General features: G+C 47.4%; 1 protein-coding gene across 1 annotated transcript; it reads left to right on the top strand.

Annotated features, from left to right (window-relative positions):
* Positions 1-97,522: 97,522 nt before the first annotated feature.
* Positions 97,523-98,550, top strand: LOC123054001 (3-hydroxyacyl-[acyl-carrier-protein] dehydratase FabZ). The gene has a single exon (XM_044477640.1). It carries the CDS (start codon positions 97,704-97,706, stop codon positions 98,355-98,357), a length of 654 nt encoding a protein of 217 aa, XP_044333575.1. The 5' UTR covers positions 97,523-97,703; the 3' UTR covers positions 98,358-98,550.
* Positions 98,551-144,179: the final 45,629 nt, after the last annotated feature.

The raw sequence follows: 144,179 nt of genomic DNA, 5'->3' as shown, positions 1-144,179 counted from the left end.
GCGCTGCGCCGGTCACTGCGCTGCAGCAGCCCTCTAGTCGTGCTGCCCCGTTGGCCTACGCCTACCCGCCAACCTCGGTGCCTGCGTCTCCTTACGGCGCGCCCTACGGCGGTGCATCGACGGAGCTGGTGGCTTCGTCCATGGTGCCGCATGGTCCTTCGCCCCCGGGTTTTTATGCGCCGCCGCCGCCTTCGGATTATGGTGTATCTCATGCACCGTTCTACTTTGCGCATCTCATCCCGGTGAAGCTGACGACGGATAACTATCTGTCATGGCGTGCTCAGGTTTTGCCGCTTCTCCGCAGCCGTTACTTGGAGGGATTTGTTGATGGCACTCTGCTGTGCCCACCGCCATACCATCCGGGGCATCATGCGTGGGTGGCTCAGGATCAGGCTATCCTCTCCGCCATCCAATCCTCTCTTACGGAGGGGGTCTCGTCACTGGTCATCTTCGCCGCTACGTCTCAGGACGCATGGACGGCTCTTCACACCAGTTTTGCCTCGCAGTCTCAGGCGCGGGCTCACGCCATTCGCACTACGCTTGGAGAGGTGAAGCTTCAGGATCTCACCGTCACCGACTACTTCAACAAGGTGACGGGTATGGCTGACACACTTGCTTCCATTGGCAAGGCACTTGGTCCAGAGGAGTTCACTTCCTATGTGCTGAACAGACTGAGCGACGACTATGATAATTTGGTGGAGAATATCAATGGTCGTGACACTCCCATCCAGTCACGGGAGTTGTACGCACGGCTCCTTGCTACGGAGCAGTGCATCCAAGCTCGCCGGTCTACGTCGAGTTTCCCTTCCGCCAACGCTGCAACGCGTGGGAAGGGCAAGCCCTCCAAGCCACCAACTGGTGGCAAGTCGCCGTCGCCTGCGCCTAATTCGCGGAACACCACTACCTCGACTGGAGGTCGAGTCCGTGCCTGTTGCCCTTCATGTGGTGCTCATATCCCCTGCCAGCTATGTGGGCTTGATGGTCACCTTGCCTCCCGTTGTCATCGTCGCTTCAAGCAGGATTTCTTGGGGCTTGGGAACAATGGCAAGGGTAATGAGAAGCAGGCTGCCCTGGCGAGCCATGAGCAAGGGCATACTCCTTCTTACCCAGTTGATGCATCTTGGTACATGGATACGGGGGCTACCAATCACCTGACGAGTGAGATGGGCAAGCTCTCTACATAGGAGCCGTACCGTGGACACGATCAGGTTCGCACCGCTAATGAGGAAGGTATGCACATATCACATATTGGTCAGGCATCACTTCTTACACATCGATCCAAATAATTACGTCTTCTTAATGTCCTTCGTGTTCCCTCTGTTTCACATAGTTTGCTTTCAGTTCCTAAACTTACTCGTGATAATAATGTTCTTGCTGAATTTCATCCTTTTCATTTTTTGTTAAGGATCGGGACACGAGGGACGTACTTCTTAGAGGTCGACTGCGCAATAATGGTCTTTATGCGCTTGATGTGCCACCAGCTCCTAGTGCTTTCGGTGGTGTTCGTGTGTCTCCATCACATTGGCATGCACGCCTTGGTCATCCTGCCACTCCCATCGTTCGCCATGTACTTCATCGTCATGAGCTTCCAGTTGTGTCCAATAAACATGTTGATGCAGTTTGTGATGCCTGTCAGCAAGGCAAGAGTCATCAGCTTCCTTTTTCTGAGTCGAGTCGCGTAGTCCATAAACCGCTTGAACTTGTATTTTCGGATGTATGGGGCCATGCTCAAACTTCTGTTAGTGGTCATAATTACTATGTCAGTTTTATTGATGCTTACAGTCGGTTCACTTGGCTTTATCTTCTTAAACGCAAATCTGATGTGTTTAATGTTTTCTTGCAATTCCAAGTGCATGTTGAGCGTCTGCTAAATCACAAAATCATTCATGTGCAATCAGATTGGGGGGGGGGGGTGAGTACCACAACCTCAATGCATTTTTTAATAAGCTTGGAATCACACATCGTGTGTCTTGTCCTCATACACATCAACAAAACGGTGTAGCTGAGCGTAAGCATCGTCATATAGTTGAGACTGGTCTTGCTTTGCTTACCCATGCCTCCGTTCCTTTCCGGTTTTGGAGTGATGCGTTTTCCACCGCATGCTTTCTTATTAATAGACTCCCTACACGACTCCGTCAGATGAAAACACCACTTGAACTCTTGTTGAATGAAACTCCTGACTATACTTTTCTCAAGGTATTTGGGTGTGCGTGTTGGCCTCATCTTCGTCCATATAACCAACGCAAGTTGGAGTTTCGGTCTAAACAGTGTGTGTTTCTTGGTTATAGTTCTCTTCATAAAGGGTACAAATGTCTTCATGTTCCCTCTAATCGCGTCTACATCTCTCGTGATGTGGTGTTTGATGAGAATGTTTTTCCTTTTTCCGCACTTCCCGTCACCTCCACCACTCCCACTGCATCTGAGAACTCTACTTCACCTTTGCCTGTTCAATTTGTTGATGCTGCATATACTCCCTCGTTGCTACCTAACCACGGTGCAGGTATTGGGCGAGGAGCGCGCCTTGAGCTCCAGGATGATTCATCGCCTCTGGTCACTAGGGGGCGCGATGGTGGGTGTACAGAGGCAATTCCTCCTGTGCATGGCGCATGCACCACCCCTTCGCCTCCCCCTGGCCCCTCGTCAGCTCGACCGCTGCTGGCGTCGACCCAGCCAGCTATCGCTGCTGGCTCCCGCACTGGCTTGGTGCCCGAGCTGGCTGAGTCAGCTCCGTGCGGCTCCCGCACTGGCTTGGCGCCCGAGCCGGCTGAGTCAGCTCGTGCTGCTTTGGTCCTTGGCGGGTCGCCTCCACCAGGCCGCACGCCTAGCCCGGTGTCGCCTCGCTCGCCTAGTTTGGCCACGACTGCTGCATCGCCGATACATGTGGTCTCCGAGATCGCTGCTTCGTCTGCGTCGTCACCACCCTCTTCGTCACCACCTCCAACACCATCTCCTCCGCCACCTCCGCCACCTATCGCTCCTCTGCGCGCTCGCACGTGCAGCCAGAGCGGTATCTTCCGCCCGAAAGAGCGCACCGATGGCACGGTTGCGTGGATTGCGGCGTGTGTGGCGCAGACGGTTGCTGACCCTACTGCTGAGCCTCGACACTTTCAAGCGGCTCTTCGGATTCCTCACTGGCGTTCTGCCATGGAGCAGGAGTTTCAGGCTCTTAAGAGGAATGATACTTGGCGCCTCGTTCCTCCTGTGTCTGGTGTTAACATTATTGACTCCAAGTGGGTATTCAAGGTCAAGAAGCACGCGGATGGGTCTATTGAGCGCTACAAGGCACGACTTGTGGCAAAAGGTTTCAAGCAAAGGTACGGTCTTGATTACGAGGATACATTCAGTCCAGTTGTCAAACCTACTACTATTCGTCTGCTTCTGTCCTTGGCTGTTACCAAAGGGTGGTCTCTGCGTCAGCTTGATGTTCAGAACGCTTTCCTTCATGGGGTCTTGGAGGAAGAGGTATACATGCGGCAACCTCCAGGTTTTGTTGATCCTGCTCGTCCACATCATCTGTGCCGTCTTGTCAAGGAACTCTATGGACTTAAACAGGCTCCACGTGCATGGCATGCACGACTTGGCTCGGTTTTCAGACATCTTGGCTTTGTTCCATCCACTGCTGACACATCTTTGTTTCTTCTACATCGTCCTGAGGTTACTATGTATCTGCTGGTCTATGTTGATGACATTATTCTTATCAGCTCCTCAGTGGCTGCCACTGATCGTCTGTTGTCTGCTCTGGGTGGTCACTTTGCTGTCAAGGATCTGGGTGCTCTCCATTATTTTCTTGGTCTGGAGGTTTCCCGAACCCCTGCTGGTCTGACTCTCACTCAGCGTAAGTATTCCTTGGACCTGCTGCGGCGTGCTGGTATGTTGCATTGCAAGCATGCTACCACCCCTATGTCTGCAACGGATAGGTTATCAGCCTTGGATGGTGCCTTGCTTTCTTCAGATGATTCTACAGAGTACCGCAGTATTGTTGGTGGTTTGCAGTATTTGACTATCACACGGCCGGATATCTCTTATGCGGTTAACCATGTGTGTCAGTATCTTCATGCTCCTCGGACTTCACACTGGTCAGCTGTGAAGCGTATACTGCGTTATATCTCTCATACTGTCTCCTATGGATTGCATCTTCGGCCTACCTCCTCGAGTATCCTCTCTGCGTTCTCTGATGCAGATTGGGCTGGGAGCCTGGATGACCGGCGATCAACGGGGGGCTATGCTGTCTTCTTTGGTCTCAACTTGATCGCCTAGAGTGCGCGCAAGCAAGCCACAGTATCTCGGAGTAGCACTGATGCAGAGTACAAGGCGGTTGCCAATGCCACGGCTGAGCTCATTTGGGTACAGTCTCTATTACGAGAGTTGGGAGTCTCTCAAGGGCAGCCACCAGTTCTTTGGTGTGATAATATTGGTGCGACATACCTTTCATCTAATCCAGTTTTTCATGCTCGTACCAAGCACATCGAAGTTGACTATCATTTTGTGAGGGAACGTGTTGCACAGAAGCTTCTTCATATCAATTTCATCTCCTCCAAAGATCAACTTGCTGACATCTTCACGAAGCCACTTCCACAACCTCAGTTAGAAAGTTGTAGGCGATCTTAACTTGCTTTGTACTTCAGGCCATAGTTAAGATTGAGGGAGGGTGTTAGACAATGTTTGTACATAGCTTTTGTGTATACCATATATCTTGTATTTGTACCTTGTGTACCTCTATATATATGAGATAGCCACACCCGTATTGGGTGTCGTGCAGTTTCCCTAAACATAACGTTTGATACACCCCGAGCTGGCGCTGGCCGTCTCCACGTCCTGGGCCGACGAGCTGGAGCCCGCGGCCTTCTGCGGGTCCGGAGCCGAAGTTGCCTTCCCCCCGCGCTGGCGCGATGGCGACCGGACCACCAGGTCCGTCCTCATAGCCGGCTCGCCTCCAGCCGATTGCGCAGGCGGCGCGTTAGGCCGTCTGCCTTGGGCCGCCCCAGTCGGCGAGGGCGGTGCCGCCTCCCTCTCCCGGACGACGACATCGTCCTCCCTCTCCAACCCCGGCAGGTCGCCGTCGGCTTCCTCCGGCGGGGGCTCCAGGATCTCGGGCGCCGCGACACGCAGGGGGGTGACAAGCAAGGCCCCCTCCGCTGTCGATGCGGCTGCAGCCTCCGCCTGGGCCTTGGCCGCCGCGTTGGCTCGTGCCTTCGCCGACTCCTCCGCCTCCTCCTTCGCCGGCTTGGTGGCAGCCGCCCTCAGCTCTTCCGCCTCCCGCTCCTCCCCCGCCTCCCGCGCATTCCGCTCCGTCGCTGCTTGAAGCTCGGCGCGGGGGTCCACACGGCGGGTGCTCCCGGATCCTACCGGCGATCTAACCATGGAGGCGGCAGCAACCCGCTCAAGAGAAAGCGGAGCCCTGATTTTTGAGACAAGACAAGGATTCAGAAATCGACAAGAAAAGGAGAAGGAATATGCAAGAGAATCTACACTTACGCCAAAACCGTTTGCGGCTGCTTCACCACCTTGCGGAAGCGGGCCGCCTTCGCGGCTGCCTCATCCCGTCTGGTCGCCGCCGCCCTGCCCTTGGGCTTCTTCGACCGACTACCAAACAAGCCCGACGCGGCCTGGCGCTTCTGCGCGCCGCCCCGAGTAGGCGGCGCGGCAGAGGAACCCGCGCCATGGTCCGACGCCGGCTGGCGGCGTGGGACGATTTCGGCCTCGTCGTCATCCAGCCAGTCGTCAAAGCTGGCTCCAAGCCCGGAGCTGCCTGCTTCGCCGCCTGCTGCCTCGGTGTTGTCGTCCATGGCGGCTGCCTACAAGTCGGGGTCCTCCAAGTCATGCTCCGCCCGGTCGGGGAGAAATTGGCGATCCGCCCCCGCTGTCCCGGCCGCAGGTCGAAGGAGAGGGCTCTGCCAAGACGTGCCGACCGGTCAGAGTCGGCCAAGGAAAACTTGGTGACAAAACTAAAAGAAGAGAAGATAAAGAAAGCATACCGTAGGCGGGGGATGAGCGCGGGAGTACGGCTCCTTGCCAAACTGCCACTCTGCGGAGAGCTTACAGTTCGCGAGATAATTCACCATATGAGCCACCTCATCATGAGGCATCTCCTTGGTGCACATCCGACTCGGATCGAGTTGGCCGCTCATCTGACTGATCAGATGAGGGCGGCTTTGAAGCGGGAGCACCCGGCGCACGACGAAGGCGGCCAACAGGTCGGACCCAGTCAGGCCCTCCGACTGGATCATTACCCGGAGTCGGGCGACGGCGGCGGCTCCAGCTGGTGACAGCGTCCTGGCCCGATAGGACCACTGGGGCCACCTCCCAGCCGGCGGGCCGGCTACGTAAGCCGGCAAGTTGACGTAGTCGCCTTGCGGGGCGACGTTCTTCACGTAGAAGTACGATTTCTGCCAGCGCTTCACCGACTGCATCAGCGTGATGACAGGGAAGGGGTTGTCGGCTGCCGGCCTACGCATCGCGATGAAGGCGCCGCTCTGAGCCGGCATGCCCTGCATGCGGGTGCCGAGCTTGGATTGGAAGAATCCCCCCCCCAGAGCTCGAGGGTGGGAAGAACGCCAAGAAAGCCCTCGCACAGAGTGACGAAGGCGGACAGCAGCACCACCGTGTTTGGAGTGAGGTGGTGCGGCTGGAGCTGATAAAAGTCGAGGAAGGAGCGGAAGAAGGCGCTCACGGGCAGACCGAGGCCGCGCAGGAAGTGCGAGCGAAAGATTACCCGCTCGCCTTCCTCCGGCGCCGGCGTGATCTCCTTCTCTGGCGCGAGACGGACCTGCACCTGGTCCTTGCCGGGCAACCGCCGCGTCTTGCGGAGGAAGTCGATGTGGTCCGTATGGACGTTGGAGCCGTCCCAGTCTCCGCCGTACTGCATGATGGCGAGAAGCTGGCGAGAAAGGGTGCGGCGGTGGAGAAAGCACGGCCCCGCGGCAGCGAAGCTGCGGGGTGGTGCGAAGATTGGTGGGACGGCGCGGCGGCAAGATGCTGCTGCGATGGAAAGAAGGAGGAAGAAGATGGCGGAGAGAGGATGGGCGTGTGAGCGTCTGCCGCTCCCCCTCCGCCCCCTACTTATAGCCTCGTGCGGCGAAGCCGAGGAGGCGAGGCGTGGGGGGAACGTGGGATTAACTGCGCCCACTCCCCCACGTCCCGCGATTATTGCGCCCTAATGATGTGCAGAAACTGCCACCGGAAGGCGTGCGGCCCGCTTTGGGCCACAGAGAATCCGCGCCTGGGCCTAGGCATAGGAGTGATGGGCCCCCGGCCTGCGGCGACGTCCTGTCGCGCGCGTGGGTTGGCAGGCTTTTTTCAGCCTGAGGGTGCCACGTGGTACGCGGGCGGCGAGCGGCCGGCCCGCAACTCGGCGTGCGCACCAACCGACTCCCGCCTTCAGACTTCAGAAGTTTCGCCAAGACGGCGCACCCAACCGAAGCCGGCTCCCAGCTGCTGGCTCGTCAAGATAAGAAGCTGACCGAGCTTCTCGACCTCCTCTCAGCCTCGAAGCCCAACCAGCTTCGGGGACTACTATCGGAGTAAATGGCCACGGGTAGCCTAACCGACTCCCCCTGGCTCTTCAAAAAATTATCAGGCCAATCGAGCCTTCAAGCACCCAGAGCACGGGGCCGCCTTCCTCCGGCCGGCTATCCCCAAGGCCGACTACCAGATGGCGACCCAGCCTCAAAAACCTTCCCGAAGAAAGCTACGAGATGGCCGACTCCAGGAAGCCAGCCCCAAGAGGACCGACTCCCAGAAGCCGGCCATGAAGAAGGCCGACTCCCAGAAGCCGGCCAAGACTGCACCCACACAACGGTGATAAGACGGGGCGTGGCCGCAGTACAGCCTACCACCCCCGAATCCCGGAACATGCATGGCCACAGGGCGCCGTACGGGTCAGCCATCCCCCGTCCGGCGCGGCACTGTAGCCACGTTGACCACGACGTCACCCACGACAGGCGCCAGTACGGCCCGCGGGCGGCGGGCCTCTTCAGCCAGAGAGACGCTCGAAGGCGGCCCGGCCTCCCCTAGTCGGCCTGGGGCATAGCCGGCTCCCAATAGCCGGCTACCTCCCTTCCTCGAAACATGTGCATCATTAAGGAGACAAGACGAGGTGAGGCTACAGTGAGAGCCCGCTAGGCGGCGGCACTGTAGCCACGCTTACCTCGACAAAGCCCTCGTCATCAGGGGCGAGGCAACAGTAACCAGCCGCCGACAAGGCCCCCAGGCGGTGGGGCCGGCCTGTCGGCCAAGAGGCCGGCAGCCGGCGGGACCCACCAGTCGGTGGGCCCCAACGGCCAGCGGAGAAGCCGGCGAGCACAGACACTGACGGCTGGGACCCGCACCCAGCCGGATTACCATTGTACCCCTGGGGGGTAGGCCTATATAAATCCCCCGGGACACCCATGCAAAGGGTTGATCTGATAAAGTTTTAGACACCACATAGAGAGAAAAGGAGAGCTAGCCTTGCCCTTCTTCTTCCCCTAGCCAAACAGCTCAAGGAGCACTTGTAGCTACTTGTGTTGATCTAGTGATCATGCGGAGACCCCGCAGAGTAGGACTAGGGGTGTTCTCTCCACGGAGAGCCCCGAACCTGGGTAAGATTCGCCAGCGTGCATGTCTTCGCCTTATCCCGTTTCCAGGCACCGGCGATGTCTTACTGGCTCCCACAATGATAAGCCACCCGTTGGCATATGTCGCACCTACCACCCGACATTTACGCACATGGGATGAGTTTGATCATTCAAATTTTGGTCTCAAGGCATGGGCACATTCACTTTGAACGCGTGTGGTGCCGCCGGACCATTCACTTTGAACGATTGTGTGCATCGCAAACGATTCTTCTACTTTACGCGCATGGGATGAGTTTGATAATTCAAATTTTTGTGGAAATTTCCCCGGGTACGTCATTGCATAATTTAACATCGCTTGCTAATTTGGGAACACAAAAGGGCGTACAGCAGACAGACCACACTTACTGAATCGAGCAATTTTAGTAATAACATAGAGCCAGTTGACCTAAACATTGCTCTAACAAAAGACCAGCATTAAAAACAAAGCCTAAGTATGCATAATTAAAAATCCGCCGCCGCGCCGGCCTATGCATCGCCGGTGTGAGATGAGACGTCGATGACTTGTCCTGGCGACATGCCGCCGTTGGTGGACTCCGCGTCCCCCCTGCTGAAGTCGACCGCGTCCTCATCCTCGTCCTCGTCCTCGGCGCCGCCCTCAAGGTTGTAGTACTCGTAGTAGTGGCTGCGCCAGAGCTCGCGTTGGTACTCCACTGCCGATTTCTCGGCGGACAGACTCTTCTCTACTTCGACCTCGGCCACGCGCAACTCCTCCTCCCGGCACTCCTCAATCTCCGCCGCCTCCTGCATCTCCAGCTCCCGCTCGGCGACCTCATGACGAAGCAGGTGCTCCATGGCCACCGCCTCCTTTTCATACGTGGGTTGCATGCTGGAGTCCGAGGTGTCCTGGAATATCTTGGCATGTGCATCATCGATCTTGGCGTGGATGGCCTCGACCCGGGCCAGGGCGACATCAGCGGCACGAACGGCAGCTCGAGCGCTCTCGGCGTTTGTAGCCGCCGTTGCAGCAGCAGCTCCAGCCGTCTCGACTGCTGCAGCTGCCCTATCGGCTGCCGCAGACACCCTCTCATTGGAAGCGGCCGCGCTCAATGCGGATGCGGCGGCACTCTCGCCGTAGGCGGTCGCGCTCTCGGCGCAGGCGGCGGTGCACGGGGAGGGGGGGACGCGGCCATCATACGGGGCTTCACGAAGCGTTTCCACGGCGTCATCTTTGCAAGAAGGGGGTGTGGGAATGGGGATCGGAATTCGTGGATTCGGGGGTTGCCGACACTAGAGCAGATGAGCCGGCGAAGCTTAAGGAGAGGGAGACTTAAATAGACCCAGATATTTTCATCGCAAACAGTTCCTAGAAAACAACTGTGTGTGATGTTGTAGATATTTTTTATTAGCTGTGAAAGACGAATTTGGAATAAAGTGCCAACGGATGGTGTTTTAAATGAATGAGAAATTTTGTAGTACTAATACAACTGTCATGTCAAATTTTGGAAAATTTCAGGGGTCATTTGACCTTCTAAGACATTTAAGTGATTTTCTAGCCATTTAATGACCGTAATTGAAATTTGAACTACATGTACATGCAACAGCTAACCATAACGGTTTGAAAACTCATATTTCGTGTACTTGTGTGCGATTTAACTTCATCTGCAGTAATTGGAAGGAATTTTCAAACATATTGGTCTAACGGCTATGACACAATTAAGCATGGAGTGACATGGCATTTTTATTCCAAAAAATTAAAAAAAATCAGAAACACATGAAACCATGGTTGATGTAATGTCACGCCACCAAGATGATGTGTTAAAAAAATTGGCATGTTTGACAAAAGTTTGGACACACACCCCTCACAAACCGGAGCAACTCACTAGAAGGATCGTGGTTCCGAGAGAGAACAATGCATATTTGATGACGAACGGGAGATAGCTTCCTCTTACGGCCTTCAAATTTTTTTCTACGTCTAACTTGCACTACTACAACTGTAATGTGAAATTTTTGAAAATTCTAGGGGTCATTTGACCTTTTAAAGACATTTAAATGATTTTCTAGCCATTTAATGACCATAATTCAAATTTGAACTACATCTACATGCAACGCGTAACCGAAACGGTTTGAAAAATCTTATTTGTGTACTTGCGTGCGAGTTAATTCCATGTGCAGTAAACTAGAAGGATTTTCAAACATATTTGTATCACGACATGGACACATATGCATGAATACGTATGCATGGAGTGGCATGGAATTTTAATTCCAAAAAAAATCAGAAACACATGAAACCTTGGTTGATGTAATGACATGCCACCAAGATGATGTGGTAAAGAAATTCGCATGTTTGACAAAAGTTTGGACACACACCCCTCACAAACAAGAGCAACTCGCTAGAAGGTTCGTGGTTCCGAGAGGGAACAATGCATGTTTGATGACGAACGGGAGATAGCTTCCTCTTACGGCCTTCAATTTTTTTCTACGTCTAACGTGCACTACTACAACTGTAATTGAAATTTTGGAAAATTCTAGGGGTCATTTGACCTTTTAAAGAAATTTAAGTGACTTTCTATCAATTTAATGACCGAAATTCAAATTTGAACTACATCTACATGCAACGCCTAACCAAAACGTTTTGAAAAATCATATATGTGTACTTGTGTGCGAGTTAATTCCATGTGCAGTAAATTAGAAGGAATTTTCAAACATATTGGTCTCACGATAGGGACACATCCATACGTATGCATGGAGTGACATGGCATTTTAATTCAAAAAATAGAAAAATGATGAGAAACACATGAAATCTTGGTTGATGTAATTTCATGCCACCAAGATGATGTGGTAAAGAAATTGGCATGTTTGACAAACGTTTGGACACCCACCCCTCACAAACCGGAGCAACTCGCTAGAAGGTTCATGGTTCCGAGAGGGAACAATGCATGTTTGATGACGAACGAGAGATAGCTTCCTCTTACAGCCTTCAAATTTTTTCCAACGTTTAACATGCACTAATACAACTGTCATGTGCAAATTTGGTAAATTTCAGGGGTCATTTGACCTTCTAAAGACATTTAAGTGATTTTCTAACCATTTAATGACCATAATTCAAATTTGAACTACATCTACATGCAACGCCTAACCATAACGGTTTAAAAAATCATATTTTTGTGTACTTGTGTGCGAGTTAATTCCATGTGCAGTAAATTCGAAGGAATTTTCAAACATATTGGTGTCAAGGCATGGGCATATGCATGGAGTGCATGCCATGGCATTTTAATTCCAAAAAATTAAAAAATGATCAGAAAAACATGAAACCTTGCTTGATTTAATGTCATGCCACCAAGATGATGTGGTAAAGAAATTGGGATGTTTGACGAAAGTTTGGACACACACCCCTCACAAACCGGACCAACTCGCTAGAAGCTTCATGGTTCCGAGAGGGAACAATGCATGTTTGATGACGAACGGGAGATAGCTTCCTCTTACGGCCTTGAAATTTTCCATGTGCAGTAAATTGGAAGGAATTTTCAAACATATTTGTCTAACAGCTATGACACAATTAAGCATGGAGTGACATTGCATTTCTATTCCAAAAAATCAAAAAAAAATCAGAAACACATGAAACCATGGTTGATGTAATGTCATGCCACCAAGATGATGTGGTAAAAAATTGGCATGTTTGACCAAAGTTTGGACACACACCCCTCACAAACCGGAGCAACTCACTAGCAGGCTCATGGTTCTGAGAGGGAACAATGCACATTTGATGACGAATGGGAGATAGCTTCCTCTTACGGCCTTCAAATTGTTTTCTACGTCTAACGTGCACTACTACAACTGTAATGTGAAATTTTTGAAAATTCTAGGGGTCATTTGACCTTTTAAAGACATTTAAATGATTTTCTAGCCATTTAATGACCGTAATTCAAATTTGAACTACATCTACATGCAACGCGTAACCGAAACGGTTTGCAAAATCATATTTGTGTACTTGTGTGTGAGTTAATTCCATGTGCAGTAAACTAGAAGGAATTTTCAAACATATTTGTATCACGACATGGACACATATGCATGAATACGTATGCATGGAGTGGCATGGCATTTTAATTCCAAAAAAAATCAGAAACACATGAAACCTTGGTTGATGTAATGTCATGCCACCAAGATGATGTGGTAAAGAAATTGGCATGTTTGACGAAAGTTTGGACACACACCCCTCACAAACCGGAGCAACTCGCTAGAAGGTTCGTGGTTCCGAGAGGGAACAACGCATGTTTGATGACGAACGGGAGATAGCTTCCTCTTACGGCCTTCAATTTTTTTTCTACGTCTAACGTGCACTACTACAACTGTAATTGAAATTTTGGAAAATTCTAGGGGTCATTTGAGCTTTTAAAGACATTTAAGTGATTTTCTATCCATTTAATGACCAAAATTCAAATTTGAACTACATCTACATGCAACGCCTAACCCAAACGTTTTGAAAAATCATATATGTGTACTTGTGTGCGAGTTAATTCCATGTGCAGTAAATTAGAAGGAATTTTCAAAAATATTGGTCTCAACGACATGGACACATGCATACGTATGCATGGAGTGACATGGCATTTTAATTCAAAAAATAGAAAAATGATGAGAAACACATGAAACCTTCGTTGATGTAATGTCATGCCACCAAGATGATGTGGTAAAGAAATTGGCATGTTTGACAAACGTTTGGACACCCACCCCTCACAAACCGGAGCAACTCGCTAGAAGGTTCATGGTTCCGAGAGGGAACAATGCATGTTTGATGACGAACGAGAGATAGCTTCCTCTTACAGCCTTCAAATTTTTTCCAACGTTTAACGTGCACTAATACAACTGTCATGTGAAAATTTGGTAAATTTCAGGGGTCATTTGACCTTCTAAAGACATTTAAGTGATTTTCTAACCATTTAATGACCGTAATTCAAATTTGAACTACATCTACATGTAACGCCTAACCAAAGCGGTTCGAAAAATCATTTTTTTGTACATGTGTGTGAGTTAATTCCATGTGCAGTAAATTCGAATGAATTTTCAAACATATTGTTGTCAAGGCATGGACACATGCATGGAGTGCATGCCATGGCATTTAATTCCAAAAAATTAAAAAATAATCAGAAAAACATGAAACCTTGCTTGATTTAATGTCATGCCACCAAGATGATGTGGTAAAAAATTGGCCTGTTTGACGAAAGTTTGGACACACCCCTCACAAACCGGAGGAAATGCATGTTTGCTGACGGACGGGAGATAGCTTCCTCTTATGGCCTTCAATTTTTTTCCTACGTTTAACGTGCACTAATACAACTGTCATGTGAAAATTTGGAAATTTTCAGGGGTCATTTGACCTTTTAAAGACATTTAAGTGATTTTCTAACCATTTAATGACCATAATTCAAATTTGAACTACATCTAGATGCAACGCCTAACCAAAACGGTTTGAAAAATCATATTTTTGTGTACTTGTGTGCGATTTAGAAAATCATCAGATGATGTAAATATCTGGTGTTCAAAAAAGAAAATGTAAAGATCTGGCAAGACAACCGGCCCCCACACGATTGGCACTCTATCTTGCGGCTCGAGGTTTGGTAGGTGATTGGCGGGGATCATTAATCAGACACGGTTCTGTATTGGAAACAGTCAGCTATTATGTTCACACACGGATTTGCTGCGGGAATTGTGTGTAATTCAAACTATAGTACTCGTAAATTCCGGGGACCGGCGTGTGTACTGTCCCCGTCGATCTAGATTTCGGCAGCCAATAAATACTACCTTGCTCACGTCATCCCACCTGCATTCACATCTACATCCTCCCCTCGCTCTCTCTCTCTCTCTCTCTCTCAAATCTCTGCCATGGCGCCGCCTGTCTGCCCACGCACCGACGAGGAGTCGCCGCCCCCGAGGACGCTCACTCGATTAGCAGCGACGAGGACCCCTACGCGCCGCCTGATGAGGTTGCGCCGGACCCCCCAACTTTGGATTGGTTTTGGGGCCAGTACAATCTTTGTCTGTGGAAGTCGCTGCTGCCGGCTGAGAAAGCCAGGCAAGTGGCGTTCAAGAAGGAGATGGCGGAGGAGAAAGCCAGGTACCAGGCGGCCCGTGAAGCCCGTGATGCCGCCTAGAAAAAGGAGGCGGCGGAGCTTTGGGGGCGGGCGCGTCGTCGTGCTGAGGAGGTGTACGAAGACGGGTACTTCGCGAGGAAGGTCATAGGCGCTGGGCGCCTCGTCGCTGTGTGGAGGTGGCCGATAAGCTCCAGCGCGCCACCGACGAGGAGCTCCAGCGGGCGCCCAACGAAATGGCAAGATCGACTGCGCGCGTCCGCCAGCAAGAGGCAGATCGGTACGTTAAGCGCTGCAAGGCAGAGGAGTCGGAGTACTGCCTCCGCACTGGGAAGACGCCGCGCACCAGGGAGCTGATGGCGAGGGGCTGCCGGAATACTGGCCCCAAGAGGGATTATTAGTTTTAGTATTGTTCATTTTCAATTTTATGCATTGTACCTAGTAGTTAAGTATCATCATGTATATGTGATGATATTATATATATATATATATATTCTGTGATGATCTAATGAACAATTAATATATATATATATATATATATATATATATTATGAATTCCATTTTCTATCTGTTTTTGTATACTAATTTGAATCTAGCTGTTATCATCCACATATATAGAATGGAAAGCGTATATACACACATTGAAACAGAACATATAAGAATGGAAAACAGAGTACACACATTGAAACAGAGCAATAAATAGAGCAATACTATGATTGCTGTGAATACAAAGCTATCCACGTCGAAACAACTTTTCAAAATAAAACGCGTCCATGAGACCATGACCAGCAGCCCTTGCCTAGGGTAGCTCTTGGCTCTGCCTGAACTCGTGCATGCGTTCGTCCAAGCGGTCGACACGCTCGTGGTACATCTGGAGCGCGATCTCGAGCTCCAAGTTGGCTATTTCATCGGAGATCACCAGCTCGAGGATGCGACGGCCATGTTCCTCTACTGCGCCCAGGTGGACACCTGGGCCAAGGAGGCGGTCGAGCCTGCAGACCAGCGTGTTGGCATCCAGCGGGCCGCGGACAAGGCGGATGGCGGCACCCATGCGAACGGCGCGGCGGGCGTCCGGTGCAAGTACGGCGTGGCCGGCATTTGGTGCAAGTACGGCGCTGAGGGCCTGTGCCCACTCCTGGCGAGGAATGGGGGTACTGACGGGATGTGTACCCAGCTGCGACGCCGTGTCGACAGCAGGCAAGCGCCGATGGATACGCTCTTGCTATGCGGCGCGCCACGCCTCTCGCTCTGTGGCGCTCCAACGGTCTCGCCATGCGGCGAGCCGTAGCCTATCGGTGCGGACGTGCCTAGCTTGCTCTGCGCGTGCCATTGATCATGTTGTGCGGCGAGCTGCAGCCTGTCGGCGCTGACATGCCTATCTTGATCCGCGGCGCTCAAGCGCCATGCGCCAAAGGTCTGCTCAACCCTGGCGATGACGCGCATCACAGCATCATCCATCACGTTGCCGGGGAGCGCCTTGGCCTCGAAGGGCCGTGGCGCCTGCTCGTTTTCCTCGTCGACGAGGTTGATGGCAGAGGCGACGCTTCGGTGGGTTGGCATGCTTGGAAAAGGTGGATGTGCTACAGGCTACGCTTGTTGCCTCCGTGCGTCGCGCGCCCCCTATGCGCAATATAGCAGGGTGGCGGGAAACAGGTGAGGAAATGGCGGGAAACGGTGGCGTGTTCATAAAACACCACCAATTAATGGAAACTTAGCATCGATCTAGCACAAGAAGTAGATGATGATCAGATGAACATGGACCACACTAGGGATCCCGTCGGTGATGAATTCATCAATCCCAAACGGTTGAATACTAGCAAGCGTTTGCCCACAACACACACGGCCTATTCCATCACAAATAGGTCGGATGGATCAACTGTATGCCACGTATCGCACATTGTCAAAAAGTAATGCGGTAGACCTTCTTTAACATGTGTTAAAAAATAAAATAAAAATAAAAACAAGGACCTCGAGGTTAAATTAGCTGAGGGAATGGGGCATTTCGGTCATTTGACCGAAATGACCCATCCCATCACCTAATTTAACATCAACACAACTTCCCATCCAGTCACTCATCTGATGGCTGCTCCAGCCTGAGCACACTTAACTTGATAGTTTTCTTACATGAGCTACTGGTGGAACTAGTCCTTGCTGATAGGAATGCCTCTTCGCATCCTTATGGCGTATCCAGATGACCACCCGTCCTACAATGGCCAATAGATGTTGTGTAGACAGAGCATATCACATACGTCTTATTAGTAGCAATCGTCTGCGTTATTATCGGTCTTCGCACACATTTCTGATTACAGACCTGTTTGCCGCGTATCACACACATCTTGTTATATTGAATCGTTTCTATTCTCTTGCCTAATCACAAACAGTTCATCCGAGTGAACCGTATGATGTACATCGCACACACCTTGATCGGGCTGTCCGTTTCTTTTATGTTCCCTAATCACAAACAGTTCATCCGAGTGAACTGTATGTTGTACATCGCACACACCTTCATCTGGCTGCCCGTTTCTTTTGTTCCTCCTCATCGCAAATAGTTAATTAAACTGAACCGTATGCCCTTCATCGCACATGCAACTAAAACCTGAACCGTGTTTGATGCATCCGTCATCGCAAATGTTTTATACATTTCTGACGGTTTTCCTACACCATCGTTTGCGATCATTGCATCGCACACAGTTTCTCGAAGGGTCTCTGATCGTAGTGTCGCATTAGCAGCATCCTGCAGTAGTGAAATAAATGAGTCTGGATGAAGGAGTTCATATCCGATCTAGGTGTCATACCTAGTGCATCGGGTCCAATGAAAATCTTTTGTGACAATACTGGAGCAATAGCCTTGGCGAAGGAATCCAGATTTCACACGAGAAGCAAGCACATCAAGAGACGCTTCAATTCCGTCCGTCATCAAGTGTCAGAAGGGGACATAGAGATTTCCAAGATACATACAGATCTGAATATTGCAGACCCATTGACTAAGCCTCTCTCACGAGCAAAACATGATCAGCACCAAGACTCCATGGGTGTTAGAATCATTACTATGTAATCTAGATTATTGACTCTAGTGCAATAGGGAGACTGAAGGAAATATGCCCTAGAGGAAATAATAAAGTTGTTATTTATATTTCCTTATATCATGATAAATGTTTATTATTCATGCTAGAACTGTATTACCCAGAAACTTAGTACATGTGTGAATACATAGACAAACAGAGTGTCCCTAGTATGCCTCTACTTGACTAGCTCGTTAATCAAAGATGGTTAAGTTTCCTAGCCATAGACATGTGTTGTCATTTAATGAATGGGATCACATCATTAGAGAAATATGTGATGGACAAGACCCATCCGTTAGCTTAGCACTATGATCGTTTAGTTTATTGATATTGCTTTCTTCATGACTTATACATGTTCCTATGACTATGAGATTATGCAACTCCCGAATACCGGAGGAACACTTAGTGTGCTATCAAACATCACAACGTAACTGTGTGATTATAAATATGCTCTACAGGTGTCTCCGATGGTGTTTGTTGAGTTGGCATAGATCGAGATTAGGATTTGTCACTCCGATTGTCGGAGAGGTATCTCTCGGCCCTCTCGGTAATGTACATCAGTATAAGACTTGTAAGCAATGTGACTAATGAGTTAGTTGAGGGACGATGCATTACGGAACGAGTAAAGAGACTTGCTAGTAACGAGATTGAACTAGGTATGATGATACCGACGATCGAATCTCGGGCAAGTAACATACCGATGACAAAGGGAATAACGTATGTTGTTATGCGGTTTGACCGATAAAGATCTTCGTAGAAAATGTAGGAGCCAATATGAGCATCCAGGTTCCGCTATTGGTTATTGACCGGAGATGTGTCTCGGTCATGTCTACATAGTTCTCGAACCCGTAGGGTCCGCACGCTTAACGTTCGATGACGATTTGTATTATGAGTTATGTGTTTTGATGACCGAAGTTTGTTCAGAGTCCCGGATGAGATCACGGACATGACGAGGAGTCTCGAAATGGTCGAGACATAAAGATTCATATATTGGAAGGTTACATTCGGACACCGGAATGGTTCGGGTCGTTTCGGAGTACCGGGGGTTATCGAAACCCCCTCCGGGAAGCTATTGGGCCTCATGGGCCTTAGTGGAGAAGACAGAGGGCCGGCCAGGAGGTGGCATGCGACCCCCTTTTCCCAATCCGAATTGGACAAGGGGAGGAGGCGGCGCCCCCCTCCTTCCTTCTCTCCTCCTCCTCCTTCCCCCCTTCTCCCACTTGGAATAGGAAAGGGGGGCGAATCCTACTAGGTTTGGAGTCTTAGTAGGACTCCCCCCATGGCGCGCCTCCCCCCTTGGCCGGCCTCCTCCTCCCCCTCCTTTATATACGTGGGGAGGGGGCACCCTAGAACACACAAGTTGATCTTTTAGCCATGTGCGGTGCCCCCCCCCCCCACAGTTACACACCTCGATCATATTGTCGTAGTGCTTAATTAGCTGAAGCCCTGCGCCGGTAACTTCATCATCACCGTCGCCATGCCGTCGTCCTGACGAAACTCTCCCTCAGACTTAACTGGATCAAGAGTACAAGGGACGTCATCAAGCTGAACGTGTGCTGAACACGGAGGTGTCGTACGTTCACTGCTAGGATCGGTCGGATCGTGAAGACGTACGACTACATCAACCGCGCTGATAAAACACTTCCGCTTTCGGTCTACGAGGGTGTTGGGGAACGCAGTATTTCAAAAAAAAAATCCTATGATCATTCAAGATCTATCTAGGAGATGCATACCAACGAGAGGGGAGACGTTGTCCACGTACACTTGTAGACCAAAAGCGGAAGCGTTTAGTAACGCGGTTGATGTAGTCGAACTTCTTCGCGATCCGACCGATCCAAGTACCGAACATACGGCACCTCCGCGTTCAGCACACGTTCAGCTCGATGACGTCCCTCGTGTTCTTGATCCAGTTGAGGACGAGAGTGAGTTCCGTCAGCACGACGGCGTGGCGACGGTGATGATGAAGTTACCGGCGCAGGGTTTCGCCTAAGCACTACGACGATATGACCGAGGTGTGTAACTGTGGAGGGGGGCACCGCACACGGCTAAGACAAATCTTGGAGTGCCTTTGGGGTGCTCCCTGCCCACGTATATAAAGGAGGGAGGAAGAGCAGGCCGGCCCTAGAGGGGGCGCGCCATGGGGGGGAGTCCTACTTGGACTCCCCGTCCAAGTAGGATTCGCCCCCCTTTTCCTATTCCAACTAGGAGAAGGAAGGGAAGGAGGAAGAGGGGAGAAGGAAGGAGGGGGGCGCCGCCCCCTCCTAGTCCAATTCGGACCAGCCCATGGGGGGGGGCGCGGCCACCCCTTAAGGCCCTTCTCTCCTTTCCCGTATGGCCCATTAAGGCCCACTACTTCCCTCGGCGAATTCCCGTAACTCTCCGGTACTCCAAAAAATACCCGAATCACTCGGAACCTTTCCGATGTCCGAATATACCCTTCCAATATATCGATCTTTACCTCTCGACCATTTCGAGACTCCTCGTCCTGTCCGTGATCTCATCCGGGACTCCGAACAAACTTCGGTCATGAAATCACATAACTCATAATACAAATCGTCATCGAACGTTAAGCGTGCGGACCCTACGGGTTCGAGAACTATGTAGACATGACCGAGACACATCTCCGGTCAATAACCAATAGCGAAACCTGGATGCTCATATTGGCTCCTACATATTCTACGAAGATCTTTATCGGTCAAACCGCATAACAACATACGTTGTTCCCTTTGTCATCGGTATGTTACTTTCCCGAGATTTCGATCGTCGATATCATCATACCTAGTTCAATCTCGTTACCGACAAGTCTCTTTACTCGTTCCGTAATACTTCATCCCGCAAATAACTCATTAGTCACATTGCTTGCAAGGCTTATAGTGATGTGTATTACCGAGAGGGCCCAGAGATACCTCTCTGAAACACGGAGTGACAAATCCTAATCTCGATCTATGCCAACCCAACAAATACCTTCGGAGACACCTGTAGAGCATCTTTATAATCATCCAGTTACGATGTGACGTTTGATAGCACACAAAGTGTTCCTCCGGTATTCGGGAGTTGCATAATCTCATAGTCTGAGGAACATGTATAAGTCACGAAGAAAGCAGTAGCAATGAAACTGTAATGATCATAATGCTAAGCTAAGGAACAGGTCTTGTCCATCACATCATGCTCCTAATGATGTGATCCCGTTCATCAAATGACAACACATGTCTATGGTGAGGAAACATAACCATCTTTGATAAACGAGCTAGTCAAGTAGAGGCATACTAGGGACACTTTGTTTTGTCTATGTATGCACACATGTACTAAGTTTCCGGTTAATACAATTCTAGCATGAATCATAACATTTATCATGATATAAGGAAATAAATAATAACTTTATTATTGCCTCTAGGGCATATTTCCTTCAGTCTCCCACTTGCATTAGAGTCAATAATCTAGTTCACATCGCCATGTGATTTAACAGCAATAGTTCACATCGTCATGTGATTTAACACTCTATAGTTCACATCGTCATGTGACCAATACCCAAAGGGTTTACTAGAGTCAATAATCTAGTTCACATCGCCATGTGATTAACACCCAAAGAGTACTAAGGTGTGATCATGTTTTGCTTGTGAGAAAGGTTTAGTCAATGGGTCTGCCACATTCAGATCCGTATGTATTTTGCAAATTTCTATGTCTACGAAGCTCTGCACGGAGCTACTCTAGCTAAATGCTCCCACTTTGAATATGCATCCAGATCGAGACTCAGAATCATCCAAATCGTTGTCAAAGCTTGCATCGATGTAACTCTTTACGACGAACTCTTTATCACCTCCATAACCGAGAAATATTTCCTTAGTCCTCTAAGGATAATTTTGACCAATGTCAAGTGATCTACTCCTAGATCACTATTGTACTCCCTTGCCAAACTCAGGGCAGGGTATACAATAGGTCTGGTACATAGCATGGCATACTTTATAGAACCTATGGCTGAGGCATAGGAAATGACTTTCATTCTCTCTATCTTCTGCCGTGGTCGGGCTTTGAGTCTTACTCAACTTCACACCTAGCAAAACAGGCAAGAACTCCTTCTTTGACTGTTCCATTTTGAACTACTTCAAAATCTCGTCAAGGTATGTACTCATTGAAAAAACTTATCAAGCGACTTGATCTATCTCTATAGATCTTGATGCTTAATATGTAAGCAGCTTCATCGAGGCCTTTCTTTGAAAAACTCCTTTCAAATACTCCTTTATGCTTTCCATAAAATTCTACATTATTTATGATCAACAATATGTCATTCACATATACTTATCAGAAAGGCTGTAGTGCTCCCACTCACTTTTTGTAAATACAGGCTTCACCGCAAGTCTGTACAAAATTATATGCTTTGATCAACTCATCAAAGCGTATATTCCAACTCCGAGATGCTTGCACCGGTCCATAGATGGATCGCTGGAGCTTTGCACACTTTGTTAGCACCTTTAGGATCGGCAAAACCTTCTGGTTGCATCATATACAACTCTTCTTTAAGAAATCCATTAATGAATGCAGGTTTGATATCCATTTGCCAAATTTCATAAAATGCGGCCTAACATGATTCAGACAGACTTTTAAGCATCGATACAAGTGAGAAAATCTCATTGTAGTCAACATCTTGAACTTGTCGAAAACATTTTTGCGACAATTCGAGCTTTGTAGATAGTAGCACTACTATCAGTGTCCGTCTTTCTGTTGAAGATCCATTTATTCTTTATGGCTTGCCAATCATCGAGCAAGTCAACCAAAGTCCACACTTTGTTCTCATGCATGCATCCCATCTCAGATTTCATGTCCTCAAGCCATTTTGCGGAATATGGGCTCATCATCGCTTCCTCATAGTTCATAGGTTCGTCATGGTCTAGTAACATGACCTCCAGAATAGGATTACCGTACCACTCTGGTGCGGACCGTACTCTGGTTGACCTACGAGGTTCGGTAGTAACTTGCTCTGAAGTTTCATGATCATCATCATTAACTTCCTCACTAATCGGTGTAGGCATCACTAGAACAGATTTCTATGATGAACTACTTTCCAATTCGGGAGAAGGAACAATTACCTCATCAAGTTCTACTTTCCTCCCACTCACTTCTTTCGAGAGAAACTCCTTCTCTAGAAAGGATCCATTCTTAGCAACAACGATCTTGCCTTCGGATCTGTGATAGAAGGTGTACCCAATAGTTTCTTTTGGGTATCCTATGAAGACGCACTTCTTGTGACACCCAAAATTTTATTTGGCTTTTTCAAACTTTTATTTGATTTGAGGGATGTTATTTAAAATTTTCTGAAGTACTCTCCCTGTCAAAATATTTTCTTTTATGACAAGTGTTTTGTTTTGGATTCACCCAAGACTTGATTTTGGTCTTGGAGGTTTTTCCATCTTATGTGGACTCAAACCCAAATGATTTTCATTTGGGAAATTTCTTTTGAAAATCTTTTAAAAAGCCCTATGGCATTTGGAGTGATCTTTTCCCCATTTTCAAAATCTCTTCTTGCCATGACATGAGTGGAAATCCCCTCCCATAAGCCTTTCCCCATCTTTGTGTCAAGTTATACTTCAAATCCAGCAAGTTGAACCTCCCCATATATTTTCTTCCATTTAAAATAATTTCTGCCTTCTATTTTGACCCTTGGAGATTTACAAAGGAGCTACCTTTTCTACTTTGAGTTTGGCCTCCAAACAAGTCTCCCTGGCTAGTCCTTAGAGCCCTCAACCAAGATCCATGAAGATCCACTGGTCTCCAGTTCAAATATTTCAAATTGTGCTTGCTGTAAGTTTGGACCATATTTGCCAAATTTGATGAAATTCATTTGAATTCTCCTCCTAAAAATCTGAGAAAATTCATGCAGCCTCTGGGTCCATTGAGAGGTCACCTCACCAAGTCCCAGCTCCAGAAAAAAAATTCTTCATGCCAAATCATTTCATCGAGCACTTGAAGGGCACTGTTTCTGTCAATGTTCAGAAATTCAGAGTTACAGTTTCAGTGAGCACTGTCGTTTTCTTCAGAACTCCTTCTCGATCTCGCCAGTACCGTGGTGGCGCCTTGCTCCCTGTTCTCTCCTTCTTATCCCTGCACCGCACGATCTCCTGGAGGCTTGCGGACGTCGGCGACGAGCAGGAGGAGGTGCGCCACCCCGTGAGCGACGGCAGCGGCGGCTTTTGCGGCTGCCAGAGAGGCGCAGCGTTGGCCGGCGCCGCCCAGCGCCGCCCAAGCCACCCGAGGTCGCCGCGTGGCCATCCACTCACCCGTGCACGCTGCCATCCTTCGTCGTGAACTGGTAGGCGCGGAGCGCGCTCCCTGCCGCCGCCGTGCCCGTACGGCCTCCCCGTCGAGGATCGGCGCATTACGCGTTGCCCGACCGAGGTTTAGCGGTGGAACGGCACCAGTGATCTTCCCTGATGGTGCCTAGCCCCCTAAACCCCCTGCCCAAGCTCTGCCACGCCGTAATCGTTCGTCGGAAATATCCCGTTCACGGCCACCCCCTCGGATCGCTTATAAAAGGAGGCCACGAGCTCGAACTCGAACCCACACCACCTCTCCACTCCACCAATACCACGCCAAGCCACTGGAAGAGCCCCGAGGGAGCCTTCTTCCCCAACTCCGGCCGCCTCGACCCGCCACGGGACCCAGCTCGATTCGCTCCCGTGCGTGCATCTCTACCCCTCAGCTCTTGCCAGTAGCTTCCTAGTACATCCACTCTCCTGACCCGCGCTTCAATTTGGAGTTTGCAGCACCCACCGGAGTTCTCCACCATCGCTCGAACCACCGTCCGCCGGAGAAAGTGTCGCCGTCGACGTGGTGCTCTCCGACGGCCAAGTCCACCACCCACCGACGCGGAAGAACACACTGAACCACTTGGTACCCTCCAATCTCCCTGCCTCGCCGTGGTTCAACGCCGGCGACCACCGCAGCCTTCGGGCGCCGGCGAAGTTTTAAACCTGACGTGTGGGACCCCCCCCCCGTCAGCCTCTCTTCTGTTCCCTCTCGAACCGTTTTCTGTTGGCGCCTTCGGGCAAAATGCGTCTTCTCTTTGGGCTGGCGCATTTCTTTCCGAATCGTTTTCTGTTTTCTCAGTTAAGTCCCTGGTTCTTTTCTGTTTCATCACAGATCAGTCCCTAGACTAAAACCCTTATATCTTTTTAATAAAATATGATTTTTGACTGATTCTTTTTCTGTCAGGCTTATATTTTTGTCTAGTTTTTTATAGTATTTATTTGGAATATTTTTGGAACAACTTTTATGCACGCGATGATTTTCACGTTAGTGTACGGTTTCGCTATACCGTAGGTTCCGGAGGAGGTGACGGAGCCGCGAACTTCGCCGAGCTAGACTCCGACTTCTCCGAACCAGGCAAGCATGTTTGAACCTTTGATATGATAGGTGTTTTGCATGTTTGCTTGAATGGTTGTGCATGGCATATGAGCATCGGTGAGTATCTCGTTGCATGCAAGGCAACTATCCGTGTGTTCCGAAGATACCGTGATCTTTGATGAGAGATGACCTGATCATGTGGTGACATGAAAGGTAGTAAGATGGTATTGTTGTAGCATGCCAGCCTTACGTCATCCGTTAAACCCCGACGTTAACGTGGACTGAGTCACGTTACCGTTCCTTCCCTTTCGTGCTGCCACATGTTTTCTGCAAAGAATACGGTTTAGTAAGTTGTTAACCTCTTTCCTTGTACACACCAAATAGAGGGGCCGGGATGAGGGTTCCATGGCCCTGGATTAAAGCCAGTCATCCGGTCAGGGGGCATGGGTGTTTCCGGTTGGGACCGAGAGGGGGGCACCCCTTAGAGCGCGCGGTATAAATTTGATCCCATGCTACGCGAGGTTGTAGCCTCCCCGTCTCAAGGTTTTTCTTGAACGTTGCCGAGGGTGATTCCTGGCATCGGAATGTTGAATGGGTGTGTACTGGTTAGATGTGTTTCTCATAAAACACCATAAACGGAACTAGTCCCTTGTGACTACTGAAATCCGTTGGTTGTGGTTAAATAGTACAAACTCTGCAGAGTCAAATCTTTCCGAGTCATCGTGTCCATGGTCAAGGACCGTGGCCAACTATATCCATATCCATGTCAGTCTCCATGGTAAATCCCCGGTGAACAAGTTCGAGTGGTAAACCCGGTTAAATTGTTATTTCTGTGGATGGACTAACCTTTTATTTATATCGTACTTGAAATGATTTACATTCTTGAGCTACTGAGTTATTAAGTTATGATATAAGCCCTTTATGTGATGTCGCTCAGACATCCGACTGTGGCACTCTTGTCTTTTACTTTCAATATAAGCCCTTTATGTGATGTCGCCTAGACGTCCGACTGTGGCACTCCTGTCTTTTACTTTTGATATAAGCCCTTTATGTGATGTCGCTCAGACGTCCGACTGTGGCACGCTCGTTATTTACTTTTGATATAAGCCCTTTATGTGATGTCGCTCAGACGTCCGACTGTGGCACGTACTGTCATTTATTTTTCCGTTATAAGCCCTTTATGAGGTGTCGCCTTGACGCCCGACTGCGGCATTGTTATTTCATTTTTACCCTTCCGAGGAGTCTTTCAGACACTCGATTGGCCTTCAGTATTACTTTGGGATTTCGGGAGGACTACCGCCCGACTTCCCTTTTATATTTCCATGCATTGCTATCCCATTGTCTGAGTGCGCTTGTTAATCTGTTCATATGCATCATGTTTACATTTATTATATCTTATGTCCGAACTGTCTTGCGAGTACTTTCATAGTACTCACCTGGCTTGTTGATTTGGCCAGATGTTGACGAAGGCGATCTCATGGATGAAGAGTTTGATAGTGAGTCCGACGCCTAGAGGAATCCCAGTCAGTCCCGTGCGATCCTGGATATTGGTCACTTGTATTATATACGCTTCCGCCACCCACAATAAGAATCCTCGAGCCTCACTCCGACGCTCGAAGAGTTGTTAGATTCAGGAGTCATGTCACCCACTTCACTGTGACATATCCACCACCGTTGTTTCTTTGCGAGTCAGTAGTATGCCACCCTATCCGCCTTTATGTATTATTGGCGTGCTTGTAATAAATTGTTGAGCAGTCTCCGCTCAGCCTTGTATTATATTTAGTACTCCTGGTTTTTTCTTCTGTGATCAAGACATTGTCTACCAGTGAGGAGGAATTCTTCTCTACTGGTCCGTAAAAGGGATCGTTTTCTCAATAAATATTTTTATTGAAAAGCCGGTCGTGACAAGCTTGGTATCAGAGCCAGGCTGACTGTAGGAAGCCACTAGGTGCGATCGCTAATCGGTTATTAGCGTCTTTGGTGCTTTTTCAGCATTTTGCAAATGTAGCTATTTTCTGTTGGTCATCATAAATTTATGATTTGACTACTCAGAATTTTTGCCTACTTTTGTAGATGGCTGGCAACGACTGCGAGACTCGGGTGTTCACTAACGTGCCCGAGGGGTTTGTCAAACTCCTCGTCTCCATCACCAAGCTCGCGATCGGGCCAGCGACGCGTCCGGAGTTCACGCTTTACCAGCACAAGCTCAGCGACGACGTGTCTATGCACCAAGCCGTGGTGCAATTCAAGGGAGGACGTTCTGCGTCTCGCCACTTCCGTTTTGTGGGAAGGGCCATGCCTACGGAGAGGCATGCCATGCAGATGGCCGCCCGTGAGGCGATAGCTCGCCTTCGGGATATCCTTCCTATGATGAAGACTCGTCGCTACCGCTACCTCCCATGCCATGTGCCATATACTTGTCACTATGCATTCGCCTGCCATAGGGGAGAGCGAGATGAAGCTATCGAGATGCTTGTCGAGTATCTCAAAGCTCTGGAGGAATCTTTCGACAACCTCGTGGACGATCTTGTGGCTGCCCGCATGGACTTAGTTCGGGGCGGTCCTGCCAGCAGGAAGGAGCTTCTCCACATGGCACCGCCACTGACTTTCGTCTCGTCCTCAGCATCTTATTCACCGGCCATTTTGGCCACTGCTCGCCGTCTGCCTACCACTGAGGAGTTCGACCGAGTCATCGCTCCTACTCCAGTCAGAGCTGCACCGCCTGCCGCACCCGCACTGCCGCCTGTCGCACCCGCGCCATCACCTCAGCGCAGTGCTACGCGCCTAGAGCCTACTAGGGAGGAGGTGGAGGTTGAGTCTCCTACACCGCTGGGTCTTACCCTCAGCAAGGGGAAGGACATCTTCACCATCTCCGACTGAGTGCGCCTAGTAGCCGCGCGATGTTTCTGCATGTGCGTTATGTTTTATGTGTACTTAAGTTTGTAGTAGTTGTGTGCGCTGGATTTCGGAGGGGTGTGCTAGCCTTAATAACATGTCAGGAATGTGTACGCACATCATGAGTGATGTATCGTATGTTTGCGTATCGCGTGTAAGATATGTGCTAAGCAGTCCTTCTCCGTGCGCAGTCAAATATTTTCTCGGAAAATCTTGAGGTCTTTTAAATTTTTTGTCTTTGCAAGATTTTCCTTGTGCCACACAGTTCTTCTCATGTTTTTTGCAAAATAATACCCCAGAGTGAAAATGTCTCGTCCTTGGACCCGTTCCATGCCAAATCCAACCGAAGAAGTTTATGGAACACAGACCAGCAACAACTTCACTCAGGGACAGTCTAGTCAACAGGACAGTTAGGCAGCCTTATCTCAAGTATGCCGCCTTTTCGAACAAAGCCAACAGCAGCACTAAGAGATGATGAATCACGTCATCAATATGGGAAACCACCATGAGCCATATCAACCACACTCCAAGTTGTCTGAATTACAGAAGACTCGCCCTCCAACGTTTGCTCACACTGATAGGCCGCTTGAAGCCGATGATTGGCTTCGAGACATCGAAAGAAAGCTGATTATTGCGCAGTGTTCAGATCATGAGAAGGTGCCTTATGCACCCCACTACCTTACTGGAGCAGCTGCAGCATGGTGGGAGAACTTCCTACACATGCATCCCAGTGAACACAACATCACCTGGGAAGAGTTTAAGGAAGGCTTTCGTGGGGCACACATCCCCAGGAGCATCATAAAAATCAAGAAAAGAGAATTTGATGACCTCAAGCAAAGAGGCATGTCAGTGACAGAATACAACGGTCAGTTTACCCAGCTATCTCGTTATGCCTACGATGAACATATGACTGAGAACAAAAGGATGGAAAAATTTCTGGACGGCCTGGCGCCAGCATTAAGATGCCAACTGGTCGTACACACTTTCCCAGATTTCAAAACTCTGGTTGACAAGGCCATTACCTTGGAGAATGAGCGCCGCAGTCTGGAGGATATCCGTAAGCGAAAAAGGGACAAGACGACTCTTGCTCGCAACAATCGAAGCAAGACTGAGGTTCCGAGGAATGAAGCGAGAAAATCCACGACGACTGCTATAAGGCCAACCAGACAGTTTCATTCAAGGGACAAGGACTTTACGTACCGTCCAGGGGTCACTTGCTATGCTTGTGGTGAAGAAGGGCACTATGCCAAAGAGTGCCCAAAACCAAGGAACTCGGCCCCCAAGCCGAACAATGGTGGGAACAATCCAGCCCCCAAGCGCAACAATTTCAATCCCAGCAGCAATCACAGGAAGGGTCACCTGAACCATGTGACCAGGGAAGAAGCCCAGAATGCCCCAGACATCGTACTCGGTACGTTCCCTGTCAACACAGTACCTGCCACGGTTTTGTTTGATTCTGGAGCTTCTCACTCGTTCATTTCGAATAGTTTCGTTTTGCAACATGGTTTTCCGATACTTCCCTTGGAAAAATCTATGATCATCAAGTCCCCCGGGAATAAGCAGATCACTCAGAGTTACTGCCAAGGAGTGATTATTGAATTTGAAGGACTAAAGTTTCAGGCTAATCTCATCGTGTTGGAAAATAAAGGACTGGATGTTATCCTAGGGATGGACTGGTTGACCACCAACAAGGGATTTATTGATTGTTTCAATCGGACTGTGATTCTCACTCATCATCACGGCAAGACAATAAAGGTTACAGCTCAAGAGAGACCACGGTCACGGCAGCCAAAGTTGAACAAAGTGGATATTTCAGAACTGAGAAAAGTTCCAGTGGTGTGCGAATTTCCTGACGTATTTCCTGAAGAACTACCAGGCATGCCACCAGACCGAGAGATAGAGTTCAGCATTGAACTAGCACCTGGCACCACTCCCATCTATAAGAAACCTTATAGAATGGCACCCTCAGAGTTGGTAGAATTGAAGAAGCAAATAAAGGAATTACTGGACAAAGGATTTATTCGAGCCAGCTCCTCACCTTGGGGTTCGCCAGTATTATTCGCCAAGAAAAAGGATGGGACACTGAGATTGTGTATAGACTATCGAGCTCTCAATATGGTCACCATCAAAAACAAATATCCGATGCCACGGATAAATGATTTGTTTGACCAGCTCGCACAAGCCAAGGTGTTCTCAAAAATTGATTTAAGATCGGGATATCATCAATTGAAAGTACGGACAGAAGATATCCCTAAGACAGCATTCACCTCCAGATACGGATTATATGAGTTCACAGTGATGCCTTTTGGACTGACGAACGCCCCCGCATATTTTGTCCACCTCATGAACAAAGTGTTTATGAAATTCATGGACAAATTTGTAGTGGTGTTCATTGACGATATTCTGGTATACTCAAGGACACCAGAAGAACATGCCGAACATCTCAGAATTGTTTTGGGAGAATTAAGGAAACATCAATTGTACGCCAAATTTAGCAAGTGTGAATTTTGGCTAAGACAAGTTGGTTTTCTAGGCCATATATTAACCCAAGAAGGCGTGGCCGTAGACCCAGAAAAGGTCAAGGCCATACTTGACTGGAAACCACCAGCCAACGTGACCGATGTACGGAGTTTCCTTGGAATGGCTGGATATTACCGGAGGTTTATTGAAGGATTCTCCACTGTGGCGAAACCAATGACCCAGTTGCTCAAGAAAGACAAGAAATTTGTATGGACGGAAGCATGCGAGAAAAGCTTCCAAGAACTCAAGAAGAAACTAACAACCGCACCGGTTCTGATCGTGCCAGACATACACAAGAGTTTTGAAGTGTATTGTGACGCATCCCGGAAGGGCCTCGGATGCGTACTGATGCAGGATGGCAAAGTTGTCGCGTATGCTTCCCGGCAACTCCGGAAGCATGAGGAGAACTATCCTACTCATGACTTGGAGCTAGCAGCCGTCATCCACACACTCAAAGAGTGGAGACACTTTCTGTTGGGAAACCGTTGTGAAATATATACGGACCATAAGAGCCTCAAATATATTTTCACACAACCAGAGCTAAATTTACGGCAACGACGCTGGTTGGAATTGGTCAAGGACTATGATGTCGGCATTCACTATCATCCAGGGAAGGCCAATGTAGTGGCAGATGCTCTTAGTCGGAACCCCAGCCCGGGCAACGACAGTCCACAGAACTTGAGACCTGAGTTTCAGCAGGAGTTCGCTAGACTCAACATGGTGTTAGTCTCTGAGGGCACCGTATCAAATCTGGAGATACATCCCACCCTAATGGAACAAATTAAGAAGGCTCAGCAGAGACATCCCAGCATCGAAGGTATAAAGAGAAAATGAGCCTTGGCAAGGCTTCAGAGTTCGTCACAGACAATGAAGGAATATTATGGTACGGGGACAGACTTTGCGTACCAAACATTGAGGAACTCAAGCAACAAATCCTAACCGAAAGCCACACCGCTCCATACTCGATCCACCCTGGAGGAACCAAAATGTACAAAGACATTCAGGAAAGATTTTGGTGGCACGGTATGAAAAGGGATATAGCCGCATTCATTGCTTGTTGCGATTCATGTCAGCGCATAAAAGCCGAGCATCAAAAGCCAGCAGGGCTGCTACAGCCAAACCGGGTACCTGAGTTGAAATGGGATGAAATTGGAATGGACTTCATCATCGGACTACCTCGATCACAACGCGGAAATGACGCCATATGGGTCATCACAGATAGGCTAACCAAGGTAGCCCATTTCATTCCCGTGAAGACAACCTACTCCACTCAAAGGCTAGCCAAGCTTTATCTCTCCCGTATAGTTTGTCTGCATGGAGTCCCAAAGACTATAATATCCGACCGAGGCACTCAATTTGTCTCTAAATTTTGGGATCACTTACAACAAGCTCTGGGCACTCAACTAGCATTCAGTACAGCGTACCACCCTCAGACGGATGGACAAACGGAACGCGTGAACCAAATCCTAGAGGACATGCTGAGAGCCTGTGTGCTCACCTATGGATCCAGTTGGGAAGAAAGTTTGCCATATGCCGAGTTTGCTTACAACAACAGTTACCAAGCCAGCTTACAAATGGCACCCTTTGAAGCATTGTACGGACGGAGGTGTCGTACCCCACTAAATTGGTCAGAAACAGGTGACAGTCGTATCTTCGGCCCAGACATGCTCAAGGAGGCCGAGGAGAAGGTTAAACAGATCAGGGACAGACTCAAGACGGCTCAAAGCCGACAGAAGAGCTACTACGATCGAAAACATCGTGAGGTCAGCTTTGAACCCGGTGATTACGTATACCTACGAGTATCTTCTATGAGGGGCCTACAACGGTTCAAAATTAAGGGGAAGCTAGCCCCAAGATTTATTGGACCATTCGGTGTGATTGCACGAAGAGGCACAGTAGCCTACCAGCTAGACCTACCCAAAGAGCTGTCAGACGTCCACGACGTGGTCCACGTTTCACAATTGAGGAAATGTGTGAGTAACCCGGAAAAGCATGTACCTCATGAGAGCATTGATGTACAACTAGACCTCACCTACAGAGAGCGGCCAGTAAAGATTTTGGAAGAGTCTGAAAGGAGGACCCGTCAGAAAACAACTAAAATTTTCAAGGTTCAGTGGAGCAACCACACCGAGGATGAAGCTACATGGGAAAGGGAAGATTTTCTCCAGGCAGAGTATCCAAATCTATTTGAGGATCAACAGAAATCTCGGGGACGAGATTTTTCCTAAGGGGGTAGGTGTTGTGACACCCAAAATTTTATTTGGCTTTTTCAAACTTTTATTTGATTTGAGGGATGTTATTTAAAATTTTCTGACGTACTCTCCCTCTCAAAATATTTTCTTTTATGACAAGTGTTTTGTTTTGGATTCACCCAAGACTTGATTTTAGTCTTGGAGGTTTTTACATCTTATGTGGACTCAAACCCAAATGATTTTCATTTGGGAAATTTCTTTTGAAAATCTTTTAAAAAGCCCTATGGCATTTGGAGTGATCTTTTCCCCATTTTCAAAATCTCTTCTTGCCATGACATGAGTGGAAATCCCCTCCCATAAGCTTTTCCCCATATTTGTGTCAAGTTATACTTCAAATCCAGCAAGTTGAACCTCCCCATATATTTTTTTCATTTAAAATAATTTCTGCCTTCTATTTTAACCCTTGGAGATTTACAAAGGAGCAACCTTTTCTACTTTGAGTTTGGCCTCCAAACAAGTCTCCCTGGATAGTCCTTAGAGCCCTCAACCAAGATCCATGAAGATCCATTGGTCTCCAGTTCAAATATTTCAAATTGTGCTTGCTGCAAGTTTGGACCATATTTGCCAAATTTGATGAAATTCATTTGAATTCTTCTCCTAAAAATCTGAGAGAATCCAGGCAGCCTCTGGGTGCATTGAGAGGTCACCTCACCAAGTCCCAGCTCCAGAAATTTTTTTCTTCATGCCAAATCATTTCGTCGAGCACTTGAAGGGCACTGTTTCTGTCAATGTTCAGAAATTCAGAGTTACAGTTTCAGTGAGCACTGTCGTTTTCTTCAGAACTCCTTCTCGATCTCGCCAGTACCGCGGTGGCGCCTTGCTCACTGTTCTCTCCTTCTTATCCCTGCACCGCACGATCTCCTGCAGGCTTGCGGACGTCGGCGACGAGCAGGAGGAGGTGCGCCACCCCGTGAGCGACGGCAGCAGCGGCTTTTGCGGCTGCCAGAGAGGCGCAGCGTTGGCCGGCGCCGCCCAGCGCCGCCCAAGCCAACCGAGGCCGCCGCGTGGCCATCCACTCACCCGTGCACGCTGCCATCCTTCGTCGTGAACTGGTAGGCGCGGAGCGCGCTCCCTGCCGCCGCCGTGCCCGTACGGCCACCCCGTCGAGGATCGGCGCATTACGCCTTGCCCGACCGAGGTTTAGCGGTGGAACGGCACCAGTGATCTTCCTTGATGGTGCCTAGCCCCCTAAACCCCCTGCCCAACCTCTGCCACGCCGTAATCGCTCGCCGGAGATATCCCGTTCACGGCCACCCCCTCGGATCACCTATAAAAGGAGGCCCCGAGCTCGAACTCGAACCCACACCACCTCTGCACTCCACCAATACCACGCCAAGCCACTGGAAGAGCCCCGAGGGAGCCTTCTTCCCCAACTCCGGCCGCCTCGACCCGCCACGGGACCCAGCTCGATTCGCTCCCGTGCGTGCACCTCTACCCCTCAGCTCTTGCCAGTAGCTTCCTAGTACATCCGCTCTCCTGACCCGCGCTTCAATTTGGAGTTTGCAGCACCCACCGGAGTTCTCCACCATCGCCCGAACCACCGTCTGCCGGAGAAAGTGTCGCCGTCGACGTGGTGCTCTCCGACGGCCAAGTCCACCACCCACTGACGCGGAAGAACACACTGAACCTCTTGGTACCCTCCGATCTCCCTGCCTCGCCGTGGTTCAACGCCGTCGACCACCGCAGCCTTCGGGCGCCGGCGAAGTTTTAAACCTGACGTGTGGGACCCCCCCACCCCGTCAGCCTCTCTTCTGTTCCCTCTCGAACCATTTTCTGATGGTGCCTTCGGGCAAAATGCATCTTCTCTTTGGGCCGGCGCATTTCTTTCCGAATCGTTTTCTGTTTTCTCAGTTAAGTCCCTGGTTCTTTTCTGTTTCATCACAGATTAGTCCCTGGACTAAAACCCTTATATCTTTTTAATAAAAGATGATTTTTGATTGATTCTTTTTTTGTCAGGCTTATATTTTTGTCTAGTTTTTTATAGTATTTATTTGGAATATTTTTGGAACAACTTTTATGCACGCGATGATTTTTGCGTTAGTGTACGATCTCGCTATACCGTAGGTTCCGGAGGAGGTGACGGAGCCGCGAACTTCGCCGAGCTAGACTCCGACTTCTCTGAACCAGGCAAGCATGTTTGAACCTTTGATATGATAGGTGTTTTGCGTGTTTGCTTGAATGGTTTGTGCATGGCATATGAGCATCGGTGAGTATTACGTTGCATGTAAGGCAACTATCCGTGTGTTTCGAAGTTACTGTGATCTTTGATGAAAGATGACCCGATCATGTGGTGACATGAAAGGTAGTGAGGTGGTATTGTTGTAGCATGCCAGCCTTACGTTATCCGTTAAACTCCGACGTTAACGTGGACTGAGTCACGTTACCGTCCCTTCCCTTTCGTGCTGCCACATGTTTTCTGCAAAGAATACGGTTTAGTAAGTTGTTAACCTCTTTCCTTGTACACACCAAATAGAGGGGCCGGGATGAGGGTTCCATGGCCCTGGATTAAAGCCAGTCATCCGGTCAGGGGGCATGGGTGTTTCCGGTTGGGACCGAGAGGGGGGCACCCCTTAGAGCGCGCGGTATAAATTTGATCCCATGCTACGCGAGGTTGTAGCCTCCCCGTCTCAAGGGTTTTTCTTGAACGTTGCCGAGGGTGATTCCTGGCATCGGAATGTTGAATGGGTGTGTACTGGTTAGATGTGTTTCTCCTAAAACACTGTAAACGGAACTAGTCCCTTGTGACTACTGAAATCCGTTGGCTGTGGTTAAATAGTACAAACTCTGCAGAGTCAAATCTTTCCGAGTCATCGTGTCCATGGTCAAGGACCGTGGCCAACTTATCCATATCCATGTCAGTCTCCATGGTAAATCCCCGGTGAACAAGTTCGAGTGGTAAACCCGGTTAAATTGTTATTTCTGTGGATGGACTAACTTTTTATTTATATCGTACTTGAAATGATTTACATTCTTGAGCTACTAAGTTATTAAGTTATGATATAAGCCCTTTATGTGATGTCGCTCAGACGTCCGACTGTTGCACTCTTGTCTTTTACTTTCAATATAAGCCTTTTATGTGATGTCGCCTAGACGTCCGACTGTGGCACTCCTGTCTTTTACTTTTGATATAAGCCCTTTATGTGATGTCGCTCAGACGTCCGACTGTGGCACGCTCGTTATTTACTTTTGATATAAGCCCTTTATGTGATGTCGCTCAGACGTCCGACTGTGGCACGTACTGTCATTTATTTTTCCGTTATAAGCCCTTTATGAGGTGTCGCCTTGACGCCCGACTGCGGCATTGTTATTTCATTTTTACCCTTCCGAGGAGTCTTTCAGACACTCGATTGGCCTTCAGTATTACTTTGGGATTTCGGGGGGACTACCGCCCGCCTTCCCTTTTATATTTCCATGCATTGCTATCTCATTGTCTGAATGCGCTTGTTAATCTGTTCATGTGCATCATGTTTACATTTATTATATCTTATGTCCGAACTGTCTTGCGAGTACTTTCATAGTACTCACCTGGCTTGTTGATTTGGCCAGATGTTGACGAAGGCGATCTCATGGATGAAGAGTTTGATAGTGAGTCCGATGCCTAGAGGAATCCCAGTCAGTCCCGTGCGATCCTGGCTATTGGTCACTTGTATTATCTACGCTTCCGCCACCCACAATAAGAATCCTCGAGCCTCACTCCGACGCTCGAAGAGTTGTTAGATTCAGGAGTCATGTCACCCACTTCACTGTGACATATCCACCACCGTTGCTTTCTTTGCGAGTCAGTAGTATGCCACCCTATCCGCCTTTATGTATTATTGGCGAACTTGTAATAGATTGTTGAGCAGTCTCCGCTCAGTCTTGTATTATATTTAGTACTCCTGGTTTTTTCTTCTGTGATCAAGACATTGTCTACCAGTGAGGAGGAATTCTTCTCTACTGGTCCGTAAAAGGGATCGTTTTCTCAATAAATATTTTTATTGAAAAGCCGGTCGTGACACTTCTCCAATTTGGGTTCAAGCTTATCAGGTTGAAATTTTTTCACGTAAGTATCACAACCCCAAACTTTAAGAAACGACAGCTTAGGTTTCTTGCCAAACCAAGTTCATACGGTGTCGTCTCAACGGATTTAGATGGTGCCCTATTTAATGTGAATGCAGCTGTCTCCAATGCATAACCCCAAAATGATAGTGGTTAATCGGTAAGAGACATCATAGATCGCACCATATCTAATGAAGTATAGTTACGATGTTCGGACACACCATTACGCTGTGGTGTTCCAGGTGGCGTGAGTTGTGAAACTATTCCACATTGTTTTAAATGAAGGCCAAACTCGTAACTCAACTGCGATTAGATCGTAGAAACTTTATTTTCTTGTTACGATGATTCTCCACTTCACTCTGAAATTCTTTGAACTTTTGAATTGTTTCAGACTTGTGTTTCATTAAGTAGATATACCCATATCTGCTCAAATCATCAGTGAAGGTCAGAAAATAACGATACCCGCCGCGAGCTTTAACACTCATCGGACCGCATACTTTGGTATGTATTATTTCCAATATATAAGTCCGTAGCTCGCTCCATTGTTCCAGAGAACGGAGTTTTAGTCATCTTGCCCATGAGGCATGGTTCGCAAGCATCAAATGATTTATAATCAAGTGATTCCAATAGCCCATCGGTATGGAGTTTCTTCATGCGCTTTACACCAATATGACCTAAACGGCAGTGCCACAAATAAGTTGCACTATCATTATTAACTTTGCATCTTTTGGCTTCAATATTATGAATATGTGTTTCACTACGATCGAGATCCAACAAACTATTTTCATTGGGTGTATGACCATCGGACGTTTTATTCATGTAAACAGAACAACAATTATTCTCTGACTTTTAAATGAATAACCGTATTGCAATAAACATGATCAAATCATATTCATGCTCAACGCAAACACCAAATAACATTTATTTAGGTTCAACACTAATCCCGAAAGTATAGGGAGTGTGCGATGATGGTCATATCAATCTTGGAACCACTTCCAACACACATCGTCACTTCACCCTTAACTAGTCTCTGTTCATTCTGCAACTCCCGTTTCGAGTTACTAATTTTAGCAACTGAACCGGTATCAAATACCCAGGGGTTGCTACGAACACTAGTAATGTACGCATCAATAACATGTATATCAAATATACCTTTGTTCACTTTGCCCTTCTTATCCGCGAAATACTTGGGGCAGTTCCATTTCCAGTGACCAGTCCCTTTGCAGTAGAAGCACTTAGTCTCAGGCTTAGGTATAGACTTGGGCTTCTTCACTTGAGTAGCAACTTGCTTGCCGTTCTTCTTGAAGTTCGCCTTTTTCCCTTTGCCCTTTTTCTTGAAACTAGTGGTCTTGTCAACATCAACACTTGATGCTTTTCTTGATTTCTACCTTCGCCGATTTTAGCATCGCGAAGAGCTTGGGAATTGTTTCCGTCATCCCTTGCATATTATAGTTCATCACGAAGTTCTAGTAACTTGGTGATAGTGACTAGAGAACTTTGTCAATTACTATCTTATCTGGAAGATTAACTCCCACTTGATTCAAGCAATTGTAGTACCCAGACAATCTAAGCACATGCTCACTGGTTGAGCTATTCTTCTCCATCTTGTAGGCAAAGTACTGTCAGAGGTCTCATACCTCTTGACACGAGCATGAGTCTGAAATACTAATTTCAATTCTCGGAACATCTCATATGCTCCGTGGTGTTCAAATTTTTTTTGAAGTCCCGGTTCTAAGCCATAAAGCATGGTGTACTAAACTATCAAGTAGTCATCATACCGAGCTTATTAAAACGTTCATAACGTCTGTATCTGCTCCTGCAATAGTTCTGTCACCTAGCGGTGCATCAAGGACATAATTCTTCTGTGCGACAATGAGGATAATCCTCATATCACGGACCAAGTCCGCATCATTGCTACTATCATCTTTCAACTTAGTTTTTGATCTACAACATAGATATGCAAATACTATCAGGACTAAGTTCAATTAATCATATTACTTAAGAACTCCCACTTAGATAGACATCCCTCGAGTCATCTAAATGATCACGTGATCCATATCAACTAAACCATGTCCGATCATCACGTGAGATGGAGTTGTTTTCAATGGTGAACATCAGTATGTTGATCATATCTACTATATGATTCACACTCGATCTTTCGATCTCAGTGTTCCGAGGCCATATCTGCATATGCTAGGCTCGTCAAGTTTAACCCGAGTATTCTGCACGTGTAAAACTGGCTTGCACCTGTTGTATGTGAACGTAGAGCTTATCACACCCGATCATCACGTGGTGTCTCAGCACGAAGAACTGTCGCAACGGTGCATACTTAGGGAGAACACTTATAGGTTGAAATTTTAGTAAGGGATCATCTTATAAAGCTACCGTCAAACTAAGCAAAATAAGATGTATAAAAGATAAACATCACATGCAATCAAAATATGTGACATGATATGGCCATCATCATCTTGTGCCTTTGATCTCCATCTCCAAAGTACCGTCATGATTTCTATCGTCACCGGCATGACACCATGATCTCTATCAACATGTCATCATATGGTCGTCTCGCCAACTATTGCTTTTGCAACTATTGCTATCGCATAGCGATAAAGTAAAGCAATTACATGGTGCTTGCATCTTATGCAATAAAGAGACAACCATAAGGCTCCTGCCGGTAGCTGATAATTTCAAAAACATGATCATCTCATACAACAATTTATATCTCATCACGTCTTGACCATATCACATCACAACATGCCCTGCGAAAACAAGTTAGACGTCCTCTACTTTGTTGTTGCAAGTTTTACGTGGCTGCTACGGGCTTAGCAAGAACCGTTCTTACCTATGCATCAAAACCACAATGATTTTTCGTCAATGCTGTTTTAACCTTCAACAAGGACCGGGCATAGTCAAACTCGATTCAACTAAAGCTGGAGAAACAGACACCCACTAGCCACCTGTGTGCGAAGCACGTCGGTAGAACCAGTCTCATGAACGCGGTCATGTAATGTCGGTCTAGGCCGCTTCATCCAACAATACCGCTGAATCAAAGTATAACATGCGGGTAAGCAGTATGACTATTATCGACCACAACTCTTTGTGTTCTACTCGTGCATATAACATCTACGCATAGACCTGGCTCGGATACCACTGTTGGGGAACGCAGTATTTCAAAAAATTTCCTACGATCATGCAAGATCTATCTAGGAGATGCATAGCAACGAGAGGGGAGAGTGTGTCCACGGACCCTCGTAGACCGAAAGCGGAAGCGTTTAGTAACGCGGTTGATGTAGTCGAACTTCTTCGCAATCCCACCGATCCAAGTACCGAACGTACGGCACCTCCGCGTTCAGCACATGTTCAGCTCGATGACGTCCCTCGTGCTCTTGATCCAGTTGAGAACGAGGGTGAGTTCCGTCAGCACGACGGCGTGGCGACAGTGATGATGAAGTTACCCGCGCAGGGCTTCGCCTAAGCACTACGACAATATGACCGAGGTGTGTAACTGTGGAGGGGGGAACCGCACACGGCTAAGAAAAATCTTGGAGTGCCTTTGGGGTGCCCCCTGCCCATGTATATAAAGGAGGGAGGAAGAGGAGGCCGGCCCTAGAGGGGGCGCGCCAAGGGGGGAGTCCTACTTGGACTCCCGGTCCAAGTAGGATTCGCCCCCCCTTTCCTATTCCAACTAGGAGAAGGAAGGGAAGGAGGAAGAGGGGAGAAGGAAGGAGGGGGGCGCCGCCCCCTCCTAGTCCAATTCGGACCAGCCCATGGGGGGCACGCGGCCACCCCTTGAGGCCCTTCTCTCCTTTCCCGTATGGCCCATTAAGGCCCACTACTTCCCCCGGCGAATTCCCGTAACTCTCCGGTACTCCAAAAAATACCCGAATCACTCGGAACCTTTCCAATGTCCGAATACAGCCTTCCAATATATCGATATTTACCTCTCGACCATTTCGAGACTCCTCGTCATGTCCGTGATCTCATCCGGGACTCCGAACAAACTTCGGTCATCAAATCACATAACTCATAATACAAATCATCATCGAACATTAAGCGTGCGGACCCTACGGGTTCGAGAACTATGTAGACATGACCGAGACACATCTCCGGTCAATAACCAATAGCGGAACCTGGATGCTCATATTGGCTCCGACATATTCTACGAAGATCTTTATCGGTCAAACCGCATAACAACATACGTTGTTCCCTTTGTCATCGGTATGTTACTTGCCCGAGATTCGATCGTCGGTATCATCATACCTAGTTCAATCTCGTTACGGCAAGTCTCTTTACTCGTTCCGTAATACTTCATCCTGCAACTAACTCATTAGTCACATTGCTTGCAAGGCTTATAGTGATGTGTATTACCGAGAGGGCCCAGAGATACCTCTCCGAAACACGGAGTGACAAATCCTAATCTCAATCTATGCCAACCCAACAAATACCTTAGGAGACACCTGTAGAGCATCTTTATAATTACCCAGTTACGTTGTGACGTTTGATAGCACACAAAGTGTTCCTTCGGTATTCGGGAGTTGCATAATCTCATAGTCCGAGGAACATGTATAAGTCATGAAGAAAGCAGTAGCAATGAAACTGTAACGATCATAATGCTAAGCTAACGAATGGGTCTTGTCCATCACATCATTCTTCTAATGATGTGATCCCGTTCATCAAATGACAACAGATGTCTATGGTTAGGAAATATAACCTTCTTTGATAAACGAGCTAGTCAAGTAGAGGCTGAGGGAGTCCTGGACTAAGGGGTCCTCAGGCGTCCGGCCTGTTATTCATTGGGCCGGACCGATGGGCTGTGAAGATCGAAGACTGTACCTGTGTCCGGATAGGACTCTACTTGGCGTGGAAGGCAAGCTAGGCGACCGACTATGAGGATTCCCTCTGATGTAACCGACTCTATGTAACCCTAGATCTCTCCGGTGTCTATATAAACCGAAGAGCGTAGTCCTTATAGAGATACTCATTACCATATTCACATAGGCTAGACTTCTAGGGTTTAGCCATTACGATCTCGTGGTAGATCAACTCTTGTAATACTCATATTCATCAAGATCAATCAAGCAGGAAGTAGGGTATTACCTCCATAGAGAGGGCCCAAACCTGGGTAAACATCGTGTCCCCCGTCTCCTGTTACCATCGATCCTAGACGCACAGTTCGGGACCCCCTACCCAAGATCCGCCGGTTTTGACACCAACATTGGTGCTTTCATTGAGAGTTCCACTGTGCCATCGGCAAAGGGCTCGATGGCCCCTTCGATCATCAGTAATGAGGCGGTCCAGGGAGAAACCTTCCTCCCCGGACAGATCTTCGTATTCGGCGGCTTCGTACTGCGGGCCAACTCGCTCGGCCATCTGGAGCAGATCGATAGCTATGCCCCTGGCCATCGGGTCAGATTCGGAAGCCTGAACTACGTCACGGACATCCGTGGAGACTTGATCTTCGACGGATTCGAGACCATGGCAACCGCTCCCCTTCGCCCCGATGAACATGGCTTACACCTGTCATCGGGCCGCATCCAGGAGATAGCTCCTGTAACAACTCTGGCCTTAGATCCGGAGCGGATCAAGTCGTTCGAAGATGGGAAACTCAACCCCATCACGGGGGCTATCGATTCTGCGGCATTGGAGCCGCACGAAGATTCCACTTCGTACGATACCTGCATCAACGGAACCCCGGACTCGTCTCCGGTATCGAGTTCCGAACCCTGCGAGCCTGCGGATACCGAACTCGATCGGCTATCGATCTTCAAGTTCAGCGCCGCAGATGTCTTCCGACACTCGCCCATCGGCGACCTACTAAACTCACTAAAAAACCTATCCCTGGCAAATGGCTTATCGCCAAACTATGTTCGGTTTGACCTTACGGCGGATGATGGAGAATTTTGCTTCCCACCCGCCACCCACTTCATAGCCACCGTCGAAGACCCAACCAACCCGCCTGACCCTGCTCCGAAGACATCGACGGTATGGACGATGATGAGGGGCAAGGCAAAAGCTTGCTATACGCTAGACGCGGGACGACCACTTCCTGGTATGACGTGTGTATGGTAGACACACCCAACGATGATGTCGACGATGACAAGGAGGATCCAGTTGAGGATAAACCTCCTGGTACACAGTCCAAACACCGGCGCCCCCGGTGCCGCTCTCAGTCACGTCACTCAAGGGAAAACAATACTAACACCGGAGGTGATAGTACTCCGAACAACGAAGACCCTGTTGAGACAGGATCCGAACAGGAAGACCTGGAAAGCGGGCAAGATAGCCCTGATGAACAGGTCATATACGGAGACTCGGAGGATAGTAATTATCTCCCACTCTCTGAGGAGGAGGAGAGCCTCGGCAACGAGGAATTCATCGTGCCTGAGGAACCTCTCGAGCAGGAGCTCTTTAAACGCCGGCTAATAGCCATGGCAAGGAATCTAAGGATAAAGCAGCTGCAGCTTCAAGCAAGCCAAGATCTGCTCAACGATAAATGGACCGAGGTCCTAGCCGCCGAAGAATACGGCCTTAGTGGCCCGGACAAAAGCCACCCCAAGTGCAGGTGGCTCCCCCCACATGATGGCGAGGCGCTGGAGCCCATACCACCATCGAATAATGCGGTAGGTCGACCACAGTTTGGTTCGGATAAAGCAGTAGCCCGAGCAGAAAACCATACCAACCAATCCGGCCGTAAAGACAAGAACAAAACAGTTCGGGAAAGCACTCGCAATATCCAAAACTTAATAGGCAGAGCAGGACACATGAGATCGATGTACAGATCGCGGGGATATGCCCCGACCAGCGATGATGGTCACTTAGCCGGACATAACAGAGCCGACCACGTCCGGTCCCAAAGCCGGAAATGGCATCCAACGGAGGTGCTTCACAGTGTGGCCCAACATAGAGGAGCCGCACACCCTATTTGCTTCAATGACGAGGTAATGGAGCATGAATTTCCAGACGGGTTTAAACCCATCAACATCGAATCATATGATGGAACAACAGATCCCACGGTATGGATTGAGGATTTCCTCCTCCATATCCACTTGGCTCGTGGAGAAGACCTTCATGCCATTAAATACCTACCTCTCAAGCTCAAGGGGCCAGCACGGTACTGGCTAAACAGTTTGCCAGAAAATTCTATTGGCAGCTGGGAAGATTTGGAAGACGCCTTTCGTGACAACTTCCAAGGAACATATGTCCGGCCACCAGATGCCGATGACTCAAGTCATATTGTCCAGCAGCCCGGCGAGTCAGCCAGGGAGCTCTGGACTAGGTTATTAGTCAAAAAGAACCAAATCGTTGACTCTCCGGACGCGGAGGCCCTTGCGGCCTTCAAACATAGCGTCCGGGATGAATGGCTAGCACGTCACCTCGGCCAGGAAGGACCCAAATCCATGACAGCCCTTACCGCTCTAATGATTCATTTTTGTGCGGGAGAAGACAACTGGCTCGCTCGTAAAAGCAACAACGCCAGCGACCCCGGCACTTCCGAAATCCGAGACGGCAACGGTAAGCCACGACGAACCGAACACAACAGTCGCAACAATAATGAAAGATCACGCGACACAGCGGTCAACGCCGGATTCAACAATCTAAAACCCAGTCAACGGAAGAAGTCACTGAAGGCGAACCAAGACGGACCATCCACCCTTGATAGGATACTGGACCGACCTTGTCAGATTCTGGCCACCCTGATAAGCCAGCTAATCATACCAATAGAAACTGTTGGGTTTTCAAGCAGGCGGGCAAGCTCAATGCTGAACACAAGGGGAGGAGGCCACCAAGCGATAAAGACGATGGAACGGCCCGCCAGCCGAACACCCGGGGCCAGAAATAATTTCCCCCCGAAGTTCGACCACTCTCGAAACAGAAATAGCAGTTCGGCTTCCGCCGCCAACCTCCTATACTGGCAAGATTTACACCGCGTGTACATCACTACACACTCAAGATACCATGGGCATCGGCGGAAGCACAATACGGACAACCCTACAAGCATTCCCGTAATGCTTTTATCTGTTCTCCGTACTTTTCTTTATTATAACTTAAAAACAGGTGACCAACAGGACAACATCCACAACGGACTCTATCAGAGTTCGGATCCGTACACTCACCTAAGGGGCTACTTCCGTTAAGGACTCCCCTCCCCGAGGACGGGCGGTGCAGACGTGCGACAGGAGGTCCAATACAGTTTTTTTTGTAGACCGCACTCTTTATTTTGAGCCTGTACTATGCCTTTTTCCTCCGTTCCCGACCCCGAGCATGTCAAATAGCCGGGTTGTGGTTTTTCTTTTCTTATATATAAATTTATCATTGGCTTATTGCTCTACTCCCAGTAAACTTTATCTGAACTAATCTTCAATACTCTTTCTACAATGAGTACGGCCATAACGGCTGTGTTACAAGACGCACCTCGGCATAACCTGCCAGGGGCTCGGTATGGGAACAAACGAGTCGCCAATAAAAGTCTGAACAGCTCTATAGCGTACTTCGGTGTCGCAAGTTTGGCCTTATATGCATCAGCTCTGAATCATTGTCTTTGGTCAATAGTTGGGTTGCCCGGCTGCTGTGCTTGCTACCCTATGTTGCGCTCTATCGGCTAGGGTAGTAAAGGGAGAACTACTGCGATTGTTCCCTGGCTTTGACCGGATGAGCACCTCAGTAGAGAAAGCCGAAAACTGACAGTCATGATGTGCCGAGAGCTGGTCAACCACTTGACGACTTATTCGAATCTTTAGCGATTCTCCATGTCACACGAAGGATCTTTCTTAGATCAAAACATGTAAGGCACAAAAATTATAATACCAGGGGCTATGTCGTAGCCCCGCCATAAAACTCCTATGGCTAAGTGAAAGTGTTAACGCCCTATAGTCCGATTGCCTGGTTCGCCGCATTATCACCTCCTTTATGGACCAATACATTGGATAAAGAGTGATTCAATGCTTTTTCGAACACCCCCGTATTTCCTACGAGGGGGCTGAAGCCGACGACTGGAAAACTTTCAGATTACATTAAAACGGCCGCATAGGAGGAATACAAGCTTTTGAGCAAAACATGAAAATAGATTAAACTATAAAGTTGTCTGTTACAACCCTTATATGCATCACTCGAACATTATGTCTTTCGAGCACTGACCCTCTATCAAGCGGGCAGCCTCTAGGACGTCTTCAAAATAATGCTCCGGTTCCGGACGGTCCTTGCCTTTGGGTGGACTCTTCGCCACAACATCGATGGCCTTCATCTTCCTCCAGAATGTCTTGACTCGGGCAAAGGCCATCCATGCACCTTCAATGCACGCTGACCACTTCACAGCGTCGATACCGGCACTGCGTCAACAAGCCGCTGCACCAGGCCGAAGTAACTACTTGGAACAGGTTCAGTCGGCCACAACCGGACTATGACGTTCTTCATGGCAACGCCGGATATCCTATGCAGCTCGGCCCACTGGGACATCTGTTCATTCAGCAACAGAGGGCGCTTCGACGCGCCAAATTGTGACCAGAAAAGCTTCTCCGTTTCACACCCCTCTTGCGCATGATAAAACTGCGCCGCATCAGAAGAACTCTTCGGCAAGTCTAAAAAATTGTCCGGAGAACTCCATACTTGGTTAAGCTGAGCATAGTTCGGATCGCCGAACTTGGCCTGTAAAAAAAGGGCTTGCCAGCCACAATCTCCCCAGCTTGCCGGATCTCCTCACGGGCTGCTCTGGATTCATACCGCGCTTCTCTCGCCTCTTGTAAGGCCTTGTCAAGTTCAGCCATTTTGGCATCATTTTCCTTCTCAAGAAGTTTACAGCGGCTAGCCACATTCTCTAACTCGCGCCCCATGGTGGACATTGTCTCCTTGTCTTGGCGCCGCGTAGCTTGTTCGTCTTTCAACTCAGCCGATGCCTTTTTGGCAGCTGCATTACTAAACCGGGCCTGCTCCTTGGCCCGGGCTAGCTCCGCCCGAAGGGCTTCCACGGTGGCAACACCATCTGCATTCATGCACATTTCATATAAAAAACTCTTTTCAGAGTCAGGCTTAAATTACAAGCACATTGGTGTAAGGAATGCTCGAAATATACACCTTGCGAGTTGTCAAGACGCCTGTTGATCAAAGCAATGTCATCCTCCGCAATATCTAGCTTACGCTGCAGTTCGGTCACTTCCGTATTTCGGGCATCGGCAGGAGGGGCGTTAGCCTGTATTCCAAATTAAATCAAGGTCAGTACCTGGGCATATCTTTTTGATCCTCCGATTGCTTCCTTCGGAACGTAATCCGAGTCTCAGGGGCTGCTGCACACACAACAGGTGCATTCTGTCAATATTATTCAATTGACAACATTACATCACAAACCTCAAAACCTCTTAGAAGGCTCGTAAAGGCCTCGTTCAACCTGCTCTTCGCGGAGAGAACCTTTTCGACCACCGTAACCATTAAGGCACGGTGCTCCTCTGAAACGGACGCTTGTCGCAGCATGTCCGTCAGCGTCTCCGGCACTCCTGGGTCTTCCGACACCGCCGCCGGAGCATGACATTCCTTTGAAGGAATCCGCTTACCCGCCTCCAGAATCGTCTCTGGCTGTAACCAAAAAGTTTGGGGCCGTCATTCTTGATCCCCGAACCCTGAGTGACAGAAGCACCACCGGCTAACTCCTTCCTCATTTCCTGCGCTACCTGCCGGTCTGGAGGAGCCCTCCGGGATGACACCTCAAGATCATCCGCCCTATTGGGCGAGGAGGCCGGAGAAGGTGTGTCACTCTCCATCATCTCCGAAAGGAGGTCTCCCGAGGAGGAGGACGATTGAGAAACACCAGGCGTTAACCTGCGAGGACGTACATATGTCGGAGGATTGCTTCAGTAATAAGAAAATAATGAGGTATGGTTAAAGTACCCTGCTTCACTTATAGTCTGGCCGGGGGTTCGTCCTCATCATCAAGCTCTACATCGACATCGCTTGCCCGGCCCAAGCCGCCCGACAATGGCGTTTTCCCTTTCTTGGAAGGTTTTCCCTCCTGACCTCCAGAAGCGGACCTCTTCTTGCTATGGAAGGCCCCCTCTACACCTTTGCCCCTGGGCAAAAGGGTTTCGGTTTCCCTGAACACAGTGTCTAAATCGTCCTCAGGGCGGGCATCTCCTCCGGGCTCCCCGCTCTCGCCCCTCTCTATAGACACCTGGTACGGTGTCGGAGTCAACATCTGTGTCAGCAGGGCGGACGCAGGGTCTTCGGGAAGGGGCACCGGACACCAGATTAACACGGCTCTCTTTATCCAGTCCTGTATAAGGACGGGTTGTTCAGTATCTTGTCAAGAGATGCTTGAATGAAAGGTGTTCGGAGATTGAATACTTACCAGAGTGTCCGGATGATTGCAGTCAAGGCCAACGTCTTCGGTGGTGTCCAGCCATTGCCCTCGCTCCCCGAAATATAATCTCCACATCGCTTCGTGCGTAGTGCCGAAGAAGTGCTGAAGACTCCGCCGCCCTTCTGGATTAAACTCCCACATACGGAGAGGCCGCCGCTGACATGGCAGGGTCCGGCGGACTAGCATTACTTGAACAACGTTCACAAGATCGATGCCCTTCTCGGTAAGGCTTCGGATGCAACTTTGCAGAGTCTGCACCTCATTGATGGATCCCCAGTCCAATCCCTTGTTGATCCATGAAGCGAGCTGAATTGGAGGGCCGGGTCAGAACGTAGGCGTAACCACCCACTTGGAGCCCCGTGGCTCATTGACATAAAACCACACCGGCTACCATAGGTCGGGAGACTCGGCGAAAGATCCTTCAAACCAAACCGCACTGGCAAGCTTGCTTATCATAACGCTGCTGCACTCTGCCTGCTCCTCCTCTGTCACCCGCGGCCTCACGTCAAAAGTCTTGAGCCACAAACCAAAGTGCGGGGGAGTCCGGAGGAAGGCCTCACACATGACGATGAATGTCAAGATGAGAAGAACAGAGTCTGGGGCTAGATCGTGAAAATCTAGCCCATAGTAGAACATGAGCCCCCAGACGAAGGGGTTAAGTGCGAACCCTAACCCATGGAAGAAGTGGGACACTGATGTCTACTATGCAACCTTCTTCTTGTAGACGTTGTTGGGCCTCCAAGTGCAGAGGTTTGTAGGACAGTAGCAAATTTCCCTCAAGTGGATGACCTAAGGTTTATCAATCCGTGGGAGGCATAGGATGAAGATGGTCTCTCTCAAGCAACCCTGCAACCAAATAACAAAGAGTCTCTTGTGTCCCCAACACACCCAACACAATGGTAAATTGTATAGGTGCACAAGTTCAGCGAAGAGATGGTGATACAAGTGCAATATGGATGGTAGATATAGGTTTTTGTAATCTGAAAATATAAAAACAGCAAGGTAACAAGCGATAAAAGTGAGTGTAAATGGTATTGCAATGCGTTGAAACAAGGCCTAGGGTTCACACTTTCACTAGTGCAAGTTCTCTCAACAATAATAACATAATTGGATCATATAACTATCCCTCAACATGCAACAAAGAGTCACTCCAAAGTCACTAATAGCGGAGCACAAACGAAGAGATTATTGTAGGGTACGAAACCACCTCAAAGTTATTCTTTCCGATCAATCCATTGGGCTATTCCTATAAGTGTCACTAACAGCCCTAGAGTTCGTAGTAAAATAACACCTTAAGACACACATGAACCAAAACCCTAATGTCACCTAGATACTCCAATGTCACCTCAAGTATCCGTGGGTATGATTATACGATATGCATCACACAATCTCAGATTCATCCATTCAACCAACACATAGAACCTCAAAGAGTGCCCCAATGTTTCTACCGGAGAGTCAAGACGAAAACGTGTGCCAACCCCTATGCATAGGTTCATGGGCGGAACCCGCAAGTTGATCACCAAAACATACATCAAGTGAATCAATAGAATACCCCAATGTCACCACGGGTATCCCACGCAAGACATACATCAAGTGTTCTCAAATCATTAAAGACTCAATCCGATAAGATAACTTCAAAGGGAAAACTCAATCCATTACAAGAGAGTAGAGGGGGAGAAACATCATAAGATCCAACTATAATAGCAAAGCTCGCGATACATCAAGATCGTATCACCTCAAGAACACGAGAGAGAGATCAAACACATAGCTAGTGGTACATACCCTCGGCCCCGAGGGTGAACTACTCCATCCTCGTCATGGAGAGCACCGGGATGATGAAGATGGCCACCGGTGAGGCATCCCCCCTCCAGCAGGATGCCGGAACAGGGTCCCGATTGGTTTTTGGTGGCTACAGAGGCTTGCGGCGACGGAACTCCCGATCTATTCTGTTCCCCGAAGGTTTTAGGGTATATTGGTATATATATATAGGAGGAAGAAATACGTTAGGGGAGCCACGAGGGTGGAGGGCGCGCCCAGGGGGTGGGCGCGCCCCCTGGCTCGTGCCTTCCTCATTGCTTTCTTGACGTGGACTCCAAGTCTCCCGGGTTGCTTTCTTTCCAAAAATAACTTCTCCAGAAGGTTTCATTCCGTTTGGACTCCGTTTGATATTCCTTTTCTGCGAAACACTGAAACAAGGAGAAAAACAGAAACTGGCACTGGGCTCTGGGTTAATAGGTTAGTCCCAAAAATAATATAAAAGTGCATAGTAAAGCCCATTAAACATCCAAGATTGATAATATAATAGCATGGAACAATCAAAAATTATAGATACGTTGGAGACGTATCAAGCATCCCCAAGCTTAATTCCTGCTCGTCCTCGAGTAGGTAAATGATAAAAACAGAATTTTTGATGTGGAATGCTACCTAACATAATTATCAATGTAATCTCTCTTTATTGTGGCATGAATATTCAGATCCATAAGATTCAAGACAAAAGTTTAATATTGACATGAAAATAATAATACTTCAAGCATACTAACAAAGCAATCATGTCTTCTCAAAATAACATGGCCAAAGAAAGTTATCCCTACAAAATCATATAGTATGGCTATGCTCTATCTTCATCACACAAAATATTTAAATCATGCACAACCCCGGTTTCAGCCAAGCAATTGTTTCATACTTTAGTATTCTCAAACTTTTTCAACTTTCACGCAATACATGAGCGTGAGCCATGGACATAGCACTATAGGTGGAATAGAATATGGTGGTTGTGGAGAAGACAAAAAGGAGGAAGATAGTCTCACATCAACTAGGCGTATCAATGGGCTATGGAGATGCCCATCAATAGATATCAATGTGAGTGAGTAGGGATTGCCATGCAACGGATGCACTAGAGTTATAAGTGTATGAAAGCTCAAAAAGAAACTAGTGGGTGTGCATCCAACTTGCTTGCTCACGAAGACCTAGGGAACTTTGAGGAAGCCCATCATTGGAATATACAAGCCAAGTTCTATAATGAAAAATTCCCACTAGTATATGAAAGTGACAACATAGGAGACTCTCTATCATGAAGATCATGGTGCTACTTTGAAGCACAAGTGTGGTAAAAGGATAGTAGCATTGCCCCTTCTCTCTTTTTCTCTCATTTTTTTTGTTTTTGTTTTTATGTTTTTTGGCCTTCTCTTTTTTTATGGCCTCTTTTTTTCGTCCGGAGTCTCATCCCGACTTGTGGGGGAATCATAGTCTCCATCATCCTTTCCTCACTTGGGACAATGCTCTAATAATGAAGATCATCACACTTTTATTTACTTACAACTCAAGAATTACAAGTCGATACTTAGAACAAAATATGACTCTATATGAATGCCTCCGGCGGTGTACCGGGATGTGCAATGAATCAAGAGTGACATGTATGAAAGAATTATGAATGGTGGCTTTGCCACAAATACGATGTCAACTACATGATCATGCAAAGCAATATGACAATGATGAAGCGTGTCATAATAAACGGAACGGTGGAAAGTTGCATGGCAATATATCTCGGAATGGCTATGGAAATGCCATAATAGGTAGGTATGGTGGCTGTTTTTAGGAAGGTATATGGTGGGTGTATGATACCGGCGAAAGGTGTACGGTATAAAAGAGGCTAGCAATGGTGGAAGGGAGAGAGTGCGTATAATCCATGGACTCAACATTAGTCATAAAGAACTCACATACTTATTGCAAAAATCTACAAGTCATCAAAACAAAGTACTACACACATGCTCCTAGGGGAAGGGTTGGTAGGAGTTAACCATCGCGCGATCCCGACCTCCACACATAAGGAAGACAATCAATAAATAAATCATGCTCCAACTTCATCACATAACGGTTCACCATACGTGCATGCTACGGGAATCACAAACTTTAACACAAGTATCTCTCAAATTCATAACTACTCCACTAGCATGACTCTAATATCACCATCCTCATGTCTCAAAACGATCATAAAGAATCAAACTCCTAATAGTATTCAATGCACTTTATATGAAAGTTTTTATTATATCCCTCTTGGATGCCCATCATATTAGGACTAGATTCATAACCAAAGCAAATTACCATGCTGTTCTAAAAGACTCTCAAAATAATATAAGTGAAGGATGAGAGTTCATCTATTTCTTCAAAATAAAACCACCGCCGTTCTCTAAAAGATATAAGTGAAGCACTAGAGCAAATGACAAACTACTCCAAAAGATATAAGTGAAGATCAATGAGTAGTCGAATAATTATGTAACTATGTGAAGACTCTCTAACATTTAAGAATTTCAGATCTTGGGATTTTATTCAAGCAGCAAGCAAAGCAAAATAAAATAACATGACGCTCCAAGCAAAACACATATCATGTGGTGAATAAAAATGTAGCTCCAAGTAAAGTTACCGATGAACGAAGACGAAAGAGGGGATGCCATCCGGGGCATCCCCAAGCTTAGGCTCTTGGTTGTCCTTGAATATTACCTTGGGCTGCCTTGGGCATCCCCAAGCTTAGCCTCTTGCCACTCCTTATTCCATAGTCCATCGAATCTTTACCCAAAACTTGAAAACTTCACAACACAAAACTCAACAGAAAACTTGTAAGCTCCGTTAGTATAAGAAAATAAAACCACCACTTAGGTACTGTAATGAACTCATTCTAAATTCATATTGGTGTAATATCTACTGTATCCCAACTTCTCTATGGTTCATACCCTCCGATACTACTCATAGATTCATCAAAATAAGCAAACAACACATAGAAAACAGAATCTGTCAAAAACAGAACAGTCTGTAGTAATCTGTATCAAACGTATACTTCTGGAACTCTAAAAATTCTACCAAATTAGGAAGTCCTAGATAAATTATTTATTGATCTACTGCAAAAAGAATCAACTGAAAAGCACGTTCCTGTGAATTATGAAAACTAATCTCGTGCGCACAAAGTTTCTGTTTTTTACAGCAAGATCAAATAACTATCACCGTAAGCTATCCTAAAGGTCTTGGCACTTTATTGAAACAAAAGCTATAAAACATGATTAATACAGTAGCATAATCATGTGAACACACAAAAAGAGTAAGGGTAAATATTGGGTTGTCTCCCAATAAGCGCTTTTCTTTAATGCCTTTTTAGCTAGGCATGATGATGACAATGATGCTCACATAAAAGATAAGAATTGAAACAAAACAGGAGCATCATGAAACATATGACTAGCACATTTAAGTCTAACCCACTTTCTATGCATATGGATTTTGTGAGCAAACAACTTATGGGAACAAGAATCAACTTGCATCGGAAGGCAAAACAAGCATAGCTTCAAGATTTTCAACACATAGAGAGGAAACTTGATATTATTGCAATTCCTACAAGCATATGTTCCTCCCTCATAATAATTTTTAGTAGCATCATGAATGAATTCAACAATATAACCAGCACATAAAGCATTATTCTCATGATGCACAAGAATATAAATTTTACTACTCTCCACATAAGCGAAATTCTTCTCATTCGGAATAGTGGGAGCAAACTCAACAAAATAACTATCAAGTGATTGAAAATTAAGATCAAGATGACAAGTTTCATGGTTATCATTATTCTTTATAGCATACATGTCATCACAATAATCATCATAGATAGGAGGCATGCTTGCATCATAATAAATTTGCACATCAAAACTTGGGGGACAAAAAATATCATCTTCATCAAACAATAGCTTCCCCAAGCTTGTGGCTTTGCATATCATTAGCATCATGAATATTCATAGAATTCATACTAACAACATTGCAATCTTGCTCATCATACAAAGATTTAGTGCCAAACATTCTAATGCATTCTTCCTCTAGCAATTGAGCACAATTATCGGAATCCTTATTTTCACGGAAGACATTAAAAAGATGAAGCATATGAGGCACCCTCAATTCCATTTTTTTAGTTTTCTTTTATAGACGAAACTAGTGATAAAACAAGAAACAAAAAGATTCAATTGCAAGATCTAAAGATATACCTTCAAGCACTCACCTCCCTGGCAACGGTGCCAGAAAAGAGCTTGATGTCTACTACACAACCTTCTTCTTGTAGACGTTGTTGGGCCTCCAAGTGCAGAGGTTTGTAGGACACTAGCAAATTTCCCTCAAGTGGATGACCTAAGGTTTATCAATCCGTGGGAGGCGTAGGATGAAGATGGTCTCTCTCAAGCAACCCTGCAACCAAATAACAAAGAGTCTCTTGTGTCCCCAACACACCCAATACAATGGTAAATTGTATAGGTGCACTAGTTCGGCGAAGAGATGGTGATACAGGTGCAATATGGATGGTAGATATAGGTTTTTGTAATCTGAAAATATAAAAACAGCAAGGTAACAAGCGATAAAAGTGAGCGTAAACGGTATTGCAATGCGTTGAAACAAGGCCTAGGGTTCATACTTTCACTAGAGCAAGTTCTCTCAACAATAATAACATAATTGGATCATATAACTATCCCTCAACATGCAACAAAGAGTCACTCCAAAGTCACTAATAGCGGAGAACAAACGAAGAGATTATTGTAGGGTACGAAATCACCTCAAAGTTATTCTTTCCGATCAATCCATTGGGCTATTCCTATAAGTGTCACAAACAGCCCTAGAGTTCGTAGTAAAATAACACCTTAAGACACACATCAACCAGAACCCTAATGTCACCTAGATACTCCAATGTCACCTCAAGTATCCGTGGGTATGATTATACGATATGCATCACACAATCTCAGATTCATCCATTCAACCAACACATAGAACCTCAAAGAGTGCCCCAAAGTTTCTACCAAGAGTCAAGACGAAAACGTGTGCCAACCCCTATGCATAGGTTCATGGGCGGAACCCGCAAGTTGATCACCAAAACATACATCAAGTGAATCAATAGAATACCCCAATGTCACCACGGGTATCCCACGCAAGACATACATCAAGTGTTCTCAAATCATTAAAGACTCAATCCGATAAGATAACTTCAAAGGGAAAACTCAATCCATTAGAAGAGAGTAGAGGGGGAGAAACATCATAAGATCCAACTATAATAGCAAAGCTCGCGATACATCAAGATCGTATCACCTCAAGAACACGAGAGAGAGAGATCAAACACATAGCTAGTGGTACATACCCTCAGCCCCGAGGGTGAACTACTCCCTCCTCGTCATGGAGAGCGCCGGGATGATGAAGATAGCCACCGGTGAGGGATCCCCCTCCGGCAGGATGCCGGAACAGGGTCCCGATTGGTTTTTGGTGGCTGCAGAGGCTTGCGGCGGCGGAACTCCCGATCTATTCTATTCCCCGAAGGTTTTAGGGTATATTGGTGTATATAGGAGGAAGAAATACATCAGGGGAGCCACGAGGGGCCCACGAGGGTGGAGGGTGTGCCCAGGGGGGTGGGCGCGCCCCCCTGCCTCGTGCCTTCCTCGTTGCTTTCTTGACGTGGACTCCAAGTCTCCCGGGTTGCTTTCTTTACAAAAATAACTTCTCCAGAAGGTTTCATTCCGTTTGGACTCCGTTTGATATTCCTTTTCTGCGAAGCACTGAAACAAAGAGAAAAACAGAAACTGGCACTGGGCTCTGGGTTAATAGGTTAGTCCCAAAAATAATATAAAAGTGCATAGTAAAGCCCATTAAACATCCAAGATTGATAATATAGTAGCATGGAACAATCAAAGATTGTAGATACGTTGGAGACATATCAGACACAAATACTACCCTCTCGCTGGATTTGGGGGTGGGAATAACCTGCCCCACGGCAGGGAGCCAATGAAGGATTTCTGGGGTCAGATACCTCGCCATGCGGAGCTTCACAATATCCTCCTCCGTGACAGAAGAGGCCACCCACCGGCCTGAACGGCTGGACCCGGACATGATTGGGGCCGGTGATGATTGGAACCCGAGGCCTAGAACTCGAGGTGGCTGGGGTTGCGGAAGAAGCAACGCGGAAGAGAAAGACAAATCTGGGTCCCTATATAAAGGCCCAGAATATCGAGCGTCCCCTCCTGGGTCTCGAAACTTACCTATCCTCAAAGAGTTGTACCCAGGGGACGGTTGGGTTACCCACACCTACATTATTGAAAATCCCGTAAATACGGGGACACGATCTCTGCTTTGACAAGACGTGCCAGCAAAACCACGTCCCAAGACGTGGGGCGGCGGGCTAGCCAACGGTTGGAAATAATAACTGGGCAGGCGTGATACAATGTCATAAACAGTTGTCAGCAGATTGGACTCATGGAGTATTGTGTTTTCTGTAATTACATACACAGGTCCGGATACATTTACAACATCCGAAGACTATCTTGGAGTTCGGAAGAAGGGGAACTCGCCTTGCCATGCCGAAGACAATCTGCGCGCCGAACTCCTCGTCATTGAAGCCAGGTTCAGGGGCTACTGAGGGAGTCCTGGACTAAGTGGTCCTCGGACGTCTGGCCTGTTATTCATTGGGCTGGACCGATGGGCTGTGAAGATCGAAGACTGTACCTGTGTCCGGATAGGACTCTACTTGGCGTGGAAGGCAAGCTAGGCGACCGACTATGAGGATTCCCTCTGATGTAACCGACTCTATGTAACCCTAGATCTCTCCGGTGTCTATATAAACCGGAGAGCGTAGTCCGGATAGAGATACTCATTACCATATTCACATAGGCTAGACTTCTAGGGTTTAGCCATTACGATCTCGTGGTAGATCAACTCTTGTAATACTCATATTTATCAAGATCAATCAAGCGGAAGTAGGGTATTACCTCCATAGAGAGGGCCCAAACCTGGGTAAACATCGTGTCCCCCGTCTCCTGTTACCATGGATCCTAGATGCACAGTTCGGGACCCCCTACCCGAGATCCGACGGTTTTGACACCGACAGAGGCATACTAGGGACACTTTGTTTTGTCTATGTATTCACACATGTACTAAGTTTCCGATTAATACAATTCTAGCATGAATCATAAACATTTATCATGATATAAGGGAATAAATAATAACCTTATTATTGCCTCTAGGGCATATTTCCTTCAGAGGGTACGTGGACACACTCTCCCCGCTCGTTGCTATGCTTCTCCTAGATAGATCTTGCGTGATCGTAGGATTTTTTTTAAATTACTGCGTTCCCCAACACACATGATCATTTAGATGACTCGAGGGATGTCTATCTAAGTGGGAGTGCTTAAGTAATATGATTAATTGAACTTTAATTTATCATGAACTTAGCCTTGATAGTATTTGCAAATTATGTTGTAGATCAATAGCTCGCGATGTAGCCCCCGTTTATTTTTGATATGTTCCTAGAGAAAAATAAAGTTGAAAGATGATAGTAGCAATGATGCGGACTTGGTCCGTGGTCTGAGGATTATCCTCATTGCTGCACAGAAGAATTATGTCCTTGATGCACCGCTAGGTGACAGACCTATTGCAGGAGCAGATGCAGACGTTATGAACGTTTGAGAAAGCTCGGTATGATGACTACTTGATAGTTTAGTGCACCATGCTTTACGGCTTAAAACTGGGACTTCAAAAACGTTTTGAATGCCACGGAGCATATGAGATGTTCCAAGAGATGAAATTGGTATTTCAGTCTCATGCCTGTGTCGAGAGGTATGAGACCTCTGACAAGTATTTTGCCTACAAGATGGAGGAGAATAGCTCAACCAGTGAGCATGTGCTCAGAATGTCTGAGTACTACAATCGCTTGAATCAAGTGGGAGTTAATCTTCCAGATAAGATAGTGATTGACAAAGTTCTCTAGACACTATCACCAAGTTACTGGAACTTCGTGATGAACTATAATATGCAAGGGATGACGAAAATGATTCCCGAGCTCTTCGCGATGTTAAAATCGGCGAAGGTAGAAATCAAGAAAGAGCATCAAGTGTTGATGGTTAACAAGACCACTAGTTTCAAGGAAAAGGGCAAAAGGAAAGAAAGGGAGCTTCAAGAAGAATGGCAAGCAAGTTGCCACTCCCGTGAAGAAGCCCAAAGACTGAACCCAAGCCTGAAACTGAGTTCTTCTACTGCAAAGGAAATGGTCACTGGAAGCGGAACTACCCCAAATACTTGGCGGATAAGAAGGATGGCAAAGTGAACAAAGGTATATGTGATATACATGTTATTGATGTGTATTTTACTAGTGTTCATAGTAACCCTGGGTATTTGATACCGATTCAGTTGCTATGATTAGTAACTAAAAATAGGAGTTGCAGAATGAACAGAGACTAGTTATGGGCAAAGTGACGATGTGTGTTGGAAGTGATTCCAAGGTTGATACGATCACCATCGCACACTCCCTCTACCTTCGGGATTAGTGTTGAACCTAAATAAATGTTATTTGGTGTTTGCGTTGAGCATGAATATGATTAGATCATGTTTATTGCAATACGGTTATTCATTTAAGTCAGAGAATAATTGTTATTCTGTTTACATGAATAGAACCTTCAATGGTCATACACCCAATGTGAATGGTTTATTGAATCTCGATCGTGTGATACACATATTCATAATATTGATGCCAAAAGATGCAAAGTTGATAATGATAGTGCAACATATTTGTTGCACTACCGTTTAAGTCATATTGGTGTAAACCGCATGAAGAAACTCCATGCTGATGGGCTTTTGGAATCACTTGATGCTTGTGAACCATGCCTCATGGGAAAGATGGCTAAGACTCCGTTCTCCGGAACGAAGGAGCGAGCAACTGTCTTATTCAAAATAATACGTATGATGTATGCGGTCCGATGAGTGTTGAGGCTCGCGGCGGGTATCGTTATTTTCTGACCTTCACAGATGATTTGAGCAGATATAGGTATGTCTACTTGATGAAACACAAGTCTGAAACATTTGAAAAGTTCAAAGAATTTCAGAGTGAAGTGGAGAATCATCGTAACAAGAAAGTAAAGTTTCTATGATCTGATCGCGGAGGCAAATATTTGAGTTACGAGTTTGGCCTTCATTTAAAACAATGTGGAATAGTTTCACAACTCACGCCACCTGGAACACTAGAGCGTAATGGTGTGTCTAAACGTCATAACCGTACTTTATTAGATATGATGCGATCTATGATATCTCTTACAGATTTACCACTATCGTTTTGGAGGTTATGCATTAGAGACAGCTGCATTCATTTTAAATAGGGCACCATCTAAATCCGTTGAGACGACACCGTATGAACTGTGGTTTGGCAAGAAACCTAAGTTGACATATCTTAAAGTTTGGGGCTGCAATGCTTATGTGAAAAAGCTTCAACCTGATAAGCTCGAACCCAAATCGGAGAAATATGTCTTCATAGGATACCCAAAGGAGACTGTTGTGTACACCATCTATCACAGATCTGAAGGCAAGATATTCGTTGCTAAGAATGGATCCTTTCTAGAGAAGGAGTTTCTCTCGAAAGAAGTGAGTGGGAGGAAAGTAGAACTTGATGAGGTAATTGTACCTTCTCCCGAATTGGAAAGTGGTTCATCACAGAAATTAGCTCTAGTGATGCCTACACCAATTAGTGAGGAAGTTAATGATGATGATCATTAAACTTCAGATCAAGTTACTACCAAACCTCGTAGGTCAACCAGAGTACGTTCCGCACCAAAGTGGTACGGTAATCCTATTCTGGAGGTCATGTTACTAGAACATGACAAACCTACGAACTATGAGGAAGCGATGATGAGCCCAGATTCCGCAAAATGGCTTGAGGCCATGAAATCTGAGATGGGATCCATGTATGAGAACAAAGTATGGACTTTGGTGGACTTGCCCGATGATCGGCAAGCCATTGAGAATAAATGGATCTTCAAGAGGAAGACGGACACTGATGGTAGTGTTACTATCTACAAAGCTCGAATTGTCGCAAAAGGTTTTCGACAAGTTCAAGGTGTTGACTACGATGAGATTTTCTCACTCGTATCGATGCTTAAAGTCTGTCCGAATCATGTTAGCAATTGCGGCATTTTATGAAATCTAGCAAATGGATATCAAAACTACATTCCTTAATAGATTTATTAAAGAAGAGTTGTATATGATGCAACCAGAAGGTTTTGTAAATCCTAAAGGTGCTAACAAAATGTGCAAGCTCCAGTGATCCATCTATGGACTGGTGCAAGCATCTCGGAGTTGGAATATACGCTTTGATGAGTTGATCAAAGCATATAGTTTTATACAGACTTGCAGTGAAGGCTGTATTTACAAGAAAGTTAGTGGGAGCACTACAACCTTTCTGATAAGTATATGTGAATGACATATTGTTGATCAGAAATGATGTAGAATTTTCTGGAAAGCATAAAGGGGTGTTTGAAAGGAATTTTTGAAAAGAAAGACCTCGGTGAAGCTACTTACATATTGGGCATCAAGATCTATAGAGATATATCAAGACGCTTGATAAGACTTTCGACAAGTACACACCTTGATAAGATTTTGAAAAGATTTCAAAATGGATCAGTCAAAGAAAGGGTTCTTGCCTGTATTGCAAGGTGTAAAGTTTAGTAAGACTCAAAACCCAACCACGACAGTAAATAGAAAGAGAATGAAAGTCATTCCCTATGCCCCAGCCATAGGTTATATAAAGTATTCTATGCTTTGTACCAGACCTAATGTGTACCTTGACATGAGTTTGGCAAGGGGGTACGATAGTGATCCAGGAGTGGATCACTAGACAGCGGTCAAAGTTATCCTTAGTTACCTAAGAGGACTAGGGAAATATTTCTCGGTTATGGAGGTGACAAAGAGTTTTTCGTAAAGGGTTACGTCAATGCAAGCTTTGACATCGATCCAGATGACTCTGAGTCTCAATCTCGATACATATTGAAAGTGGGAGCAATTAGCTAGAGTAGCTCCGTGCAGAGCATTGTTGACATAGAAATTTGCAAAATACATATGGATCTAAATGTGGCAGACCTGTTGACTAAACTTCTCTCACAAGCAAAACATGATCACACCCTAGTACTATTTGGGTGTTAATCACGTAGCGATGTGAACTAGATTATTGACTCTAGTAAACCCTCTAAGTGTTGGTCACATGGAGACATGAACTATGGGTGTTAATCACATAAAGATGTGAACTATTGGTGTTAAATCACATGGCGATGTGAACTAGATTATTGACTCTAGTGCAAGTGGGAGACTGAAGGAAATATGCCCTAGAGGCAATAATAAAGTTATTATTTATTTCCTTATTTCATGATAAATGTTTATTATTCTTGCTAGAATTGTATTAACTGAAAACTTGATACACGTGTGGATACATAGACAAAACACCATGTCCCTAGTAAGCCTCTACTAGACTAGCTCGTTAATCAAAGATGGTTAAGTTTCCTTGCCATAGACATGTGTTATCATTTGATGAAACGGGATCACATCATTAGGAGAATGATGTGATGGACAAGACCCATCTATTCTTAGCATAATGATCGTTAAGTTTTATTGCTATTGCTTTCTTCATGACTTATACATATTCCTCTGACTATGAGATTATGCAACTACCGAGTTCCGGAGGAACACCTTGTGTGCTATCAAACGTCACAACGTAACTGCGTGATTATAAAGATGCTCTACAGGTGTCTCCGAAGGTGTTTGTTGGGTTGGCATAGATCAAGATTAGGATTTGTCACTCCGTGTATCGGAGAGGTATCTCTGGGCCCTCTCAGTAATGTACATCACTATAAGCCTTGCAAGCAATGTGACTAATGAGTTAGTTGCGGGATGATGCATTACGGAACGAGTAAAGAGACTTTCCGGTAACGAGATTGAACTAGGTATGAGGATACCGACGATCGAATCTCGGGCAAGTAACATACCGATGACAAAGGGAATGACGTATGTTGTTATGCGGTTTGACCGATAAAGATCTTCATAGAATATGTAGGAGCCAACATGAGCATCTAGGTTCCGCTATTGGTTATTGACCGGAGATGTGTCTCGGTCATGTCTACATAGTTCTCGAACCCGTAGGGTCCGCACGCTTAACATTCGGCGACGATTTGTATTATGAGTTATGTGATTTGATGACCGAAGTTTGTTCGGAGTCCCGGATGAGATCACGGACATGACGAGGAGTCTCAAAATGGTCGATAGGTAAATATTCATATATTGGAAGGCTATATTCGGACATCGGAAAGGTTCCGAGTGATTCGGGTATTTTTCGGAGTACCGGGGGTTACGGGAATTCACCGGGGGAAGTTAATGGGCCTTATTGGGCTTTAGTGGAGAGAGGGAAGAAGGGCCACAAGGTGGCGCGCACCTCCCCCCTGCCCAAACCGAATTGGACAAGGGGTGGGGGCGCGGCCCCCTCTTTCTTTCTCCCTCTCCCTCCTTTCCTTCTTTCCTACTCCGAAAAGGAAAGGGAATCCTACTAGGACTTGGGAGTCCTAGTAGGACTCCCTACACTTCGCGCGCCCCTAGGGGGCGGCCTCTCTCCCTCCCTCCTTTATATACGTGGGAAAGGGGCACCTCAAAGGCACTCCAAGATTTGTCTTAGCCGTGTGCGGTGCCCCCTCCACAGTTACACACCTCGGTTATATCGTCGTAGTGCTTAGGCGAAGTCCTACGCCGGTAACTTCATCATCACCGTCGCCACACCGTCGTGCTGACAGAACTCTCCGTCGTCCTCAACTGGATCAAGAGCTTGAGGGACGTCATCGAGCTGAACGTGTGCTGAACACGAAGGTGCTGTACGTTCCTTACTTGGATCGGTTGGATCGTGAAGACGTTCGACTACATCAACCGCGTTACTAAATGCTTCCGCTTTTGGTCTATGAGGGTACGTTGACACACTCTCCCGTCTCGTTGCTATGCATATCCTAGATAGATCTTGCGTGATCGTAGGATTTTTTTTGAATTACTATGTTCCCCAACAATGCCAACCCAACAAAACACCTTCGGAGACATCTGTAGAGCATCTTTATAATCACTTAGTTACGTTGTGACATTTGATAGCACACAAGGTGTTCCTCTGGTATTCGGGAGTTGCATAATCTCATAGCCAAAGGAATATGTATAAGTCATGAAGAAAGCAATAGCAATAAAACTTAACGATCATTATGCTAAGCTAACGGATGGGTCTTGTCCATCACATCATTCTCCTAATGATGTGATCCCGTTCATCAAATGACAACACATGTCTATGGTCAGGAAACTTAACCATGTTTGGTTAACGAGCTAGTCAAGTAGAGGCATACTAGGGACACTTTGTTTTGTCTATGTATTCACACATGTATCAAGTTTCCGTTTAATACAATTCTAGCATGAATAATAAACATTTATCATGATATAAGGAAATATAAATAACAACTTTATTATTGCCTCTAGGGCATATTTCCTTCAACTACTCACTCCTACGGGCTCCAGGGAGCATTTGGCTACTGGGTGCAACCGATGGGAGATGGTCGCACGGGCTATCTTCAACTGGTTTGGATGGCGGACGCATAATAGGATAGGTCCATAATGTCCTTTCATCCAGCCGGTTGTGGCTTTGAGTTTCTTTATCTTTTTTGTGCTCCTTTTGTGAGCTGTACTCTGCAGACCAGACTATTTGTTTTGCTGAACTTGCTTTAATAAAGTGGCCGCATGCATCTTTCCGATGCAGAGGCCGGGGGAAACCCTCCTTTTCCAAAAAAACAGCTGAAGATGTTGGCAAACTTTTCTTCTAAAAAACATTCTTAGAGCGTCTACAGCCGGACTTTAAAAATCTGGCCCCTCAAACGATCGTGAACGCGACCGGATGCGTCCGCGGACAGTGACCGATCACACCTCAAATTAGCAACTCTGTATCCGCCTCTCTCATATTTCATCACTTAGATCCATACAAAGCATGCAACTACATACTACGTACTACCCTAGGTAGTCTTCATCGTCGGAGATGTCCACGACGACGATGCCGGGCGCCGGCTGGACGGGCGAGTAGGAGGGCTCCAGCTCATCCTCCTCCTGCTCGGCCTCATCCATGTAGGCGAACATCTCGCTTCCTCCACTGCCTCCATCTCCTGCCGGTGACAGCGTCTGGCCTCCGCAGCCGACTCCGACCGAAGGGAATCAAGGATGGTGTGCTGCTCCGCCTGCAGATCCGTGTCGCTAGCGTTCCCCACATCCTCCTCCTCCGGCTCATCCTCCTCCTCCTCAACCTCCTCGTCCTCGTCCTCCTCCTCCTCCTCCAACTCCTCCTCCGGATCCACTGCATCCGGAGGTAGCCCTGCAGCGATCCGAGCTTCACGCCTATCTCGGGTCTGCTCAAGGAGCTCGAGTTGGCGCTCCGGCGTGAGAAATGGCTCGCTCCTCACCTGGCTGCGTGGGGGCATGGCTACTAGGCGGTCGGATAGAGTGGAAAGTGGCGGCGGCTGCAGATAGGAGGAGGGAAATGTGGATGGATGGTAGGGTTTTGGTGCCACCGGTCGACTTAAATAACTGGCCTAGGCATGACGCGGCCCGCCAGAGCCGCGCCACGCGACGCCACCAGTCCGACGAAGGAGACGAGCTTCGGACCGCCATGTTTTCGGGCATTTCCAGTTGGGACCCCGCCGTCCGACCGACGTGGCGGGCGGGCCCGGGCACCTCATATCCGCCCCATATTTGCGCTAGATGTAAGGGGTGCCGGTCAGTCCGGACGTTTGAGAGGGCCGTCAGGGTCAAAAAATCATGACCGAACAGTGACCGGACGGCCCGCCCGGACGTATGAGGCAGGTTTGAGGCACCCGGCTGCAGATGCTCTTATGGAACTTCTGGTCGATGAATTGATAGTAGAAATATAAACATGTTGTTTGTAGTTTTATAAGTACTCCCTCCGTAAAGAAATATAAAAGCGTTTAGATCACTACTCTAATAACTCAGATAAAGTATCAGCGAAAGGTAGTGCGGTGTTGAACATAAACATACAGTATATCTTGTCCGGTCCACTCTGGACAAGTGGACAACTCAACGAACAAGGAGGAACAACATGTTTTAAAAAAACGAGGAGCAACATGCCGTTAAAAAGTGGTTAGAGATTTTTGCCAGCTTTTACCGGCATCTTGGTCCTCATCATCGTTGCCGAGGGCGTAGATCGTGCATCCTGCGCATTAATCCGGCAGCGAGATCCGCCCTCATTGTAAAGCGAAGCGAGCCGTCCTTCATTTCATTAGTTGCTTCGTCTTTGGTTTGTTCTTAAATTCGACCTTCTATTAGGACTGTGGTGACGAACCTTACTTCTCTTGATCAAGTGGTTGACTACAATGATGGCATATGAATACAGATACACCATGGAAAAGTAACTTGAGGCATCTATAGTGATTTTTTCTTCCCAACGCAAACTACTACTAGTGGGCCTCATCAAAGAATGACGAAAATGGTTTCCCCCGCTTTATATTATAAAGCAACCGCACCAACATCCGACAACATCCAAGGTTCAGAGTTCAAGTAAAAGAAATGCATCCCTACTACACATGCATCCCTACCCTCCATTTCACCTTTTTCAGTTTTATGCACTGGACCACACTTTTTTCTCCTCAAGCACCGTCTCCTGATGAGGATCCCGCTACACCATCCGAACCTACTTTTCCTGACAGCCGATCCTACATGTCCTGCGGGGCATCACCCTATGTATTGGCCATGCCCTAATAGAACCAGAAGCCGCTCCTCAAACTTCAGATGTCTGACGATGTGGGAGTGCATAACGTTAAAAAGCGACGGCCTGGTCCAAGCCATCATCTATACCACAGCTGTGTGGATGCACCTTGGACCACCATGTATTGAGAATCTTTTGCCTCACGGCTGTAACTCTCTAAATATGGAATAAAACTCCTTTTCCCCTTGCAAAAAAACACAATATGTCAAGCCAATAGAAAAGATGCTCGGTGGGGCCAAGTGCGAAGAGACCGCGCCGAGCGATCTAGACAACAAGGGCGAAGCCTCGCCCACAACTCAACCCAGGCCAAGGTTTTCTCTAAGCCAAATTCTCGTCAAAACGGGGTGTTCCAACTCCCATTATTGCCCACAGAGGCAACCAGAAGCGACATGTTAGAGCAAATGACAAATAGATCAGGGAAAATAGCAGTATCGGTCATGTGTCGTACCATCGGTAACCATGCGGGAGCATCTTCACAGAGTGCAAGACGGTGTACCATACGAGCGTTGCGCGCGCTTCAATGCCATGTCAACCCCGATTAACAGGATCTCCAGAACGCAAGACGACATCTTGTACGAGCGCAAGCACTCGTATGGGCACTTGCACCAAAGGGGACGCTGAGCATTGACTATTAGAACGCACAAAGGCGTACCATACGACCGTACTCGCTCGTACACGCGCTCGTATCAGGCAGTAAAACCCCTCATTTTGGTTTATTTTTGACGTTTGATGTCCGAGGAAGGTTTTGGGAGAGGATAAGGCTCACCTTGAACTCTTGGATACCACATCAATGGAGGAGAAACCGAGATGACTCTATGAAAGCACCTCCAACCCTAGGCACCTTCACCTCTACATCAGTCATCTACACGCAGCCATCATCCATCTCCATTGCTACTCCAATACCACATCCATAGAGAGAGGATGGGTCAAGCCAAGGGTAAGAAGATGAGGCGCCTCCACCACGCACACCGGCCTTCGGATCGGTGCGATCTTCATCACCGGCGTCGCAATCGTCACCATCTCCACTACTGGCGCCGTCATCATCACCATCGCCGCCATGCTCCTCTCCTCCACCGGCTCTGTGTCGGCTTGTAACTTGCCCTCTCCCTCTCTAATGTTTGAGTAGTTGTATTAGTTATTGCAGATTTGAATGAACCCTTGCATGATTAATGCTTTATTGAACAAGCCATTCATATTCTCTTTATATGTATTGAGTTGGTTGTCTCATGGTGTTGTGAAGAGTGCTCACACAACATTAGCCCTTTGTGGACTTGAGGCAATTCATGTTGGTGTGACGACTGGTTGAGGAGGTAGAGGTAGGTTGTGACATGGCCTAACTTCCTTCGTCCCTGATCATTGCAATATGTATTAATGGAGAACCACCGAACTTAATTAATGCCGTGACCACGGGAAGACCCCTCCACGTAATCGTCGTTGTGGTTACCGGAGTGAGGACACACGGTGGTGGCACGAGGGTACACAGTAACCACGGTGAGGATGAGTACTTTATTGGCTCCGTCCACGTGAGATCATATACAAGTAGAATTAGTCATACGAATGTAGATCCATGCTTTCACATGTGCTCTCAGCATCATACTTGTGGTGATGATTCCAGATCTCTCAAGAACGATTACTACTCAAGCATCTTTTAACATAGTTTAGTCTCCTCTAATTTTCTGTTTTATTTTCCGTTTGTACTTTAGTAAACACTTCCTTTTTATTTGTGTTTCTAGCAACCTATTAAAGTAGATTATTTCCAAACTTCGGTTGGATGCGTATGGAACTGTGTAAAGTGATGACGTATTTGCGGGGTCTGTGGTGCCATCCTATTCACTCCCTGTTGAATTCATCACTTACTTATCACGAAAGTGCTAAGATAGCCATGTGCACTTGTAGGTCGTCACCACCACAGTAGGTGGTGAAGAGGAGGAGCAGGAGGAGGAGGCCGCGTACTTGGCCACCCTCGAGGAGGCCAACCGGCGGCAATATGAGGAGCGGTGGCCTACCGGCGCTAGCTGAAAGCGTGTCCAGTGTGGAGGCCAACACGCCACCGCCACCACCACCACCCGCTACCAGCGTGGAGGCCTAAACGCTGCCACCGCCACTACCACCCGCACCCGGCGTGGAGCACACCTACCAGTGGACTGAATAGTCAATGTGCCCGTCTACGTGTCGTGCTCACATGTTTGGCTAGGCCCGACTAAGGAGGAGGAGCACCAGCACCTCACGGAGTGGGAGGCACGGGCGCTGGCGACGAAGCAGGCGGACATGGAGCAACTGATGCAGATGGAGTGCACAAAGAGCCCGAATGGTGTTAGCTCACGGAGGAGGCAGCGCGTGTGCAGCAGCAGGCACCCGATGCGGCCCAGCAGGCGGTGGCACCGGCTGCCTATCAGCAAGCCTTTACCTAGGTGCAGGCACCGGAGTACGTCAACCTCACCAACGAGGATGACGACGACGAAGCATAGATGCGCCCTAGATTCGCTGGACACAACAATTTTTGTTTTTTATGTTTTTATTTTAAGTTATTATTAATGCAAGTGGACTTGGAACGATGTTTGAACTATTGTGTTTATATTTGAATTTAGTTTTTTCATCCTGAAATTTGAGATGTGGCGTCCGTGTTGGACACACATACGGCAAGCCGAACATAGCCGAACAAAATCGTCCTTCTAGCCGACTCAGACGGACAAATCCACGGGAGGTCCTATGGGATGCAATCTGCATCAACTAGTTGGCGTTTTTCAAACTACTTGACGTGTCGTGGGCATCCCCAAGCGCGCCGAGATGTCTCTCTCTCCTGGGCTCTCGCGACGCCAAGGCGACGGCGGTTCCTAGGTTTAAGCGCTTGTCTGGGTTTGTGATCGGATCGCCGATCCAATCTTCTCCCCTCCAAATCCTATTGATCTCCTGCTCGTCGCGGTCGCTGGTGGTGTTGGGGAACGTGGCAGAAATTCAAAATTTTCTACGCATCACCAAGATCAATATATGGAGTAATCTAGCAACGAGGGAAGGGGAGTGCATCTACATACCCTTGTAGATCGTTAAGCGGAAGCGTTGCAAGAACGCGGATGAAGGAGTCGTACTCGGAGCGATTCAGATCGCGGTTGATTCCGATCTAAGCGCCGAACCACGGTGCCTCCGCGTTCAACACACGTGCAGCCCGGTGACGTCTCCCACGCCTTGATCCAGCAAGGAGAGAGGGAGAGGTTGGGGAAGACTCCGTCCAGCAGCAGCACAACGGCATGGTGGTGATGGAGGAGCATGGCACTCCAGCAGGGCTTCGCCAAGCACTGCGAGACATGAGGAGGGAGAGGGGTAGGGCTGCGCCAAGAGAGAGGGCAAATCATATGTTGGGGAGCCCCCATACCTCAAGTATATATAGGGGAAGAGGAGGGGCTGCGCCCCCACCTAGGGTTCCCTCCCTAGGGGTGGCGGCAGCCCCCAGATCCCATCTGGGTGGCGGCCAAGGGGGAGAGAGGGGGGCGCACCTAGGATGGGCCTTAGGGCCCATCTGCACCTAGGGTTTGCCCCCTCTCCTGTTGAGGGAGCCTTGGGCCTTGGTGGGAGGCGCCCCAGCCCACCTAGGGGCTGGTCCCTTCCAACTATTGGCCCACGTAGGCCTCTGGGGCTAGTGGCCCCACCTGGTGGACCCCCGGGACCCTCCCGGTGGTCCCGGTACGTTACCGATAGCACCCAAAACTTTTCCGGTGACCAAAACAGGACTTCCCATATATAAATCTTTACCTCCGGACCATTCCGGAACTCCTCGTGACATCCGGGATCTCAACCGGGACTCCAAACAACATTCGGTAACCACGTATATCTATTCCCTATAACCCTAGCATCATCGAACCTTAAGTGTGTAGACCCTACGGGTTCGGGAACCATGCAGACATGACCGAGACGTTCTCCGGTCAATAACCAACAGCGGGATCTGGATACCCATGTTGGCTCCCACATGTTCCACGATGATCTCATCGGATGAACCACGATGTCGGGGATTCAATCAATCCCGTATACAATTCCCTTTGTCAATCGGTATGTTACTTGCCCGAGATTCGATCGTCGGTATTCCGATACCTTGTTCAATCTCGTTGACCGGCAAGTCTCTTTACTCGTTCCGTAACACATCATCCCGTGATCAACTCCTTGGTCACATTGTGCACATTATGATGATGTCCTACCGAGTGGGCCCAGAGATACCTCTCCGTTTACACGGAGTGACAAATCCCAGTCTCGATTCGTGCCAACCCAACAGACACTTTCGGAGATACCTGTAGTGCACCTTTATAGCCACCCAATTACGTTGTGAAGTTTGGTACACCCAAAGCATTCCTACGGTATCCGTGAGTTGCACAATCTCATGGTCTAAGGAAATGATACTTGACATTAGAAAAGCTCTTAGCAAACGAACTACACGATCTTGTGCTAGGCTTAGGATTGGGTCTTGTCCATCACATCATTCTCCTAATGATGTGATCCCCGTAATCAACGACATCCAATGTCCATGGTCAGGAAACCGTAACCATCTATTGATCAACGAGCTAGTCAACTAGAGGCTTACTAGGGACATGGTGTTGTCTATGTATCCACACATGTATCTGAGTTTCCTATCAATACAATTTTAGCATGGATAATAAACGATTATCATGAACAAGGAAATATAATAATAACTATTTTATTATTGCCTCTAGGGCATATTTCCAACAGTCTCCCACTTGCACTAGAGTCAATAATCTAGTTCACATCGCCATGTGATTAACACTCATAGTCCACATCGCCATGTGACTACACCCAAAGAGTTTACTAGGGTTTGATCATGTTCTGCTTGTGAGAGAGGTTTTAGTCAACGGGTCTGCAACATTCAGATCCGTGTGTGCTTTACAAATCTCTACGTCATCTTGTAGATGTACCTACCACGCGCTACTTGGAGCTATTCCAAATAACTGCTCTACTATACGAATCCGGTTTACTACTCAGAGTCATCCGGATTAGTGTCAAAGTTTGCATCGACGTAACCCTTTACGACGAACTCTTTTACCACCTCTATAATCGAGAAAAATTCCTTAGTCCACTAGATACTAAGGATAAGTTCGACCGCTATCATGTGATCCATTCCCGGATCACTATTGTACCCCTTGACTAACTCATGGCAAGGCACACTTCAGGTGCGGTACACAGCATAGCATACTGTAGAGCCTACGTCTAAAGCATAGGGGACGACCTTCGTCCTTTCTCTCTCTTCTGCCGTGGTCAGGTCTTGAGTCTTACTCAATACTCACACCTTGTAACACAGCCAAGAACTCCTTCTTTGCTGATCTATTTTGAACTCCTTCAAAATCTTGTCACGGTATATATTCATTTGAAAGTACTATTAAGCGTTTTCGATCTATCCTTATAAATCTTGATGTTCAATGTTCAAGTAGCTTAATCCAGGTTTTGCATTGAAAAACACTTTTCAAATGACCCTGTAGGTTTTCCAGAAATTCTACATCATTTCTGATCAACAATATGTCAACAACATATACTTATCAAAAATACTGTAGTGCTCCCACTCACTTCTTTGGAAATACAAGTTTCTCATAAACTTTGTATAAACCCAAAATCTTTGATCATCTCATCAAAGCATTCATTCCAACTCCGAGATGCTTACTCCAGTCCTTAGAAGGATTGCTGGAGCTTCGCATACTTGTTAGCATCTTTCAGGATTGACAAAACCTTCTGGTTGTATCACATACAACCTTTCCTCAAGAAAATCGTCGAGGAAACAATGTTTTGACATCCCATCTGCAAGATTTCATAAATAATGCAGTAACTGCTAATATAATCCAACAGACTCTTAGCATCGCTACGAGTGAGAAAATCTCATCGTAGTCAACTCCTTGAACTTGTCGGACAACATCTTAACGACAAGTCGAGCTTTCTTAATGGTGACACTTACCATCATTGTCTGTCTTCCCTTTTAAAATCCATGCGTACCCAACAGCCTTACAACCATCAAGTAGTTCTTTCAAAGTCTATACTTTGTTTTCATACATGGATCCTCTCGGTTTTATGGCCTCAAGCCATTCGTCGGAATCCGGGCCCACCATCGCTTCTCCATAGCTCGTAGGTTCATTGTTGTCTAGTAACATGACTTCCAAGACAGGATTACGTACCACTCTGAAGTAGTACGCATCCTCGTCGTCCTACGAGGTTTGGTAGTGACTTGATCCGAAGTTTCATGATCACTATCATAAGCTTCCACTTCAATTGGTGTAGGTGCCACAGGAACAACTTCTTGTGCCCTGCTACACATTAGTTGAAATGACGGTTCAATAACCTCATCAAGTCTCCACCATCCTCCCACTCAATTCTTTCGAGAGAAACTTTTCCTCGAGAAAAGACCCGTTTCTAGAAACAATCACTTTTGCTTCCAGATCTGAAATAGGAGGTATACCCAACTGTTTTGGGTATTCTACGAAGATGCATTTATCCGCTTTGGGTTCGAGCTTATCAGCCTGAAACCTTTTCACATAAGCGTCGCAGCCCCAAACTTTTAAGCAACGTCAGCTTAGGTTTCTCTAAACCATAGTTCATACGGTGTCGTCTCAACGGAATTGCGTTGTGCCCTATTTAAAGTGAATGCGGTTGTCTCTAATGCGTAACCCATAAACGATAGTTGTAATTCGATAAGAGACATCATGGTATGCACCATATCCAATAGGGTGCAGTTATGATGTTCGGACACACCATCACACTATGGTGTTCCAAGCAGTATTAGTCATGAAACAATTTCCACAATTTCTTAATTGTGTGCCAAACTCGTAACTCAAATATTCATCTCTATGATCATATCACAGACATTTTATCCTCTTGTCACGACGATCTTCCACTTCACTCTGAAATTACTTGAACCTTTCAATAATTCAGACTTGTGTTTCATCAAGTAAATATTCTCAGCATCTACTCAAATCATCTGTGAAGTAAGAACACAACGATATCCACTGCGTGCCTCAACACTCATTGGACTGCACACATCAAATGTATTACTTCCAACAAGTTGCTCTCTTGTTCCATCTCACTGAAGAACGAGGCCTTTCAGTCATCTTGCCCATGTGGTATGATTTGCATGTCTCAAGTGATTCAAAATCAAGCGAGTCCAAACGATCCATCTGCATGGAGTTTCTTCATGCATATATACCAATAGACATGGTTCGCATGTCTCAATCTTTTCAAAAACGAGTGAGTCCAAAGATCCATCAACATGGAGCTTCTTCATGCGTTTTATACCAATATGACTCAAGCGGCAGTGCCACAAGTATGTGGTACTATCATTACTATCTTATATCTTTTGGCATGAACATGTGTATCACTACTATCGAGATTCAATAAACCATTCATTTTAGGTGCAAGACCATTGAAGGTATTATTCAAATGGACAGAGAAACCATTATTCTCCTTAAATGAATAACTGTATTGCGATAAACATAATCCAATCATGTCTACGCTCAACGCAAACACCAATCTCGATGGTAGAGGGAGCATGCGATGCTTGATCACATCAACCTTGGAAACACTTCCAACACATATCATCATCTCACCTTTAGCTAGTCTCCGTTTATTCCGTAGCCTTTTATTTCGAGTTACCAACACTTAGCAACCGAACCGGTATCTAATACCCTGGTGCTACTAGGAGTACTAGTAAAGTACACATTAATATAATGTATATCCAATATACTTCTGTCAACCTTGCCTACCTTCTCATCTACCAAGTATCTAGGGTAGTTCTGCTTCAGTGACCGTTCACCTTATTACAGAAGCACTTAGTCTCGGGTTTGGGTTCTACCTTGGGTTTCTTCACTAGAGCAGCAACTGAATTGCCGTTTCATGAAGTATCCCTTCTTGCCCTTGCCCTTCTTGAAACTAGTGGTTTTACTAACTGTCGTGGAATTGTCACGGCAGATGTCCTCGAGCTAGGACTTAGTCGTGGAGCCATCGCAACCAGGAAGCTTGAAGGGGTTATGCGGGACAAGGAACACGAGGGTTTATACTGGTTCGGCCCCTTACGGTGAAGGTAAAAACCTACGTCCAGTTTGAGGTGATATTGATTATGGTTACGATCGCCAGGGAGCTAAACAGCTATGCCCGGCTCTCGATGAGGTTGTTGTCGCCCTTGAACCGCTGCCGGGTCGTCCCTTTATATAGGGAGGCTGACGCCCCGCAGCCCTTAGAGTCCTGGCCGGCTCATAAGAACGTCCGGCTCGGACTCTAAACTATACTTGCCTTACACTACAAGTCTACTATAATAATGATTGTAACTACAGGCCCTAAGCCATATCCGGGTCTCAGCCCATCTCTGGCCCATCGTCTTGAAACATGGCTCCGGGCTTCTGGCAATGACCATCCGAAGAGTAACCCGGCCCCTCCTGGCGGGTGACTCTAAGGTCTATATCCTCAACATCAGGCCCCAGATTGACTTGAGCCGGCTCGTGTCAATCTTCAAATCTGCAGACAGAGAAAATCTCCGGCTTACCATTCATGTGAAGGCCATAACCCGGAGTGACGTCATCCTCTGGACTCCGGATAATCCGCCGTGACGTCATCCTCCATTAAGTCCGTTTTTTACTCCGCCAGATCCGCAACGGATCTTTGCTTTTACTGTCGTTCCGAAAATTGAGGCGTCGTGAGGGGGAGATAACCACGCTGTGGTCTCCTTGAATCTCGCGCCCACTTATGACTTCGCCTTATAAATAGGCCGGCCCAACGTGCTCTTCTCACGCTCTCTTCTTCGTCCTCGCGCCGTCGCTCTTCTGCCCGAGCTCTGCCACTGCTGCCGCCGTCGCGCCCCTGATCTTCATCAACCCGGCCGCTGCATCACCCTGACTCGGACCAGATAACGGCGGCGACTTCCGCTCTTCCCCAACTCCGGTGAGTCTCCTCTGCCTTGCTAGAACAGATCTGTGATAGAGTTCGTCTGTGTTCTTCATGTTCGTCACCATAGCCACAAGCTTCGGTAGTTCCTGTAGTCACTGCCCTTGTTGATCTTCAGCCTTACATAGAACTAGTGCGGTAGTTGTTTAGGCCTCATTTTGAATGCCAGTAGATCTCTTTCCACTGCATAGATGCTTCGTTTGAGCTTAAGAACCTCCGCTCGTCTGCTTCTAGGTCTAGAAAATTTTCATTTCACCCAACCATTTTGATCCAAAAAAGTTACCGCAACCTGTGAAACCTGTTTTACCACACTTAGTAAAAACTGCAACCATTGAATCTTGGCGGCTTACATTTCCGGCTTAAAGAAAACACGCGCCGTAGAATCCTCCGATTTAAAGAGAACCGTGCTTTGTAGAATTCTCCGGCTTAATTGAGTATATATCATTAGTCCCCTTCATAAGCCGCCACCTTAGTTTGAATGATAATCTCCGGCTTATAATTAACCCGGACACTTTTCTCTTTATCATAGACCACCAACTTTCACCATGCCTCCCAAGGCTCCCATCACTTGCAACTGGATGAGATCCAACGTCACTGACGAGACCCTGGCCAACTTCGTTAAGTCCGGATATTTACCTAAGAAGGAAATCATGTCCTACCGTGCCCCTGACCCGTCGGAAGAGAGACCACAGCCAAGGGACGGGGAGGTAGTGATCTTCGCAGACCATATGAGCCGGGGCTTTGCACCGCCCGGCTCAAAGTTTTTCAGGGACGTGCTCAACTTCTTTGACCTACAGCCTCAGGATATAGGACCCAACTCCGTATCCAACATCTGCAACTTCCAAGTCTTTTGTGAAGTGTACCTTGGAGAAGAGCCCAGTTTGCTGCTTTTCAGAGAACTGTTCTACTTAAACCGCCAAAACGAGTGTGCCAACGGGCCAAGTCTGGAATTAGGCGGCATCTCCATCCAACGGCGTAGGGACTGTCTGTTCCCTTACGCAGAGCCACCAAGCCAACCCAAGGACTGGAATATGACTTGGTTCTACTGCCAAGATACGTCCCCGGCTGACGAGAACCTGCTGCCCGGCTTTCGCCCAACACGCCTAGAGCCGACTCATCCGCTATCCGACAAACTGACTGCCGCGGAACGCCAACCTCTGCTTCCAACGATCAATAAGATCAAGGCCCTGCTAGGCAATGGTCTGAACGGAATTGACCTGGTCCGGGTCTGGATCTCATGGCGGGTGATCCCATTGAGCTACCGCCCCGGCTTAATGTGTGAGTACACTGGGCGAAAGGATGACCCGCAGAGGCACAGTCGCAATGATCTTCCAGAAGACGTTGCAGAGGAGGAGACCAAGGCTCTTCTAAATGAGAGCTTGGCAGATTGCGGAAGAACCGGGCTAGCCCCCTTCTGCAAGATCAATCTAGCCCCAGCGGTAAGCCGCTGACTTTAACCTTTCAACTTCTTTTGCAGGTCACCTTGATCTGAACCATTTTAAGAATTCATTGCTGTATTTCTCAGGCTGATGATAAATTCTGGCGGGTCAAGTATGACCATGAGGCGGCCAAGAAGGCCAGGAAGGCGAAGAAAGCCACCAAGAAAGCCGCCCCTCGCAAAAAGGGAAGCAGACCCACTGCTTCGGAGCTACTGCAATTAAGCGACAGCTCCGAGTCAGAGGTAACCCTTAAACCTTTAAACTCTTGCCATATTTGTTGTTTGTTGCTGTCCGCCTTATCAACATTTGCTCATTGACAGGATGACACCGGCGCCAGTAACCCGGTGGTTGAAGAGGTAATGTCACTTTCCTCCGACTCGGAGCCTTTGCCACAGCTGAAAGTCCGAAGAGTAACCCGGAAAGTAAGCTTTTCACATCCATTAGCTCATCAAGACCCTCAATTTCTTTTGAAGCAGCAGGTTCACGAAAGTCGGCGTCACACCCGGGCCCGCAAAGACACCGACCTCTCCGCCGGGTTACCCGACGCAACCAGGAAGCGTCGCACTGAGGTTTTTTCTCACCTGTACCCCTTTCATCCGTTGGCGGGTGTTATCCGTCAGCCACTCAACTCTTCTGACTCCAATTATCAGGAGACCTCCCCCTCTTCGGGTGACTCCATGCAGTCGAGTCTGCCGGCCTTCAAGACTGCACCCGGGTAATAACAATCTCCTTACATTATCTGTCTGTACTTACTCTTTGTGTGCCTAACACTTCTGTCTTTTCAGTGCCCAGGCAAAGCTCACTAAAAGAGCAAAGAAAACCAGGTCAGCCGGAGTGCCAGACTTGCCTGACCCGGAGGCGACGGCTCAAGAGCCGCCAGCTACCTCCGCCCCCGAAGCCACCATTCCAATGGACACGGCGCCTGAAGCCCCTGCCCCGACTACCAAGACAACGACCGAAGCGTCGGTTAACCCGGAGGCCTCCGGCTCAGCCCCACCAGCAGACGACCCGGACGTGGTAATCACCCGGACGGAATTCGTTGAGCCGGGGAGACCGACCGCGTTGGCCAAATGCTCCGCGAAGGGGGAGTTGCTGCAGCCCCACCGGGTGAATCTGGACCTCTCCAGCTACACCGACTTGAGCATTGGAGAGCTCGTCTCTGGCTACATCAGCCAAGTTCACAAGAGCCGGGACGCCGAGATCGCCATGGTCAACCAGATCCAACAAAAATCTGAGGTATCCTTCTGCTGTCTTCTTACTTACTGCATAGTGACCCTTGTCATGCTAGCCCCCAAGTCGACGACTTATACTTGAATATGTTGTAGACTTAGGTCCCGGCTTACTCAACTGAGCCGGCAGTACGTAGATAGATACGTTCAATATGCATTAGCCCCCAAGTGCCAAGTGTCTTTGCTTGGAAAGCGCTTGGGACTTATATAATGACTGTTAATAACCCGGAAATATATGCAGGCTGTTGGCAAGAAATTAGAGTCGGACCTTGCGGATCTCAAGAGCCGGCTGAAGACACAGGAGATGGAGACCCGGAAGGCAAACGCCAAGTTTGTCTCCAGCATCGCCGCTCAAGAGAAGCTGAAGACCGAATTTGATGCTGAGCGGAAGGCCTGGGCTGAGGAGAAGGCCGCACTGGTGACCCGGGCGGAACAGGCGGAGAAGGCGCTCTCTGAGAAAACCGCCGAGCTCTCCGGCCTAAAGCGCCAGGTTTCCCAAATGGTAGCCGCCATCTTCGGTAAGTCGCCTCACCGGCTTTCATCCATGTTAGAATGTTTACATCTCCTGATTCATCCTTGTCACCGGCTTATCTGATGTTGTTAAACAGGTCCCAGAAGCGCCAACCTTAACCAGAGCGTGGTCACCAAGTTAAAGGCCGTGTACACCCTGGTGGAACAGCTCTACACCGGGTCACAGCGTGCCTTAGCTGTGGTGGCCCTATCCAACGAGGTGCCAACTCATCTGGCCGAAGTCCTGCGCCGGCTCGCAGTTCTGCCGCAGCGGATCCAGGAGCTACGACGAGCATCCGCGAGAGCCGGAGCAATCGCCGCGCTGAGCCGGGCCAAAGCATTCCTGCCGGAGCTAGACCCGGCAGACATCGCCCTGGGTTACCCAAGCCTGAAGGAAGACGGCTCAGCCTTCGACCAGAGGGATTTCGCGGCGTGTGTGAAGGCTGTACGCCCGGTGGCCACCATCATCGGGAATGACACCGACTTAACCAAGTATCAGCCGGGGTACAATGCGGAGAATCAGAGGATTCCAACCCCTCGCTATGAAGCTCTCAATCTGATTCCTCCGGCTCGTCAGCACACCTTCGCCCCGGAGATTGACCCGGCCGGGTTAATTGACGAAGAAGCCCAGTTCGAAGCTCTCAGCGGCATCGACTGGAAGTCGTCAACCTTCGAGGTCTTGGGATCAGCCGGAGCAGAAGACAGGAACGAGCCGGGGACTTCAACTCAGCAGGCATCATAAAGCGGCTGGCGGTTCACCGAACAACGCTCCATCCTTGAGACTTGATGAATTTTGTAATAGAATAGGTGCAACAATTTATCTCTGCCGTGCCATCGTGCACGTAATGAATGCTGAAATCCCTTGAAGTTATCCTTTTGGTGTTCCTCCGGGTCATAATTATCCCTTTGTCCTTCTCAACCTTAAAAGGTGCCTTTAAGTATCTGCATAGAAAGGCAAATCACAAGTCTCAAGGCGGCTTACCACCCTGAGAATCAGGTGTTTGAGATGGATAACCCGGAATATGAATCAAAAAAGACTGGTCCTTAGTTATACTCTGAACATAGCCGTGATAACACACTTAACGGCCTGTAAGCATACTTCCGGATTAAATAACCCGGGTAGCACGGTTGGTATCTTAACTCTAATTTACTTGCCTTGATGACATCCATGATGTTCAACTAACAAGATAAACCAAAATTAAGCCGGCAAGTGAGACCCGGCCATGCACACTTTGTCATAATCAGAGTAAACTTGTGATAAATCAGAACTTAGGGGCTTCCAGTTCGAATACGACCAGAGACCCGGCCCAAAAGGGGTTAAGCCAAGATTCGGATACGATCATATAGCCCCCAGTGGGTGTGGCGATGCCAATCAAGAGGGTACCGACAGCTATGTTCTCTTTGGTTCGAATACGACCCATGTTTGAACAGGAAGCCCCCAAATGATTCTTAAAATTGTTTAACGACGCTGATTCGAATACGATCCACGTCGGTTCTCAGAGGGGTTAAACTGTGATTCAAATATGACCAAAGTTAACTTCCCAATGAGCTCGGCACTTTGCCAATCAAGTGGGTATCGACAGCTATGTTCTCTTTGGTTCGAATACGACCCATGTTTGAACAGGAAGCCCCCAAGTGACCTTACTGCTTACGGCTAGACTCGAATACGATCATAAGCCGGATCCTCCTTTAAATCAGCATGTAAAAAATAACACACGCATAATTGGAGGAGAAAAAAGGACAGAGGTCCTGCTTTATTGCTTATCATAATATATACATGTCTGAGATAAATATGTACACCACGAGAGCCGGTAGCTCAAGTGTAGTAAGGCCGAAGCTGAGCTATATTCCACGGCCGACGGGTCTCCTCCTCAGATTTACGCGAATCTTTATGTTCCCGAATATCAATGAGGTAATATGACCCGTTGTGCAAGTTCTTACTGACCACAAAGGGCCCTTCCCAAGGTGGGGATAACTTGTGTGCATCTGTTTGATCCTGGATGAGCCGGAGCACAAGGTCGCCTTCCTGGAAGACCCGGGATTTGACCCGGCGGCTATGATAACGGCGCAGGTCTTGTTGGTAAATCGCTGAACGGGCTGCTGCCACATCACGCTGTTCGTCCAACAAGTCCAGAGCATCTTGGCGCGCCTGTTCATTATCCGTCTCAACATAAGCCGCCACACGAGGTGAATCGTGACGGATGTCGCTGGGGAGGACTGCTTCTGCTCCATAAACCATGAAGAAAGGCGTGAAGCCTGTAGACCTGTTAGGAGTAGTGTTGATGCTCCATAAGACGGAGGGCAACTCCTCCACCCAACAACCCGGCGTCCGTTGCAAAGGGACCAAAAGCCGGGGCTTGATGCCCTTCAGAATCTCCTGGTTAGCTCTCTCAGCTTGACCATTGGATTGGGGATGAGCCACTGAGGAAACATCAAGTCGGATATGCTCTCGTTGACAAAACTCTTCCATAGCGCCCTTGGATAGATTGGTGCCATTGTCAGTTATGATGCTGTGCGGAAAGCCGAAGCGGAAAATCACCTTTTTCATAAATTGAACCGCCGTGGCTGCATCGCACTTGCTAACTGGCTCAGCCTCCACCCACTTCGTGAATTTGTCAACTGCCACCAAGAGGTGGGTCTTCTTATCCTTGGACCGTTTAAAAGGCCCAACCATATCAAGCCCCCAGACCGCAAAGGGCCAAGTGATTGGGATCATCCTCAACTCCTGAGCCGGCACATGAGCCCGTCGTGAGAACCTTTGGCAACCATCACATTTACTGACCAAGTCCTCTGCATCAGCGTGAGCCGTCAGCCAATAAAAACCATGACGGAAAGCCTTGGCCACAAGAGATTTTGAACCGGCATGATGGCCACAATCCCCTTCATGGATCTCGCGCAAGATCTCTTGACCTTCCTCAGGGGAGATACAACGCTGAAATGCCCCTGAAACACTGCGATGATGCAACTCGCCATCGATAACAATCATTGACTTAGCCCGCCGGGTTATTTGCCTGGCCAGAGTTTCATCCTCAGGCAACTCTCCCCGGGTTATATAAGCCAGATATGGCATTGTCCAGTCTGGTATGACATGAAGAGCCGCCACCAGTCGTGCCTCCGGGTCAGGGATAGCCAAGTCCTCCTCTGTAGGCAACCGAACCGAAGGGTTATACAGGACATCCAAGAAAGTGTTAGGCGGCACCGGTTTTCGCTGGGAGCCTAGCCGGCTTAAAGCATCAGCCGCCTCGTTCTTCCTGCGATCAATGTGCTCCACTTGGTATCCCTGAAAGTGCCCAGCAATGGCATCAACCTCGCGGCGATAAGCCGCCATGAGAGGATCCTTAGAATCCCAGGTGCCTGATACTTGTTGAGCCACCAAGTCTGAGTCACCAAAGCACCTTACCCGGCTTAAGCTCATCTCCTTAGCCACCCGAAGACCGTGGAGCAAAGCCTCGTATTCAGCCGCATTGTTAGTGCAAGGAAACATCAACCGTAGCACATAATGGAATTTGTCACCTTTAGGGGAAGCCAATACAACACCAGCCCCCGAGCCCTCCAGCTGTCTGGACCCATCAAAGTGAATAGTCCAATAAGTGTTATCTGGCCTTTGCTCAGGCACTTGTGACTCTGTCCAGTCATTGATAAAATCCACCAAAGCCTGAGATTTAACAGCAGTGCGTGGCACATATTTGAGGCCATGAGGTCCAAGTTCTATAGCCCACTTAGCAATTCTCCCTGTAGCCTCTCTGTTCTGGATAATATCCCCAAGAGGGGCAGAACTGACCACAGTGATGGGATGACCCTGAAAATAATGCTTGAGCTTCCGGCTCGCCATGAACACACCATATACGAGCTTCTGCCAATGCGGGTACCGCTGCTTGGACTCAATAAGCACCTCGCTGACATAATAAACCGGCCGCTGAACCGGATGCTCCTTACCCGTCTCCTTGCGCTCCACCACAATAGCCACACTGACGGCTCGTGTGTTTGCCGCCACATACAGTAGCAAGGGCTCCTTATCAACCGGAGCAGCAAGGACGGGGGGCTCTGCCAGTTGCTTTTTCAAATCCTCAAAAGCGGTATTAGCTGCATCATTCCAGACAAAGTTATCAGTTTTCTTCATCAACTGATATAAGGGCATAGCCTTCTCACCCAAACGGCTTATAAACCGGCTTAAAGCAGCGATACGACCCGCCAAACGCTGAACGTCATTTATACACGCCGGTTTAGCTAGGGAGGTGATGGCCTTGATCTTCTCCGGGTTAGCCTCAATGCCTCTGTCAGAAACCAAGAAGCCCAATAGTTTGCCTGCAGGAACACCAAAAACACACTTGGCCGGGTTAAGCATCATCTTGTAGACCCGGAGATTATCGAAGGTTTCCCTTAAGTCATCTATCAGGGTTTCCTCCTTGATGGATTTAACCACAATATCATCCACGTAAGCGTGAACATTGCGCCCGATCTGTTTATGAAGACAATTCTGTACACAACGCTGGTAAGTCGCCTGTGCACACTTGAGTCCAAAGGGCATAGACACATAGCAGAAGGCTCCAAAGGGAGTGATGAACGCCGTCTTCTCCTGGTCCTTAACTGCCATCTTAATCTGATGATACCCGGAATAGGCATCCAAGAAACTTAAGCGTGCACAACCTGCCGTAGCATCAATGATTTGATCAATACGGGGGAGAGCAAAAGGATCAGCCGGACACGCCTTGTTCAAGTCCGTGTAGTCCACACACATCCGCCAGGTGCCGTTCTTCTTGAGTACGAGCACCGGGTTAGCCAACCACTCCGGGTGAAAAACTTCAACAATGAACCCGGCCGCCAAGAGCCGGGCCACTTCTTCACCAATAGCTTTCCGCCTCTCTTCGTTAAACCGTCGAAGGAACTGTCTGACCGGCTTAAATTTTGGATCAACATTGAGAGTGTGCTCAGCGAGTTCTCTAGGTACACCTGGCATGTCAGAAGGTTTCCACGCGAAGATGTCCCTATTCTCACGGATGAACTCGATGAGCGCGCTTTCCTATTTCGGGTCCAGATTTGCACTGATGCTAAACTGCTGAGACGAGTCACCTGGAACAAAATCAACAAGTTTAGTCTCATCAGCTGATTTAAATTTCATTGCTGGTTCATTCTCCGTGGTTGGCTTTTTCAGAGAGGTCATATCTGTTGGGTCAACATTGTCTTTGTAAAACTTCAACTCCTCTGTAGCACAAACAGACTCTGCATAAGCCGCGTCGCCTTCCTCGCACTCTAGAGCCACCTTTCGGCTGCCGTGAACCGTAATAGTCCCGTTGTGACCCGGCATTTTGAGCTGTAAGTACACATAGCACGGCCGTGCCATGAACTTGGCATAAGCCGGCCGTCCAAATATAGCATGGTATGGACTTCTTATCTTGACCACCTCAAAGGTCAGCTTCTCCACCCTGTAGTTGTTCTCATCACCAAAAGCCACTTCCAATTCGATCTTGCCGACTGGATAAGCCGACTTACCGGGTACCACACCATGGAAGATAGTGTTTGACTGGCTGAGGTTCTTATCGACTAGCCCCATACGACGGAAAGTCTCATAATAGAGGATATTGATGCTGCTGCCTCCATCCATGAGTACCTTTGTGAACTTATAGCCTCCCACCTGAGGAGCCACCACTAAGGCCAAGTGGCCCGGGTTATCCACCCGGGGAGGGTGATCCTCCCTACTCCACACTATAGGCTGCTCAGACCACCGTAAGTAGCGTGGAACCGCCGGCTCAACAGCATGAACAGCTCTCTTGTGAAGCTTCTGATCCCGTTTGCACAAACTGGTGGTGAACACATGATACTGTCCACCGCTAAGCTGCTTTGGGTTGGTCTGATAACCCCCCTGCTGCTGTTGATGACCCTGACCAGACTGTTGATTAAAGCCCCCTTGACCGTTCTGAGGACCGGAATTTGAGCCGCCGCCCGGGCCATGAAAGCCGCCGGCGCCTGAGCCGCCGCCCGGGCCATTGTAGCTCTTAAAGGCCTTCATGATCGCGCAATCCTTCCACAGGTGAGTCGCTGGCTTCTCTCTAGAGCCATGCCTTGGACAAGGTTCATTCAACAGCTGCTCCAGCGTTGGACCTGACCCGCCGCCTCGGGGAGGGGGCCTCCCCTTGCGTCGCTGGTTATTACCTTGGGAGTTGGCGTTGGCTACAAACTCTAGGCTGCCATCGGCCTTACGCTTGCCTCCTCCTTGGTTCCCCGGGTTAAACTGAGGACCCTTGCCGTTGCCGTTCTTCTTTCCCTTCCCTGTCCTTTCATCGTCTGAAGGGGGATCCTTGGTACCGTCAGAATCGGCGTACTTGACAAGAGCCGCCATTAGGGTACCCATATCGGTGCAGTCGCGTTTAAGCCGTCCGAGTTTCATCTTAAGGGGCACAAAGCGACAGTTCTGTTCCAACATTAAGACTGCAGAGCCGGCATCCATCTTATCTGATGAATGTATGATCTCCTTGACCCGGCGAACCCAATGGGTCGTGGATTCACCCTCCTGCTGCTTACAGTTAGTCAAATCCACAATAGACATAGACTGCCTACAGGTATCTTTGAAGTTTTGAATGAACCGGGCTTTCAGCTCAGCCCAAGACCCAATGGAGTTCGGTGGTAGCCCTTTCAACCACGTGCGGGCAGTTCCATCTAACATCATGGTGAAATATTTGGCCATGGCCGCCTCACTGACCTCTAGCAATTCCATAGCCATCTCATAACTCTCAATCCAGGCTGCAGGCTGTAAGTCAGCTGTATAGTTAGGCACCTTCCTAGGGCCCTTGAAGTCTTTAGGCAGACGTTCATTACGGATGGCTGGCACCAAACAAGGGACACCCCCGGTCCTGGTAGAAATACCCACATCAACGGACGTCGTTGGATAAACCGGGGGGGTCTGGTAAGCCGTCAATTGAGGCACCTGCTCCGCCTCTTGCCGCGCTTGGTCTGCTGCGTAAAAGGCTCCATTATGAGCCGGGCCATGGCCAGGGGGCGGGTCATGGCGTCGGACATTACTTGAGCCGGTTGCTGAGACCATGTGCCGGCTGTAACTCGGGCTCTGGCCTGGACGAGGGGTCGAGTGGATCCTGTCCCGGCTGTAGGAGTACGCCTACCCGGCGGGTTTCGATGGCCGCCGGAGAGTCGCCGTCAACGGGGAGAGCCGCCAGTCGTGCTGCCGCAGCCACCATGTTCTCCAGCGGGTTATCATAATGACCCGGGGGTATTGGCACATACTGAGGCGGGGCAGGGGGCACCTGGGGAGGCCCCATCACTCGTGGCTGAATAAGGGGTCCAGACCCGGGCGCAATGACCCCTGGCGGGTTACTAGACCCTGCACCCGGCGTGTTGAAAAGATTGCGTGGATCGTAAACCGGTGGGAGTCGAGACTGGGCCTTCTGATGCCTCCTTCTCATGACCTCGTTGGCCGCGTTCTGATCCATCGTGAGTTGGAAGGACTGCGCCTGAATCAGCTGAGTCCGGGCGTCGAGAGCCGCCCGCTCCGCAGCCAGCCTGATCCCTTCCGCTGCAAGATCCTCTTTAGCTTTTATCAGATCCAATTTTAGCTGTGCCACCTCCGCATCATGCTGAGCTTGATCCGCCGGGTCAACCGTGGCGGTTAACAGGGCCGTCATCTTGTCCGTGAGATCCATTAGCACCTGAGCCGGAGAAGGCACCGGGTTTCCCGCTCCAGCAGCGGGGTTCTGAACAGGCTGCGCACCAGCCATAAAAACTCCAACCTGACTTGGTGGCTCAAAAAGGTCCGGAATACTGTCACCATCGGAACAACCCATGAGCCTGCCATCTTGAAGCTGGTACAACGAGTTTGACTCATCGGTGGCCGACTCGTCATCAGAGCCGGCGGCCGCCTCATCACCGGATCCAGATCGATCGGAGAGTCCTCCATGGATACACCCCACAAAAGCATGCTTTAAGGCAGGCCGGGCCCGGGCGGGTTGTGCGCGCTGAGCCGTTTCGATGAGATCGGCGCAGAGATCCGGCTCGGGGCCCGGCTCACCAATCTTGCCAATGAAGACATGAATTGCGCCAAAGGGGACCCGGTACCCGTACTCAATTGAGCCGGCGTCGCGGCCCCAGTCCGCATCGTCGATGTAGAGCTTGCCGCGATGACTCTTGGTCATCCGACCCACAGCGTATCCCTTGAGCCCTTCGAAGCTGCCCTTCAAGAACTCAAATCCACCGTGCGCGAGCCCCACGGTGGGCGCCAACTGTCGTGGAATTGTCACGGCAGATGTCCTCGAGCTAGGACTTAGTCGTGGAGCCATCGCAACCAGGAAGCTTGAAGGGGTTATGCGGGACAAGGAACACGAGGGTTTATACTGGTTCGGCCCCTTACGGTGAAGGTAAAAACCTACGTCCAGTTTGAGGTGATATTGATTATGGTTACGATCGCCAGGGAGCTAAACAGCTATGCCCGGCTCTCGATGAGGTTGTTGTCGCCCTTGAACCGCTGCCGGGTCGTCCCTTTATATAGGGAGGCTGACGTCCAGCAGCCCTTAGAGTCCTGGCCGGCTCATAAGAACGTCCGGCTCGGACTCTAAACTATACTTGCCTTACACTACAAGTCTACTATAATAATGATTGTAACTACAGGCCCTAAGCCATATCCGGGTCTCAGCCCATCTCTGGCCCATCGTCTTGAAACATGGCTCCGGGCTTCTGGCAATGACCATCCGAAGAGTAACCCGGCCCCTCCTGGCGGGTGACTCTAAGGTCTATATCCTCAACACTAACCATCAACAATTGATGCTCCTACTTGATTTCTACTTTCACGGTGTCAAACATCGCGAATAGCTCAAGGATCATCATATATATCCCTGATATGTTATAGTTCATCACGAAGCTCAAATAGCTTGGTGGCAGTGACTATGGAGAACCATCACTATCTCATCTGGAAGATTAACTCCCACTCGATTCAAGTGATTGTAGTACTCAGACAATCTGAGCACATGCTCAATGATTGAGCTTTTCTCCCTTAGTTGCAGGCTTAAGAAACTTGTCAGAGGTCTCATACCTCTTGACGTGGGCATTAGTCTGAAATCCCAATTTCAGCTCTTGGAACATCTCATATGTTCCGCGACGTTTCAAAAATGTCTTCGGTGCCTCAATTCTAAACCGTTTAACATTACGCACTGAACTATCATGTAGTCATCAAAACGTGTATGTCAGATGTTTCGTAACATCTACAGACGACGCTCGAGGTTCAGCACACCGAGCGGTGCATTAAGGACATAAGCCTTCTGTGCAACAATGAGGACAATCCTCAGTTTACGAACCCAGTCCGCATAATTGCTACTATCAACTTTCAACTAAATTTTCTCTAGGAACGTATCTTAGTAGAACTAAAGCGTAAGCTACGACATAATTTGCAAAGACCTTTTGACTATGTTCATGATAATTAAGTTCATCTGATTATTTAATGAACTCCCACTCAGATAGACATCCCTCTAGTCATCTAAGTGATACATGATCCGAGTCAAACTAGGCCGTGTCCGATCATCACGTGAGACGGACTAATCATCATCAGTGAACATCTCCATGTTGATCGTATCTACTATACGACTCATGTTCGACCTTTCGATCTCTTGTGTTCCGAGGCCATGTCTGTACATGCTAGGCTCGTCAAGTCAACCTAAGTGTTTCACATGTGTTCCGAGGCCCTGTCTGTACATGCTAGGCTCGTCAACACCCGTTGTATGCGAACGTTAGAATCTATCACACCCGATCATCACGTGGTGCTTCGAAACAACGAACCTTCGCAACGGTGCACAGTTAGGGGGAACACGTCTCTTGAAATTTTAGTGAGGGATCATCTTATTTATGCTACCGTCGTTCTAAGCAAATAAGATGTAATCATGACAAACATCACATGCAAATCATAAAGTGACGTGATATGGCCAATATCATCTTGCGCCTTTGATCTCCATCTTCGAGGCGCGGCATGATCACCTTCGTCACCGGCATGACACCATGATCTCCATCATCATGATCTCCATCATCGTGTCTTCATGAAGTTGTCTCGCCAACTATTACTTCTACTACTATGGCTAACGGTTAGCAATAAAGTAAAGTAATTACATGGCGTTTTCATTGACACGCAGGTCATACAATAAATTAAGACAACTCCTATGGCTCCTGCCGGTTGTCATACTCATCGACATGCAAGTCGTGATTCCTATTACAAGAACATGATCAATCTCATACATCACATATATCATTCATCACATCCTTTTGGCCATATCACATCACATAGCATACCCTGCAAAAACAAGTTAGACGTCCTCTAATTGTTGTTGCATGTTTTACGTGGCTGCTATGGGATTCTAGCAAGAACGTTTCTTACCTACGCAAAAGCCACAACGTGATATGCCAATTTCTATTTACCCTTCATAAGGACCCTTTTCATCGAATCTGATCCGACTAAAGTGGGAGAGACAGACACCCGCTAGCCACCTTATGCAATTAGTGCATGTCAGTCGGTGGAACCTGTCTCACGTAAGTGTACGTGTAAGGTCGGTCCGGGCCGCTTCATCCCACGATGCCGCCGAATCAAGATAAGACTAGTAACGGCAAGTAAATTGACAAAATCGACGCCCACAACTACTTTGTGTTCTACTCGTGCATAGAAACTACATATAGACCTAGCTCTGATACCACTGTTGGGGAACGTAGCAGAAATTCAAAATTTTCTACGCATCACCAAGATCAATCTATGGAGTAATCTAGCAACGAGGGAAGGGGAGTGCATCTACATACCCTTGTAGATCGTTAAGCGGAAGCGTTGCAAGAACGCGGATGAAGGAGTCGTACTCGTAGCGATTCAGATCGCGGTTGATTCCGATCTAAGCGTCGAACCACGGCACCTCCGCGTTCAACACACGTGCAGCCCGGTGACGTCTCCCATGCCTTGATCCAGCAAGGAGAGAGGGAGAGGTTGGGGAAGACTCCGTCCAGTAGTAGCACAATGGCATGGTGGTGATGGAGGAGCGTGGCACTGCAGCAGGGCTTCGCCAAGCACTGCGAGAGACGAGGAGGGAGAGGGGTTGGGCTGCGCCAAGAGAGAGGGCAAATCATATGTTGGGCAGCCCCCATACCTCAAGTATATATAGGGGAAGAGGAGGGGCTGCGCCCCCACCTAGGGTTCCCTCCCTAGGGGTGGCGGCAGCCCCCAGATCCCATCTGGGTGGCGGCCAAGGGGGAGAGAGGGGGGGCGCACCTAGGGTGGGCCTTAGGGCCCATCTGCTCCTAGGGTTTGCCCCCTCTCCTCTTGAGGGCGCCTTGGGCCTTGGTGGGAGGCGCCCCAGCCCACCTAGGGGCTGGTCCCTTCCCACTATTGGCCCACGTAGGCCTCTGGGGCTGGTGGCCCCACCTGGTGGACCCCCGGGACCCTCCCGGTGGTCCCGGTACGTTACCGATAGCACCCGAAACTTTTCCGGTGACCAAAACAGGACTTCCCATATATAAATCTTTACCTCCGGACCATTCCGGAACTCCTCGTGACGTCCGGGATCTCATCCGGGACTCCGAACAACATTCGGTAACCACGTATATCTATTCCCTATAACCCTAGCGTCATCGAACCTTAAGTGTGTAGACCCTACGGGTTCGGGAACCATGCAGACATGACCAAAACGTTCTTCGGTCAATAACCAACAGCGGGATCTGGATACCCATGTTGGCTCCCACATGTTCCACGATGATCTCATCGGATGAACCACGATTTTGGGGGTTCAATCAATCCCGTATACAATTCCCTTTGTCAATCGGTATGTTACTTGCCCGAGATTCGATCGTCGGTATCCCGATACCTTGTTCAATCTCGTTTATCGGCAAGTCTCTTTACTCGTTCCGTAACACATCATCCCGTGATCAACTCCTTGGTCACATTGTGCACATTATGATGATGTCCTACCGAGTGGGCCCAGAGATACCTCTCCGTTTACACGGAGTGACAAATCCCAGTCTCGATTCGTGCCAACCCAACAGACACTTTCGAAGATACCTGTAGTGCACCTTTATAGCCACCCAGTTACGTTGTGACGTTTGGTACACCCAAAGCATTCCTACGGTATCCGGGAGTTGCACAATCTCATGGTCTAAGGAAATGATACTTGACATTAAAAAAGCTCTTAGCAAACGAACTACACGATCTTGTGCTAGGCTTAGGATTGGGTCTTGTCCATCACATCATTCTCCTAATGATGTGATCCCGTTATCAACGACATCCAATGTCTATGGTCAGGAAACCGTAACCATCTATTGATCAACGAGCTAGTCAACTAGAGGCTTACTAGGGACATGGTGTTGTCTATGTATCCACACACGTATCTGAGTTTCCTATCAATACAATTTTAGCATGGATAATAAACGATTATCATGAACAAGGAAATATAATAATAACTATTTTATTATTGCCTCTAGGGCATATTTCCAACAGGTGGTTCCTGGGTTCTGAGGCTGTTCGGGGTGACAAAGGGGCTTTCTCTGCATCGCTACCCACCCTTGGCAGAAGCAGGATCTGGGCATAACCGGCACCGGCATGGCGGGAGCTTGTGATGAGGGGGGGCCATGTGCCTCTGGGGCTGAACAATCTGCGCCGGGCAGGGATGGTGTTGCTCCGCTCCGGGTGCTCCTCGGTGGGGGGACGATGGGGGCGGTTCCTGACCCGTCTCCCTCGGCGGGCGCTTCGTTGCCTGCGGATCGTTTGGAAGAGATGATGGAACGACTTCGCCTCACTGTGGTGGAGGCGCAGCCGATGGTGCTGGATGACGAGGATGAGGCTGATCTGGTTGCGCCAGATTGTGCCCTGGTGGGAAAGGTGCTTTCTCCTAACCCCCTCCACATCCAGACGATCGCGTCGGCAATGAGGTCAGCTTGGGGCAATCCGAAGGGTTTGCTGTTCCACCCCGCTGGGGACAATGTGTTCGTCGCTGAATTTGGTACCCAGGCCGACAGAGCAAGGGTGATCGAGGGCTCGCCTTGGATGGTGGGCAAGCATGCTGTTCTCCTAAAGGTCTTTGATCTGAACATCCAACCCCTTCAAGTGCAATTTGATCGTCTTGCCATTTGGACTCGTATTATGAATCTACCACCAAGGTTGATGAAGGCTAAGCTCGGGATGGAGTTTGCCAAGCCCATTGGCAGGATCTCCAAGGTGGATGCCGATGCTGATGGGCGATGTTGGGGAGGTTTTATGCGTGTTAGAGCTGAGATTGCTATTCAGGAGCCTATTGTTCGATATGTGACAGTGACTTCAATCCGCCTCCAATCGACTGACACATATTCTGTGATGTATGAGCGGCTCCCCTTTCATTGCTTCTCTTGTGGCCTCCTGGGCCATTCTTCGGTCCTGTGCCCTAACCCTGGACTGAGGGATGGAAATGGTGACCTACCATATGCCGCTAAGAAACTTTGTGTTCCTGAGGACAGTCACAAAAGGTCTGGAGGATCAAGATCTAGTTCGGCCTCTACCTCCGTCGGTGAAGATGGCAAGGCGGGTGTGTCCCGATCTGCCTCATCGGGTAGGTCACGATCCGGCGCTCCTGCGGGCAGCTCTGATGTGGATGGTGAGGTTTTCTCCCCGTCCAAACGGGGTGGAAGGGGCCGAGGCCGTGCACCCTCCTCCAGAGGACGAGGAAGGGGAAGAGCGGGTTTGGCCAATATGTTGCTCTTCCCGGAAGGTCAGGTGCAGAATGGCACTACGGGGCAGAAGAGGAAATCAACCAAGTCTCTTCCGCCAGGGGCGGCTCCCACTCCTGGAGTCACCGGGGGCGATGAGCTGGCTCTAGTCCTGGTAACGGGCTCCCAGTCAACTCCTGCAAGTGTGGAACAGGTTACTAGACAAGACTCAAACAAGAAACAACGTACTTCAAGCTCACGATCGGCGGATCCGGCAGCGGCTGCGATGCAGCCCCGCCAGACGCAATGAGTATCATCTGCTGGAACTGTCGAGGCTTGGATTGGACTCGACAGTTGGCGAGCTTCGCTGGCTTGTGAAGCTCTACCGGCCCTCCCTCCTCTTTCTTTCAGAGACGAAGATGAGGGATGTGAGAGTAAAGAACTTTATGTGGTCTCTGGGTTTTTCTGGTTGTTATGATGTCAGTAGTGAGGGTCTCAGTGGTGGCCTTGCTCTTTTTTGGACGTCTTCTTCTGTTAAGGCGGCCAACAAGCGGTGCATTGATGTTCATGTTAAATTAGGGGTCGGTATGACTTGGCGTGCTTCGTTTGTCTATGGAGAGCCAAGGAGGGAGGACAGACCACATTTCTGGGAATTTCTTCGTCGTATGCGTTCTTCCTGGAATGGTCCTTGGGTTTGCTGTGGCGACTTCAATGAGGTTCTCTCTCAAGATGAGCATTGTGGGCCGAGAGACCGTTCTGATTCTCAAATTGATGCTTTTCGGGATTGTATGATGGATTGTGGCCTGGCTGACCTGGGTTTCACAGGACCAGAGTTCACCAGGTGTAACAAGCAAGACCCAAATAGTCATGTCAGGTGTCGTTTGGACCGAGCCATTGCTAACTCTGCTTTCTCAAATCTGTTTGAAGCATGCTGTGTGGAGAATATTATAGCTACTACCTCGGATCACTACCCTATCCTTATCTCTCTGGACCGGGGTTCGCAGATTCGACATCCAACTCCTGTGCAGTAAGGGTTCAGGTTTGAATCTATGTGGTTGCGGGCTTCAGACTACAAGAGTACTTTGGAACAAGCGTGGTCAGCGGGGAGAGATGGTCTCTCGTCGCTGCGGTCTACTTGGGACAATCTGAAACATGTTGCGGGCTCTCTTCGGGAGTGGAGCAAAGAAGCCTTTGGATCTATTCGCAGAAATATTAGGAAGATGGAACGCCGTCTAGCGTCAATTAGGGCAGCTCCGGCCTCTCCTTCATGGCTGGCAGAAGAACGTCATATTGAACGTCTGCTATGTGAATTATTTGAGCGGGAGGAAATCATGGAACGACAACGTTCCAGAGTTGATTGGCTGAAAGAGGGTGATCGAAATACTGAGTTTTTTCAAGCTCGAGCAACGGCCAGACGAAGGACGTACAGGATTCACTCTCTGACTTCTGAAGATGGTTCAGTGCGCACTTCCCAAGGGGAAATTAAGGGCTTGGTGAGTCCTACTATGAGAAGTTGTTCACATCTAAGCCGTGCGCAGTGGCTGATCAGGTTTTGCAGGCCATTCCTACTAAAGTCTCCGGGGAGATGAATGTCGAGCTATGTAAACCTTGCACTAATGACGAGATCCGGGCTGCTCTATTTCAGATGGGCCCCACTAAGGCTCCGGGGCCTGATGGTTTCCCGGCTCTCTTCTATCAGACTCACTGGGAGTTCTTGGGTGATGATATTTGTCATGCAGTCCGAGATTTTTTGGAAGGGAGGCCTATTCCGGAGGGCTTCTGCGACTCAGTCATCGTGTTGATTCCAAAAACGGTCAAGCCAAAGCATCTAAAGAACTTTCGGCCTATTAGTCTGTGCAATGTTCTCTATAAGATCGCATCTAAGGTTTTGGCTACTCGTCTAAAGTCAATCCTGAATGTGGTGGTTGCTGAGAGCCAGAGTGCCTTTGTCCCGGGCAGGTTGATCACGGATCACACCTTGATTGCTTATGAGTGTTTGCACACTATCCGTCAACAACGTGTGAAAAAGCCTTTCTTTGCTTTGAAGATCGATATGATGAAGGCCTACGATCGTGTGGAATGGAGTTATCTTCATGGATGTTTAGCTAAACTGGGTTTTGCTCCTTCTTGGATTGAGGCGGTCATGCGTTGTGTTACCAATGTTCGCTATGCGGTCAGGGTGAATGGAGAGCTCACTCAACCGGTGATTCCGTCGTGTGGCATTCGACAAGGGGATCCAATCAGCCCTTACTTGTTCCTCTTATGCACCGAAGGACTGTCAAGTCTGCTATTTCAAAAGGAGGCTCGTGCGAGCTACATGGTATTCGAAATGGCCGTTATGGTCCACCTATCTCACACCTCCTATTCGCAGACGATAGTATCTTCTTTGCTAAGAGTGATTTCAAGAGTGTGGAATCTTTGGAGGCTACTCTCAGCTCTTATTGTGCGGGTTCGGGTCAAGCGATAAACAAGGACAAGTCTTCGGTCTTCTTTGGTCGTCACTGCCCTGCGAGTGTCAAGAACCGTGTGAAGTCTCAGCTGGGCGTTCACAATGAATCTTTCCATGATTCTTACTTGGGCATGCCTACGGAGGTTGGAAGATCACCCACGCGCACTTTTAAGTTCCTGGTGGATAGAGCTTGGCAGAACATCTTTGGCTGGTCGGACCGGCCCATGTCCAGGGCAGGAACGGAGACTTTGCTTAAGTCAAAGACCCAAGCAATTCCGACGTTCATTTTGAGTTGTTTTCGTCTACCTGTGGCTACTTGTGAGAAGTTCAGGCAGATCGTATCGGATCAGTGGTGGGGCCGAGAAGATGGAAAGAAGAAGCTTCATTGGCACTCCTGGGACTGGCTCACGACTCCTAAATCTCTTGGAGGGATGGGCTTCCGAGACATGGCTTTATTCAACCAGGCGATGCTGGGGAAACAGGGCTGGCGTTTGCTGACTGATCCGGGGTCGCTCTGTGCTCGGGTTCTGAAGGGAAGATACTTCCCGTTCGGCGACTTTTGGAATGCTACTGTACCGAGCTCGGCCTCGGCAACTTGGCGTGCCATTCTGCACGGCCAGGAGCTTCTGAAGAAGGGTGTTCAGTGGGCTGTTGGTGATGGTAGACATATTCATATCTTGAAGGACCACTGGATCCCCTCCGTTCCTCCGGCCTTGCTTCAGCCTCTCTCACCAATCCCTGCCAATGCCAAGGTTCACTGCTTGTTGGATGAAGAAATTGGGTGCTGGAACGAGGAATCCGTGCGGGCTTTTTTCAGTGAGGAAGTGGCTAACGCTATCCTGCAGATCCCAATAAATTTGGATGGTGGAGCTGACTATGTACGCTAGCCTTTCACCAAGTTCGGCGATTACACTATCCGCTCTGCATATAACTTGGCAAGGACGAGCCGTTTTGTCGCGGATCGGAGCTGCAATGGTTTGGGTCAGCATTCCGGTTGGTCCTCGGAGGAAAAACTGTGGAAGAAACCGTGGAAAATCAACGTGCCGAATAAGATGAAGGTGGTGCTGTGGAGGTTTGCGCATGATTGTCTACCCTCGGGCGAGCAACTTCGCCGTCGTCAGGTCCCAACGAGGACAGACTGCTACTTCTGTGGTCGTCACGAAAGTATCGAGCATACGATGCTTTTTTGCCCCCATGCTCGGGCTGTCTGGGATGAGGTCAAGGCTTGTTTCTCTGTCAAGCTGTGTCGCTCATCGTTTGCGAATCCAAAGCAATGGTTGTTCAGTTTCCTGTCCCGTGCCTCTGAGCACGAAGCCTCCATCATGACGGTCGCCTTTTGGCACATCTGGGAAGCTCGTAATGTGGCGCGGAATGAACCTGATGCTCCTCCTCCAAAGCGTACAGCAGCGAAGGTGCGTGCTTATATGGACATGATCTTCCAGCATCTTTTCAAACCGGACTCTGCATCTAAGCGTGTGACTCCAGCTTCTGGCTCTTCGTGGTCTCCGCCGCCGCTTGGTACTTTGCTTGTGTCTGCTGATGCAGCTGTTGCCCCGTCCGGTGATTTGGCCGCGGCTGGAGTTGTCGTTCTAGACCACACGGGCATGTGTGTTGCTGCTGCTTCTGAACCCCTCCCGGGTGTTTCTTCTCCTGAGGTGGCGGAGGCTCTTGCCCTTCGCTGCGCGGCCAGGTTGGTCAGAGACGAGAGTTATGCTAATGTGATCTTCCAATCGGATTGTCTCTCGGTGATTCAACGGCTAAACTCTTCGGTCCTGGACCGCTCCACCGTGGGTTCCTTTGTTGCTGAAATCAAGTTGGCATGTGGGGCTCTATCTTCTATGACTTTCAAGCATGTTCGTCGGCATCGTAATGTGTTAGCTCATGTTTTAGCTCGGTCTAGTTTGAACTCTGTAAATCCTTGTATTTAACTTGTTTGCTTGATTAATAAAGTCCGACGTTTTCTAAAAAAAAAAACTAGTTGGGGTTTTTCGTTCGCGGGCTGACTGTGCGGCGATGCGCAGTGTTTCACGGAATTGAAAAATACAGAAAGGTAAATGCGCGTGCTTACTGCGAATCGAACCATGATCGTCCCGCTGTTGTGCGTGCGACGATAGCCAACAGACCAATCAATGTTTTGCTGACATATAAGCAGGGCAGTCTTTCAAGAACTATGCACCCGTAAGGACATGCTGCAGGTACTGTAGGAGTACTGTAGCTAATGCATTTTTAAAAAAGACGAACATGAAATATTTATTTGAAATCCATGAAATATTTTTTGAAATCGTGAACATATTTTGAAAACTATAACATATTTTCAAATTACTAGCAATTTTCTGAAATTGTAAACAAGAACATTTTAAAATTCCAGAATTGAAACACGAACAATTTTTCAAATTTTGAACATGAGAACATTTTTTAAAATTGAGAAAAATATTTGAAAATTTCAAACAAAAGAAACAAGAAAAATAACAACAAAAAAGGAAAGAAAAATAAAACCAAAAAAGAAACGAAGAACATATTTTGAAAGCGCGAACATTTTTCAAAATTACGAACAATTATTCAAAACGAGAAATTTTATCAAATTCCCCGAACATTTTTTATTTACGAACAATTTTTGAAAACATGAACATTTTTTTCATTTTTTGGAAAAAATTTAACACAAGAACATTTTGCAAAATTTCTGAACAAATTTTCAAAAAAATATAACATTTTCAAAAACAGGATCATTGTTTGGAATCATGGAAATTCCTTGAAAACAGAACATATTTCCAAATTCCATAACAAATTTGGAGAAGCGAACATATTTCAAAACTCCTGAACAAAATTTGAAGACACGAACATTTTTTGAAACTTGTGAACAATTTATGAAACTGGGAAAATGTTTGAAACTCCGGAGATATGAAAACATGAACATTGTTTGCAATTTGCGAACAATTTTTTAACGCCTGAACATTTTTTGAAAAGTTGTGAAAATTTTGAACAAAAGCTTTCGGTTTATTTTTTGAAAAACAAGAACATTTTGGAAAATCCCGAACATTTTTTGAATTTATGAACAATTTTCGAAGACCGCATTTTTTTGAAATTTTGAACGTTTCTTAAAAGCACGAACATTTTTTGAAAATTAAGAACAAAATCTGAATATGTACTTAGTTTTAAAAAGTAAAATAACCTTGAAAAAGAAGAACTAAAAAACGAAAACGAAAAAAATAAGAAAGAGGAAAGTAGAAAAAAGAAACAGAAAAAAAAAGAAATAAAAAAACCGGTAAAAGAAACAAAAAAACAGTTCAGGGAACCTTCTAGAAGGTTTCCAAAACCGGCTGGCGTTGTTGCTTATTGGGCCGGCCCATCGCGTCGCTGCTCGGTCGCTCGCCTGTGCAAAGAGCCGGCAGTTTGATGCAGTGTGCGTCCAATAGAATTTTCCCAAATCTACGTTCGTTTACGTCGGCCGGTTGGAGTTTGCTTGCCTTGGGAACAAGCCTTGTTCCGTGGTGGGCAGAAGGCCGGCCCGGCTCTTTTATTAGCATGCCCGTGGGCCGTGCCAGGCTAAAAATCCGTGTATGGAGTGCCGGCTGTGTAAGTATTTTTGGGCCTTAACCATTCAAGATTCGTACAGGCTGGCTTAAAAATAATAATCCAATGAAATCCGGGAGGGATGATATCGCCTTCCCAAACCAAAACGCAGCGGAGCTTCCAAAGCCAAACCAAAACCCTCGTCCCTCTTCCCCTCCTCGTTCCCATCGCCGCCACCCCTCCCCCTCGATTTCAAGCACCCTGCCCACCCATCGGGACCCTACTCCCCATCCCATACCCAATCTGCTCCTCGCACCCACGCTGCCCCAATGGAGACAGCCGCCGCCGTGTCCGTGCCCAGATCCGCCTGCCGTGCCGCACTCCCCTTCCCGGCTCCCCTCAAGCTCCAGGGCCGCGTTGCGCTCCCCCGCCGGGCGCTCCCCGGGGCGCCGAGGCAGCGCCTCGTCGCGCGCTGCGCGGCGGCCGACGACAGTGCGGCGGCGGCGGAGCTCCCCATCGAGAAAAGGTTCGCCGCCTTCCCGACCGTCATGGACATCAACCAGATCCGCGAGATCCTGCCCCACAGGTTCCCCTTCCTTCTGGTAGATAGGGTGATCGAGTACAAGGCAGGAGAGTACGCTGTTGCGATCAAGAATGTCACGATAAATGACAACTTCTTCCCCGGCCACTTCCCGGAGCGCCCGATAATGCCCGGCGTTCTCATGGTTGAGGCCATGGCCCAGGTCGGGGGCATCGTGATGCTGCAGCCTGAAGTCGGTGGATCCCAAGACAATTTCTTCTTTGCAGGGGTTGATAAGGTGAGATTCAGGAAGCCAGTCATTGCTGGTGACACTTTGGTCATGAGGATGACCCTCACCAAGTATCAGAAGAAGTTCGGGCTTGCAAAGATGGAAGGAAAAGCTTATGTGGGTGGCGATGTAGTGTGTGAGGGGGAGTTCCTCCTTATTAGCGCCACTGGGTGAACAGATCTGCTTGTGTGCGATGTGATCCTCTCACAAGATCTGATTAGAATGAGTCCAAGTTCAATTGTTGAGAGAATTGAGTTTGTGAACTGAACTTACAACATGTGAGGCAATTTTATCTTGGGTTTTACATCAAGTTGTGTAATGGCCTTTTGGGGCCGAGTCAGGCTATGTTGCTGGTGTTACAAGGTTACGATATCTGTAGTTTCGTGGTATAAACTATGCTTCTTAAAAAAAGATACTTCCTCTGTTCCAAATTATAAGATGTTCTGATAGACTAAAATAGCCTAACAAAACGTCTTATAATTTGGGGCGGAGGTGGTACATGTCAATGCTTTGCCCAGACGTCACGCTCTTGCCGAACCCTTAATCAAGGTGTTACATCTCCCACAGCGAATTCAGACAATTTAATTTTCTTAGCCATGCATATTAATTATAGTGGTTGACTATCTGTGCAACTCATGTACTCTAGCTGTGGATGCATAAGTATGATTTATGCAGATTTTTGGAATATACTCCCTCTCTTCTTAAATATTTGTCTTTTTAGATACTACTAGATGGTTTCACACTTTGAGTTGTCTGCACACACAAGATTCAGGCTTCCTTACAATGAATCTGTAATGTTGTGCATATCTATAACTGCACAAAATTCATGCAGAAAATGTAGAACCTGAACTTTGATTGGGGTTGCATATGACATGAGAGTAAACACCAGATAGGTAAGCTGTGCAGCAATTGGCCGATTCATTAAAAAAAGAAGGTATAATAGAGTTTACTGGTTAATAAAAACCCTGGCAAAAATCGATACAACATGCCCATAAGAAAGGGCAGCCCGGGTGACCTGGCACCAACCAGACCACACACACCGCCATGAAGAGGATGCCGTCGAGACTACTTTCCTTTCATCGTCATCACCTCTCTTCGAGCAGTTGATTGCGACTTCGCCGCAGACGACCTGTTAAGACCCCATCGAACGAATGACACATGACGACCTCGTTGGCCATAGCCAAACAATCGACCGCAAACATCGAGGATCGGTAGCTTCGATTTTGCTGGCACGCTTCCCAGGAGAAAGTTGCATGCCTCGCATCGACCTAACCTGGCACAACCTCCGGAGAGCACCGCCCACCGAAACCACCCTCATGGAGTCATCGTTGCCGTAGGGCCCTACCGCATGCAGCTCCGGCTTCTCTGTCATACTGAGAAACAAGCATAGGCGCACTTGTTGGCGATCCGGACCGTCCACATCAGAAGGACAAGCCACAATCCAGCTCCGCACGCCATCATCGTTATCACTGCACAAGTCGCAAATCCCCAAAGGGAAGCGCAGGGAGGGCTCACGGGTCTTCAAAACAACACCCCAAAGGGGGACAGGGACGATGTTGTTTCCTCGCCTGAAGAACAAGATTCGAGGATGGAGCGAGTAGAAGAGCTCCACATCGACGCATTCGAGAAGGGGAACGACGCTCGTAGGTGCCACCATCATCTGCCCGCCATAGTCGGGCAAGCTTGCGCTCGGAGCAGACACGATGAACACCCTCACGCAGCGGACCGTAACCAGCCCGCACATTCTTGCCCAACAACCGCGTCGTCGCCTCCTAGGGACCACCATATTAACTTAATTTGGATTGCCCAGGCACATTTAGATGTGTGCTTATTAGAGCACATCAAAGTTGTACCAGTCCATTCATTAAAGGCATAACCAGTGGACTCGCGTTTGATACGTCTCCGTCGTATCTACTTTTCCTAACGCTTTTCCTCTTGTTTTGGACTCTAATTTTCATGATTTGAATGAAACTAACCCGGACTGACGCTGTTTTCAGCAGAACTACCATGGTGTTGTTTTTTGTGCAGAAATAAAAATTCTCGGATTGGAACGAAACTTCTCGAGGAATTTTTATACAATAAAAGAGAATTCTGGAGTCAAGAACCACCGAAGGGGGGGGGCACCCCCCTCCAGGCGCGCCCAGGTGGGTTGTCCCCACCTGATGGCCCCGCAGACTCCAACCCTGATACTATAAAATCACACACTACTAGAAAAAAGGTTGTTAGTGGCGCACCTATTTTTGCTATTAATGACGCACTATAGGTGCGCCACTATTATCACGCCACTAGTAACAAATACTAATGGCGCACCTCTGGTGCAACATTAGTATTGCAGGTAACAGTGGCGCACCTTGTAGTGCGCCATTACTATTGCTACAGGTGCGCCACTGGTAACTTTTTTTTTGAATTTTTTTTAATTTTGAAGGCGGGAAAATAGTAGTGCCGCACCGTCTAACCCCCACCGTGCGCCATTGCTATTTTTGAATTTTGAATTTGGATCTAGATCTAGATCTGGCTCATTTTTTTGCTCTTTTTTTTGCTTGATTTTTTTTTCAAATTTCGTTCTCGACCTGGATCTGGTACGTTCTTTGTGCCGGGGGAGCTCCACATGTGGCCGAAAGTAGAGGAGGAGGGAGGAGAGACCGTGAGGAGGAGAAGAGGAAGGAGAGACCGTGAGGATCAGGAGAGGAGGGAGAGGTCGCCGGAGAGGAGGAGGAGGAGGACCGTGAGCAGGAGAGGAAGGAGGAGCACCGTGAGGAGGAGAGGAGGGAGGAGGAGGTCGCCGGAGGAGGGAGGAGGAGGTCGCGGGAGGAGGAGCACCGTGAGGAGGAGGTCACCGGAGGAGGAGCACCGTGAGGAGAGGAGGTCGCCGGAGAGGAGGAGATGGAGTGGAGGAGAGGAGGAGATGGAGTGGAGGAGAGGAGGAGAAGAATGAAGGGGTAAGTGGGTGGCCGACCCTTTTTAACTTCTGTCCCAACTTAGCAGTGGCGCACCATGCACTGGTGCGCCATTGCTATTTTTTTGAATTGTGAAGGCGGGAAAATAGTAGTGGCGCACTATTCACTGATGCGCCATTGCTAATTTTTTTATTTTTTCGAATTCTTTTGAATTGTGAAGGCGGGAAAATAGTAGTGGCGCATTATTCATAAGGTGTGCCATTGCTAACTTGTTTTTTATTTTTGTATTTTTTTGAATTTTGAAGGCGGGAAAATAGCAGTGGCGCACCATGCACTAGTGCGCCATTGCTATTTTATTTTTTTTGCATTTTTTTGAATTTTTTTGCCTCCAGATCTTAAAAGCATCATAACTTTTTTTCTGTTAGGTTTTTAAGGATTCTAGAAAATCGATAACGGACATAGCCCGTTGAGTTCGGATGTAACTTTTCGAGTAGATGATTTTTCATATAATATTTTTTTCATCAGAGGTCGTATGCAAAAGTTACGGCCATTTTACCGAAACACAACGGCCTTTTGCAAAAAAATTCAAAATTCATGTTTGTTAATTTTCCTTACAACTAGAACACATAACACATGGGCATCTATTTTTTTGAATCTTTTATCATTTTCTTTTATTCTTTAAAAACCTAAAAGGCGATCCGCGGGGAGGGGGGTGTTTGTGTGTGTGAGACGTTAGCAATGGCGCACCACACCTAGGTGCGCCACTGCTGGTGCGCCATTGCTATGTCTGGTGGGGGGGGGGCGATGGACCCAAAAAAAATAGCAATGGCGCACTGCTCATGTGGCGCGCCATTAGTAAAAACATAGCAATGGCGCACCTGATTCTGGTGCGCCATTAATGTCCATATTAGCTATAGCCGTTTTTCTAGTAGTGACATATTTGAAGAAAAAAATAAGGGAGAAAGAATTATCGCGTTTCACGAGACGGAGCCGCCGCCACCTCCTGTTCTTCATCGGGAGGCCAGATCTGGAGTCCGTTTGGGGCTCAGAAGAGGGGGATCTTCGATCTTCGTCATCACCAACGTTTCTCCATCGCCAATTCCATGATGGTCCCCACCGGGAGTGAGTAATTCCTTCGTAGGCTCTGAAGGAAATATGCCCTAGAGGCAATAATAAAATTGTTATTTATATTTCCTTATATCATGATAAATGTTTATTATTCATGCTAGAATTTTATTAACCGGAAACTTAGTACATGTGTGAATACATAGACAAACAGAGTGTCCCTAGTATGCCTCTACTTGACTAGCTCGTTAATCAAAGATGGTTAAGTTTCCTATCCATAGACATGTGTTGTCATTTTATGAACGGGATCACATCATTAGAGAATGATGTGATGGACAAGACCCATCCGTTAGGTTGGCATAATGATTGTTTAGTTTTATTGCTATTGCTTTCTTCATGACTTATACATGTTCCTCAGACTATGAGATTATGCAACTCCCGAATATCGGAGGAACACCTTGTGTGCTATCAAACGTCACAACATAACTGGGTGATTATAAAGATGCTCTATAGGTGTCTCCGAAGGTGTCTGTTGGGTTGGCATAGATCGAGATTAGGATTTGTCACTCCGAGTGTCGGAGAGGTATCTCTGGGCCCTCTCGGTAATGCACATCACTATAAGCCTTGCAAACAATGTGACTAATGAGTTAGTTGCGGGATGATGCATTACGGAACGAGTAAAGAGACTTGCCGGTAACGAGATTGAACTAGGTATGATGATACCGACGATTGAATCTCGGGCAAGTAACATACCGATGACAAAGGGAACAACGTATGTTGTTATGCGGTTTGACCGATAAAGATCTTTGTAGAAAATGTAGGAGCCAATATGAGCATCCAGGTTCCGCTATTGGTTATTGACCGTAGATGTGTCTCGGTCATGTCTACATAGTTCTCGAACCCGTAGGGTCCACACGCTTAACGTTCGATGACGATTTGTATTATGAGTTATGTGATTTGATGATCGAAGTTTGTTCGGAGTCCCGGATGAGATCACGGACATGACGAGGACTCTCGAAATGGTCGAGACATAAAGATTGATATATTGGAAGGTTATGTTTGGACACCGAAATGGTTTCAGAAAAGGTCCGGACATTTTCCTGAAGGAAATATGCCCTGGAGGCACTAATAAAGTTGTCATTTATATTTCCTTATATCATGATAAATGTTTATTATTCATGCTAGAATTGTATTAACCGAAAACTATGTACATGTGTGAATACATAGACAAACAAGAGTGTCCCTAGTATGCCTCTACTTGACTAGCTCGTTAATCAAAGATGGTTAAGTTTCCTAGCCATAGATGTGTTGTCATTTGATGAACTGGATCACATCGTTAGAGAATGATGTGACGGGCGAGACCCATCCGTTAGCTTAGCATAATGATCGTTTAGTTTTACTTCTATTGCTTTCTTCATGACTTATACATGTTCCCCTGACTATGAGATTATGCAACTCCCGAATACTAGAGGAACACCTTGTGTGCTATCAAACGTCACAACATAACTAGGTGATTATAAATATGCTCTATAGGTGTCTCCGAAGGTGTTTGTCGGGTTGGCATAGATCAAGATTAGGATTTGTCACTCCGTGTATCGGAGAGGTATCTCTGGGCCCTCTCGGTAATGCTCATCACTATAAGCCTTGCAAGCAATGTGACTAATGAGTTAGTTACGGGATGATGCATTATGGAATGAGTAAAGAGACTTGCCAGTAACGAGATTGAACTAGGTATGATGATACCGACGATCGAATCTCGGGCAAGTAACATACCGATAACAAAGGGAACAACGTATGTTGTTATGCGGTTTGACCGATAAAGATCTTCGTAGAATATGTGGGAACCAATATGAGCATCTAGGTTCCGCTATTGGTTATTGACCGGAGATGTGTCTCGGTCATGTCTACATAGTTCTCGAACCCGTAGGGTCCGCACGCTTAACGTTCGATGACATTTTGTATTATGAGTTATGTGATTTGATGACCAAAGTTTGTTCGGAGTCCCGGATGAGATCACAGACATGACGAGGAGTCTCAAAATGGTCGAGAGGTAAAGATTCATATATTTGAAGGTTGCATTCGGACATCGGAATGGTTCCGAGTGATTCAGGCATTTTTCCGGAGTACCGGGAGGTTACCGGAACCGCCCCGGGAGAAGTATTGGGCCTATTGGGCCTTATTGGAGGAGAGGAGAGAGGCCACGTGAGAGGGGCGCGCCCCCCTTGCCCAAACCGAATTGGACTAGGGGAGGGGCCGCCCCCCCTCTTTCCTTCTCCCTCTCTCTCCCTTCCCCTTTTCCCTCTCCGGTGGAAGGAAGGAAGGGTGCCGAATCCTACTTGGACTAGGAGTCCAAGTAGGACTCCCCCTTCGCGCGCCCCCCTTGGGTCGGCCTCGTCCTCCCCCTCCTTTATATACGTGGGAGGGGGGCACCCCGAAGGCACACCAAGTCTTCACTTAGCCGTGTGCGGTGCCCCCTTCCACAGTTACACACCTCAGTCATATCGTCGTAGTGCTTAGGCGAAGCCCTGCGCCGGTAACATCATCATTACCATCACCACGCAGTCGTGCTGACGGAACTCTCCCTCAGCCTCAACTGGATCAAGAGCTTGAGGGACGTCATCGAGCTGATCGTGTGTTGAACGCGAAGGTGCCGTACGTTCGGTGCTTGGATCGGTTGGATCGCGAAGACGTTCGACTACATCAACCGCGTTACTAAACGCTTCCGCTTTCGGTCTACGAGGGTACATGGACACACTCTCCCCGCTCGTTGCTATGCTTCTCCTAGATAGATCTTGCATGATCGTAGGATTTTTTTTTGAAATACTACGTTCCCCAACAGTGGCATCAGAGCCAGGTCTATGTGTAGATGTTATATGCACGAGTAGAACACAAAGAGTTGTTGGCGATAATAGTCATACTGCTTACCAACAACGTCTTACTTTGATTCGGCGTTATTGTTGGAGGATGCGGCCCGGACCGACATTACATGACTGCGTTCATGATACTGGTTCTACCGACGTGATTCGCACACAGGTGGCTAGCGGGTGTCTGTTTCTACAACTTTAGTTGAATCGAGTTTGACTACGCTCGGTCCTTGTTGAAGGCTAAAATAGCACACTTGACAAAAAATCGTTGTGGTTTTGATGCGTAGGTAAGAGCGGTTCTTGCTAGAAGCTCATAGCAGCCACGTAAAACTTGCAACAACAAAGTAGATGACGTCTAACTTGTTTTTGCAGGGCATGTTGTGATGTGATATGGTCAAGACGTGATGAGATATAAATTGTTGTATGAGATGATCATGTTTTTTCAAAAGTTATCGGCAACTGGCAGGATCCTTATGGTTGTCGCTTTATTGTATGAAATGAAATCGCCATGTAATTGCTTTACTTTATCACTAAGCGGGAGCGATAGTCGTAGAAGCAATAGTTGGCGAGACGACAACGATGCTACGATGGAGATCAAGGTGTCAAGCCGGTGACGATGGTGATCATGATGGTGCTTTGGAGATGGAGATCAAAGGCACAAGATGATGATGGCCATATCATATCACTTATTTTGATTGCATGTGATGTTTATCCTTTATGCATCTTATTTTGCTTAGTACGGCGGTAGCATTATAAGATGACCCCTCACTAAATTTCAAGGTATAAGTGTTCTCCTTGAGTATGCACCGTTGCTACAGTTCATCGTGCCGAGACACCACGTGATGATCGGGTGTGATAAGCTCTACGTTCACATACAACGGGTGGAAGCCAGTTTTGCACACGCAGAATACTCGGGTTAAACTTGACGAGCCTAGCATATGCAGATATGGCCTCGGAACACTGAGACCGAAAGGTCGAGCATGAATCATATAGTAGATATGATCAACATAGTGATGTTCACCATTGAAAACTACTCCATCTCACGTGATGATCGAACATGGTTTAGTTGATATGGATCGCGTGATCATTTAGATGACTAGAGGGATGTCAATCTAAGTGGGAGTTCTTAAGTAATATGATTAATTGAACTTTAATTTATCATGAACTTAGTACCTGATAGTTTTTGCATGTCTATGTTGTTGTAGATCAATGGCCCGTGCTACCGTTCCCTTGAATTTTAATGCGTTCCTAGAGAAAGCTAAGTTGAAAGATGATGGTACCAACTACACGGACTGGGTCCGTAACTTGAGGATTATCCTCATTGCTGCATAGAAGAATTACGTCCTGGAAGCACCGCTAGGTGCAAGACCCGCTGCAGGAGCAACTCCGGACGTTATGAACGTCTGGCAGAGCAAAGCTGATGACTACTCGATAGTTCAGTGTGCCATGCTTTACGGCTTAGAACCGGGACTTCAACGACGTTTTGAACGTCATGGAGCATATGAGATGTTCCAGGAGTTGAAGTTAATATTTCAAGCAAATGCCCGGATTGGGAGATATGAAGTCTCCAATAAGTTCTATAGCTGCAAGATGGAGGAGAATAGTTCTGTCAGTGAACATATACTCAGAATGTCTGGGTACCACAACCACTTGACTCAACTGGGAGTTAATCTTCTTGATGACAGTGTCATTGACAGAGTTCTTCAATCACTGCCACCAAGCTACAAAAGCTTTGTGATGAACTATAATATGCAAGGGATGGAAAAGAGTATTCCCAAGCTCTTCGCAATGCTAAAGGCCGCGGAGGTAGAAATCAAGAAGGAGCATCAAGTGTTGATGGTTAACAAGACCACTGGTTTCAAGAAAAATGGCAAAGGGAAGAAGGGGAACTTCAAGAAGAACGGCAAGCAAGTTGCTACTCAAGTGAAGAAGCCCAAGTCTAGACCTAAGCCTGAGACTGAGTGCTTCTACTGCAAAGGGACTGGTCACTCGAAGCGGAACTGCCCCAAGTATTTGGCGGATAAGAAGGATGGCAAAGTGAAAGGTATATTTGATATACATGTTATTGATGTGTACCTTACTAATGCTCGTAGTAGCGTCTGGGTATTTGATACTGGTTCTGTTGCTCATATTTGCAACTCGAACCAGGGGCTACAGATTAAATGAAGATTGGCTAAGGACGAGGTGACGATGCACGTGGGAAATGGTTCCAAAGTCGATGTGATCGCGGTCGGCACGCTACCTCTACATCTACCGTCGGGATTAGTTTTAGACCTGAATAATTGTTTTGGCGCCAGCGTTGAGCATGAACATTATATCTGGATCTTGTTTGATGCGAGACGGTTATTCATTTAATTCAGAGAATAATGTGTCATGACCGATTTTTTTTGGGATATTAATTTCCCAGAAAACGGCCTTTGTGCTCACCAGCCCCAGGATTACTGTTAGCTGATGAGGCACCAACTTGATACAAGAATTCCAAGCAAATTACAAAATATGTAGTACAAGACCATTGTGGCCTAGGAGTACAACACTTGGTTTCTAGTGGTTGATGGCGGAAGCGGTTTGTGGTTCATCTGCGTCTATGGGACTCCATTTCCCACAAGAACAGCTGACCAGGATAACTCCTATCTTCGCGAGGCTGCTATCACCTTTACATGGGTTCCGGGGCTATCGTTGTAACGCTCTCTCCATGCGCGAAATCTGGCCAAGACAATAGCCAGGGACAAGCCAGTGAGTACGTTTGAATGTACTCGCAAACATCAAGAACACGGGTATAATATAATAAGAGATAATCATGCTCCGAAATATCTTTATGATGATGACGTCTGTCACGAAATAAACGAAATCCGTGATGCACGCATGCAGGTAAAATATGGACATGCAATACGGGAGTAGAAATAGAATGCACTGATCGAGTGTCTGAAATGACTCCTCGAAAGGGTGCAAGTAAATTAACAATGCCGCAGTCGGGCGTCTGAGCGACACCACATAAAGGGCTTATAAAGGATAAATAAATAACAAACATGCCGCAGTCGGGCGTCTGAGCGACGCCACATAAAGGTCTTATAAAGAATAATTAAATAACAAGCATGCCGCAGTCGGGCGTCTAAGCGACACCACATAAAGGGCTTATAAAGGATAAATAAATAACAAACATGCCGCAGTCGGGCGTCTGAGTGACGCCACATAAAGGGCTTATAAAGGATAAATAAATAACAAATATGCCGCAGTCGGGCGTCTGAGCGACGCCACATAAAGGGCTTATAAAGAACAATCACAGTGAATATCCAGGAGGTAGAACCGTCCCAGGGATACTCAATAATTCAAATAAAGTAAATGGTTAGTCCACAATAATAATGATCATAATCCATATGTGCCACAGTCATAAACAATATCTAGTTCAGCCGTTTCTCCATCCGAAGACCGTCACTGTGTTCTAATTTAGCCGTTCTCCATCCGAATACCGTTACTATGATCTAGTCAAGCCGTGTCTCCATCTGAAGACCGTCACTGGACCCATCTCAGACTGTAGTCCTTACACAAGGATGTGGCTGTCCGAATAGATATAACCTCTGCAGAGGGTGTACTCTTTACCCACGAGTAACGGATTTATTTAGTCCATCGGGACTAATTCCGCCTACGGCCTTTTAGTTGAAAACACGCCTGACCTGCACACACCAGCTTAACTTACCGGTGTCTGGAATCACCCACGACACCTGTCAAGCAAAACTCTAAGTTGGGAGGCTACAACCTCGACGTAGCATGGGATCAAATTTATATCGCGCACTCTAAGGGGTGCCCCCCTCTTGGTCCCAACCGGAAACACCCATGCCCCCGGACCAGGTGGCATGCCTACCGGATGCATCCGGTATCTTCCACCATGGCCTCTCTGTACGGTGTGTGCCTTGGTAAGGGGTTGACAACTTACTGAACCGTACCCTACCTGCGGCAGGGACAAGTGGTAGTACAAAACAAGTAGGGGAAGTTACTGAACAAGACTCGACTTACGACCGACTCAGGTGGTCCAAGTATTCTCCGAATGATTAGCATAACCAAAAATGTTCCATTCAACAGACAGAATCACTGCTCATCAAACCTCATCATGCCATACCGGACACACTCGTCCCGACGAGGAACTAGGGACAAGCTCGTGTCTACCCAAGACCACGACTCTCCCGTCTTCCTGCCGGTATGCATGAAAAGCTCGCGAGGATGATCACTATCACCAGCATATCCATTACTAACAGTAAAGCATCTCCAATATGCACTCATGTATGTGACTTTACCGTTACATAAAAATAACGTATGCTCCAAGTCAAAGTGGTGTTGTAACTGTATCAAAACACCACACAGAAATATTATGCCAGAGTTCAGAATGCTTGCCTTCAAGTGTATGCATGTGGGGGTGCACTTTTTGAAGGTTGCCTTTTCTCCAAAATCCTATTTTGAGAAATATTCAAATAACAAATATTTCAAAACCAGTACAAAAAGTTGTCCCAAATATTTTTGAAATAAATCTCAAAATAAACTAGATGAAATTTGAGAGAGGTAGGAAAAAGAATCAACTCATTTGGAGTTTTATTTTAAAAGATATAGCCAGTCAAAATTTGGTCAAAGTTCTGTTTTTTTAAAAATAAAACAGAAAAAGAAAACGTTTCGGGGAGAATACGCTTTCGAAGCAGAGGAGACGTACTCGGGACTTATGCGCCTTCACTTAACCAGAGTGGACGGCGCGCGGGTCACTGACAGTGGGTCCAGGGGGGCCACTGGTCAGGTTTGACTAGTCCTCACCTCCCTCCTCTTCCTCTGCCCGAACGAAGCGAGACTCCGGCGATCGCCGTCGATGAACGGCAGCTCCCCACGGGCATCCGAGGGCGGGGATGGACCGGCCAGACCGGGGCGGTCCTCTTGGTGGTCGTTGGGTCGACGGTGGTGGGAGGAGTCGCCGGCGGCGAGCTCCGCGGCGGAGAGGGCTACGGGAGTGAAGTGGGTTTTGGGCTCCGGTGGTTTCCAATCGAGGCTGAGGCGCGGGGCAGCTCCGCAAGATCAAGTGGAAGTGACTGGTGGCGCTGGATGGGCGGGGGAGTGCCTGGTTGCGACGAATGTCACCGGACGGCAGCGGCGGCCGAACCGGCCGGAGGTGGGGAAGATGGCCTCTTCCGGTCAATCCACGGCTAGGGGAGAACTAGGGGGGAGGCATGAGGCCGCTTGAGCGCTCGGAGGGGCTCGGGGCCTCCTTTTATAGGCGTTCGAGGCTGGACCACGACGGCTGTGGATAAGAACGCCGGCGACCGTCGCTCTGTAGCCGTAGGGCGACGTGGCGGCGACGAGCGCGTGCCAACGGGCTTCAGGATAAGCTCGAGCTGTTCACAGGGGCAGCTGGCGCGCGCGGGTGGCTTGGGCGGCGCCAACCATGGCAGGAGCTCGCTGCCGACGCTGGCGTGCCGCCAAAAGCTCTGCCAGCGGCGCTGTAGGGCGCCAGGGGTGGCGTGGAGAGTGGGCGAGTGTAGTGCGCGGCTCTGTAGGCGAGCCAGGACCATGTGCGGGACGCGGCGGGGGCGGCAGTGCGACGCGGCGGCTCGGTGCGCGCGCGTGCAAAACGTGCGCTCTGGGCGCGCCCAGAGCACGCACGAGACATGCTCGACGAAATGCCAGGGCAGCTTAGAGTGCGAGAGGGAGACTGGCAATTAACAGGGCAGGGATAGGGATAGCTAGGAGCTCAGTGGACATGGTTGCTGGGCCAGAGGATCAAGTACACAGTGCAAACAAAAACTCATGTCAAAACTGACTGTGCACACCAAGTGTTCGACAGAATGCCAAGTGCATTTAGGCAACTCTTGGAGTGGCCAAAATCTCCAGATCAGGGTCTCCCTGGATGTAGGTGAGGATGGCAAGATCATTTGGGCAAAACCAGAAACTTGCTAGTGCAAGTTTTGCAAAACTACAGTTTTGGACAGAAAGAAAGAGGTCTCATTGCATGCACTTAAAATCCTCCAATGGGTCTATTCTCCTGGACTTAAGGGTTTTGTACGGAGGGCTACCAGCAGGAAAAAGCTCAGGGGCACTAGAGCAAAATAAAAATGGGTTGCAGTACAAAACACCAAACTGGACCAGAATGAAAAAGAGGTTGATTCACTCAAGTGTTTCAAAGAACAACACTGGGTTTTTGCATGAAGTTGAATTATATGCATCTACTGACATCTCCAAACACTTGGAAGAATTTTTAAAGGAATATTTAAATAGGTTGTAGTGCAAAAATGCCTACTGGACCAGATTTGAAAAGTTGATGTAGAGCTCAAAATCTCCAATAACCAAAAGATATCTTTGCATAAAAGTGATGTGGAAACATCACATAACATCCCCAAATTTTGGTGAAATTTTTGAGTGCATTAATCCAATGGTTGTAGTGCAACAGAGACTCCAAGTTCTTGAAAAATCATTTTAAAAGAGTAAAGCTCAGGGAAAGGCAAATCTTGCAATTAAATCCACTGATAATGAAATGTTTTATAGAGAGAGTGTACAAGTCCAATAATCTTATTTGGAAATTTTCCACTTGAGGTAAAAACCCATAATATCAAAAGGGTAAATCCAGACAAAATGGAAAAGTTCAATTTCCTGGCAAAATTTTGATTAATAAAACAAGGTCAAAAATTTTGGGGTGTCACAACACTACCCCCCTTAAGAAAAATCTCGTCCTCGAGATTTGTTAAAAGCTGTTTTGAACAAACATTGCTCTTACAAAAAAATCATTCAACTGTGCAATAAAAATGTGGCTACAGTGAGAGGACAATTAGTGGTGTAAAACCACAGTGTGGTATACTGGCGTTGCGTGGAAAAAATCCATGGTTGGGAGAAAAACGAGATATTTCTACGTGGGTACAGTAATTTAGAATAAATTCTAAATTACTAAAACACGCTGGTTGTACCCGAGAGCACAGTGCTCTCTCTGGCTGACAGGTGGACCCGGGTCCACTGTCGGCCTCTTCTTCTACCTCTGGCTCTCTCTTCTCTCTCGCGTGCTTCCTCCACCGGCGACGCCTAGCGCGTAGGGCATCTAGGCCGTACTGCGGTAGTGCGCGGCGTGCTAGCTACCGGTGCAGCGTGCACTCACCTCGCGGGCCAGTGCACTGTCGGCACTGCTCGCGAACGCACCTCCGAACACCGGCGATCGAGCGACGAGTGGTGCTGGTGGACCTCGCCCACCGTACACCGATCTCGAGCTATAAAATGGTCGCGGTGCTTCCTTCTTCTTCCTCACACCTGGCCTCGCTTCTACTTCTCCTTCCTTCTCCTCCATTGCTGTTAGCAGGAGCTCGAGACGAGGCTCTAATGGTGGAGGCGATGCTGGATTGGTACGTGGTCCTGGTGTGTGGAGGTTTAGCGACGCTGCTGGGGCTCTCCGTGCTCCTGTGCACGATGATCCTGGATGATCGTCGTGATGCTGCCACTCGAGTGTTGGCTCTTCGCGGTGGCGGCGATCACGAGGATTAGGTGCGGCATCAAGTGCTAACTGCTGTCGGTGTGCTGGGGCAACTCGCGCCCGAATGATTACTCGCAAATCTCTCTTACTGAGACTGTGGGGTCCTCGAGTGTGATCAGTTAGGCGCAAAAATGTGTACGAGGATTTGGAATTAGCGCACGAGGTCGAGTGGTTGTAGTTGTGAGTCTGCTGTTACGGTGCTGCGCGAATAAAAATCTATGCCGTGAAGATATATACACTGCAGCAACTCGGGGAAAGAAAACTCAGTACAAAATTTATCGAGAGAAAATAAATTCAGTTAAAACAAAAATAACAACAGTAAAACTGCTCACATAAATGAAACCAAAAAAATCGGATCTGTCGCACACATTTTTGGATAACACGTGCAAGTTACAACACATAAATAAACATAGCGGTGACGTTTACAACGAAAACGGCAAAAAGACAGGGTCTTGAGAAAACCCTCTGGTACTGGGGCACACTCCTCTTCTATCGGGGGAAGCGGGTTGACCAGTCGATGAATGCGCCTCTCCTGGTCAGGCCTCAGTGGTCTGCCAATAGCGATCCGAGGATTTAAATCAGCGAGGCTCTGGAGATAACCCATTACCCGCTGGGTCAAACGCTCCTGAGCGATAACGTACTGGGCAAGGTTGGCCAGTACTGGATCTCTCTCAATTCGTCCACCGGGAAAAGATGCAACTTCTCCGGGTGCTGCACGACTCAGAAAATAATAATATCCTCGTTCGCTGGCATAGGGCACCGCAAATCGAAGACGAGCGAGCGCCTCGTACGCAGCAGCTTCTATGGCCATATGCGGAGTCGGCATGGATTTCCCCACGAAGGAAACTTCCGTTGGGTCTTGGTTTGGGAAAGGGGCTGTGCTGTGCTGTGTTGAGGCTAGCGTGCCCTTTTTATAGGAAAAAGGGGACGGAGTCTTCCTTCGCATGCTTGCGATTGAGACACGTTCGGTGTCGGTCACTGCCGCGCGATCGACGGGCTAGGCTGATAGGTTGGGCACCGTCTGCCGAAAAGCGTCGGGTCACTGTGGGGCTATCTTACGTGAGAAGCTTGGCCGGGATTAGGTCAAGGTCTGGTGGTTTGGTTAACCTAGGTTTGTTGACCTGGCTAAGATAGGATTAGCCAATGGTCAGCCTGGCTCTGATACCAAGTCTGTCACGACCGTTTTTTTGGGATATTAATTTCCCAGAAAACGGCCTTTGTGCTCACCAGCCCCAGGATTACTGTTAGCTGATGAGGCACCAACTTGATACAAGAATTCCAAGCAAAGTACAAAATATGTAGTACAAGACCATTGTGGCCTAGGAGTACAACACTTGGTTTCTAGTGGTTGATGGCGGAAGCGGTTTGTGGTTCATCTGCGTCTATGGGACTCCGTTTCCCACAAGAACAGCTGACCAGGATAACTCCTATCTTCGCGAGGCTGCTATCACCTTTACATGGGTTCCGGGGCTGTCGTCGTAACGCTCTCTCCATGCGCGAAATCTGGCCAAGACAATAGCCAGGGACAAGACAGTGAGTACGTTTGAATGTACTCGCAAACATCAAGAACACGGGTATAATATAATAAGAGATAATCATGCTCCGAAATATCTTTATGATGATGACGTCTGTCACGAATAAACGAAATCCGTGATGCACGCATGCAGGTAAAATATGGACATGCAATACGGGAGTAGAAATAGAATGCACTGATCGAGTGTCTGAAATGACTCCTCGAAAGGGTGCAAGTAAATTAACAATGCCGCAGTCGGGCGTCTGAGTGACACCACATAAAGGGCTTATAAAGGATAAATAAATAACAAACATGCCGCAGTCGGGCGTCTGAGCGACGCCACATAAAGGGCTTATAAAGAATAATTAAATAACAAGCATGCCGCAGTCGGGCGTCTAAGCGACACCACATAAAGGGCTTATAAAGGATAAATAAATAACAAACATGCCGCAGTCGGGCGTCTAAGCGACACCACATAAAGGGCTTATAAAGGATAAATAAATAACAAATATGCCGCAGTCGGGCATCTGAGCGACGCCACATAAAGGGCTTATAAAGAACAATCACAGTGAATATCCAGGAGGTAAAACCGTCCTAGGGATACTCAATAATTCAAATAAAGTAAATGGTTAGTCCACAATAATAATGATCATAATCCATATGTGCCACAGTCATAAACAATATCTAGTTCAGCCGTTTCTCCATCCGAAGACCGTCACTGTGTTCTAATTTAGCCGTTCTCCATCCGAATACCGTTACTATGATCTAGTCAAGCCGTGTCTCCATCCGAGGACCGCCACTGGACCCATCTCAGACTGTAGTCCTTACACAAGGATGTGGCTGTCCGAAAAGATATAACCTCTACAGAGGGTGTACTCTTTACCCACGAGTAACGGATTTATTTAGTCCATCGGGACTAATTCCGCCTATGGCCTTTTAATTGAAAACACGCCTGACCTGCACACACCAGCTTAACTTACCGGTGTCTGGAATCACCCACGACACCTGTCAAGCAAAACTCTAAGTGGGGAGGCTACAACCTCGACGTAGCATGGGATCAAATTTATATCGCGCGCTCTAAGGGGTGCCCCCCTCTCGGTCCCAACCGGAAACACCCATGCCCCCGGACTAGGTGGCATGCCTACCGGATGCATCCGGTATCTTCCACCATGGCCTCTCTGTACGGTGTGTGCCTTGGTAAGGGGTTGACAACTTACTGAACCGTACCCTACCTGCGGCAGGGACAAGTGGTAGTACAAAACAAGTAGGGGAAGTTACTGAACAAGACTCGACCTACGACCGACTCAGGTGGTCCAAGTATTCTCCGAATGATTAGCATATCCAAAAATGTTTCCATTCAACAGACAGAATCACTGCTCATCAAACCTCATCATGCCATACCGGACACACTCGTCTCGACGAGGAACTAGGGACAAGCTCGTGTCTACCCAAGACCACGACTCTCCCGTCTTCCTGCCGGTATGCATGAAAATCTCGCGAGGATGATCACTATCACCAGCATATCCATTACTAACAGTAAAGCATCTCCAATATGCACTCATGTATGTGACTTTACCGTTACATAAAAATAACGTATGCTCCAAGTCAAAGTGGTGTTGTAACTGTATCAAAACACCACACAGAAATATTATGCCAGAGTTCAGAATGCTTGCCTTCAAGTGTATGCATGTGGGGGTGCACTTTTTGAAGGTTGCCTTTTCTCCAAAATCCTATTTTGAGAAATATTCAAATAACAAATATTTCAAAACCAGTACAAAAAGTTGTCCCAAATATTTTTGAAATAAATCTCAAAATAAACTAGATGAAATTTGAGAGAGGTAGGAAAAAGAATCAACTCATTTGGAGTTTTATTTTAAAAGATATAGCCAGTCAAAGTTTGGTCAAAGTTCTGTTTTTTTTAATAAAACAGAAAAAGAAAACGTTTCGGGGAGAATACGCTTTCGAAGCAGAGGAGACGTACTCGGGACTTATGCGCCTTCACTTAACCAGAGTGGACGGCACGCGGGTCACTGACAGTGGGTCCAGGGGGCCCACTGGTCAGGTTTGACTAGTCCTCACCTCCCTCCTCTTCCTCTGCCCGAACGGAGCGAGACTCCGGCGATCGCCGTCGATGAACGGCAGCTCCCCACGGGTATCCGAGGGCGGGGATGGACCGGCCAGACCGGGGCGGTCCTCTTGGTGGTCGTTGGGTCGACGGTGGTGGGAGGAGTCGCCGGCGGCGAGCTCCGCGGCGGAGAGGGCTACGGGAGTGAAGTGGGTTTTGGGCTCCGGTGGTTTCCGATCGAGGCTGAGGCGCGGGGCAGCTCCGCAAGATCAAGTGGAAGTGACTGGTGGCGCTAGATGGGCGGGGGAGTGCCTGGTTGCGACGAATGTCACCGGACGGCAGCGGCGGCCGAACCGGCCGGAGGTGGGGAAGATGGCCTCTTCCGGTCAATCCACGGCTAGGGGAGAACTAGGGGGGAGGCATGAGGCCGCTTGAGCGCTCGGAGGGGCTCGGGGCCTCCTTTTATAGGCGTTCGAGGCTGGACCACGACGGCTGTGGATAAGAACGCCGGCGACCGTCGCTCTGTAGCCGTAGGGCGACGTGGCGGCGACGAGCGCGTGCCGACGGGCTTCAGGATAAGCTCGAGCTGTTCACAGGGGCAGCTGGCGCGCGCGGGTGGCTTGGGCGGCGCCAACCATGGCAGGAGCTCGCTGCCGACGCTGGCGTGCCGCCAAAAGCTCTGCCAGCGGCGCTGTAGGGCGCCAGGGGTGGCGTGGAGAGTGGGCGAGTGTAGTGCGCGGCTCTGTAGGCGAGCCAGGGCCATGTGCGGGACGCGGCGGGGGCGGCAGTGCGACGCGGCGGCTCGGTGCGCGCGCGTGCAAAACGTGCGCTCTGGGCGCGCCCAGAGCACGCACGGGACATGCTCGACGAAATGCCAGGGCAGCTTAGAGTGCGAGAGGGAGACTGGCAATTAACAGGGCAGGGATAGGGATAGCTAGGAGCTCAGTGGACATGGTTGTTGGGCCAGAGGATCAAGTACACAGTGCAAACAAAAACTCATGTCAAAACTGACTGTGCACACCAAGTGTTCGACAGAATGCCAAGTGCATTTAGGCAACTCTTGGAGTGGCCAAAATCTCCAGATCAGGGTCTCCCTGGATGTAGGTGAGGATGGCAAGATCATTTGGGCAAAACCAGAAACTTGCTAGTGCAAGTTTTGCAAAACTACAGTTTTGGACAGAAAGAAAGAGGTCTCATTGCATGCACTTAAAATCCTCCAATGGGTCCATTCTCCTGGACTTAAGGGTTTTGTAGGGAGGGCTACCAGCAGGAAAAAGCTCAGGGGCACTAGAGCAAAATAAAAATGGGTTGCAGTAAAAACACCAAACTGGACCAGAATGAAAAAGAGGTTGATTCACTCAAGTGTTTCAAAGAACAACACTGGGTTTTTGCATGAAGTTGAATTATATGCATCTACTAACATCTCCAAACACTTGGAAGAATTTTTAAAGGAATATTTAAATAGGTTGTTGTGCAGAAATGCCTACGGGACCAGATTTGAAAAGTTGATGTAGAGCTCAAAATCTCCAATAACCAAAAGATATCTTTGCATAAAAGTGATGTGGAAACATCACATGACATCCCCAAATTTTGGTGAAATTTTTGAATGCATTAATCCAATGGTTGTAGTGCAAGAGAGACTCCAAGTTCTTGAAAAATCATTTTAAAAGAGTAAAGCTCAGGGAAAGGCAAATCTTGCAATTAAATCCACTGAGAATGAAATGTTTTATAGAGAGAGTGTACAAGTCCAATAATCTTATTTGGAAATTTTCCACTTGAGGTAAAAACCCATAATATCAAAAGGGTAAATCCAGACAAAATGGAAAAGTTCAATTTCCTGGCAAAATTTTGATTAATAAAACAAGGTCAAAATTTTGGGGTGTCACATAATGGTTGTTCTATTTATATGAGTAATATGTTTTATGGTCATGCACCCTTGATGAGTGGTCTATTTCTGTTGAATCTTGATAGTAGTGATACACATATTCATAATATTGAAGCCAAAAGATGCAAAGTTAATAATGATAGTGCAACTTATTTGTGGCACTACCGTTTAGGTCATATTGGTGTAAAGCGCATGAAGAAACTCCATGCTGATGGGGTTTTGGAATCACTTGATTATGAATCACTTGATGCTTGCGAACCATGCCTCATGGGCAAGATGACTAAGACTCCGTTCTCCGAAACAATGGAGCGAGAAACTGACTTATTGGAAATAATACATACTGACACTAGTAGAAAAAGGGCCATTTGTCCCGGTTCATAAGGCCCATTTGTCCCGGTTCGGGAACCGGGACTAAAGGGTCAGTACTAAAGCCCTATACCTTTAGTCCCAGTTCTTATACCAACCGAGACAGATGGGGCTCCACGTGGCCGTTGTGGCTTGCCCTGGCAGGGGGTCCTTTTGTCCCGGTTGGTAGCACCAACCGGGACCAATAAGCTACCATGCGTCAGCAGTTCAGGGGCTAGGGTTTTTTTTCTGAAAGGGGGGGAGGGGTTTGGGGGTTTTGGGGGCGTTTTGTAGGGTTAATTTAGGTGTTTCATATATTGTGTTAGCTAGCTAATTAATAGAGAGAAGTGTCCTCTCTTATCTCCGTGCTTGGTCGACGCTACGTACTATATGTATAGGGAGGACTCGACACGCTAGCTAGTAAGCAAATGAAATAAACCATTAAGTACAGAAGATCGTCATGAACATATGCATACAGAGAGAAGTGATATCGACCTCTCCTTCTCCGAGAGATTGGTCGAACAACAAGTTTTCGTATATCTATCCGACGCTACTGGCTACATATATACAATATAAGATCTCTTACAATATAATCCCCTAATTATATATGAACTCAGGTTCCACATGGTATTCTCCGTCTTTATTGATCATGTGGTCAAGAAAGAATCCCGCCAATTCCTCTAGAATTGCTCGCATGCGATCTGGTGCTAGGAGTTCATCCCGCATCTGAAACATCTAATTTGAAGAAGGGGTCAATACATATATATGAATGAATGAAACTCACACAAATGGTGGTAATAAAATAAAATTGTGAATATTATTGCTTACGCACTTCATATTGTTTGTTAGAGTAGCCCCGCTCACAGGTCGTGTGGCGGATGGACTCGCAAACGAAGTATCCACAGTAATTATTCCCGGCTTCCTGCCACAACCACTTTACAAGAAATAGAGGTCAATCAAACTAATAAGCAAGCATGCTAAATGGTATTGATGAAACTAGCGCCTGAATCACTAGGAGATGCGCGGAACTAGCTAGTAGTACTTACTTTCGGGTGTGTAAATCGCAGCTTCCCCGGCAGTCCCGGAGCTTTTGCGGTGAATTTTTTCCAAACCCTGCCAGACAAAGAAAACAATTACTTGATATCAGGAAATGAACAAAGTTGCCGATATGGTGCGATAATGACCGATTTAACTTACTTCTCGTGCATTTCAGTCATGTCTGCATGCTCCTGGGGATCTTTTCGTCTCGAGTCTAAGACGGTTACTAGTCCCTGCTCAAGCTTAATCTCTAGGAGAATATAGTGGAACCTGCGCACGCATGCATAACTCATCAATTACATTACTATAACCTTGACTAATAAGGGAAACCGAATATGCACAAGACAGTAATTAACACTCACTTGAAGTTGTAAGGAAAGAGTATTATAGTTTTGTTTTGATTTTTTACCAACGATCGTAGCAAGTTGGCCTCGGTATCTTTGGCAGGAAATTTAACCGTATATTCATCTATGAGATTTGTGTTAATGAACCCAATATCACCGATTTGTCTTTTCTTCAATTCGGCGATCTTCAATCTACATAATATAGTGAGGATAATTATATATACATGCAATGAAAGAGCTGAGCTATATATAGAGACTTAATGACAGAAGTAGTACTTACAGACAGTAGCAAGTGACCGTTAATTTATCGAGGGCCTTTTGATTGAAAAACTGGAAGAACTCCTCAAATGGAAGAGTCAACAATTCAATTCCAGCGAGGTCATGCTCCTCTTTAACTCTCAACGTCAAAGTATCCTTCCCCCCAGACTCTCTGCAGGTTTCCATGTACCAATCATGCAATCTTCGCATCATCGTTGTTAGAGATCTTTCATCTTTGACGAGAGGCTTCCCGTAATGGTATTTGTTTTTGTCCACCTCCATTGTATCATAATGTACATCGTCGGGCAGGTAATCTCCAAGATTGGTACCGGGAAAAATCTCCGGATGATTAGCGACGATATGGCTAGACACCTTGAGTGGGGGGCATGATTGGTTTGCTTGTTCGCCGAGCTGGGCAATTTTTTTCCAGCTTGTCGTTCTGCTAACCTTCAATCACTGATAGTACTTCCTAACCGCTCCGCTTCGATAAATGACCTTCCAATAATGCGATCATAGTTGGATTGCGGCGGAGAAGGTGGTGGTCGCTTCAGGGCATCGATAGTGCGCTTCGCTTTCACGGGATCTATCTTCTCCTCCAGAGGTGGATGTTTCTTTGCTTTCACCGCTTCAAAGAAGTCCCTCACTTCGGCTTTACAGATCTTCGCGTTCCTCGTCGGTCCTCTCGTACGGTAGCTTCTCTAGAGGCTTGAGAGATGGACCGGATCTGTATTGCCTCCCGCATCTGGCTATACTACTAGACGCCGGAGCAGACGGAGTGACTGCGGCTGTCTTCTTTCCTTGCTTACAAGGCGGAGGAGTAGGACTACGATGCGCTGGAGCAGCCGGAGCGGCGGCGGGTCTCTTCCGCCCTTGCTGACTAGGTGGAGAAGGAGGAGGCTGGCTGCTCGGGCGCGCCGACGCAGGCGGAGAAGGAGGTGGAGTGCCGCCACGCGCCGGAGAAGGAGGTGGAGTGCCCTGATCACTCACCAGAGGAGGAGGCGGAGTGCCCTGACTCGCCGTAGGAGGAGGAGGAGGCGGAGGCGTCCAGTTCGGAAGGTTGATGAGCTCCTTCCGCCATAGGCATGGAGTCTTCAGAGCAGAACCCAGCCGAGTCTCCCCTTCACCGGTAGGGTGGTCAAGCTCGAGGTCCTCAAATCCCTCCGTTATTTCGTCCACCGTCACCCTAGCATATCCTTCTGGAATTGGACGACAGAGAAAAGTTGCGCCGGGTTCAGGAGGTCGAACAAAGCCGACAGCCGCCTTGACTTTGAAGTTCTGCCATTGTGTCATAAGGTGGCAATGTTGAGACTCCGTGATAGCATCCACGGGGTAGCTAGCAGGAGCCGTGAAGACAGGCTCCCGAAGCAGCTCGGTGGAAGCCACACTGCTTCTCCGCTGAGATGGCGGGGTAGCTTCAGGGGTAGCTTCAGCAGGTCGCTTGCTGTGAACTGCGTCTCGTTCCTCTAGTGCTTGTACCCTTGCGTGCAGCGCCTGCAGTTGGGTCTGGTCCACTTTCTTCTTCCTCTCCCGGCCTTTGTAACCGCCTGCGTCGGGAAACCCAGCCTTCCACGAAACGGAGCCTGGCGTGCCTCGTGTCCGTCCAGGGTGCTCAAGATTCCCGAGGGCCATTGTGAGCTCGTCATTCTCTCTATCGGGAACGAACGTCCCTTCCTGCGCTGCGGCGATATACTCCTGAAGCTTCATGACGGGTATTCGCAGTTGCTCGTTCGTCCAAACGCACTTCCCTGTTTCAGCCTTTCAGGGTCCAAGGTTCCCCCAACCCCGAAGAACCAAGTCCTTGAACGGTCTGGCCAGTTGAACGTCTCTGGTTCGACCCCTTTATCAAGCAGGTCATTCTCAGCCTTGTCCCACAATGGCCGGGCTTTGAGGTAGACACCTGACCCCGTGCGATGGTGAAGCTCCTTCTTAGCAGCATTTTTCTTGTTTCTCGCTGACATCTTCTTACTCTTGTCCGATGTCTTGTGGGCCACAAATGCGTCCCAGTGATCTCTGATCTTCTCAAAACGGCCGGTGAATTTTGGAGTCTTGTCTTTGTCGACAAACTTTGTTTTCAGCTCATTCTTCCACCTCCTGAATAGATCATCCATCTTCTTAAGAGCATGAGCCTTGACCAATGGCTCTATAACTGGCTTCTCCGGATCCTCCTCTGGCGGTAGGGTGAAATTTGCCTTCAGCTCGGTCCAAAGATCATCTTTCTGCTTATCATTGACATAAGACACCTGAGGGTCTTCCTCCTTAGGCTTATACCATTGGTGGATGCTGATCGGGATGATGTACCTAACAAGAACCCCGCACTGAGCAGAAAATGCTTCCTTGGTCTGGATGGGTGCAATCGGTTGGCCATCGCGCGCGATTTCTGTGATCGTGAACCTTTCATCCTAGCGCAACCTTTTCTTCGGGCCTCGTCTCGTTACCGAAGTTTGGCTCAATCCGGAGGGCTATAAAAGAAGAAAGAAGAGTTAATATATGTACACATCAAAACAATTAATGCATCAATTAGCTAGTCAGCACATGCTTAACTAATATATATACCTCACCGGACTTTGCAACAGCTCCCTCTGTTCGGTCACCGGAGCCGTCGTCACGGTTTCCTTCTTCCACCGGCATTCGGTCACCGGAGCCATCATAATCATGTCCCTCCTCCTCCATTGTTTGATCACCGTAGCCTGCTTCTTCACCATCGTTGTCGTTAAGATACGACAAGACATCAGCCCCGGCTGCGATTATGTCCCCCAACACCTGTTCTGCTTCCTCGTCTCGTCCGTGCTCCATTGTTTCTGCAAACATTACAACATGGCAATTATTATACAAACATGACAGCATGTGGATATATTAGTGGCAAACGTAGACCTAGCTAGCTAATCACAACAAGGAATCATATTAGTGGCCTCGACGCTTCTCTAGGGTTTGGGGTGGCCTCGGCAACGCTTATAGGGTTCGGGGTGGCCTCGGCAACAACACTCTTTTAACTTGGTAAATTTGGGTGGCCTCGGCAGCGCTTCTAGGGTTTGGGCCGGACCGCCTCTCTCATGATTGTCTGACGTCCGGACCGACAAGGGATTTAACAAAATGGCGCCATTCTGGATGTGCAGAAAATTGTCTAGTGTCAATGGATTCAACAAAACCATGTCTTCATCATTAGGCGAAAGTAACAGGCGCATGGTGGCACGAAGTTCTCCAAAGTTGTTCTGGAACAGAGTCCCGAATAGGATAATTCATACAAAAAGACGAATTATCCTATCCGGGACTCCGTTCCAGAATAACTTTGGAGAGCTTCGTACCATCATGCCCCGGTTACTTCCGGCTAATGATGAAGCCATGGATTTCTTCAATACTTTGACACTAGGCAACCTGTCAACCCCTCAGAAATCCTCGACCCTCGACCGCTCGGCGATCCACGACCCTCTACCCTAGTTCTCGACCCTTGACCCCCTCATGTCACGTTTGTCTAGTGTCAAGGGATTCAACAAAACCATGTCTTCATCATTAGGCGCATGATGGTACGAAGCTCTTCAAAGTTGTTCTGGAACGGAGTCCCTGATAGGATAATTCGCTTTTTGGTACAAAGTTCAGCAAGAGCCTTCCGAATATCGCTATTTGGAAGGCCTTTGCTGAAATTCGTACCAAAAGGCGGATTATCCTATCCGGGACTCCGTTCCAAAACGACTTTGCAGAACTTCGTACCAACATGCCCCGGTTACTTCCGGCTAATGATGAAGGCATGGACTTCTTCAATACTTTGACACTAGGCAACCTCTCAACCCCTCAGCGATCCTCGACCCTCGGCCCCTCGACGACCCTCGACCCTCAAACCCTCGGCCCCTCGACGACCCTCGAACCCTCGACCCTCGACCCCTCGACCCTCGAACCCTCGGCGACCCTCGACCCTCTACCCTAGCTAGTTCCCGACCCTCGCCCCCTCGAACCCTCGTCGACCCCCTCCCCCCTCATGTCGAAGTTATCGGGGAGGGGGTATATCGACCCCCCCTCATGTCGAAGTTATCGGGTAGGGGGTATATCGACAACGACATACCCGATAAAAAATAAGAAGACGAAGAAGAAAAAAAGAGGAGAAGAAGAAAGAAATAGAGGAGAAGATCGAAGAAATAAAAGAAGAAAAAAAAAGAGGAGAAGAAGAAAGGAATAGAGGAAAATAAGAAAAAATAGAAAATATTCTATTTTTCTTCTTCTCCTCTATTCCATTCTTCTTCTCCTCTTTTTCTTCTTCTTTTTTCCTCTTCTTATTTATTTCTCCTGTTCTTCCTCTCCTCTTCTTCTCCTTCTTCTTCTTCTCCTTCTTCCTATACTTATTTTCCTTTTTCCTCTCCTTCTTTTTCTTCTTCTTCCTTCTTTCTTTCTTCCTCTTTTCTTCCTGTTCCTTATTTTACTTTTTCCTCTCCACTAACCTAAAATGCAACAAACCTAAAATGCACTGAACCGATCAACTAACCCAAAATTAGTGATAAAATGCACTAACCTAAAATCGATATCTACTAACAACTTAAATAAAAAAAATACATATATGAAAAAAATGCATATATGAAAAAAAACATCATCATATCATCAACATGAACATATCATCAACATCATCATATCATCATCAACATATATATGAAAAAATGCATATATATGAAGAGGAGGGCCGGCCGGACCATAGCGCAGGTGGCGCGGACCGGGGTGGCGAGGGCGAGGGCGACGACGGGCGCGGGCGACGGCGACGGCGGGGGAGGCGGGCGTTGTCGGGGCAGCCTGGTGGCGTAGATGTCGTCGAGGGGTCGTCGAGGGCTAATGCGAGATGAAAACCGAAATTTCCTAAGTGCTTTCTTATATTCCCAGAGCATTGGTCCCGGTTCGTGGCACCAACCGGGACCAATGCCCCCCTTTAGTCCCGGTTGGTGCCACCAACCGGGACCAAAGCAGAGGCCTTTGGTCCCGGTTGGTGGCACCAACCGGGACTAAAGGGGGGCATTGGTCCCGGTTCGTGGCACCAACCGGGACCAATGCCCCCCTTTAGTCCCGGTTGGTGCCACCAACCGGGACCAAAGGCCTTGTGCTGCCCGCGTCAAAAGTTTAGTCCCACCTCGCTAGCTGAGGGAGATCGAGAGTGGTTTATAAGCGCTGCTGCGCCCACCCTCTCGAGCTCCTCTCAATTGCAGGCTTTCGGGCCTAACCTGTCACTGTGTGCCTATGGGCCTACTGGGCCTGCTGCGGGCCTGAACCCTGGCCCATGATTGGGTTTCTAGTCGTATTCAGGCCGTGGTGGCCTAGTAGGTGGCACTTTTTTTTGTTTTCTTTGTTGCTTTATTTATTTTATTTTGTTTCTACTTACAACAAAATACTTACTGTTGCTATTTTATTTTATTTTGTTTCTACTTATTTATTAAAGTTTATTTTGTTTCTACATATTTATTTTATTTTGTTTCTACTTATTTATTTTATTTTGTCTACTTATTTATTTTAATTTGTTTCTACTTATTTATTTTATTTTCTTTTTTTGCTTATAATGTTTTGAACAGAAAATACTTTGATAATTTTAGTTGCATAAATTTTATATAATTTTAGTTTAAAAAATACTAGAGGTTTATAAAAGCTTTTTAGTTGATTCCTTTTGCTATTAGCGTTTTATAAAGTTTTTTAGTTGATTTTATTTTTGCTATTGAAGAATATTATAGTTTTGTTTTAGTTGATCATAACAGAATATTTTAATTGATTATTTTTAGTTCATTCTTTTAGCAATTAGTTCTTTTTTTGCTATTAGTTCATTTCTTTTTTATATTAGTTCATTCTTTGAGCTAAATGACCCTGAAATTGAAAAGCACTACAAATGAACTCTGAAAAGGTTGAAAGTTGGCAAGGTATCATCATTTCACCCACATAGCATGTGCTAGAAAGTTGAGAGGGTTACGGGAAAAACTGGATGCACTTCGTGTACAAAATGGACAAACTCTTTCGAAGTATCAAGGTTTCGGACGAAAACTCATCTGTTACAAAGGGATTTCATTTTTTGAACTTATTTGAACTCTAGACTTTTTGTGGGTTCAAAATGCACCATTCAAAGCCACATCATCAATTTTCAACCCTTTCTGACTTCATTTGTTATTTTTCATGCATTTACTGATTTTTTTGAGCTAAATGACCCTGAAATTGAAAAGCACTACAAATGAACTCTGAAAAGGTTGAAAGCTGGCATGGTATCATCATTTCACCCAAATAGCATGTGCTTAAAAGTTCAGAGGGTTACAACAAAAACTGGATGCACTTCGTGTACAAAACGGACAATCTCTTTCGTAGTATCAGGGTTTCATACGGAAACTCGTCTGTTACATGGATATTCTAGATCAAAGGCATCATCATAATAGTCGTGGAGAGAAAGTCTTCACTTTTTCTTCGCTTCTGTCCTTTGCTTATTGCGCCGTAACCATGGATAATCTTCATCGTTTAACAGGGTGCTTGGGTCAACCTTGACTTTGAAGGGAGGAATTTCATGAAACTTTTCATAATCTTCGGACATGTCTGTCTTGCCCTCCACTCCCGCGATGTCTCTTTTTCCTGAAAGAACTATGTGGCGCTTTGGCTCATCAGATGATGTGTTCGCTTCCGTATCTTTTCTTTTTCTCGGTTTGGTAGACATGTCCTTCACATAGAAAACCTGCGCCACATCATTGGCTAGGACGAACGGTTCGTCTGTGTACCCAAGATTGTTCAGATCCACTGTTGTCATTCCGTACTGTGGGTCTACCTGTACCCCGCCTCCTGACAGATTGACCCATTTGCACTTAAACAAAGGGACCTTAAAATCATGTCCGTAGTCAAGTTCCCATATGTCCACTATGTAACCATAATATGTGTCCTTTCCCCTCTTGGTTACTGCATCAAAGCGGACACCACTGTTTTGGTTGGTGCTCTTTTGTTCTTGGGCGTTCGTGTAAAATGTATTCCCATTTATCTTTATCCTTTGTGAAAGATCGAGGATGTCGCCTAGAGGGGGGGGTGAATAGGCGCTTTAAAATAATTACGGTTTAGGCTTGAACAAATGCGGAATAAACCTAGCGGTTAATTTGTCATGCACAAAACCTACAACAACTAGGCTCACCTATGTGCACCAACAACTTATGCTAAGCAAGATAGACAACTAAGTGATAGCAAGGTATATGACAAGAAACAATATGGCTATCACAAAGTAAAGTGCATAAGTAAAGAGCTCGGGTAAGAGATAACCAAGGCACGCGGAGACGACGATGTATCCCGAAGTTCACACCCTTGCGGATGCTAATCTCCGTTTGGCGCGGTGTGGAGGCACAATGCTCCCCAAGAAGCCACTAGGGCCACTGTAATCTCCTCACGCCCTCGCAAAATGCAAGATGCCGTGATTCCACTAAGGGACCCTTGAGGGCGGTCACCGAACCCGTACAAATGGCAACCCTTGGGGGCGGTCACCGAACCCGTACACTTTGGCAACCCTTGGGGGCGGTCACCGGTACCCGTCAAATTGCTCTGGGCGATCTCCACAACCTAATTGGAGACCCCGACGCTTGCCCGGAGCTTTGCACCACAATGATTGAGCTCCGAACACCACCAACCGTCTAGGGCGCCCAAGCACCCAAGAGGAACAAGCTCAAGGGTACCAAGCACCCAAGAGTAATAAGCTTCTCAACTTGTAACTTCCACGTATCACTGTGGAGAACTCAAACCGATGCACCAAATGCAATGGCAAGGGCACACGGAGTGCCCAAGTCCTTCTCTCCCAAATCCCACCGAAGCAACTAATGCTAGGGAGGAAAATGAGAGGAAGAACGAAGAAGAGAACACAAAGAACTCCAAGATCTAGATCCAAAGGGTTCCCCTCACATAGAGGAGAAAGTGATTGGTGGAAATGTGGATCTAGATCTCCTCTCTCTTTTCCCCCAAAAACTAGCAAGAATCCATGGAGGGATTGAGAGTTAGCAAGCTCGAAGAAGGTCAACAATGGGGGAAGAACACGAGCTCAAGGGATAAGGTTCATTGGGGAAGAAGACCCCCTTTTATAGGAGGGGGAAAATCCAGCCGTTATGTGCGCAGCCCGCACACGAGCGGTACTACCGCTCGGGCGGAAGAAGCAGGGAAAAGGAGCAACAAAACAAGAACCTTGGGGCGGTAGTACCACCGATAAGAGGTACTACCGCTCACCCCAGCGGTACTACCGCTGGAGGAGCAGAACATGGGACAAAAGGATGTAGGACAGAGCAGAGTACGGTGGCAGTAGTGCAGTAGCGGTACTACCGCTCGACCGGAGCGGTACTACCGCTTATAGGCGGTACTACCGTGCCTTACTGCCGCGCGACTACTGCTGAACCCGACACGAAAAGAGCAGACCCAAAATCGAGGCGTTAGTAGAGCGGTACTGGAGCGGTACTACCGCTTGACACTACAAGCGGTACTACCGCTGCCACCGCGGTACTACCGCAGGGAGAAAAACAGAACTGTCAAAACTTCTTCATATGAGCTCCGAGTTGAGCAAACTCAAGCTTGTTGGATACAAGACGACGAGTAGCATCAAAGCAACGACTGGTTATAGTAAGAAGAGGCAGGGGAGATATGCCTAACAAATAGAGGAGTGAAACCTCCAACCGAGAAGAACCGGCATAACCTCCAACATCGAAAACATCATAGAAGATGCGAGTGAACTCCGTTTTCGATGAACTCGAGCTTGTCATCAAGATGACCATAAGCTCCAAAACTCACAAAGAGAAGAACCAAACAAGAACCAATAAAGATGATGCAAGGATGCAATGGTTTGAGCTCTCTACGAACAATACGATCAAGCTACTCATCGAGAGCCCCCCTTGATAGTACGACAATCGATCCTATAACCCGGTCTCCCAACTACCACCATGAGACCAGTAAAATAGAATACCTATTAAGGAAAAACCTTTGCCTTGCGCATGGTCCACTTGAGCTAGATGATGACGATCTTGACTCCCTCAAGTTGGACCACCTCTCTTGATTGCGTTGGCTCGATGAAGACTAGTTGATTGCTCCCCCATACTCCACTATGGGTGAGCCACTCTTCCGCACATCTTCACAAGTCCATTGACACCCCAATGGATGGCAAGCTTCAAGCATTTGATCTCTTCGTGATGCTCCACTTGAACTTGCACACCGCAACCTAACCTCACAAAGAACTCTCACATAGACCATGGGTTAGTACACAAAACATAATGGACAATGCTTACCATACCATGGGATCACTTGATCCTTCTCGGTACATCTTCTATGCTCTGTGAGTTGATCAACTTGATTCACTCTTGACTTAGTCTTGATCAACCTTGCATCTTTCCAACTTTCTTTATTTTGATGATGTCTTGAAGGTAAACATTAATGATCACACAATCTTCTTATTCTTCAAGACATGCTTGGAATAAGCTCAACACTCACATGACCAATCTTTGGATAATTCCTTAATAGCACCTTGGTCACCACATAAACTCCTTGAAACCAACACATGGACTTCAAAGAAATGCCTATGGACAAATCCTTCAAATATAACTCAAGGCAACCATTAGTCCATAGAGATTGTCATTAATTACCAAAACCAAACATGGGGGCACCGCATGTTCTTTCACTTTGTAAGTCAATACAGTCGAAGATGGTCCCCTGGAGAACGAGTACAGCTCATCACAAATAGTGTTTTCACCTCTGAGACGTGTTTCCAACCAACTGCCGAAAGTCCTGATGTGTTCACATGTAATCCAGTTGTCACATTGCTCCGGGTGTTTGGAGCGCAGACTGTTCTTGTGTTCATCGACATACGGGGTCACCAAGGTAGAGTTATGTAGAACTGTGTAGTGTGCTTGAGACCAAGAATGCCCGTCCCTGCATATTGAGTCCCCTTCCAAGCGTGCCTTTTCCAGCCAGTCTCCCCTCATACCGCGATTTAGGGAGACCAATCTTATTAAGGCCAGGAATGAAGTCAACACAAAATCCAATGACATCCTTTGTTTGATGGCCCATGGAGATCCTTCCTTCTGGCCTAGCGCGGTTACAGACATATTTCTTTAGGACTCCCATGAACCTCTCAAAGGGCAACATTTTGTGTAGAAATACGAGGCCCAGAATGACAATCTCATCGACTAGATGAACTAGGACGTGCGTCATGATATTGAAGAAGGATGGTGGGAACACCAGCTCGAAACTGACAAGACATTGCACCACATCACTCCTTAGCCTTGGTAGGATTTCTGGATCGATCACCTTCTGAGAGATTGCATTGAGGAATGCACATTGCTTCACAATGGCTAATCGGATGTTTTCCGGTAGAAGCCCCCTCAATGCAACCGGAAGCAGTTGCGTCATAATCATGTGGCTGTCATGAGACTTTAGGTTCTCGAACTTTTTCTCTGGCATATTTATTATTACCTTTATATTCGACGAAAAGCCAGACGGGACCTTCATACTGAGCAGGCATTCAAAGAAGATTTCCTTCTCTTCTTTGGTAAGAGTGTAGCTGGCAGGACCTTCATACTGCTTTGGAGGCATGCCGACTTTTTCATGCAAACATTGTAGGTCCTCCCGTGCCTCCGGTGTATCTTTTGTCTTCTCATACATGCCCAAGAAGCCTAGCAGGTTCACGCAAAGGTTCTTCGTCACGTGCATCACGTCGATTGAAGAGCGGACCTCTAGGTCTTTCCAGTAGGGTAGGTCCCAAAAATATAGATTTCTTCTTCCACATGGGTGCGCGTCCCTCAGCGTCATTCGGAACAGATAGTCCGCCGGGACCCTTTCCAAAGATTACGTGTAAATCATTGACCATAGCAAGTACGTGATCACTGGTATGCATGGCGGGCTTCTTCCGGTGATCTGCCTCGCCTTTGAAATGCTTGCCTTTCTTTCAACATTGATGGTTGGTCGGAAGAAATCGACGATGGCCCAGGTACACATTCTTCCTGCATTTGTCCAGGTATATACTTTCGGTGTCAGCTAAACAGTGCGTGCATGCGTGGTATCCCTTGTTTGTCTGTCCTGAAAGGTTACTGAGAGCGGGCCAATCATTGATGGTTACAAACAGCAACACGTGCAGGTTAAATTCCTCCTGTTTGTGCTCATCCCACACACGTACACCGTTTCCATTCCACAGCTGTAAAATTTCTTCAACTAATGGCCTTAGGTACACATCAATGTGGTTGCCGGGTTGCTTAGGGCCTTGGATGATAACTGGCATCATAATGAACTTCCGCTTCATGCACATCCAAGGAGGAAGGTTATACATACATAGAGTCAGGGGCCAGGTGCTGTGATTGCTGCTCTGCTCCCCGAAAGGATTAATGCCATCCACGCTTAAACCAAACCATACGTTCCTTGGGTCACCTGCAAACTCAGCCCGATACTTTCTCTCGATTTTTCTCCACTGCGACTCGTCAGCGGGTGCTCTCAACTTCCCGTCTTTCTTACGGTCCTCACTGTGCCATCGCATCAACTTGGCCTGCTCTTTTTTCTGAACAGTCGTTTCAATCGTGGTATTATAGGAGCATACCACATCACCTTCGCAGGAACCCTCTTCCTGGGGGGCTCGCCATCAACATCACCAGGGTCATCTCGTCTGATCTTATACCGCAATGCACCGCATACTGGGCATGCGTTCAAATCCTCGTATGCACCGCGGTAGAGGATGCGGTCGTTAGGGCATGCATGTATCTTCTGCACCTCCAATCCTAGAGCGCATACGACCTTATTTGCTGCGTACGTACTGTCGGGCAATTCGTTATCCTTTGGAAGCTTCTTCTTCAATATTTTCAGTAGCTTCTCAAATCCTTTGTCAGGCACAACATTCTCTGCCTTCTACTGCAGCAATTCCAGTACGACACCGAGCTTTCTGTTGCCATCTTCGCAATTGGGGCACAACCCTTTTTTGTGATCCTCTAACATGCGATCAAACTTCAGCTTCTCCTTTTGACTTTCGCACTGTCTCCTTGCATCACCAATGACCCGACGGAGATCATCATCGGGCACAATATCGTCTGGTTCCTCTTGATCTTCAGCAGCTTCCCCCGTTGCAGCATCACCGTATTCCGGGGGCACATAGTTGTCATCGTCCTCTTCTTCTTCACTGTCTTCCATCATAACCCCTATTTCTCCGTGCCTGGTCCAAACATTATAGTGTGGCATGAAACCCTTATAAAGCAGGTGGGTGTGAAGGATTTTCCGGTCAGAGTAAGACTTCGTATTCCCACATATAGGGCATGGACAGCACATAAAACCATTCTACTTGTTTTCCTCAGCCACTTTGAGAAAATTATGCACACCATTAATGTACTCGGAGGTGTGTCTGTCACCGTACATCCATTGCCGGTTCATCTGCGTGCATTATATATAATTAAGTGTGTCAAAAACCATTATAGAACATCATGGATAGATACGTGACCAAATTAATAGAAGTTCATCATCACATTAAAACCAAAGTACATACATAGTTCTCATTGAACAACATATAGCTCTCCAGAGCATCTAATTAAACAATACATTGAAACTATGTAAAACATTTCAATGCAACAACAAATGCGATCATAATAGCAACCAAGGTAACAATTGATCCAACGGCATAATGATACCAAGCCTCGGTATGAATGGCATATTTTCTAATATTTCTAATCTTCAAACGCATTGCGTCCATCTTGATCTTGTGATCATCGACGACATCCGCAACGTGCAACTCCAATATCATCTTCTCCTCCTCAATTTTTTTATTTTTTCCTTCAAGTAATTGTTTTCTTCTTCAACTAAATTTAACCTCTCGACAATAGGGTCGGTTGGAATTTCCGGTTCACATACCTCCTAGATAAATAAAATCTATGTCACGTTGGTCGGCATAATTGTCATAAACAATAAATGAACCAAATAGTTATAGAAGATAATATATACCACATCTGAATCATAGACAGGACGAGGGCCGACGGGGGCGGATACCAAAACCATCGCACTATATAATAACAAGCAATAATAAAAGTAAGAAAATTAGACAAGTATCTATCTAATCATACAAGTAGGAATTTTTTCCTTTCAGAAAGAAGATAAGAACAAGAGGCTCACCACGGTGGTGCCGGCAACGAGATCGGCGCGGGCGATCGACGGCGGTGAAGATGGGGACGGGACGTGACGGACCGCTAAACCTAGACAAATCTTGAGGAAAGTGGAGCTTGGAGGTCGAGTTTGGAGAGGAGAAAGCTTAACTAGTGTGGCTTGGGCATTTCATCGAACATCTCATGTGCATAGGAGGTGAGCTAGAGCACCAAAATGCCCTCCCCTCACCGGCCAGAAAAACAGAGCAGTGGAGTGCTCTGCTCGCGGGCGAGGGGGTATATATATATAGGCACCTCATTGGTCCCGTTTCGTGGCTGGAACCGGGACTAAAGGCCACCCTTTGGTCCCAGTTCCAGCCACGAACCAGGACCAATGGCTGTGGGCCAGGAGAGAGGCCCATTGGTCCCGGTTCGTGCCTGGAACCGGGCCAAATGGGTCCATACGAACCGGGACCAATGCCCCACGAGGCCCGGCCGCCCCCCGGGCTCACGAACCGGGACGTATGCCCCCCATGGGTCCCGGTTTGTGACTGAACCGGGACTAATGGGCTGGCCACACCCGAACCAAGGCCCTGTTTTCTACTAGTGTGATGTATGCGGTCCGATGAGTGTTGAGGCTCGCGACGGGTATTGTTATTTTCTGACCTTCACAGATGATTTAAGCAGACATGGGTATAACTACTTGATGAAACATAAGTCTGAAACATTTGAAAAGTTCAAAGAATTTCAGAGTGAAGTGGAAAATAATCGTAACAAGAAAATAATGTTTCTATGATCTGATCATGGAGGAGAATATTTGAGTTATGAATTTGGTCTTCATTTGAAACAATGCGGAATAGTTTCGCAACTCACGCCACCTGGAACACCACAGCGTAATGGTGTGTCCGTACGTCGTAACCGTACTTTATTAGATATGGTGCGATCTATGATGTCTCTTACTGATTTACCGCTATCGTTTTGGGGTTATGCTTTAGATACAGCTGCATTCATGTTAAATAGGGCACCATCTAAATCCGTTGAGACAACACCATATGAACTGTGGTTTGGCAAGAAACCCAAGCTGTCGTTTCTTAAAGTTTGGGGTTGCGATGCTTATGTGAAAAAGCTTCAACCTGATAAGCTCGAACCCAAATCGGAGAAATGTGTCTTCATAGGATACCCAAAGGAGACTGTTGGGTACACCTTCTATCACAGATCCGAAGGCAAGATATTCGTTGCTAAGAATGGATCCTTTCTAGAGAAGGAGTTTCTCTCGAAAAGTGAGTGGGAGGAAAGTAGAACTTGATGAGGTAATTGTACCTTCTCCCAAATTGGAAAGTAGTTCATCATAGAAATCAGTTCCAGTGATTCCTACACCAATTAGTGAGGAAGTTAATGATGATGATCATGAAACTATAGATCAAGTTACTAACGAACCTCGTAGGTCAACCAGAGTACGTTCCGCACCAGAGTGGTACGGTAATCCTATTCTGGACGTCATGTTACTAGACCATGACAAACCTACGAACTATGAGGAAGCGATGATGAGCCCAGATTCCGCGAAATGGCTTGAGGCCATGAAATCTGAGATGGGATCCATGTATGAGAACAAAGTGTGTACTTTGGTTGACTGGCCTGGTGATCGGTGAGCCATGGAGGATAAATGAATCTTCAAGAAGAAGACTGACGCTGACGGTAATGTTACTGTCTACAAAGCTCGACTTGTTGCGAAAGGTTTTCGACAAGTTCAAGGAGTTGACTACGATGAGACCTTCTCACCCGTAGTGATGCTTAGGTCTGTCCGAATCATGTTAGCAATTGCCGCATTTTATGATTATGAAATTTGGCGAATGAATGTCAAAACTGCATTCCTTGATGGATTTCTTAAAGAAGAATTGTATATGATGCAACCAGAAGGTTTTTTCGATCCTAAAGGTGCTAACAAAGTGTGCAAGCTCCAGCGATCCATTTATGGACTGGTGCAAGCCTCTCGTAGTTGGAATATACGCTTTGATAGTGTGATCAAAACATATGGTTTTATACAGACTTTTGGAGAAGCCTGTATTTACAAGAAAGTGAGTGGGAGCTCTGTAGCATTTCTAATATTATATGTGGATGACATATTGTTGATTGTAAATGATACAGAATTTCTGAATAGCATAAAAGGATACTTGAATAAGAATTTTTCAATGAAAGACCTCGGTGAAGCTGTTTACATATTGGGCATCAAGATCTATAGAGATAGATCAAGATGCTTAATTGGACTTTCACAAAGCACATACCTTGATAAGACTTTGAAGAAGTTCAAAATGGATCAGTCAAAGAAAGAGTTCTTGCCTGTGTTACAAGGTGTGAAGTTGAGTGAGACTCAATGCCCGACCACTGCAGAAGATAGAGAGAAAATGAAAGTCATTCCCTATGCCTCAGCCATAGGTTATATCATGTATTCAATGCTATGTACCAGACCTGATGTGTGCCTTGCTATAAGTATAGTAGGGAGGTACCAAAGTAATCCAGGAGTGGATCACTAGACAGCGGTCAAGAACATCCTGAAATACCAGAAAAGGACTAAGGATATGTTTCTCGTTTATGGAGGAGACAAAGAGCTCGTCGTAAATGGTTACGTTGATGCAAGCTTTGACTCTGATCCGAATGACTCTAAGTCGCAAACCGGATACATATTTATACTGACTGGTGGAGCTGTCAGTTGGTGCAGTTCCAAGCAGAGCGTCATGGCGGGATCTATGTGTGAAGTGGAGTACATAGCTGCTTCAGAAGCAGAAAATGAAGGACTCTGGATGAAGGAGTTCATATCCGATCTAGGTGTAATAACTAGTGCATCGGCTCCAATGAAATTTTTTTGCGACATTACTGGAGGAATTGCCTTGGCGAAGGAATCCAGATGTCACAAGAGAACCAAGCACATGAAGAGACGCTTCAATTCCATCCGCGATCTAGTCAAGGAAGGAGACATAGAAGTTTGCAAAATACATATGAATCCGAATGTTGCAGACTCGTTGACTAAACCTCTTCCACGAGCAAAACATGATCAGCACCAAGACTCCATGGGTGTTAGAATCATTACTATGTAATCTAGATTATTGACTCTAGTGCAAGTGGGAGACTGAAGGAAATATGCCCTAGAGGCAATAATAAAGTTGTCATGCTAGAATTGTATAAACCGGAAACTTAGTACATGTGTGAATACATAGACAAACAAGAGTGTCCCTAGTATGCCTCTACTTGACTAGCTCGTTAATCAAAGATGGTTAAGTTTCCTAGCCATAGATGTGTTGTCATTTGATGAACGGGATCACATCATTAGAGAATGATGTGATGGACGAGACCCATCCGTTAGCTTAGCATAATGATCGTTTAGTTTTATTGCTATTGCTTTCTTCATGACTTATACATGTTCCTCTGACTATGAGATTATGCAACTCCCGAATACCAGAGGAACACCTTGTGTGCTATCAAATGTGACAACATAACTGGGTGATTATAAAGATGCTCTACAGGTGTCTCCGAAGGTGTTTGTTGGGTTGGCATAGATCAAGATTAGGATTTGTCACTCCGTGTATCGGAGAGGTATCTCTGGGCCCTCTCGGTAATGCTCATCACTATAAGCCTTGCAAGCAATGTGACTAATGAGTTAGTTATGGGATGATGCATTACGGAACGAGTAAAGAGACTTTCCAGTAACAAGATTGAACTAGGTATGATGATACCGACGATCGAATCTCGGGCAAGTAACATACCGATGACAAAGGGAACAACGTATGTTGTTATGCGGTTCGACCGATAAAGATCTTCGTAGAATATGTAGGAACCAATATGAGCATCCAGGTTCCGCTATTGGTTATTGACCGTAGATGTGTCTCGGTCATGTCTACATAGTTCTCGAACCCGTAGGGTCCGCACGCTTAACGTTCGATGACGATTTGTATTATGAGTTATGTGATTTGATGACCGAAGTTTGTTCGGAGTCCCATATGAGATCACGAACATGACGAGGAGTCTCAAAATGGTCGAGAGGTAAAGATTCATATATTGGGAGGTTGCATTCAGACATCGGAATGGTTCCGAGTGATTCGTGCATTTTTCCGGAGTACCGGGAGGTTACCGGAACCGCTCCTTCCCGGAGAAGTATATTGGGTCTGTTGGGCCTTATTGGAGGAGAGGAGAGAGTCCATGTGAGAGGGGCGCGCCCCCTTGCCCAAACCGAATTGGACTAGTGGAGGGGGCCGGCCCCCCTCTTTGCTTCTCCCTCTCTCTCCCTTCCCCCTTTCCCTCGGTATTTGATATTGGTTCAGTTGCTAAGAGTAGTAACTCGAAACGGGAGTTGAAAAGTGAATAGAAACTAGTTGAGGGTGAAGTGACGATATGTGTTGTAAGTGATTCCAAGGTTGATAAGATCACCATCGCACACTCCCTTTACCTTTGAGATTAGTGTTGAACCTAAAATAAAAGTTATTTGGTGTTTGCGTTGAGCATGAATATGATTGGATCATGTTTATTGCAATACGGTTATTCATTTAAAGAATAATTGTTGTTCTATTTACATGAATAAAACCTTCTACGGTCATACACTCAATATAAATGGTTTATCGAATCTCGATCGTAGTGATACACATATTCATAATATTCAAACCAAAAGATGCAAAGTTCATAATGATAGTGCAACTTATTTGTGGCACTGCCATTTAGGTCATATTGGTGTAAAGCGCATGAAGAAACTCCATGCTGATGGACTTTTGGCATCACTTGATTATGAATCACTTGATGCTTGCGAACCATGCCTCATGGGCAAGATGACTAAGACTCCGTTCTCTGGAACAATGGAGCGAGCAACTAACTTATTGGAAATAATACATACCGATGTATGCGGTCCGATGAGTGTTGACGCTCGCGGTGGGTATCATTATTTTCTGACCTTCACAGATGATTTGAGCAGATATGGGTATATCTACTTGATGAAACATAAGTCTGAAACATTTGAAAAGTTCAAAGAATTTCAGAGTGAAGTGGAAAATCATCGCGACAAGAAAATAAAGTTTCTACGATCTGATCGCAGATGCGAATATTTGAGTTACGAGTTTGGCCTTCATTTAAAACAATGTGGAATAGTTTCACAACTTACGCCACCTGGATCACCATAGCGTAATGGTGTGTCCGAACGTCATAACAATACTTTATTAGATATGGCGCAATCTATGATGTCTCTTACCGATTTACCACTATCGTTTTGGGGTTATGCATTAGAGACAACTGCATTCACGTTAAATTGGGCACCATCTAAATCCGTTGAGACGACACCATATGAACTGTGGTTTGGCAAGAAACCTAAGCTGTCGTTTCTTAAACTTTGGGGCTACGATGCTTATGTGAAAAAGCTTTGACCTGATAAGCTCGAACCCAAATCGGAGAAATGTGTCTTCATAGGATACCCAAAGGAGACTGTTGGGTACACCTTCTATTACAGATCCAAAGGCAAGATATTCGTTGCTAAGAATGGATCCTTTCTAGAGAAGGAGTTTCTCTCGAAAGAAGTGAGTGGGAGGAAAGTAGAACTTGATGAGGTAATTGTACCTTCTTCCGAATTGGAAAGTAGTTCATCATAGAAATCAGTTCCAGTGATGCCTACACCAATTAGTGAGGAAGTTAATGATGATGATCATGAAACTTCGGATAAGGTTACTACTGAACCTCATAGGTCAACCAGAGTACATTCCGCACCAGAGTGGTACGGTAATCCTGTTCTGGATGTCATGTTACTAGACCATGACGAACCTACGAACTATGAGGAAGCGATGATGAGCCCAAATTCTGCGAAATGGCTTGAGGCCATGAAATCTGAGGTAGGATCCATGTATGAGAACAAAGTATGGAGTTTGGTTGACTTGCCTGATGATCGGCAAGTCATAGAGAATAAATGGATCTTCAAGAGGAAGACGGACGCTGATAGTAGTGGTACTATCTACAACGCTAGACTTGTCGAAAAAGGTTTTGACAAGTTCAAGGTGTTGACTATGATGAGATTTTCTCACTCGTAGCGATGCTTAAGTCTGTCTGAATCATGTTAGCAATTGCCACATTTTATGAAATCTGGCAAATGGATGTCAAAACTGCATTCCTTAAGGGATTTCTTAAAGAAGAGTTGTATATGATGCAACCAGAAGGTTTTGTCGATCCTAAAGGTGCTAACAAAATGTGCAAGCTCCAGCGATCCATCTATGGACTGGTGCAAGCATCTCGGAGTTGGAATATACGCTTTGATGAGTTGATCAAAGCATATAGTTTTATACAGACTTGCAATGAAGGCTGTATTTACAAGAAAGTGAGCGGGAGCACTACAACCTTTCTGATAAATATATGTGAGTGACATATTGTTGATCGGAAATAATGTAGAATTTTCTGGAAAGCATAAAGGAGTGTTTGAAAGGAGTTTTTTAAAGAAAGACCTCGGTGAAGCTGCTTACATATTGAGCATCAAGATCTATAGAGATAGATCAAGACGCTTGATAAGATTTTTCAATGAGAACATACCTTGACAAGATTTTGAAGTAGTTCAAAATGGAATAGTCAAAGAAGGAGTTCTTGCCTGTGTTGCAAGGTGTGAAGTTGAGTAAGACTCAAAACCCGACCACGGCAGAAAATAGAAAGAGAATGAAAGTCATTCCCTATGCCTCAGTCATAGGTTCTATAAAGTATGCTATGCTGTGTACCAGACCTATTGTGTACCTCACCATGAGTTTGGCAACAGGGTACAATAGTGATCCAGGAGTGGATCACTGGACAGCGGTCAAAATTATCCTTAGTGGAATAAGGATATGTTTCTCAGTTATGGAGGTGGCAAAAAGTTCGTCGTAAAGGGTTACGTCGATGCAAGCTTTGACACTGATCCAGATGAATCTAAGTCTCAATCTAGATACATATTGAAAGTGGGAGAAATTAGCTAAAGTAGCTCCGTGCAGAGCATTGCAGACATAGAAATTTCCAAAATACATAGGGATCTGAATGTGGCAGACCCGTTGACTAAACTTCTCTCACAAGCAAAACATGATCACACATTATTACTCTTTGAATGTTAATCACATGGCGATGTGAACTAGATTATTTACTCTAGTAAACCCTTTGGGTATTGGTCACATGGCGATGTGAACAATGGAGTGTTAAATCACATGACGATGTGAACTATTGGTGTTAAATCACATGGCGATGTGAACTAGATTATTGACTCTAGTGCAAGTGGGAGACCGAAGGAAATATGCCCTAGAGGCAATAATAAAGATGTTATTTATATTTCCTTATATCATGATAAATGTTTATTATTCATGATAGAATTGTATTAACCGAAACTTGATACATGTGTGAATACATAGACAAAACAAAGTGTCCCTAGTATGCCTCTACTTGACTAGCTCGTTAATCAAAGATGGTTAAGTTTCCTGACCATAGACATGTGTTGTCATTTGATGAATGGGATCACATCATTAGGAGAATGATGTGATGGACAAGACCCATCCGTTAGATTACCATGTTGATCGTTCAGTTTTATTGCTATTGCTTTCTTCATGACTTATACATATTCCTTTGACTATGAGATTATGCAACTCCCGAATACCGGAGGAACACCTTGTGTGCTATCAAACGTCACAATGTAACTGGGTGATTATAAATATGCTCTACAGGTGTCTCCGAAGGTGTTTGTTGGGTTGGTATAGATCGAGATTAGGATTTGTCACTCCGAGTATCGGAGAGGTATCTCTGGGCCCTCTCGGTAATGCACATCACTATAAGCTTGCAAGCAATGTGACTAATGAGTTATTTGCGGGATGATGCATTACGGAACAAGTAAAGAGACTTTCCGGTAACGAGATTGAACTAGGTATGATGATACCGACGATCGAATCTCGGGCAAGTAACATACCGATGACAAAAGGAATAACGTATGTTGTTATGTGGTTTGACAGATAAAGATCTTCGTACAATATGTAGGAGCCAATATGAGCATCCAGGTTCCACTATTGGTTATTGACCAGAGATGTGTCTCGGTCATGTCTACATAGTTCTCGAACCCGTAGGGTCCGCACGCTTAACGTTCGATGACATTTGTATTATGAGTTATGTGATTTGATGTACCGAAGGTTGTTTAGAGTCCCGGATGAGATCACGGACATGACAAGGAGTCTCTAAATGGTCGATACATAAAGATTGATATATTGGAAGGTTACATTCAGACACCGGAATGGTTCGGGTCGTTTCGGATAAGTTTCGGAGTACTGGGGGTTACAGGAACCCCCCCCCCCCACGGGAATTATTGGGCCTGATGGGCCTAGTGGTGGAAGAGAGGAGGCAGGCAAAGGTGTGGCGTGCGCCCCCCCTAGCCCAAACTGAATTGGACTAGGGCTAGGGGGACCGGCCCCGCCTTTCCTTCTCTTCTCCCTCTCCTTCCCCCCTTCTCCTTGCGGAAGTAGGAAAGAGGGGGCGAATCCTACTTGGAGTAGGACTCCCCCCTTGGGCGCGCCTCCTCCTGGTCGGCCTCCTCCTCCCTTCCTCCTTTATATACATGGGGAGGGGGGCACCCAAAGGCACAACAGACAATTTCTTAGCCGTGTGCGGTGCCCCCCTCCACGGTTACACACCTCGGTCGTATCGTCGTAGTGCTTAGGCGAAGCCCTGCGCCGGTAACTTCATCATCACCGTCGCCACGCCGTCGTGCTGACGGAACTCTCCCTCGGGCTCAACTGGATCAAGAGTACGAGGGACGTCATCGAGCTGAACGTGTGCTGAACACGGAGGTGCCGTACGTTCGGTGCTAGGATCGGTCGGATCGTGAAGATGTATGACTACATCAACCGTGTTGATAAAACGCTTTCGCTTTCAGTCTACGAGGGTACGTGGACACACTCTCCCCACTCGTTGCTATGCTTCTCCTAGATAGATCTTGCGTGATCGTAGGATTTTTTAAATTTACTGCGTTCCCCTACACAATGGGTGCAAGCCAGTTTTGCACACGCGGAATACTCGGGTAAAACTTGACGAGCCTAGCATATGCAGATATGGCCTCGGAACACTGAGACCGAAAGGTCGAACGTGAATCATATAGTAGATATGATCAACATAGAGATGTTCACCATTGAAAACTACTCCATCTCACGTGATGATGGGACATGGTTTAGTTGATATGGATCACGTGATCATTTAGATGACTAGAGGGATGTCTATCTAAGTGGGAGTTCTTAAGTAATATGATTAACTGAACTTAAATTTATCATGAACTTAGTACTTGACAGTTTTTGCATGTCTATGTTATTGTAGATCAATGGCCCGTGCTACCGTTCCCTTGAATTTTAATGCGTTCCTAGAGAAAGCTAAGTTGAAAGATGATGGTAGCAATTACACGGATTGGGTCCGTAACTTGAGGATTATCCTCATTGCTGCACAAAAGAATTATGTCCTGGAAGCACCGCTAGGTGTACCACCTGCGCCAGCAACTGCAGACATTATGAATGCCTGGCAGTCACGTGTTGATGACTACTCGATAGTTCAGTGTGCCATGCTTTACGGCTTAGAATCGGGACTTCAAAAACGTTTTGAACGTCATGGAGCATATGAGATGTTCCAGGAGTCGAGGTTAATATTTCAACCAAATGCCCGAGTTGAGAGATATGAAGTCTCCAACAAGCTCTATAGCTGCAAGATGGAGGAGAATAGTTCTGTCAGTGAACACATACTCAGAATGTCTGTGTACCATAACCACTTTACTCAACTAGGAGTTAATCTTCCTAATGACAGTGTCATTGACATAGTTCTTCAATCACTGCCACCAAGCTATAAAGGCTTCGTGATGAACTATAATATGCAAGGGATGGAAAAGACTATTCTCGAGCTCTTCGCGATGCTAAAGGCTGCGGAGGTAGAAATCAAGAAGGAGCATCAAGTGTTGATGATTAACAAGACCACTAGTTTCAAGAAAAAGTGCGAAGGGAAGAAGGGGAACTTCAAGAAGAATAGCAAGCAAGTTGTTACTCCCGGGAAGAATCCCAAGTTTGGACCTAAGCCTGAAACTGAGTGCTTCTACTGCAAAGGAACTGGTCACTGGAAGCGGAACTGCCCCAAGTATTTGGCGGATAAGAAGGATGGCAAAGTGAAAGGTATATTTGATATACATGTTATTGATGTGTACCTTACTAATGCTCGTAGTAGCTGAGGGAGTCCTGGATTATGGGGTCCTCAGGGATCCGGCTTATGTTACATGGGCCGGACTGGTGGGCCGTGAAGATACAAGATAGAAGGCTCTCCCCCGTGTCCGGATGGGACTCTCCTTTGCGTGGATGGCAAGCTTGGCGTTCGGATATGAAGATTCCTTCCTTTGTAAACCGACTCTGTACAACCCTAGGCCCCTCCGGTGTCTATATAAACTGGAGGGTTTTAGTGGTAGGGGCAATCATAATCATACAGGCTAGACATCTAGGGTTTAGCCATTACGATCTCGAGGTAAATCCACTCTTGTAACACATATACTCATCAAAGTCAATCAAGCAGGAAGTAGGGTATCACCTCCATTAAGAGGGCCCGAACCTGGGTAAACATCATGTCCCCTGCCTCCTGTTACCTTCGATCCTTAGACACACAGTTCAGGACCCCCTACCCGAGATCTGCCGGTTTTGACACCCACAGTAGCGCCTGGGTATTTGATACCGGTTCTGTTGCTCATATTTGCAACTCGAAACAGGGGCAACGGATTAAACGAAGATTGGCTAAGGACGAGGTGACGATGCGCGTGGGAAATGGTTCCAAAGTCGATGTGATGGCCGTCGACATGCCACCTCTACATCTACTGTCGGGATTAGTTTTAGACCTGAATAATTGTTATTTGGTGCCAGCTTTGAGCATGAACATTATATCTGGATCTTGTTTGATGCGAGACAATTATTCATTTAAATCAGAGAATAATGGTTGTTCTGTTTATAGGAGTAATATCTTTTATGGTCATGCACCCTTGTTGAGTGGTCTATTTCTGTTGAATCATGATTGTAGTGATACACATATTCATAATATTGAAGCCAAAAGATGCAAAGTTAATAATGATAGTGCAACTTATTTGTGGCACTGCCGTTTAGGTCATATTGGTATAAAGCGCATGAAGAAACTCCATGCTGATGGGCTTTTGGAATCACTTGA

The sequence above is a fragment of the Triticum aestivum genome, chromosome 2D (genome assembly GCF_018294505.1).
Source record: "Triticum aestivum cultivar Chinese Spring chromosome 2D, IWGSC CS RefSeq v2.1, whole genome shotgun sequence".
NCBI lineage: Eukaryota > Viridiplantae > Streptophyta > Magnoliopsida > Poales > Poaceae > Triticum > Triticum aestivum.
Note: the sequence above shows the minus strand (reverse complement) of the source record. Positions and strands in the feature narration are given on the sequence as shown.

Coding starts and splice junctions, on each gene's coding strand:
- LOC123054001 (XM_044477640.1), top strand. CDS start 97,704: ATGGAGACAGCCGCCGCCGTGTCCGTGCCCAGATCCGCCTGCCGTGCC.